General features: G+C 45.8%; 3 protein-coding genes across 19 annotated transcripts; 1 reads left to right on the top strand and 2 right to left on the bottom strand.

The window, feature by feature from the left end:
• The first annotated feature begins 10,988 nt into the window (after positions 1-10,988).
• On the top strand, positions 10,989-40,802 carry LOC110492777 (PDZ domain-containing protein 4). 2 transcript variants are annotated; one of them, XM_036945842.2, is made up of 8 exons: positions 10,989-14,092; positions 31,175-31,228; positions 32,057-32,373; positions 32,509-32,599; positions 32,739-32,837; positions 32,925-32,987; positions 33,067-33,168; positions 37,816-40,802. In XM_036945842.2, exons 1-8 carry the CDS (start codon positions 14,033-14,035, stop codon positions 39,808-39,810), a joined length of 2,781 nt encoding a protein of 926 aa, XP_036801737.1. In that variant the 5' UTR covers positions 10,989-14,032; the 3' UTR covers positions 39,811-40,802. The 2 variants fall into 2 exon arrangements, with proteins under 2 accessions (XP_036801737.1, XP_036801738.1); XM_036945843.2 differs by lacking the exon at positions 31,175-31,228 and having other exon boundaries at positions 11,083-14,092.
• Positions 40,803-44,095: 3,293 nt separating this feature from the next.
• LOC110492776 (lysine-specific demethylase 5C) lies at positions 44,096-63,527 on the bottom strand. 4 transcript variants are annotated; one of them, XM_021567257.3, is made up of 28 exons: positions 62,540-63,527; positions 61,058-61,205; positions 60,726-60,803; positions 60,132-60,254; positions 59,786-59,956; positions 59,454-59,588; positions 57,159-57,218; positions 55,999-56,122; positions 55,579-55,859; positions 55,068-55,226; positions 53,791-53,910; positions 53,472-53,630; positions 53,089-53,270; positions 52,684-52,846; positions 51,085-51,204; positions 50,754-50,948; positions 50,306-50,487; positions 50,086-50,210; positions 48,395-48,542; positions 48,225-48,309; positions 47,715-48,088; positions 47,418-47,556; positions 47,018-47,197; positions 46,642-46,761; positions 45,590-46,424; positions 45,295-45,494; positions 44,965-45,138; positions 44,096-44,396 (listed from the first exon to the last, which is right to left on the bottom strand). In XM_021567257.3, coding segments are annotated over exons 1-28 (4,791 nt in total). In that variant the 5' UTR covers positions 62,542-63,527; the 3' UTR covers positions 44,096-44,387. The 4 variants fall into 4 exon arrangements, with proteins under 4 accessions (XP_021422932.3, XP_036801733.2, XP_036801735.2 ...); XM_036945838.2 differs by having other exon boundaries at positions 59,454-59,585; positions 62,540-63,507; XM_036945840.2 differs by lacking the exon at positions 57,159-57,218 and having other exon boundaries at positions 62,540-63,525.
• Positions 63,528-70,024: 6,497 nt separating this feature from the next.
• Positions 70,025-129,787, bottom strand: LOC110492775 (IQ motif and SEC7 domain-containing protein 2). Of its 13 annotated transcripts, none has more exons than XM_036945833.2 (15): positions 128,913-129,787; positions 127,772-128,688; positions 80,509-80,815; positions 79,997-80,317; positions 78,796-79,814; positions 78,437-78,598; positions 78,188-78,310; positions 77,866-78,032; positions 77,363-77,502; positions 77,050-77,175; positions 76,782-76,881; positions 76,341-76,502; positions 75,942-76,133; positions 74,282-74,331; positions 70,025-73,814 (listed from the first exon to the last, which is right to left on the bottom strand). In XM_036945833.2, exons 2-15 carry the CDS (start codon positions 128,248-128,250, stop codon positions 72,624-72,626), a joined length of 4,539 nt encoding a protein of 1,512 aa, XP_036801728.2. In that variant the 5' UTR covers positions 128,251-128,688; positions 128,913-129,787; the 3' UTR covers positions 70,025-72,623. The 13 variants fall into 13 exon arrangements, with proteins under 13 accessions (XP_036801728.2, XP_090059200.1, XP_036801727.2 ...); XM_090203074.1 differs by adding an exon at positions 93,881-94,048 and having other exon boundaries at positions 127,772-129,781; XM_036945832.2 differs by having other exon boundaries at positions 127,772-128,792; positions 128,913-129,724.
• Between the last annotated feature and the right edge of the window lie 1,047 nt (positions 129,788-130,834).

Here is a 130,834-nt window from a genome sequence, read left to right as displayed (position 1 = left end):
GAAGCATGGTGTAACGGCATGTAGCAGCGTGGTTAGTTTTGTACATCTTTAATAAAGATGAAAATACAACAATCTACAAAACAAGAAACGTGAAAAAACCAAAACAGTCCTATCTGGTGCCACAAACACAAAGGAACAATCACCCACAAGAGACCTAAAGAATATGGCTGCCTAAATATGGTTCCCAATCAGAGACAACGATAAACACCTGCCTCTGATTGAGAACCACTCTAGGCAACCATAGACTTACCTAGAGTACTACTCTAACCACAATCCCATAACTACAAACAACCCCAGACAAAACAAACCACATAAAAAACCCATGTCACACCCTGGTCTGACCAAATAAAGAAAGAAAACACAAAATACTAAGACCAGGTCGTGACAGAACCCCCCCCCCCCCCCCCCCCCCCCCAAGGTGCGGACTCCTGACCGCACAACTAAACCCATAGGGGAGGGTCCGGGTGGGCGTCTGTCCACGGTGGCGGCTCCGGCGCGGGACGTGGACCCCACTCTAACAAAGTCTTAGTCCATTTTCCTCGCGTCCTTAGATAGGCGACCCTCGCCGCCGACCTTGGCCTAGTAGTCCTCACCAAGGGCCCCACTGGACTGAGGGGCAGCTTGGGACTGAGGGGTAGCTTGGGACTGAGGGGTAGCTCGGGACTGAGGGGTAGCTCAGGACTGAGGGGTAGCTCGGGACTGAGGGGTAGCTCGGGACTGAGGGGTAGCTCGGGACTGAGAGGAAGCTCAGCACTGAGAGGAAGCTCAGCACTGAGAGGAAGCTCAGTACTGAGAGGAAGCTCAGCACTGAGAGGAAGCTCAGGCAGGTAGTTGGCTCTGGCAGATCCTGGCTGGCTGGTGGTTCTGGCAGATCCTGGCTGACTGGCGGTTTCGGCAGATCCTGGCTGACTGGCGGATCCTGGCTGAATGGCGGATCCTGGCTGAATGGCAGATCTGGAAGATTCTGGCTGACTGGCGGATCCTGGCTGACTGGCAGATCCTGGCAGACTAGCGGATCCTGGCAGACTGGCGGCTCTGGCTGCTCCATGCTGACTGGCGGCTCTGGCTGCTCCATGCTGACTGGCGGCTCTGGCTGCTCCATGCTGACTGGCGGCTCTGGCTGCTCCATGCTGACTGGCGGCTCTGGCTGCTCCATGCTGACTGGCGGCTCTGGCTGCTCCATGCTGACTGGCGGCTCAGGCTGCTCCATGCTGACTGGCGGCTCTGGCTGCTCCATGCTGACTGGCGGCTCTGGCTGCTCCATGCTGACTGGCGGCTCAGGCTGCTCCATGCTGACTGGCGGCTCAGGCTGCTCCATGCAGACTGGCGGCTCAGGCGGCTCCTTGCAGACTGGCAGCTCTGGCGGCTCCTTGCAGACTGGCAGCTCTGGCGGCTCCTTGCAGACTGGCAGCTCTGGCGGCTCCTTGCAGACTGGCAGCTCTGGCGGCTCCTTGCAGACTGGCAGCTCTGGCGGCTCCTTGCAGACTGGCAGCTCTGGCGGCTCCTTGCAGACTGGCAGCTCTGGCGGCTCCTTGCAGACTGCCAGCTCTGGCAGCTCCTTGCAGACTGGCAGCTCCTTGCAGACTGGCAGCTCCTTGCAGACTGGCAGCTCCTTGCAGACTGGCAGCTCCTTGCAGACTGGCAGCTCTGGCAGCGCTGAACAGGCAGGAGACTCCGGCAGCGCTGGAGAGGAGGAAGGCTCTGGCAGCGCTAAACAGGCAGGAGACTCCGGCAGCGCTGGAGAGGAGAAAGGCTCTGGCAGCGCTGAACAGGCGAGGCGCACTAAAGGCCTGGTGCGTGGTGCTGGCACTGGTGGTACTGGGTCGAGAACACGCACAGGAAGCCTGGTGCGTGGAGCTGCCACCGGAGGACTGGTGTGTGGAGGTGGCACAGGATGGACCGGACCGTGAAGGCGTACTGGAGAGCTTGAGAGCAGGGCTGGCACAGGACGTGCAAGGCTAGGGAGGTGCACAGGAGGCCTGGTGCGTGAGGCTGGCACAATCTTCACCAGCCGACTAACACGCACCTCAGGACGAGTATGGAGCGCTGACCCAGGTGCCATCAATCCCCGACACGCTCCTTCGGGCGAATTCCGTACCTAAAGCACCAACACAGCGACTCCCTCATAACTCTCTCCTCCAATTTCCCCATTAACTCCTTCACAGTCTCTGCTTCGCTCACCTCCAACACCGGCTCTGGTTCTGGTCTCCTCCTTGGCTCCTCACGATAAACAGGGGGAGTTGGCTCAGGTCTGACTCCTGACTCTGCCACACTCTCCCTGAGCCCCTCCCCAATACATTTTTGGGGCTGACTCTCGGGCTTCTGTCCGCGCCGCCGTGCTTGTCTCTCCAACTCCATTCTCCTATAACCCTCTTCGCACTGCTCCAGCGAATCCCAGACGGGCTCCGGCACTCTCCCTGGGTCGACCGCCAACCTGTCTATTTCCTCCCAAGTCGTATAATCCAAACTTTGTTGCTCCTGTTGTCGCTGCCTGTCACCACGCTGCTTGGTCCTGTTGTGGTGGGTGATTCTGTAACGGTTTTCTTGCGGTGAAGGAGAGTCAGACCAAAATGCAGCGTGGTATTCTTGATACATGTTTAATGACGATGAAAAACGAACAATACAAAAACAACAAACGTACCGTGAAAACCTATACAGCCTATCTGGTGCAAACAAACACAGAGACAGGAACAATCACCCACGAAACACTCAAAGAATATGGCTGCTTAAATATGGTTCCCAATCAGAGACAACGATAAACACCTGCCTCTGATTGAGAACCACTCCAGACAGCCATAGACTATACTAGATACCCCTACTAAGCCACAAACCCAATACCTAACAAAACCCCAAGACAAAACACACCACATACAAAACCCATGTCACACCTTGGCCTGACCAAATTAATAAAGAAAACACAAAATACTAAGACCAGGGCGTGACACATGGTGGTGGCAGCATCATGCTGTGTGGATGTTTTTCAGTGGCAGGGACTGGGAGACTAGTCAGGATCGAGGGAAAGATGAACAGAGCAAAGTACAGAGAGATCCTTGATGAAAACCTGCTCCAGAGTATTCAGGACCTCAGACTAGGGTTGAATGTTCACCTTCAAACAGGACAATTACCCTAAACACACAGCAAAGACAACACATGAGTGTTCAAGACTACTACGAACTCGGGGAAAATGAGCTACGACTGGGAAAATACGCTTTGAACTTTCATCCAACTCAGAATATTAAATCCGGAACTCGGGCCTCTTTCTAGAGCTACGACCTGAGGATCACTGACGTCATCATGATTCTACCATCATGTTCGCAGATGTCTTGAAAGAACCATAAATGCCAGACTTTGATGACAGAGTTTGATGACAAATTTGCCCACAAAGGACCGTCAGGCAACCTTCCTGTTCAAGTGAGCACAGCAAAACAAGGTGAGTCCAAAAATGTATTGTATGCAGCTGCATAAATTATGTAATATGGCAGGGAGATATGTATACTGTAGCTAAGAAAGTAATACTAAGTGTATGTTGTGTAGTAAGCTGTTAGTAGCCCATGTGCCTCACCCTAATAGTTTGGTCTATTTTCATCCTTAATTTCACCTACTGTTCTGACTTGATGGTGCACATGTAGCCTATAATTATTGTAAGAGCTTTCATTGTCTGCTTATATGCCTCCTTTACTTATCCTATGGTTCTGATTTGGTGTACAGGGAGAACACTGTAAAAACGGCCCATGTTCTGAATTCTGTCGCTGTACATTTCAAAAGTGCTGAACAAATAGTTATATTGACTAAGTCCATTCTAGCTGTCTCATTAATGTCTTAATCGAAATTACGGATGGCCTCTTATCCGCTTGTCGTTCCCTTATGCCATAGTTTGTACATCTCAATTGTCAGTAGAAACCATATTTGTTTAAGCAAGTCAGCCATGTCAACTATGTTTTTTTAAAGGCAGTACTATCCATGTCAGCCCTCATAAGTCCAGTTGACTCTGCAACACATGAGGTTGAAATGGCATCCCTTATCAATAAAACAAACCAAAAAAATTAATAAATGCACCAGCCATTTATCTCAAATTTATTTTGAGAATATTTGTGATGTAACATTTAGATGTATTCGCTTTTTAATAAAACTGCACAGAAAACACAAAAATTGCAGTCACTTGTTAGCAAGAATAGATCAACTTTATGCCTTGAGACATCTTAAGATGATCGGTGGTGATGGCTGAGCTAGCATCGAGGTTGAGACATCTTAAGATGATCGGTGATGATGGCTGAGCTAGCATCGAGGTTGAGACATCTTAAGATGATCGGTGGTGATGGCTGAGCTAGCATCGAGGTCGAGACATCTTAAGATGATCGGTGGTGATGACTGAGCTAGCATCGAGGTCGAGACATCTTAAGATGATCGGTGGTGATGGCTGAGCTAGCATCGAGGTCGAGACATCTTAAGATGATCGGTGGTGATGGCTGAGCTAGCATCGAGGTCGAGACATCTTAAGATGATCGGTGGTGATGGCTAAGCTATTATCGATGTTGAGACATTTGACATGATCCCGTCCCCTTTTCTGATCCTCCATGAACTACATAGGAAACTGAAAAAAAGTAACAACATGCATTTGAAGATTTAACTACAGTACATTGTTTCTATGTTATAGCTACTTGCTAGCTAGCTAATGACAGTTGTTAGCTAGCTAGCTAACCAGAGTCGGCATAATATCAAATTTGGTAGTGCTAAAACAAGATGTCATTAACATATTTCTTCATATTTGACAAAACATTGTTTCGGCTAACATGCATGACATATTAAAAGGCTTTTCTTGCTTACCTCAAGTTGAACATTTTTTATATAAATCCTCCAGGTTTGACAGACTGTCGTTTTTGTGTCTTGCATCAACTCAACTCAAATCAAATCAAATCAAATTGTATTTGTCACATACAACAAATACAAACAGGTACAAACAGGTATTTTTTTTTCAGCCACCTTACCGTGAAATGCTTACCTACAAAAAAGGGATTTATTGGTGTGGGAAACATATGTTAACATTGCCAAAGCAAGTGAAATAGAGAATAAACAAAAGTGAAATAAACAATAAAAAATGAACAGTAAACATTACACTCACAAGAATAAAGACATTTCAAATGTGATATTCTGTCTATATACAGTGTTGCAATGATGTGCAAATGGTTAAAGTACAAAAGGGAAAATAAATAAACATAAGTATAGGCTGTATTTACAATGGTGTTTGTCCTTCTTGTGGCAACAGGTCACAAATATTGCTGCTGTGATGGCACACTGTGGTATTTCACCCAATAGATATGGGAGTTTATCAAAATTGGATTTGTTTTCAAATTCTTTGGGGTTCTGTGTAATCTGGGGGATATATGTGTCTTTAATATGTTCGTACATTTGACAGGTCGCTGTCTGTCTGGCTGTGTCTCTCTGCCTCGCTCTCTCCGTCTATCTCTCTGCCCCTCATCTCCTTCTTTCCTCTGAAGTCTCTCTCTTTAAGCAGCTCCCTCAGAATGTAACTAAGCCAGCTTCAAGGGAACAGAAGCTCAGGCACCTCTCACTACTCTTACACCCCTTAACCAGGCCCTGTGACTGGGATCTCAGATGACTGGTCACTTCACACACACACAGGCAAACAGGCACACATAGACTCTAATTGCACATAGACACAATCACTTCCTTAGAGACCGAATAACATCTGACCTCTACTTATCTTTTTGTATTCCCTTTAGTCCCTATAATCTGTTTTTATTATTACACACACACACACACACACACACACACACACACACACACACACACACACACACACACACACACACACACACACACACACACACACACACACACACACACACACACACACACACACACACCTCATGGTTCCCAGTAAAGTGTGTTATTTACTGGCAGCACTTCCTTCCAAGCAGTAAATAAGTAATGAGAACATTGTTAAAATTCTGCTGGTATTCCATTGCTCTACCTCCCAACCCTCTCCTTTGCTCTTCTCACAAATGCGAAAGCAAGCTCTACTAGAAAGGTAGGAATCTCTCCTTAACATATTCCTCTCTCCGCCCATACTACATCCCTTCAATCATGCTCCTCAGACCTTTTATCCCTGACCTACACGACAACACAGAAACCTTCTCTGTTTGAATCTCTGTCGAATACTGTTCTCGTTCAGCTTTTCATTTACCACTCATGCATACATAATGATTTCAATTAGCATTTTCCAAGTCAAGCGCTTATGAGTCCTTGCTTCTTCAAATAATGCATTACAGTAATGGGCATGATAACAATTCTCATTCTGGTTTTTAGTCAGTACACACCTCATATTGTCAGTGGAAATTTGAAAAGTGTTGGAAGAACCTTCAGCTATTTCCATTTCCCAATATTAGCATGCGTTATATCTTACCTTGTCACACCCTGACCATAGTTTGCTTTGTATATTTCTATGTTTTGTTTGGTCAGGGTGTGATCTGAGTGGACATTCTATGTTGGATGTCTAGTTTGTCTGTTTCTGTGTTTGGCCTGATATGGTTCTCAATCAGAGGCAGGTGTTAGTCATTGTCTCTGATTGGGAGCCATATTTAGGTAGCCTGTTTTGTCATTGTGGGTTGTGGGTGATTGTCTATGTTAGTTGCTTGTGTCAGCACAGTTCTCATTAGAGCGCCACGGTTGTTATTCGTTTATTGGTTTGTATTCAGTATTCAGTGTTTTCTTTAATTAAAAAATCATCATGAACACATACCACGCTGCATTTTGGTCCGCTCCTTACGACGATCGTGACATACCTATTCAACATTGAGACTTTTGGTCTATATATGAAGACTTTCATTCCAAAACACTATATATCCATTTTCAGGAACGTTGGTAAATGACAGACATGTATTTGTTTAAAATCTATCACTTGATGGTTTCATTTCTGAGAGACAAATAATCATGTTTTGTTGCAAAACGCTATATATTTGCACTGCTAGATTTTACACAGTCAAATTTACATTTGTATGTAAACTATTTACATGTCATTTAGCACATTACCTTATCCAGAGCAACTTACAGTTAGTGCATTCATTTTAAGAGAACTAAGTGAGAGAACCACGTCACAGTCAAAAATACACAGCATAAGAACATTCCATTCCATTCCAGCTAAACAAATCAAATCAAACTTTATTTGCGACATGCGTAAATTGTAGACCTTACCGTGAAATGCTTACGTATAAGCCCTTATCCAACAGTGCAGTTCAAGAAGAAGAGGTCGGCTAAAATAAAAAGTAATAATAAAAAGTAACACAATAAGAATAACAATAATGAGGCTATATACAGGGGGCACCGGTAGTCAGGGTGCAGGGGTACAGGCTAGTTGAGGTAATATGTACATGTAGGTGGGGACGAAGTGACTATGCATAGGTAACAAACAAACAGCAAGTCGCAGCAGTGTACAAATGTCTGATAAGTTGTGTATATTGTCTGGTGGTGATTTTTATGAATTGTTCATTAGTCTTATGTCTTGGGGGTAGAAGCTGTTGAGGAGCCTTTTGGTCTTAGACTTGACGCTCTGGTACCGCTTTCCGTGCGGTAGCAGAGAAAACAGTCTATAACTTGGGTGACTGGAGTCGCTGGCAATTTTATGGGCTTTCCTCTGACACCGCCTATTATATAGGTCCCGGATGGCAGGAAGCTTGGCCCCAGTGATGTACTGGGCCGTTCTCACTAACCTCTGTAGCGCCTTACGGTCAGTTGCCATACCAGGCGGTGATGCAACCATGCTCCCGATGGTGCAGCTGTAGAATCTATTGAGGATCTGGGGGCCCATGCCAAATCTTTTCAGTCTCCTGAGAGGGAAAAGCTTTTGTCATGCCCTCTTCACAACTGTCTTGGTATTTTTTATTTTTTTAAATCTTTATTTAACTAGGCAAGTCAGTTAAGAACAAATTCTTATTTTCAATGACTGCCTAGGAACAGTGGGTTAATTGCCTTGTTCAGGGGCAGAACGACAGATTTGTATCTTGTCAGCTCGGGGGTTTGAACTTGCAACCTTTCGGTTACTAGTTCAACACTCTAACCAATAGGCTACCCTGCTGCCCCATGTATGTTTGGACCATGATAGTTTGTTGGTGATGTGGACACCAAGGAACTTGAAACTCTCGACCCGTTCCACTACAGCCCCATCGATGTTAATGGGGGCCTGTTCCTGTAGTCCAAAATCAGCTCCTTTGTCTTGCTCACATTGATGTTGTGAGCAAGACAAAGGCACCGAACTTCCAGTTCTCTGACCCCCTCCCTATAGGCCATCTCATCGTTGTCGGTAATCAGGCCGTCAGCAAACTAAATGATGGTGTTGGAGTCGTGTTTGGCCACGCAGTCGTGGGTGAATAGGGAATACAGGAGGGGACTAAGTACACACCCCTGAGGGGCCCCTGTGTTAAGTATCAGCGTGGCAGGCGTGTTGTTGCCTACTCTTACCACCTGGGGGCGGCCCGTCAGGAAGTCCAAGATCCAGTTGCAGAGGGAAGTGTTTAGTCCCAGAGTCCTTAGCTTAGTGATGAGCTTCGTGGGCACTATGGTGTTGAACGCTGAGCTGTAGTCAATGAACAGCATTCTCACATAGGTTTTCCTTTTGTCCAGGTGATAAAGGGTGGTGTGGAGTGTGATTGAGATTGCGTCATCTGTGGATCTGTTGGGGCGGTATGTGAATTGGAGTGGGTCTAGAGTGTCCAGGAGGATGGTGTTGATGTGAGCTATGACCAGCCTTTCACAGTACTTCATGGCTACCGACGTGAGTGCTACAGGGCGGTAATCATTTAGGCAGGTTACCTTCGCTTTCTTGGAACAATGGATATATAGTGTGTTGCAACAAAACCCATGTTAACACAAATATGAAAACACATTTCTGCTGAAAAAACACGGATGTGAAAAATTGGTGGATATGGCGTTTTGGAACCAAACTCTTTAAAACCGTACACCCGTACTGCAAATTCATAAATGGTTCCATTGTGGTTGGTTCCATTTCGGTGCCTATTTTCAGAGTGTATGGCACAACACACAGCAATGTCAATACACCACAGTGGAATTGCAGAACTATAGAATGCAGATAGACACAGAGAGGACTTGTAAAGTGCCCCCATATGGAACATAACATACTGGTTGACAGAATAGTGACAGACATACAGAACACAGAGGTAATGTTGACAAAATGCGGTCGTGGAAACTACACCAATAGAGTGTAGACCATCGCCAGAGCAGAAGAGCAAGAACTGTACTTGTGAATACATAGTCAGAATAGAGTCCGAGATTAACCACAGACAAAGCTGCAGAACAGAAGGGAAGGAGGTGGACGGATGGATGGTGAAATGACATTTAGGCTAGACGAGGGACCATCAAAGTCTAAGGATACACTATGCTAAAATAGATGTCCTCTGATTTTGTTCCGTCTTGCAGAATAGACAGTTGATATTTTAGCCAATTTTGACCTTTTCTGACGAGATAAAGATCTTCAGCAGCCTAACATTTTGGAGAGGGTGAAGCATGAGGATAACCGGGTCTGAGGCAAGTGTGTGTGTGTGTGTGTGCACGTGTGTGTGCACGTGTGCGTGCGTGCGTGCGTGTGTGTGTGTGTGCGTGCGTGTGTGTGTGTGTGTGTGTGTGTGTGCGTGTGTGTAATGCGTGCGTGTGTGTGTGCGTGCGTGCGTGCGTGTGTGTGTGTGCGTGTGTGTGTTGAGTAAAATGTCAGGAGCTGAACTGAACCGTCTGTAAGCCTGTTGGGTCAGTCAGACAGCGTGAAATCCTGTTTCAAACTGGCTCAGACAGACAGAGGGCCTATTGCTCCATGTACCAAACACATAGCCAATCAATGAGTGTGTTTACGGCATGTGTGGTCTGTGTGGGACAATGCCTTGTGACAGTCTTGCGGTGTTATGGACAAATCTGTACTTTTATAAGAAGAGTACTGCGGTGTGTGCTTGTGTGTGACCGTGTGTGTGTTTGTAGGCTATCATTCTAATTTAAAAACGTGTTATTTCCTACAGTGTACAGTTTGCTGTGATTCACTACTTTAATCCTCTCTGTCCCCTGGTTAGTCTCATAGCTCAGCTTGGCTCTAAATTCATTGGCAGTGTGACTGTTGCAAATGTGCCAACAGAGCTGTTTTTTAAATTGAAATTAGACAATGAACAGTACTAAAATGTAGCTTGATATTCAGAGAGGGAGAGAGGGTGAAGGGAGGTCAAGGAAGAAATATCAATTGGGGTAATACACAAGTATTGTGCAAACCAAACAGGTGTATATCTAGATCTGTCAGCATTTCAACCTTTGTGTTATCCACAAACTGCTTTTGCATTGTTTGTATTGTTAGCATTTAGGAAAGCTATATTGCCAAAAGCCCCCCACCCCCCCCCCACACACAGTAATTTACATCACATCCCTAGGCTGTGTCCCCTATTTAAATTCATCCCATCACTCACCTGTTATCCAATTGCTCTGTGTTCCTCTCTTTTCTGTGAGTCAGGGCATCAACTCATTTAAATTCACAGGCGGTCAGAGGCTTTTTTTAATGTCCTTTATGCTTGTCTAGTACAGTTTATATCCCATATAATTATTGGTACCTTATCATATAAGCAATTGATACTTGCAATCCTCCCAAGGACCGAAGGAAACGCAAGATACATACAATATGTCACAGATATATGAATATTGTCAAATATGAATTGATAGTGCACCTTGATTGTGCATTTATTTAATGTGGTAGCTTACTCTCTCTCCTTCCTTCCTGTTATAGGCTACCTGCATTGTGCAAACAGATCATCGGGCTGTCTGGAGCCTGCCCTGTGTTTCCCACAGAGAGAGACATAGAAAGAGGAAGAGGGGAAGGAGGGGTAGCAAATGAGGTGTGGGCAAAATATGGGGGACTAGGGGAGGGGGCCAGAGAGAGAGAGAGAGAGAGAGAGAGAGAAGGAGGGAGGGAGAACAGTGTTGCATCTAGTAGAATCTTATTCAGCAGCAGTAGCAGCAGCAGCAGGCATGCTTGATGGTGCAGCAGAACCGCCTTTGTGTTCCCCGCTGCAGTGGGGGAGCGCATTTATCGTCTCGCCTGAGGGAAGGAGCCAAGAGTATCCTCCAATCAGCCGTCAGTGATTTCTATCATCTTGTAGAGTCCGCTGATGGTGATTTATGTTGAACCTGAGAGGCACTTCACACTCTGACTCTACTCACCACCTGGATGGAATCCTCTCAACACTTTTGTTCCTAATTGTGGGTTTTTAAAAGAATGACCAACAGACAAAAGGTGGATTACTACAGAGCTGCTGCCTCACATTCATGAATTTATGCTCTTTCCTCCCTGCAGCACAAGATGGATGAACTTTCATTTCCCGGGGCTCTAGTTTAAGCTTTGTTTTGGTCTGTGAGGACACAGAGGGACAGAAGTGATTATTGCAGTAATCTGGAAGAGGGAATACTCTCATATCCTTCCTCATCCTTACAATTTGCTTATCCTCTCTTTCTATCCTCCCTGAGTCTGTTGCATCCGGTGTGAGTCCATACCTGTTGACTCAGATCATTCTAATGGCAGGTTCTGGGTTTCAAACTGGAGTTTTTACAGTAGTAGCCAGGTAAGATTAGAATTCGCATCCTCATGCGATGGTAGGCTCTATGTGGAGCTGGAGATGGAGAGAGAGCAGGAACCGTCGGGACATTTGACACGCCTGTTTGGCTTTCAGCACCTGCTGTGACTGTCTGCCACAGTTCTACAACTAGACTGGCTAATGGCATCTATCTAGTGCTTACTGCCTAGCCTAGCAGACTGGGAGGGGTTTTTCAAGCGTGTGTGCGTGTCTCTCTCCGCGTGTGTGTGTGGGTCTTTTATATTGGAGTTGGTTATATATTGTCAGTGTTAAGGATTACACTGAGTGTCTGGAGAGATTACAGGTGCAGTCAGCGAGGCTTTGAGGAAGGATTACAGAAGCTAACGCCTTGTTGCTGCCAAAAGGGTGGCTGGACAGAGGTTTACTTTTCAAAGCGTACCGTGTTGAACGGTGTTCAGACTGCAGGGTCTCCTGGAGGAGGTGCAGATAAGACATAAAGGTTTAACCCAGGTGAAGAGACAGACAGAGAGGGGAGAGGACGGGAGAGATACACACTCATGGAGAAATGGTTACGAGGGTACAGTATAATGTGGTACCTTTCTACTTGAGCATGGATTATGTTAGAGATGGAGAGAGAAAGACAGAGGGTAATTAAAGAATGAGTGCAGAGTTGAAGTCAATACACTGATTTCTCCCACTTTAACAGTGGAAGCACGGGTTGAATGAGAGATACATGAGAGGAGAAGAGACAAAGTGAAAGACTATCAATTAACACATTTCAATGAAAAGGAAAAGAGAGATTGCTAAACCTCAATCTTTCAAATAAAAAGCACAGTATTTTACACATGGCTTATCATTGCTGGTCTTGATGGTAATGAGTCCTGAATCTCCCAATAATAGTCCTGCAAACACAACATCCAATTGAATCCCGTAGTGCATGTGATATTGATTTTAAAACATGACCAGGTAGGATGGTTCCTGTTCTCTGCCTAACAGGCCTGTAATTGAATTCTAATCTTCTCTTCAGTGACACCCTGGAGCAGTAGCCTCCAGTATTCCAGTGGATTGGAAACACTTTCGATTAGTTCATAAATGAACCATAACGTCAAAAGTGCTGGCTGGAAACCTGACAAAACACCTAGCTGAACCAACCAGTCTGTCTCAAACACCCTTCAGCCGACAACTGTAACCTATTTCCCTCAAATACTCCACATTTTTTAATGACATATAATTTGTATGCGGACGTGTTCACTGAAACAGCTTCATCCTGAAAGTGGTCCTTAGCAGTTGTTATTCTGACAGATACAGACCATCAGGCAAAGAGGTGTAGTTTGGACAACAGCAACTTCCTGGTGTGTTGTTCCCTCACTGTGATGCTTGTGCAAGTGGGTGTGTTATTGGGTTTCGTGTACCCGATACACACCGCTTATCTTAGCCCGACGACCAGGGCTTGAGCTTCAGGCCGTAGGCTAGATGGTTCAGTGGGTAGGTTCTTTCTCTCTCCTCTTCGTCAGTTTCAATGGAGGCAAACCAGGAAATGTCAACGATCATAAGCACCAATGAAAAGGTTCTGACGAGTCCATTTACCCTGAAGAGGTGAAAGTACCAGAGCAAAAGAGGAGCGGAACCTGGGAAAAGACTGAAGCAATCCTTCTAAACCTGGAAAGCAAAGAAAGGGGGAAGGGAAAAAGAAGGTGAAAAGTTATTTGATATCGGTGCCTGTTTGCATCTGAAACTTTGAAAGTGTTTCTTTGATAGAGTGCTGGGACCAGGGGAAAAACATGGGTGAGTTTACTTCGAGTTCCACTGGGAAAAACCTCAGCTAGTTCAAAGAGACAGCTCACATGGTGAGACTGTTCCACAGAAATGAGAAGTGGTTATTAGGTTATTGAATCATCATTATATAGTCATGATAGACTGTCTTAGATACATTACAACACAATAGCAGAGATCATCTGTCAGTCTTTCTTTCCAACCCATCAGCAGCTCCCTTGTCACCTTAGTCATTCCTCACTCCCCTTTCTACTCCTTCTGACCAATCCAAAGACCACGATGGAGTCATGCAAAACCTAACCTGAACCTAACCACTCCACGCTTATGAGGACAAACAGAGATTGTTGTACTCTGTGATGGGGACAGAAACAGACGGGAAGACATTCAAAACCTTTTTGTAAATGTATGGATCACTACAGGATGGTAGAACTTGAAATCTGACTAAAAAGAAGAGAGGAACAGGACACAGGGACAGGGACACAGACTGTTTTTGGGGACAGAGAACCTCTGGGATTCATAATCCACAGTGTCCTAGTATAAGAGGGGTCGACACCTGTAGGTCGGTGGGAAGCTCTCTCTGACTGCCACACCCAAAGGGAAAGAGGGGTATTTTTAGGTACTGACCTCCTGGACTGGTTTGGCCCCAGCCGGCCTGAGTCCAGGTCACCATGGGGTGCAACATGTGTGTGGTTCAGAAGCCTGAGGAACAGTACAGGGTCATGTTCCAGGTGAGTGATTCTCTCTTGCTCTCGCGCTCTCTCGCTCTCTCTTCCATCTAGCTTACAGTAGTACCAACTCTATTAACACTCCTCTCTCATCCTCACTCCTCCTCTCTCCTCCTCTCTAATCCTCTCTCCTCCTCTCTCCTCCTCTCTCCTCCTCTCTTGCTGTCTTGACACTGACACAGCCTCTCCATATTGACACCTCTCTGGTATAGTGGCTGTCTGCCTGAGGTCTGGTTACAGTTTGCGTTGTCAGTCAAAATGTTCTGGTAGCACCAGAACTGTAGAAACGGAGACAGGCGTCAATATGCTGACGTTATGTAGGTCTAATGTCCATCATCCATCACGACCAACTGACAGATCATGTTCACAACGATGACTTTAACACTCCATCCACATGAACAAGCAGTGCACGCTTTTACAGAGGGGCTCACAGTGAAATGAGTATGAACAATGTAATTACAACAGCCATAATGATGACAGATTTTTGGAGGAACAAAACATATGAGAAAAAGAACAGATCATCAATCTACAGAATATGATTATTATTGTGACAAAATTCATAATGCAGGCATATTCATTCTTATATTATTTACCAAGGATTCATGATTCATTAAACACAGAAACACAGACATGATTAAATAAGGCATAGGCTACGCATAGAATGAGATCAGTAATCAATTTTTACTTGTACTTGTGCAACCACAACCACTCTCTCGCAGTTGCAGCAATCATGTCATTTTAATAATCATAACTATTATCATACTCTGTTATAATTATTGTAATTATTGTGAAAAGCCCTGTAGAGCCCAATTACATCTGAGAGGGAGACACTGAGGGGCCAGATTTTCACTGGGAATAGTGTAAGATGCTTTGGTTTTAGCTCAACGCCAAAATAGTTATTGTCAAGGGGTTGCGCTGAATGGTTGCCACGGTTACAGCCTAAGCAACAGCAGCATTTAGCAACTGAGAGATGGTACATGTGCAAGCACATCTAGGTGTGCAGTCTTATGTAGGTTTTGCCAAGCTGGCCTCTTGGGCATTTTAATTTTTAGGATTTGGGATGTAAATTGGTATCCCTCCATTTAGTATGATATGTTATGTATGTTACAAATGGAATAGCGGTTGTACAATATTTTACGAATTGGAGGTTTCATACATCTTCAAAGACGTATAGTATTATACGTCTTGCTCTGAGACCATGCTGCTTGTTGTGTCACAATGACAAAAGTTAGGAGAATTGACAGTGCAGGTTAGGAGAACCAACGACAAAGGTTAGGATCATTTACGTAGAAGATTAGGAGAATTAGGTTAATAAGGTTAGGAAAAGGGTTATGGGAAGGGTTAGCTAAATTGCTACAGTTGTCACCGACTCGAACACACAACCTTTGGATTGCTAGACTGTCACGGTATCCCCCACCCATCCTCCCTACTTTCGTTTTTGTGTTAGGTAACCACACCATTATTCCATTTGTAACATATCATATTAAATGGAGTGCGTTCCAAAGCCTACTTAGGTTTAACCCTGGTAGGTCTAAGCCCTTCGATCGCAATATCTACTAAACTATCATATTGGATTGTTTTAAGATGGTAATAAAATGTATAGTTTAGCCATTTGATTTTAGGACCCCTGTAGGTATCATTTTTTTAATAAAAAATGTGTTTGATGAAAAAAACTGAGTTTGGCCTTAGAATAGCCCATATAAACGCATTGATTAACACATTTGTACATGGCAAAACAGACAGTCAAAACATAAATCATAAGGAATAAGGTTTTGAATTGTCTGTCCTATATCTGAGAGATAAGAAAACTCAGGATTCAAAAAATACATACTTTACGCATTTTTGGTCACTTTGTTCATGGCATTTTTTTTTTACCCCCTATGCTCATTGTGCCATTTATCTTCAGACAACTGCCGAAAAGCTTATTGAATCCACAGTGTGGATGTCGGTAAGCAAAACAGATGAAAGCTTAGACTGTGCTCTAGAAAGATGCCCGCGTTTCCAACTTGGAATTCCGAGTTGGACAACCATTCAAAAAATAAATCCCAGTCGGAACTTGTTTTTCCCCAAGTTCCCAGTTGTCTTAAACTCACTGAAGTTGGAAGTCAGATACTTTGAAAAGCAGCATGAGCTGCAGCCACTGCAAGAAATGGTCTCTAGCGAGATGTTTAATATTCAAAATGACGTCACCGTGTGATGTGCAGGCTTGTCAATCAACTTTAAGGGCTGGTTTTGATTAGCGGTAATGCCTGTGAGACCATAAAAATATAATACCCAGGAATCAGCTTCCATATCCATATTCTCTTGTATCAGCATAATCACAACATGATCTGTCAAATGCATAGTGATATATACTGTATGTGTTCTATTTTTATGGTTTTTTGACAAAGAGTCCGGACATGTCAGTCTGTACCGGTCATCAGAACTGCACTTGGGGCCCAAGGCAAAGCCAAAGCAGCGAACAGGGGAGGGAGGGGGATGACATGAGCACTGCCAGTGGTAGAGTAATGAGTCAAAGAAAGGAGAGGACAAGATGGAAAAAACAAAGGGGGAGGGAGGAGAGGACTTTGTTTCTGTTGATTGCCCTCAGGTGACAGGAGTAATTGATTTCAACGCTTCACAGAGCTGGGATGAATAGGTAGGCTTGTGTGACTTTGCTGATCCCTCGTGTCTGTGTCTGTGTCTGTGTGTGTGTGTGTGTGTGTGTAGTCTGGAGCATGTAAGGGAGAATGGCAGTAAATTCAGTGACCCCAATACAGAGGTCAGCCATGATGACAGAGACCACATGCGGGGTCAGTGTTTAGATAAAGTGGAAGATTATATCACTTCACTGATCAAGCGTTCACACAATTGTGTAATAAGCTGTGCATAAAGGTATGCCCAGGGAAGCGAGCTCAAGTAATACAAAAATGTGCTCAGCTTTTACAGACAACAAAATCCACAGACTGGCAGACTGAGTCCCCTGTGTGAGATCCAGACAGGGAGTGGTAGGGAGTAAGACACTGGTGGTTTATCACTGATTCCTCTGCCATAGCAGCAGAGAGCTGTTCTCTGTCCCATCTGGGTGATGTAGCAAGGAGCGTGTCTGTTTGCTCTGTGGTCCAATCAGTCTGTACCTTCTAATAAAAGAGGATTCCAAAAGGGTTCTTTGGATGTCCCCATAGACCTTTTTGGTTCCAGGTAGAACCATTTTTGGTTCCTGGTAGAACTCTATCTAGAACCCTACCTGGAACAAAAAAAAAGGTTCTAAATGGAAGCAAAAAGGGTTCTCCAGTGGGGACAGCCGAAGAACCCTTTTAGGTTCTAGATAGCACTTTTTTTCCCTTCTAAGCGTGTACCCAATGCTTACAAAGACCAGAGGTTAGAGATAGACATAGGAGACACAGAACTGAGACACCGACACCCCTTCTATTGGCAGAAATATAGGGTGATCGGTGTTCCCAACTTGGGAAGGCCAGATGGCAAAGGGTGTGCCAAGAGGAGCAAGCAGGCATGTAGACGGACCATCAGCATTCCAGACAGAATACACTGACGGTTTGATTGCAGAAGATGAAGCTTCTGAATGTTACATAAAATATGCTATAAAGGCACTTTCACATTTAATTACATGTATTAAATTGAAAGAACTCTAGGCAATGTTGTAAATACAGAATTTCCAACAGGACAGAAGGTTGATTGGTTTTAAAACTCCACGATGCCAAATAAAATACCAACAATTAAAATGTGTCATCATGGAAGACAAAAAAAAACATCACATTGCACAATTGCATTTGCATAATTACATTGCTTTCTAAAACACTGCATGTTTGAGGTTTTGGTGCTCAGTTCTGGGCTGTTCACAAACGTGTAATCACACATTCAAATTTAGACTCTTCATATAACGCAAACATAACGTACAACTGAAAGGCTAGTTCTGCCTGCCTGAATACAATCTTCTCTTGCCCAGAGGAACGTATTAATGTACACACCCATATTTTATATTCTGCCTCCTGTCACTCCCCAGGTGAAAGTGGTAAAGGTCACCTCATATATCAGTGTCTACAGCCTACATGAGTCTATGTATTTACAATAAGCATTAGTTGAGTTTATGGGTAATGCATAGCAAACTAACCAGAACATTCATGTATCTACACCACACAGTGAGCACAGTATCCATTTTGTGCTGCACCACCCACCCCTCTTCAGTCTCCCCCTCCGCCCCTCAGTCTCTACCGCCTCCGGTCTCTCTCTCCCTCTCTGTAGAATGGGTTGCAATGCGAGGCCGTTGCCACGGCAACTGAAGTCATTAAACATGCCTAATGTGCCTTTTTCATACTGAAAAGTTCTGACATACACACTGTGCAAACGCATGGCCACTCATTGACCAATCAAATCAAATCAAATCAAAGCTCATTTGTCACGTGCGCCGAATACAACAGGTACCTTACAGTGAAATGCTTACTTACAGGCTCTAACCAATGGTGTGAAAAAAAAGGTATGTGTGTGTGTGTGTGTGTGTAGGTAAGTAAATAAATAAAACAACAGTAAAAAGACATTTGAAAAAAGAGTAGCAAGGCTATATACAGACAGACACCTGTTAGTCAGGCTTATTCAGGTAGTATGTACATGTAGGTATCGTTAAAGTGACTATCCATATATGATGAACAGAGGGTAGCAGAAGAGTAAAAAGAGGGGTTGGTGGGTGGTGGGACACAATGCAGATAGCCCGGTTAGCCAATGTGCGGGAGCACTGGTTAGTCAGGCCAATTTAGGTAGTATGTACATGAATGTATAGTTAAAGTGACTATGCATATAAGATAAACAGAGAGTAGCAGCAGCGTAAAAGAGGGGTTGGGAGGGGGGGAGCACACAATGCAAATAGTCCGGGTAACCATTTGGTTACCTGTTCAGGAGTCTTGTGGCTTGGGGGTAAAAACTGTTGAGAAGCCTTTTTGTCCTAGACTTGGCACTCCAGTACCGCTTGCCATGCGGTAGTAGAGAGAACAGTCTATGACTGGGGTGGCTGGGGTCTTTGACAATTTTTAGGGCCTTCCTCTGACACCGCCTGGTGTAGAGGTTCTGGATGGCAGGCAGCTCTGCCCCAGGGATGTACTGGGCCGTACGCACGACCCTCTGAAGTGCCTTGCGGTCGGAGGCTGAGCAATTGCCGTACCAGGCAGTGATGCAACCGGTCAGGATGCTCTCGATGTTGCAGCTGTAGAACCTTTTGAGGATGCCAAATCTTTTTAGTTTCCTGAGGGGGAACAGGCTTTGTCGTGCCCTCTTCACAACTGTCTTGGTATGTTTGGACCAATCTAGTTTGTTGTTGATGTGGACACCAAGGAATTTGAAGCTCTCAACCTGCTCCACTGCAGCCCCGTCGATGAGAATGGGGACGTGCTCTGTGCTCCTTTTCCTGTAGTCCACAATCATCTCCTTAGTCTTGGTTACGTTGAGGGATAGGTTGTTTTTCTGGCACCACCCGGCCAGGTCTCTGACCTCCTCCCTATAGGCTGTCTCGTCATTGTCGGTGATCAGGCCTACCACTGTTGTGTCGTCAGCAAACTTAATGATGGTGTTGGAGTCGTCCCTGGTCATGCAGTTGTGGGTGAACAGGGAGTACAGGAGGGGACTGAGCACGCACCCCTGGGGAGGTCCAGTGTTGAGGATCAGCTTGGCAGATGTGTTGCTACCTACCCTCACCACCTGGGGGCGGCCTGTCAGGAAGTCCAGGATCCAGTTGCAGAGGGAGGTGTTTAGTCCCAGGTTCCTTAGCTTGGTGATGAGCTTTGAGGGGACTATGGTGTTGAACGCTGAGCTGTAGTCAATGAACAGCATTCTCACATAGGTGTTCCTTTTGTCCAGGTGGGAAAGGGCAGTGTGGAGTGCATTAGAGATTGCATCATCTGTGGATCTGTCTGGGAGGTATGCAAATTGGAGTGGGTCTAGGGTTTCTGGGATAATGGTGTTGATGTGAGCCATGACCAGCCTTTCAAAGCACTTCATGACTACGGACGTGAGTGCTACGGGTCTGTAGTCATTTAGTCAGGTTGCCTTTGTGTTCTTGGGCACAGGGACTATGGTGGTCTGCTTGAATCATGTTGGTATTACAGACTCAATCAGGGACATGTTGAAAATGTCAGTGAAGACACTCGCCAGTTGGTGAGCACATGCCCGGAGTACACGTTCTGGTAATCCGTCTGGCCCCACAGCCTTGTGTATGCTGACCTGTTTAAAGGTCTTACTCACGTCTGCTACGGAGAGCGTGATCACACAGTCGTCCGGAACAGCTGATGCTCTCATGCACGCCTCAGTGTTGCTTGCCTCGAAGCGAGCATAGAAGTGATTTAGCTCGTCTGGTAGGCTCGTGTCACTGGGAAGCTTGCGGCTGTGCTTCCCTTTGTAGTCTGTAATAGTTTGCAAGCCCTGCCACACCCGACGAGCGTCGGAGCCGGTGTAGTATGATTCAATATTAGCCCTGTATTGACGCTTTGCCTGTTTGATGGTTCATCGCAGGGCATAGCGGGATTTCTTGTAAGCTTCCGGGTTAGAGTCCCGCACCTTGAAAGCAGCAGCTCTAACCTTTAGCTCAGTGCGAATGTTGCCTGTAATCCATGGCTTCTGGTTGGGGTATGTACGTACGTACGTACAGTCACTGTGGGGACGACGTCTTCGATGTACTTATTGATAAAGCCATGTGGTGTACTCCTCAATGCCATCGGAAGAATCCCGGAACATGTTCCAGTCTGTGATAGCAAAACAGTCCTGTAGTTTAGCATCTGCTCCATCTGACCATTTTTTTTTATAGACCGAGTCACTTGTGCTTCCTGCTTTAATTTTTTCTTGTTAGCAGGAATCCGGAGGATAGAGTTGTGGTCAGATTTACCAAATGGAGGGCGAGGGAGAGCTTTGTAAGCGTCTCTGTGTGTGGAGTACAGGTCATCTAGATAACCTACTAACATGTGTATAGAGTACACAGACAAACATACACAGATGACATGCACGCACACACACACACTCACTCACTCACTCACTCATATCAATGCACATAAAAACACCGATTTTATTATATAGACATATCCCAATGATGAGTGCCGTGATATGACAACCTTACATTGAGATTGACTTTGCCCTCAGACATAATGTTTCTGTATCCAAACCAATATCTGCCTCTCTCATTGTCTCCTTTACCTGTCTTAGATTGAATCCCATCTGCCCCTTTTCTCCTCTTCTTCTCTTCCTCTCAGCATCTGTGTATTGATTGACTTCCTCTCCGGCTACAAATATCTAAACGGCTCCCCACAGTCACACCCACAGAGATTCCGCTTCCACCTTCTGTCTCCTGTCTTCCATCACTCTCTTGCTCTGAAAAACTAAGCGAAAAGACAGTCACATTCAGACAGTCACACACTTTTTCAGTGAGGGTTCACAGTCTACGGGCCTTCCGTAGAGAATGATCTGTCAATGGAAATATCTGTTGACTCTCACTAATTGGCTTGGTACTCACCTCAAAGCAGGCTTTTTTTTTTATTCAACTCATCTGCCTCTTTATCATGGTGCCTGTATCTTTTCCCTTGGGAACACCTCTCTCTGGTAAATTTGTATTTGTATGATTAAGTGTGTGTGTGTGTGTGTATGTGATTAGGTTGGAGGTCATAAAGGGAGGAGAGGGGGTTTATGGGTTGTATTTTTGGTCGTGTGTGTGTGTGGAAATACATGACCACTTTCTTAGACAATAACATATACATACAGCTCCAAAATAAGTTTTAAAAAATACAAGAAAAGCAAATCTGCTTACACTCTAGCCTACGCTATCTATCTACGGTTCTATCTACGGTTCTATCTACGGTTCTATCTACGGTTCTATCTACGGTTCTATCTACGGTTCTATCTTACACTCTAGCCTACGCTATCTATCTACGGTTCTATCTACGGTTCTATCTACGCTATCTATCTACGGTTCTATCTACGGTTCTATCTACGGTTCTATCTTACACTCTAGCCTACGCTATCTATCTACGGTTCTATCTACGGTTCTATCTACGGTTCTATCTTACACTCTAGCCTACGCTATCTATCTACGGTTCTATCTACGGTTCTATCTACGGTTCTATCTTACACTCTAGCCTACGCTATCTATCTACGGTTCTATCTACGGTTCTATCTACGGTTCTATCTTACACTCTAGCCTACGCTATCTATCTACGGTTCTATCTACGGTTCTATCTACGGTTCTATCTTACACTCTAGCCTACGCTATCTATCTACGGTTCTATCTACGGTTCTATCTACGGTTCTATCTTACACTCTAGCCTACGCTATCTATCTACGGTTCTATCTACGGTTCTATCTTACACTCTAGCCTACGCTATCTATCTACGGTTCTATCTACGGTTCTATCTACGGTTCTATCTTACACTCTAGCCTACGCTATCTATCTACGGTTCTATCTACGGTTCTATCTACGGTTCTATCTACGGTTCTATCTACGATTCTATCTTACACTCTAGCCTACTGTTAGTGTTCAAATACTGGAGAGTTGAGACCAAATCACGGACGCTGGACAGAGTGGATTTCAGTTGTAACAAAAGACAGTTTTAATGAGTCAGAGATATCTTGTCCCGCAGTTTTACGTGCACGGACCTAGTTCACATAACTCGGCAAGGAGCCAGGTGAAAAAGAGACCTATACAATGGTTACATACATTTTTATACATAGAATAAAGTAGGTGGAGTCTTGTCGTTTCGGTCTTCTTGACTGGTCGGAGGGTTGGAGGCGGGCCTTGCTCTAGCCAGAGCGGGCCCCATTGGTGCACAGCAAAAGTTCTTTGCTCTTGGGACCGGCCAGTTAGAGGGAGATGAGATGTGTGTTTATATAAGGAAGAGGGGGTCAGTCTTATGGCTGGGTGTATGTGTTCTTACGACGGAATGTCTTTGTTTATATGAGCTATGTGTATGAATATTTATATAACACTACGCTATCTATCTACGGTTCTATCTACGGTTCTATCTACGGTTCTATCTTACACTCTAGCCTACGCTATCTATCTACGGTTCTATCTACGGTTCTATCTACGGTTCTATCTTACACTCTAGCCTACGCTATCTATCTACGGTTCTATCTACGGTTCTATCTACGGTTCTATCTTACACTCTAGCCTACGCTATCTATCTACGGTTCTATCTACGGTTCTATCTACGGTTCTATCTACGGTTCTATCTTACACTCTAGCCTACGCTATCTATCTACGGTTCTATCTACGGTTCTATCTTACACTCTAGCCTACGCTATCTATCTACGGTTCTTCGGCCCTTTTGAGAACCATTTGAAGAACACTTTCTGGTTCCAGGTAGAACCCTTTCGATTCTCTATAGAGCTCTTTCTACAGAGGGTTCTACATGGAACCCAAAATGGTTCTGCCTGGAACCAAAAAGGGTTCTCCTATCGAGACAGAACTTTTTTTTCTCAGACTGTAGTTATTGATAGCTCTATTGACAATGGCGTTAATCTATTAACCCCAAATATGCTTGTTAGTTTATTAGTTTCCCAATTTCCCTGAATGTTTGAGTAGTCCCCAAGTCAATAGCAGCTCATCTTTGTCTATGTCTGAGCTCAACCACTTCCCACTGGCCTGTGTAAATGTCCCCTTGTGATATCAAACAGCTGGGGTTAGAACCAGACGGCACTGAGCATGTCTCCAGATATAATTGATTTTGTGAAGAGGGGACTAGACCCTTCAAAGCATGAGAGATGAGAAAAATCAATTACCCAACAAGTAGAATTGAATATGTGAAGGGCAGCAGGGCACGGTCAGCACACTGCCGTTTCAAAAGAAGGAGGGAAACCATTTGGATTGTTTATTATTCATTTTTATGCAAATTGTTTGAGTGATAAGCTAAATTATTCACAGGGAAGAATACGAGTCAGTATAGAGTTTGAGTCGATACATTTGTCAAATCCTCCTTTACTGCTCATATGTTTGGGTGGGTGTACAGTACACCACCCATTCTCGGTCTTTCCCTCTCCCAGAGTCTGGTGTACTGTAGATATTCCATCAAACTGCAGCTAAAAGTTAGGAGATAAAGCCTCATTAAGCCTCTACATGTCCCTGGAGGTTCCTCTGTGCGTTTCCACTATTTACTTCACCAACGAGCATGGAGCCATGAGACAGTCACACCCAAAATGAGTCAAATTGTATTATAAACGTACAAATCTACGAGTCCTCGAAAGCTCCTTCCCTCTTTCTTTGTGCTGTATTTCACTCCTCTTTCTTCACCCCCCGTCATCATTTTACCTCCCCTTCCCCCGGTGCTGCTCTCCATCAGCGCCTCTCCCTCGCTTTTCCTCTCATCCCTTTGAACTACCTGCTTCTCTTTCATCGCCCTCTCTCTTTCACCCCCACCACTCGTTCCACAGCCTCTCCCAACCACCCCCCTACTGTGCTACTCCGAATAACGTAGACAATAACAGGAATATGTAACGGCACGGAACTCGGTCTCAATTCACGCCTGTTATTTAATATAACTTTAGTGGAAGAATGAGCAATACACACCCTGCTCGCTCGCTCTCATTGGCACTTCGTCTCGACTGTCATTGGATAATATGAGACACTGCAAAGGTCAGAGGTTTTAGGTCATGAAATCAGCTGACATAATGGACCAGTGGATGTATAATGCATTGCGCAACACGTCAAGATGAGTTATCCTTCCAATCTAATGCACAACAACCGTGAACCTGTACGAAGCCATCCTCAAAGCAATCTCACTGCCTCTCATTGATAATGAATGCAGCGGGCGTCCCCCTCCATCCTCTCTCTGTGTTCTCAGACTGTCAGCAATGGCCAAAGGGCTGGTCTTCTATATACCCTATCCCTCATTGGTCCTAATGATGGTGTTACAGGAGAAAAACAACTCACTGTCTCAAATGCTCCATCTCACCTGGTTCCTGTCATGTGTAGACAAAAGAAGAGCGAGGAAAAAAATACAAGTTGCAGGACAAGCTTTTGTAAAGGGACAATTTCATTAGACTTGGCAAATTAAAAAACACAGTCAGGCTTCACACTGTTAACTCCATTTGGCGTGGCGGAAGATGCCATGCAAAGAAAACGAGGTTTCTTATTTTGTCTTCAAGTGAAAGAACTCATTAAGAGGGTGAGACAGACAGAGATGTATGGAGGGTCATTAGTAGAGGAAGGACAAACGGGCAAGGGAAGGAAACAGCACAGATATAAGAGCATGTTTTGTATCCTCTAGGGAGGGGCTGGAGAAAGAAGAGTGCTGAGGCAGCATGAGGAGAGAGCGATATAGGGAGTGAGTGAGTGATATAGAGAGAGATGGGGGGGGGAGTGAGAGAGGCAAAGAGCGACAGAAGGAAGAGGGAGACAATGGCAGGGGAGTGGGGTTTGGAAAAAGGTGTGAGCAAAGAAATCATGGAGAGGGAGAGAGGAGGTGCAGAAAGGCATGGAGAGGGAGAGAGGAGGTGCAGAAAGGCATAGAGAGGGAGAGAGGAGGTGCAGAAAGGCATGGAGAGGGAGAGAAGAGGTGCAGAAAGGCATGGGGAGGGAGAGAGGAGGTGCAGAAAGGCATGGAGCGGGAGAGAGGAGGTGCAGAAAGGCATGGAGAGGGAGAGAAGAGGTGCAGAAAGGCATGGGGAGGGAGAGAGGAGGTGCAGAAAGGCATGGAGCGGGAGAGAGGAGGTGCAGAAAGGCATGGAGAGAGAGGGAGGAGGTGCAGAAAGGCATGGAGAGGGAGAGAGGAGGTGCAGAAAGGCATGGAGAGGGAGGGAGGAGGTGCATCAAGGCATGGAGAGGGAGAGAGGAGGTGCAGAAAGGCATGGAGAGGGAGAGAGGTGCAGAAAGGCATGGAGCGGGAGAGAGGAGGTGCAGAAAGGCATGGAGAGGGAGAGAGGAGGTGCAGAAAGGCATGGGGAGGGAGAGAGGAGGTGCAGAAAGGCATGGAGTGGGAGAGAGGTGCAGAAAGGCATGGGGAGGGAGAGAGGAGGTGCAGAAAGGCATGGAGAGGGAGAGAGGAGGTGCAGAAAGGCATGGGGAGGGAGAGTGGAGGTGCAGAAAGGCATGGAGAGGGAGAGAGGTGCAGAAAGGCATGTAGAGGGAGAGAGGTGCAGAAAGTCATGGAGAGGGAGAGAGGAGGTGCAGAAAGGAATGGGGAGGGAGAGAGGAGGTGCAGAAAGGCATGGAGAGGGAGAGAGGTGCAGAAAGGCATGGAGAGGGAAAGAGGAGGTGCAGAAAGGCATGGAGAGGGAGAGAAGAGGTGCAGAAAGGCATGGGGAGGGAGAGAGGAGGTGCAGAAAGGCATGGAGCGGGAGAGAGGAGGTGCAGAAAGGCATGGAGAGGGAGGGAGGAGGTGCAGAAAGGCATGCAGAGGGAGAGAGGAGGTGCAGAAAGGCATGGAGATGGAGGGAGGAGGTGCATCAAGGCATGGAGAGGGAGAGAGGAGGTGCAGAAAGGCATGGAGAGGGAGAGAGGAGGTGCAGAAAGGCATAGGGAGGCAGAGTGGAGGTGCAGAAAGGCATGGAGAGGGAGAGAGGTGCAGAAAGGCATGGAGAGGGAGAGAGGAGGTGCATAAAGGCATGGGGAGGGAGAGAGGAGGTGCAGAAAGGCATGGAGAGGGAGAGAGGTGCAGAAAGGCATGGAGAGGGAGAGAGGAGGTGCAGAAAGGCATGGAGAGGGAGAGAGGTGCAAAAAGGCATGGAGAGGGAGAGAGGAGGTGCATAAAGGCATGGGGAGGGAGAGAGGAGGTGCAGAAAGGCATGGGGAGGGAGAGAGGAGGTGCAGAAAGGCATGGAGAGGGAGAGAGGTGCAGAAAGGCATGGAGAGGGAGAGAGGAGGTGCAGAAAGGCATGGAGAGGGAGAGAAGTGGTGCAGAAAGGCATGGGGAGGGAGAGAGGTGCAGAAAGGCATGGAGAGGGAGAGAGGAGGTGCAGAAAGGCATGGAGAGGGAGAGAGGTGCAAAAAGGCATGGAGAGGGAGAGAGGAGGTGCAGAAAGGCATGGAGAGGGAGAGAAGAGGTGCAGAAAGGCATGGGGAGGGAGAGAGGTGCAGAAAGGCATGGAGAGGGAGAGAAGAGGTGCAGAAAGGCATGGGGAGGGAGAGAGGAGGTGCAGAAAGGCATGGAGCGGGAGAGAGGAGGTGCAGAAAGGCATGGAGAGGGATGGAGGAGGTGCAGAAAGGCATGGAGCGGGAGAGAGGAGGTGCAGAAAGGCATGGAGCGGGAGAGAGGAGGTGCAGAAAGGCATGGAGCGGGAGAGAGGAGGTGCAGAAAGGCATGGAGCGGGAGAGAGGAGGTGCAGAAAGGCATGGAGAGGGAGAGAGGAGGTGTAGAAAGGCATGGAGAGGGAGAGAGGAGGTGAAGAAAGGCATGGGGAGGGAGAGAGGAGGTGCAGAAAGGCATGGAGAGGGAGAGAGGAGGTGCAGAAAGGCATGGAGAGGGAGAGAGGAGGTGCAGAAAGGCATGGGGAGCCAGAACCAAATGGAAAAGAATAGAGAGCGAATGTGGCAAGAACGTTTATGTGGTTGACTGCACAGGGGAACATCGATTTGAATTGCAATTATTTGAAGGGGACAGGAAAAGAGAGGGGAACGATGGAGGCATGGAAGCAGGGTATAAAGATGTGGAAATCCCCAGACAGCCAAGGTCGGTGTGTGACCATGAATGCACTAACACAATGTCTGTATGCCTAGGTGTCTGTCTTCTGTCACTCAGAGCACCTCGATACTGTCTACAGGTCTCCATTAAAACATATGGAGGCGCACTTGTGACACACACACGCACACCCTCACGCACATTCACCCAGCTGTGTGCAATATGCTCATGACTTCAACCAGCAGGTTCTATACACACCAAAAAGCCCATTACCATTTGGTCAGAGGGGTATAAATGGTGGTTTGATGTTTCACCTCTTAACAAACGTAATGTTGGGGGGGGTCTTGCATCAGTTTACCAGGATCACTGCTTCTCTCATGGAGAAAGTTCAGTCGCCTCCAAATCAACATCCCAGCTATTTAAATCTGATTCCCCCAGCAGATCTACACCCATAATCCCTAATTAAAAATGCCCCTCTATCTGCCTCTCTCTGTAGCAACTGGCAGGGGGCAAACATCATAGATATGGAGATACAGAGAGAGAGATAGAGAGCACTATGAAACTGGCTTCACAGACATGTAGATATAGGAAACTAGAGAGGGTTTATCTATTAGGCTGGGTTGGCACACATTGATTTACTCAGAGGTATTCTATGTGACTGAGTTGTGTTGGTTCACAGAAGCCCAGTTTATACCTGGTTCTGACATGCATCCTTTGTCCTGATCTTGTCCACATTCTGATTGTGCCCACATTTCAAGACAGTTGTAGATGAATAAAAGACGCATTGTGACTACCTACGGAGGTAGTCAGGCACATGTAATACAATACAAACAGTGCAGCTATTCCCTCCGCAAGGCTATCAAACAAGCTAAGCGTCAGTATAGAGACAAAGTAGAATCTCAATTCAACGGCTCAGACACAAGAGGTATGTGGCAGGGTCTACAGTCAATCACGGACTACAAGAAGAAAACCAGCCCAGTCACGGACCAGGATGTCTTGCTCCCAGGCAGACTAAATAACTTTTTTGCCCGCTTTGAGGACAATACAGTGCCACTGACACGGCCTGCAACGAAAACATGCGGACTCTCCTTCACTGCAGCCGAGGTGAGTAAAACATTTAAACGTGTTAACCCTCGCAAGGCTGCAGGCCCAGACGGCATCCCCAGCCGCGCCCTCAGAGCATGCGCAGACCAGCTGGCCGGTGTGTTTACGGACATATTCAATCAATCCCTATACCAGTCTGCTGTTCCCACATGCTTCAAGAGGGCCACCATTGTTCCTGTTCCCAAGAAAGCTAAGGTAACTGAGCGAAACGACTACCGCCCCGTAGCACTCACTTCCGTCATCATGAAGTGCTTTGAGAGACTAGTCAAGGACCATATCACCTCCACCCTACCTGACACCCTAGACCCACTCCAATTTGCTTACCGCCCAAATAGGTCCACAGACGATGCAATCTCAACCACACTGCACACTGCCCTAACCCATCTGGACAAGAGGAATACCTATGTGAGAATGCTGTTCATCGACTACAGCTCGGCATTCAACACCATAGTACCCTCCAAGCTCGTCATCAAGCTCGAGACCCTGGGTCTCGACCCCGCCCTGTGCAACTGGGTACTGGACTTCCTGACGGGCCGCCCCCAGGTGGTGAGGGTAGGCAACAACATCTCCACCCCGCTGATCCTCAACACTGGGGCCCCACAAGGGTGCGTTCTGAGCCCTCTCCTGTACTCCCTGTTCACCCACGACTGCGTGGCCACGCACGCCTCCAACTCAATCATCAAGTTTGCGGACGACACAACAGTGGTAGGCTTGATTACCAACAACAACGAGACGGCCTACAGGGAGGAGGTGAGGGCCCTCGGAGTGTGGTGTCAGGAAAATAACCTCACACTCAACGTCAACAAAACTAAGGAGATGATTGTGGACTTCAGGAAACAGCAGAGGGAACACCCCCCTATCCACATCGATGGAACAGTAGTGGAGAGGGTAGTAAGTTTTAAGTTCCTCGGCATACACATCACAGACAAACTGAACTGGTCCACTCACACAGACAGCATCGTGAAGAAGGCGCAGCAGCTCCTCTTCAACCTCAGGAGGCTGAAGAAATTCGGCTTGTCACCAAAAGCACTCACAAACTTCTACAGATGCACAATCGAGAGCATCCTGGCGGGCTGTATCACCGCCTGGTACGGCAACTGCTCCGCCCACAACCATAAGGCTCTCCAGAGGGTAGTGAGGTCTGCACAACGCATCACCGGGGGCAAACTAAATGCCCTCCAGGACACCTACACCACCCGATGTTACAGGAAGGCCATAAAGATCATCAAGGACAACAACCACCCGAGCCACTGCCTGTTCACCCCGATATCATCCAGAAGGCGAGGTCAGTACAGGTGCATCAAAGCTGGGACCGAGAGACTGAAAAACAGCTTCTATCTCAAGGCCATCAGACTGTTAAACAGCCACCACTAACATTGAGTGGCTGCTGCCAACGCACTGACTCAACTCCAGCCACTTTAATAATGGGAATTGATGGGAAATGATGTAAAATATATCACTAGCCACTTTAAACAATGCTACCTAATATAATGTTTACATACACTACATTATTCATCTCATATGTATATGTATATACTGTACTCTATATCATCTACTGCATCCTTATGTAATACATGTATCACTAGCCACTTTAACTATGCCACTTGTTTACATACTCATCTCATATGTATATACTGTACTCGATACCATCTACTGTATCTTGCCTATGCTGCTCTGTACCATCACTCATCCATATATCTTTATGTACATATTCTTTATCCCCTTACACTGTGTATAAGACAGTAGTTTTGGAATTGTTAGTTAGATTACTTGTTGGTTATTACTGCATTGTCGGAACTAGAAGCACAAGCATTTCGCTACACTCGCATTAACATCTGCTAACCATGTGTATGTGACAAATAAAATTTGATTTGATTTGATTTGACATGTTAGCAAGTCTAGAGGGATCTGGACAGTGAAACCATTTAAATCATCATTATCCCACCTTCTAAAATCATTGGCGGGTGGCATCATTGACTTATGGCATCAAAGTGTGTATTAAAATTGGGAAAATAAATATTATTTTGAAAGAACAGCTGTCAAATAATTTGCATACAGCGAGGGAACAGGAAATGTGGTCACAATTTTAATACCATGTGTAGACATATTTCTGAGAATGACAAACAATCACAATGTGGACAAGATCAGGACAAAGGACAAATGTTAGCGCAAGGTATAAATGAGGCTAGAGAGGATCATGTACAGCATGGTTGGACACATGCAGAGGGATTTAGGACTAATACAGAGATTAGTCTACCAACAGGCAGCATTTCTCTCAACCAGTAATAACCCATTTCCTTACAACAACATTGCACTTTCACCTTTTCCTCAGAGCCTACCCTATTAACGTAAGCCTTCTCTTCTCTAATGATTCCATTGCTCTCCCTCTCTCTCTCCACAGAAGGGTCAAATAAGTAACACGCTGTGTCCTTTTGATGGAGAAGGTCGACTGAAGGTCTCAGTATAACGTTTTTCTTCTCCCCGCTGTGTGATATCAAAACCTTTTAAGTTGAGAGAAATGTACCACGTACTGTGATGTGTCTTTGTAACCTTACATGTGATGTGTGTATTATTAACATACACTAAACCTACACATTTCTCTATGTGTTGAGGTGTACTGTGTTTATTCTCTTATCTTCAATGGCTATCTGTTTGCTGTCTAACCCTAGTTCTGTGTCTTAGGCCTGTCGGTGTGTGTGTTGCGTTCATGTATTCTCCTCCTCAGTCCTTGTGTTGTGGCTCAGTCTTACACGCAGTGAGCTAACCTTGGTCTGTCTGTATGTCTGGCGAGAGATCCGCTAGTGTGGCTCAAAGTCTGCTATCTATACTCCTGTTTGGTGCACCTGTTTTGTCATCACACACTCTCTCCACTCATTGCCCTTTCTCTCTATAAACTGCTTATTTTCTATCTTTGTGTTACTCTCTCTCAATTTCTCCACGTCTCCCTCTGTAGGTGCCCTGGTACTCCTTTGTGTTTAATCATTCTTCACCACACTTAGAAAAAAGGGTTCCAAAAGGGTTCTTTGGCTGTCCCCATAGGATAACCATTTTTGGTTTCAGGTAGAACCCGTTTTGGTTCCAGGTAGCACTCTTTTGGGTTCCATCTAGAACCCTCTTTGTAAAGGGTTTTACATGGAACCCAAAAGGGTTCTTCAAAGGGTTCTCCTATGGGGATAGTCGAAGAACGGTTTTGGGTTCTAGACAGCACTCACCTACTCTTCCTTTCTTCTCCTTTTCCACTACCTTCTCCTATCTGACCTCTGGTCTTGCTCCCCTCCTCTAGGTGAATGGTAAGGAGCTGTCCTGTCTCTCACGGGACCCCACCCTGGATGTGCGAGACCCCCTGCTGTCTCACGTGTTGAAGAGGGGGGCCCGGCGGCGGGCGGGACTGGCAGGGCGACTAGCGGGGCTGGACGGGACAGTAGCAGTTCCAGGGGGGCTGACTGACTGTGTGGACAGCGGCACTCAGACTGACATCAGCTTCCAACACATGTTGACTCTGGGAAGGACCGCCCACCACCCAGGTGGCGCCCCGCCCCCTCACCCGCCCCCCTCCCCTCCACTGCCACCTATCCTGGAACCCAACCTGCTCAACGAGCTGTGAGTGGAGTGTGCGTGTGTGTGAGAGAGAGAATTCAATTTACTTTTCAATTTCCATAAGATGTTTGAAAGCTCTGCCGTTTGTGGCTCTGCTTAAATTTTGATACACTGACATATTCTCTGTCTTCTTCTCAGCCTTTTAGAGCCAGAATATTATGACCCCAATGACTACTTTGACATCACTCAGCATGAGGCGGATCTCAGGCAGGATGAGTTGGAGTACGAGGTGAGGCTACAAATTCCTGTCAAATCCAATTGCCTACCGTGTAATTCAACAGCAATCCCATTCTTCATGCCCTCTCCATCTCCATGACCAGTGTTCATGTGTTTAACTCGTGTGTTTTGTCTGGCACGCATTTCAATAGGAGGTGGAGCTCTATAAGTCTCGTCAGCAGGACAAACTGGGGTTAACGGTGTGCTACCGGACAGACGATGAGGAGGACCTGGGGATCTATGTGGGCGAGGTGAGGAGGATGGGAGTGAGGATGAGGGTTATACTCGCTCTGATCGCCTGTTTGCCAGCTAACCTAATCCTCTGTCTCTCTCTCCAGGTCAACCCCAATAGTATAGCTGCTATGGATGGCCGTATCCGAGAGGGGGATAGAATCTTACAGGTAGGGTTGTTAGATAACGTTTGGTTATCCTTTATGGCAGAAAGCAGGGTCAGACGAGAACATTTCTGATGTGTCTCAGATAAACGGGGTGGACATCCAGAACAGAGAGGAGGCGGTGGCCATTCTGACCCAGGAGGACAGCACCAACATCTCCCTGCTCCTGGCCCGGCCTGAAATAGAGGTGAGAGACCCTCTGAACTGGTTTACTATCTGATATACCATATAAACAAACCAACCAAGACCATGATAACTACACTACAGTAAATACCATATAAACAAACTGACCATGATAACTACACTACAGTAAATACCATATAAACAAACCAACCAAGAACATGATAACTACACTTCAGTAAATACCATATAAACAAACCAACCAAGACCATGATAACTACACTACAGTAAATACCATATAAACAAACCAACCAAGACCATGATAACTACACTACAGTAAATACCATATAAACAAACCAACCAAGACCATGATAACTACACTACAGCAAATACCATATAAACAAACCAACCAAGACCATGATAACTACACTACAGTAAATACCATATAAACAAACCAACCAAGACCATGATAACTACACTACAGTAAATACCATATAAACAAACCAACCAAGACCATGATAACTACACTACAGCAAATACCATATAAACAAACCAACCAAGACCATGATAACTACACTACAGTAAATACCATATAAACAAACCAACCAAGACCATGATAACTACAGTACAGTAAATTCCATATAAACAAACCGACCATGATAACTACACTACAGTAAATACCATATAAACAAACCAACCAAGACCATGATAACTACACTACAGTAAATACCATATAAACAAACCAACCAAGACCATGATAACTACACTTCAGTAAATACCATATAAACAAACCAACCAAGACCATGATAACTACACTATAGTAAATACCATATAAACAAACCGACCATGATAACTACACTACAGTAAATACCATATAAACAAACCAACCAAGACCATGATAACTACACTTCAGTAAATACCATATAAACAAACCAACCAAGACCATGATAACTACACTACAGCAAATACCATATAAACAAACCAACCAAGACCATGATAACTACACTACAGTAAATACCATATAAACAAACCAACCAAGACCATGATAACTACACTACAGCAAATACCATATAAACAAACCAACCAAGACCATGATAACTACACTACAGCAAATACCATATAAACAAACCAACCAAGACCATGATAGCTACACTACAGTAAATACCATATAAACAAACCAACCAAGACCATGATAACTACACTACAGTAAATACCATATAAACAAACCAACCAAGACCATGATAACTACACTTCAGTAAATACCATATAAACAAACCAACCAAGACCATGATAACTACACTACAGTAAATACCATATAAACAAACCAACCAAGACCATGATAACTACACTACAGCAAATACCATATAAACAAACCAACCAAGACCATGATAACTACACTACAGCAAATACCATATAACCACCAAAGTTGCTTCATTCTTCACACCAAAATTAATTCAAATTCAAGTCAACTAGTTTCTTAACAAAAAGGACATAAGAAATGACATATAGAAACCTAGAGACACACCATTTGTGTAAAAAATAAATAAGACTGGAGGTATGAGTCTCCCCCTACCCTGTTAACCCATGTAAGGAGACAGGAGACGTGGGAGAAGTAAGAGGGAGACAGGGAGAAATGGAGCTGGACGGGAGCGATAGCTAGCGAGGAGAGGGAGAGCCTGGTTGTTTTCAGTACGTGCCAATGTGGCATTGCTTTGTTTCCCTCAAGGTCACAGCTCAACAGACATAAGGACACAGTCCCAGGACATCCCATAATGTATATACACACACCCAGCAAATGGGTAGTCACTGACCACACACACCTCCAGATGGAACGGCATAGTTTACCATTTTTATGCTGAGAGTGATGCACGAGGCATAGACACACACCAATATACCTTCTCACACACAGCCATGCAAAACAAATGTGTGTGCGCTCTGAGACACACTCAGAGTGTTGACATCAGAATGCAGTCCACATTCAGCCCAGAATGAGCTAGAGGGCAGATTTAAGAGAGGGCCATTAAATGTAGGCTGCTACCCAGACAAAGGCACTACTGCAAGTACCCTCAAATTCCCCTTATTCATCTGGCACCCTCGAATCTGCAGAGAGACGTGACACGCAGGGTAGACTAAAACTGCAGCTAGAATAACAATACAATTTCATGGTTAGGAACACCATACGAATATGGAAGAAAATGAAACGTATTCTACAAGAACCAGTATCACTCCCTGAAAACACAACCCTATGGAACAATCATTGGACAGCTTTTCAGAATTCACAGATAAATTGGTCCACATGGAAAACTAAAGGCATAGAACCATAAATGGCTTGATAAAAGGAAATCAATGCATTTCCATGAAATCATTAAAAAGCTATTTTGGACTGACAAAATGTAGATATTTTCAAATACAACTTAAATGTTTCCTATCAAGATATTTCTATTTGAAATATTTTGGATGTCAGAGCGATCCTATTTGAGTCAGGAAATGCTGTTCATATGATAGGCCTTCTGCAAGGTTTTGTTTATCTTACCTGTCTACCTGACAATCTCCTAGAAAGAAATATAAACTATTGGAACCAAGAATTAAAAGGAACTGATATTGACACAAGATGGAGGGAATGTTGGAACATATTGTAAGTAACGAAATTACAGGTAACGAACATGTATGCTTAATCCAGAATAAACAAATGTTTCAAATGAATTACACAAGGGACAAAATTCACAAATTAAGCCCATGAGTTGTGGGTGGAGTTATCTGTCAGAGGTATTACAATGTAAATGCACTTTTACTGTCTGTCTACCTATTCCAAGACATGGCATATGAGGCTTCAGTGAGATACCCAGTGGGTTGGAAGATACTTTTCTAGTCGATCATCTTGAAACAACATATACTTCAAAAATGGAAATCAACCAATCCTCTGTCGTTAACACAATGGAAAGGCCTAAATGCTTTATTATCTAAATGTTGAAACTGTGTGGGAGACAGAGAGAAACAAAATAGTGCAGTTTGAGGCCATGTGGCAGGGAGAGATAGGGGTGTGAGCAGGGGTGATGTTATCAATGTTTGTGTGCGTCGGTATGTTGTTGATGGTTTGTCTATGTTTAGTATTGTCAAAAAAAAGGGCAACAAATGTAATCTTACAAAAAATAAAACTCTAATAATAAGATTTGTCGATAAAGTATAGTCTCACATTGAAAACGCAGAGTGAAGAGAGGAGAAGAGATGGGGATCATCCAAGGACTGTATATATGAGCAGATATTAAGGATTTATTCAACTGTCGGGAAAGAGCAAGAGAGAGCGACAGAGAAATAAGGAAATGAAGGGTTTTTTGAATAATAATATCTCTCAACCTGAATACAGTTAAACAATTCAAGTGTAAACCAAATCAATGAACTCTTTAAAGCCCAATGTTACATATATGTAACATTGTCTTTAAACACCTGGTAAAGTGTCTGCACGCGTTCAATATATAAAGAGGAGTAACTTGAAGTGATCGCAATAAACACTTTTGGCACCATCTGGTGGCCAATCTTTGTAATGACACTGTGAGCAAAAATATTCAGTCACTTGAAAGTTTGTTATATATATATGAAACATAGGGTATTAAGTGATGCAAACCACACATTTGCATAGATTCTTTGCATACCAATAGTTTTTATATTTATTTTCCAGAAATACGTTATTTGGAGTCTCCTTTCACTTCTGTTCACACTTCTTTCAATTTTGTTTATGCAAGGAAAACTGGGTCCAGGTTTCTAAGGGTTAAACGTAATCAACTCCACTCTGAGTGGTGATTTGTTTACTGAATTCAAGCATACACATTTGATCAATATCTCAGGGGGATCTGGATAAAGGGAGTAAATTAAAACGAGCAATTTGTAATTCTGCTGTGCTATTCACTGGTGGTAAAAACACAGCACAGAGTGGTGGTGGTGGTGTGTGTTTTTGTGCGCGCTTGTAAGTGCACGTGTGTGCGTGCGTGCATATAGTTGGGTGGGTGGGTGTGCGTGCATATAGTTGGGTGGGTGGGTGTGCATGCGTGCATATAGTTGGGTGGGTGGGTGTGCATGCGTACATATAGTTGGGTGGGTGGGTGTGCGTGCGTGCATATAGTTGGGTGGGTGGGTGTGCATGCGTGCATATAGTTGGGTGGGTGGGTGGGTGTGCGTGCATATAGTTGGGTGGGTGGGTGTGCATGCGTACATATAGTTGGGTGGGTGGGTGTGCGTGCGTGCATATAGTTGGGTGGGTGGGTGTGCATGCGTGCATATAGTTGGGTGGGTGGGTGGGTGTGCGTGCATATAGTTGGGTGGGTGGGTGGGTGTGCGTGCATATAGTTGGGTGGGTGGGTGTGCATGCATGTGCATACATTTAATTTTGGGTCCAATTTTCCTTCTTTTCATCCGGACAGCTCAGTGGAAAATACCCCTCAGTAGAAATGCCTTTAAAATGGTAATGAAATCACATTACCTTGGCTCCTACTGCCATCTAGTGACTGAGATAAACGGATAACAGACATACCTCTGTAACATGTTGTATGAGGTTCCCAAGAGTACAAGAAACTGTTCAATCTAACATATCATTTCAATCTTTCTTTTCCTTTCTCCTTTGCCCTTTTCCCGCCTCAATGACACCTTCAACTCAATAACGAAACCACAACGGCAATCAAACAAAATAAACACAATCCGTGAAACACATTCTCCAACTTAGAATGACAACCAGCTCGACCCAGATGAACTGGACCTGGAGGTTCTGGATAACGCTGTCCACCTGCCCAGCCCCCATCAGCTGAGGAACAGGGCCTCCATGCTGGGCGAAGGACCAGTCGTCGTGGGTGGGGGTGGTGTGGTGGTGGTCCGCGGGCGAGGTCACCGTGACTCTCCAGGCCTGCTCCACACGTTGCTGAGTAACAGCCAGGAGCTGGACAGCGGGGTGGGTCGTACAGACGAGAGTACCCGCAATGAGGAGTCCTCAGAACACGACCTACTAGGGGACGACCAGACCAGCGCCCCCACCACCAACGCCACCAACACCCCCGGCAGCATGCGCAGGTTCCACTCTGGCCAGGGGGACAGGGACACCCCACCTCTTCTACATGGCCACTCCACAGAGTTCCACTTCAGCACGGACTCTCTACTGGGTCTGGACTGTCTGGGTGGGGGAGGAGGTGGTGACCTGGCAGGGGAGAGGGTCTACGCAGCTGACCCAGTGATGATGATGATGCCGGGTCTGACAGAAGAAGAGTGTGAGAGGTACAGGGAACTCTTGGAGATCAAGTGTTATTATGAGAAGAACAGCAATGCTCTTCTGCTGCTGGGGGAGCATGGGGGTCATGGGGGACAGGGGGGCGATGGGGGGATTCCTCTGGATGTGAACAGGAATGAGAGCCTGATGCAGCATGAGATGGCCCTCGTGGAAGAGGAGCTACGCCACCTGGAGTTCAAGTGTCGTAACATCCTGAGGGCCCAGAAGATGCAGCAGCTCCGGGAGCGCTGTCTGAAGGCATGGCCCCTGGAGGAGGAGAGTGGGGCCGGGGCTGGGCGGGTGGCTCCTTTGGTTAGCGAGGAGTCCTGTCACCATGAGCTGTCAGACATTAATGAGCTCCCTGAAAGGGAGCGCTCCGACAAGGACAGCACCAGCGCCTACAACACAGGAGGGGAGAGCTGCAGGAGCACCCCTCTGGTCAGCGAACAGTACCCCTCCCCCTCTGCACATGGCCACAGCAGCTTGGAGGGGGGAGACTCTACCTCTTTGCCGTCGCGGACCCCCAGCCGGCACAGGGAGAGGGGAGGCAGGAGTGAGAGGGGGCAGGCTAACCTGAACCAGCCCTACTCCCCTAGCTCACACAGGAGGGGAGCGGAAGTCAAGACCTCTAGCCCGAGAGGGGCCAAGTTCAGATCCTTGTCCCGCGACGGGGGGGCAAGGAGGGGGTCAGACGGAGGGGTGAGATGCCCCAAAACCAATGGGACAGTGGAGGGGAGGGAAGGGCGTAGCGCTGAGAACAGTCCTTATCTGTCCCGCCGCCACTCTGGCTCCAGAATCCCCCTGCGCTACCAGAGCTGCATGCAGCTGAGGTCCCCCTCCACATCCGAGGGCCTGGAGAGACCCAGGGATGGCAGCGAGAGTCCCATGAGCCTGGGGAGCACATGCAAGGACATCCCCCAGGGCCCTGTGTCCATGCCATCCTTACCCATCCCCCCTCCCCTGCCTCCGCCGGCCTCGCCGCGTATGGAGTGGAAGGTCAAAGTACGCAGCGACGGATCTCGCTATGTTGCCAAGCGGCCCGTTAGGGACCGCCTCCTGAAGGCCCGGGCCATTAAGATCCGGGAGGAGCGCAGCGGCATGACCACGGACGACGACGCCGTCAGCGAGATGAAGATGGGCCGCTATTGGTCCAAGGAGGAAAGGAAGCAGCAGCTTCTCAGGGCCCGGGAACAGCGCAGACGCAGGGAGTTTATGATGCAGAGCAGGCTGGACTGCCTGAGGGAGAGGGATAGGGAGTCCAGTGGCGGTGGACAACAGGGGGCTCCGCAGGGACAGGAGCCCACTACCATCTTGGAGCTGAGCCACAGGAGGAGCCAGAAGAAACGGAGCCGTAGGATCCTGGACAACTGGATCACCATCCAGGAACTACTGGCCCACGGAACCAGGTCCCCTGACGGCAAGAAGGTCTACAACCCTCTGCTGTCAGTCACCACTGTCTAATGGAGAGGGTGGAAGACCGAGAAAGAAAAGAGAGGGTGACCAACAAAGTGAGATCGAGAGGAAGTGTAAGAGTGATTGAAATAAATGGTCCAGAGGAAGTGGGTTGCTTTGGAGAGGGAAAGAAACCAACTGTCGACTGATCTGCCATTGCATATTGGAGAGAGATTGGGTGATAGAGTCTGTACAACCTTCTCCTTAGTTACCAACAGCTGTGATGAAGGAAAAGAGAGGGGAGAGAATGGCGCAGTGTAGAAGAGAATAGAATTACTGGTAACCCATACTGCAAGCTGTCATTTCTGCCTGAAAGAATTATAAACATAAGCAGGTAGGCAAGACAACAGAAGTGAAAAGAAAGTGCTGGTGAATTAAACCAATCTGTAGCTATTGACCAGCGTTTCTTTGCTATACCATTCTTATTAGGACAGTGCCTCGAACGCCCACTAATAAGCTTGTGTATGGCATTTAACAGAGTATACAAAGCACATTGGCCAACAAGAATAAAGTAAAGGACAACATGACTGACTAATGAATGAAATGTCGACATTGTGGTAAGATCTGACGAGCACGTTTTAATATGAATAAATTGAGAAGCACAGTGAGGGGGAAAAAAAAGCACACCAAATCCCACAGCACAGGAAACATGACAACTATATCTCTGGTGGTTGAGAGCTGAGGAAATCTTCTTGAACGTGTCTTCTGATGGCTGGTACGATCGTATTCTGCGGTGGAGTTACTTATACAGTATGACAGCACAATCTGAGGAGTTGAAAGTGGTTCTTTGACATTTGATTACTTGCATGTTGACTATAAATGTTAAGTAACATATACTTCAAAAAACGTGACAAAAAGTTGGTGTGAAATTGTGGATGTGACATGTTCTTAATTTGTTGACTTCTTAGACTAGAAAACAATGTGGCTGTTTGTTCAGTATACCGTGATGTCTGGTCCATAAACGTTTTACAATAAAAGCCTTTTCTACATAATTTGTTGAAGTGATTTCGTCCTTTTTATTGTTTGCATATTTTCTGCCATACACCACCATGCTCAAAACTGTCCCAAGGGAGTTGCTGAAGCTCAGGAACAACTACACCTGTGGTTTAGGTTCACAACACAAGGAGTGTACTGATCGATTCAGCACCACACATTTCACTATTCTGTCAAACCACTTAAAGAAATTCAGATGGAAAAAAGGACAGGAGTCAAAAGATTCCTAAAACAATTCTAAACTTTTATTTTCTAACAAGAGTGAAAAGAAACAAAAAGGCAACATTGAAATGAAAAGTTTATACACAAACGCACGACAACTGTGTGTCTGCAATATCAATACCAATAATAATTATTATTTTAACCAAGAGGAGAAAAAGTAAATTGTGATAAAGTGAAGTGTTACTTTAGTTTGGAAGTGGAGAGAGAAAGGGAGAGAGTGAGAGAGGGGGAAGAAGAGACAAAAACATGACAGAAAATGATAAATCTGAGGGGATCTAAACTAATGAAAGAGAGAGTAGTGAAAGAGCGCAAGAGCAAGTAAGTGAGAGAATGAAAGAGATACCTATTTTGGGAAAGTAGCACCAAAAAACATTCCCAAAATATCCAAATGGGTTTTATTCAAAATGCAAAATCCCCTCTGACAACCCAGCCTCAACAAACAAGATCAAATACAAAAAAATACAAGTGTTACCACGGTGACCATCGACACCTATGATCTGCTGTGATTCACAACCTTCCACCGTACTGAACTTCAGCTGTATGTAAGCTTCATGCCCAAAAACCCCAGAAAAATAAATCAATATCATTCATTTCTACTTCAGTAAGTGGGTAAGTGTGGGTCAACTTAACCGGACCACTGTGTCTGTCTGTTTGAGGCCTGTTCCAAACTAGCATTTAATAGAGCTGAAAACACATAGCATACCGACTGACTGACCTGGATCCCTAATTAAGACCAAGACACTCTCCAATGACGAAGCCAGCTCACACACTCCGAACACGTTCACTGGGAGGATGGAGGGAGGTAGATAGCGAAAGACAGACGGGGGGGGGTGTAAAGTACAGGGTCGGAAGAGAAAGATCAGAGTGGGAGGGCAGGAGAATTAGACAGGAGTGTAGAATCTAGATGTAGGAGCTCAGAAAGAGAGAACCACTGTGTTAGTGTTTAAGAAGACGGGATAGACGGGTGGGGGAGCTGTAGACGGGTGGGGGAGCTATAGACGGGTGGGGGAGCTGTAGACGGGTGGGGGAGCTGTAGACGGGTGGGGGGGCTGTAGACGGGTGGGAGAGCTGTAGACGGGTGGGGGAGCTGTAGACGGGTGGGGGAGCTGTAGACGGGTGGGGGAGCTGTAGACGGGTGGGGGAGCTGTAGACGGGTGGGGGAGCTGTAGACGGGTGGGGGAGCTGTAGACGGGTGGGGGAGCTGTAGACGGGTGGGGGGGCTGTAGACGGGTGGGGGAGCTGTAGACGGGTGGGGGAGCTGTAGACGGGTGGGGGAGCTGTAGACGGGTGGGGGAGCTGTAGACGGGTGGGGGAGCTGTAGACGGGTGGGGGGGCTGTAGACGGGTGGGGGGGCTGTAGACGGGTGGGGGAGCTGTAGACGGGTGGGGGAGCTGTAGACGGGTGGGGGAGCTGTAGACGGGTGGGGGAGCTGTAGACGGGTGGGGGAGCTGTAGACGGGTGGGGGAGCTGTAGACGGGTGGGGGAGCTGTAGACGGGTGGGGGGCTGTAGACGGGTGGGAGGGCTGTAGACGGGTGGGGCGGCTGTAGAAGGGTGGGGCGGCTGTAGACGGGTGGGGGAGCTGTAGACGGGTGGGGGAGCTGTAGACGGGTGGGGGAGCTGTAGACGGGTGGGGGGGGGCTGTAGACGGGTGGGGGGGGGCTGTAGACGGGTGGGGGGGGGCTGTAGACGGGTGGGGGAGCTGTAGACGGGTGGGGGAGCTGTAGACGGGTGGGAGGGCTGTAGACGGGTGGGGGAGCTGTAGACGGGTGGGGGAGCTGTAGACGGGTGGGGGAGCTGTAGACGGGTGGGGGAGCTGTAGACGGGTGGGGGAGCTGTAGACGGGTGGGGGGGGGCTGTAGACGGGTGGGGAGCTGTAGACGGGTGGGGGGGGGCTGTAGACGGGTGGGGGGGCTGTAGACGGGTGGGGGAGCTGTAGACGGGTGGGGGAGCTGTAGACGGGTGGGGGAGCTGTAGACGGGTGGGGGAGCTGTAGACGGGTGGGGGAGCTGTAGACGGGTGGGGGAGCTGTAGACGGGTGGGAGGGCTGTAGACGGTGGGGGGGGGCTGTAGACGGGTGGGAGGGCTGTAGACGGGTGGGAGGGCTGTAGACGGGTGGGAGGGCTGTAGACGGTGGGGGGGGCTGTAGACGGGTGGGGGAGCTGTAGACGGGTGGGAGGGCTGTAGACGGTGGGGGGGGGGCTGTAGACGGGTGGGGGAGCTGTAGACGGGTGGGAGGGCTGTAGACGGTGGGGGGGGGCTGTAGACGGTGGGGGGGGCTGTAGACGGGTGGGAGGGCTGTAGACGGTGGGGGGGGGCTGTAGACGGTGGGGGGGGGCTGTAGACGGGTGGGGCGGCTGTAGACGGGTGGGGGAGCTGTAGACGGGTGGGGGAGCTGTAGACGGGTGGGGGAGCTGTAGACGGGTGGGGGAGCTGTAGACGGTGGGGGGGGGGGGGCTGTAGACGGTGGGGGGGGGGGGCTGTAGACGGTGGGGGGGGGCTGTAGACGGGTGGGGGAGCTGTAGACGGGTGGGAGGGCTGTAGACGGTGGGGGGGGGGGGCTGTAGACTGGTGGGGGTGGCTGTAGACGGGTGGGAGGGCTGTAGACGGTGGGGGGGGGGCTGTAGACGGTGGGGGGGGGCTGTAGACGGGTGGGGGAGCTGTAGACGGGTGGGAGGGCTGTAGACGGTGGGGGAGGGGGCTGTAGACGGGTGGGGGGGGCTGTAGACGGGTGGGGGGGGCTGTAGACGGGTGGGAGGGCTGTAGACGGTGGGGGGGGGGGCTGTAGACGGTGGGGGGGGCTGTAGACGGGGGGGGGGCTGTAGACGGGTGGGGGAGTTGTAGACGGGTGGGGGAGCTGTAGACGGGTGGGGGAGCTGTAGACGGGTGGGGGAGCTGTAGACGGGTGGGGGAGCTGTAGACGGGTGGGGCGGCTGTAGACGGGTGGGGGAGCTGTAGACGGGTGGGGCGGCTGTAGACGGGTGGGGCGGCTGTAGACGGGTGGGGCGGCTGTAGACGGGTGGGGCGGCTGTAGACGGGTGGGGCGGCTGTAGACGGGTGGGGCGGCTGTAGACGGGTGGGGGGGGGCTGTAGACGGGTGGGGCGGCTGTAGACGGGTGGGGCGGCTGTAGACGGGTGGGGCGGCTGTAGACGGGTGGGGGGGCGGGGGGGGCGGCTGTAGACGGGTGGGGGAGCTGTAGACGGGTGGGGGAGCTGTAGACGGGTGGGGGGGAGCGAGCTGTAGACAGGGGGGGATGGCCTGCATCTTTCCTTCCACAGTTTGACGCTGTCTTCCGGCCCAGAGTGATCTGTCCATTCTATTATCTCCAAACGTCTGACCATTCCTTTCTCCAGTGTTGCATCCATAATCATATCATAAGATCTGAGGGAGAGGAAGAAACGGAAACAAAGACCGTTGGAGAGAGAGAAGCATGAGTTTAACTGGTTCAACTTCTTTCAAATAAGTAATGCAACTATCTCGAACAAAAGTTTTAAAAAATACACGAGGGACTAAAAATAGAAAATAAAAAGAGCAAAACAAAAGTGCCGGGGTGTGTCTGGGTGAGCGTCACCCCGGGGTGTGTCTGGGTGAGCGTCACCCCGGGGTGTGTCTGGGTGAGCGTCACCCCGGGGTGTGTCTGGGTGAGCGTCACCCCGGGGTGTGTCTGGGTGAGCGTCACCCCGGGGTGTGTCTGGGTGAGCGTCACCCCGGGGTGTGTCTGGGTGAGCGTCACCCCGGGGTGTGTCTGGGTGAGCGTCACCCCGGGGTGTGTTTGGGTGAGCGTCACCCCGGGGTGTGTCTGGGTGAGCGTCACCCCGGGGTGTGTCTGGGTGAGCGTCACCCCGGGGTGTGTCTGGGTTAGCGTCACCCCGGGGTGTGTCTGGGTGAGCGTCACCCCGGGGTGTGTTTGGGTGAGCGTCACCCCGGGGTGTGTCTGGGTGAGCGTTACCTCGGGGTGTGTCTGGATGGGAATGTGGTTGAGGGGCCGGGTCTTCTTGGACTCTGAGGTGTCCTGGGACCGGGGTCCTCCCTCCGCCCCTGTGTCGCCCCTCTGGCTCTTTCTCTTCCTCTTGTCCTTGGCCCGCCCCCCACGGCCCGCCCCTTTCTGCTCCTGGAGCTCAATCTGAAGAGAGAAGGGGAGGCAGGACAAAACATGATACATCAACCCACACTATTCAGACAGTTTAAAACTAATAGAGCTACTGACTATAACTAAATGGGAATTGGATTTAAGCTATTACAACATACACTAAATGGTAAAGGTTTCCTGGTCACTCACCAGTATGAGTGTTTGGAGTGTGTGTCTCTGTGGCTCTGAAGCAGCCTGGAGGACCCTGTGGATGGTGCTGGTCTGGTCCAGAGACACCTCCAGCAGGTCTCCCTCCAGCTGCAACTCCTCTAGCTGGGTCCTGGTGGTCAGGGACAGCTCTATCACTGGGCCTTTTAGTGAAGGGACCAGTGGCAGCAGAGAGCCCACACCTGGGTGGAGATACAGAGGGGTACAGTCAGACACAGGAGAAAAAGTCTCCTGGGTTACATCATGGACTGGAGGTGTTACAATATTGGCTACTAACCTGTTACATTGTAACGGCTTATGCCGTTTTCACATCCAGCCTGCGTGCCACCGTTCATCTCTTTCTTTGGGGTCTTCTTGGGAGAGTTCTCCTCTGTGAGGTCTATCACTCCCTCCCCTCCCTCAGAATCCGACAGCACTATCACCGACTCAGAGTTCCCTTTCTTCCCATCCTCCTCCTCCTCCTCTCCCTCCCTGTGAGGCTGGTTCTGTTTAAGCTCCTGCAGCCTCTCTAGTGCCCCCTGTATCTCTGGGCTGTCCAGTGCCTCCTTGGCGCGCCCCTGCCAGGTGATGGCCCTCTCTGTGAGACACTGCAGAGCCTCTCCCTCTGGCAGACGGACGGGCAGCCTCTGGAGCGCCACCAGCAGGGCCAGGATGGTCTCCAGACGCGGGCGCCGCGAGCGCTGGCACCGGGGGCACAGGAAGCGTGAGTCCCAGTCCCACCAGCAGAGGGGGTTGGTGGGGGGCTCTGAGGAGGGGAGCAGGAGGGAGGGGAACGGGACACACCCACCGTGGAACCAGTCTTTACACAGGTGGCAGCGCAGCAGAGGGGGGCGAGGCGCCCGGCCACACACACACACTGACTGGGGAGGAGAGGCACTGCCTGTCGTTGTGTGGTTACTGTCCCCGTTCCCCTTTCCACAGTTCTCAGAGTGGAGAGCTGTGTCCAGCTCCATGGGGTCCTCCCCCCACCTCCCACCTCCGTTCTCCTTGTCCTCCTGCTCAGTTTTTACCTCTTTCTCTTTCTTCTCCACACCTGGTTTAGACAGGTTGTCCTGCTGGAGCCTCAGCAGAGCCCCTTTCTCCTGGTGCTCTCCTTCTTTAAACGCCGTCACCTAGAGGGGGACAGACGGATTATGCACTTTTTAATGGTCCCTGCATGCTGTTTGCATGTGACTGAAGCGTCGCTGTAGCCCTAATAGAAACTGCCTTGTGACTAATCAAGTTGTTTGGATATGACATTCTGAAACTGGTAGGTAACACTAACACACTGAACAGACTAGAACCTGACAGCCATACTGTCTGGCTAGGCCAGACTCCATGCAGACTCACAATGGCTCCAGGGTCTCTCAGGTCCTGAGCAGAAAGGCCCAGAGTGTTGGTATCGGTGTCATCTAAACAACCCGTCTCCTCTCCCCTCGTTTTACGCTTCTCCACGCACGGACACAACACCTACAGCAAGACAAAGTTGTGAGGCTCAAGGTGTTTGTAAGAGTCACATGTTCACACACACACACACACATAGAATGTCAGGGCAGACAATGTTCACATACACCCAAGACTTAGTTCAACAAAGTTTGCAGATAGATACTATGACTATCTATGGCCCAAGGCTTCCCTCCCTCTCCACTAAGCGTGATTGATATGTGCGGGGCAAAACAGCTGTAAATGAAGAACTAAGCAGGCCCACACAAGCACCACCTCTGACCTGTAGCAGGCTGTGCTGGCTGCTCTTCTTCAGGAAGGTCTTGGAGGCCTTGTCTCTCCAGGAGTGGGCGCTGGCTACCTGCAGCTCCAGCAGCCTGAGCTCCTCCATCCTGACTGGCAGGTCTCTCCCTATCGCCACCAGGCCCTCCAGGTCATCCAGACACGGGTAGTGCTCCCCATTCTACAGTACACACACACACACGTGAGAGGAAGAGAGGACAAGCCTGGGTTACGTTTAGTAGGGCACAACTAAACAGAACAATGTCATAGACATGTACATTGTAGAACAAGCATACTTATCTGACCTGTATTCAGGCATTTCCTATTTGCAACATTGCACAACGTTTGCCAATTGAACGTGGCCCAGGTTATGACAGACAGTAAGAGTTGGTGCTACTTGCCTGGATCTCCTCCAGGTCAGTGACCCAGGCCCTGGCCCGGCTCAGACAGCCCCGGAGAGACAGGATGTTGGGCAGCTTGACTGGGATGAGCTGGGCCTCGTTCACTATGGCCTCCAAGGTGGACAGAGGGTGCTTCTGCCTGCAATCACACCAGGAGAGAGAGGGGACATTAGGAACAGCAAAACAGCCTGAGAACAGTGAGTGAGTCTAAAAGAAAGAGCGATGAGTCTGTGGGTGAGACAGTGAGGAGAGAAAGAATGGTGGTGAAAGAGTGAGTCAGTATGAGGTGTCCCTCACCGTTGCTCCAAACAGATCTGGGCCTTCTCCTCCCAGCGTTCTGCTATCGTCAGCAGCTCCTGTAGCTCCGCCATGGCCGTTTCCACAGAGACGCTCTGGGGCACGATGCAGCCCGCCTCCATCAGGCTCCTGAGGACCACCAGGGTCACCTCACTCCCCTCGGGACCCATGGTCCGGCGCACCTCGCCTAGCCAGCGGCTCTGCTCCTGCATCCCCTTCAGGAGCTCACACTCAGGGGTATCGACAGGTAAGCCAGCCCCCTGCTCCAACAGGGCCTGAAGCTGCTCTGGGGGAGGGGCGTCTCGCCGCCAGTCCCTGTCGCTCACTAGAGCCTGGGCCTGAGTCTGGAATTCCTCTATCGTACGCAGGACCGCCTGAGAGAAAGGGGGAATTAAAAAGGAATGAGAGGAAGTAGGGAAGGAAGAGAGGGCCGGACATTAACAACGTTACAGCTACAGCAGAGTTACTGGTTTCTCTCTGGTGGATCAGGTCCAGCTGGAGGCTACTCACCTGTACGTCCTCCAGCTGGCTTATCACACAGGGCAGGTTCTCCATCTTCTCCACTAGAGCCTTGAGTTCAGCCAGGGTCATCCTCCTGTAACACATACACAGCAATGTTTGTCATGGTGTATGCGAGTCACCGTGGAGCTAAATGCATTGGGTATGGCAGTGGGTGTTACCTGGTCAGTTTCTTGTTGAGGAGCTCAGTGCTGGTCTGCTGACAGTGCTGTGTGTCAGTGAGGGTAGTGTTGAGTCTCTGGAGCAGCTCGTTGTCAGGAAACTTCTTCTCTGCTGCCTCTGCCTTCAGCACCTCCAGATCCGTGACACCTGGAGAAACATGAACTCAAAGTCAATATGCATTTTCATTCACTCTTAACTTCTTGGTGACAGGGGGGCCGTATTGAGTAGCTTGGATGAATAAGGTGCCCAGAGTAAACTGCATGCTACTCTGTCCCAGATGCTAATATATGCTTATTATTATTAGTATTGGATAGAAAACACTCTGAAGTTTCTAAAACTGTTTGAATGATGTCTGAGAGTATAACATAACTCATGTGGCAGGCGAAAACCTGAGACAAATCCAACCAGGAAGTGGGAAATCTGAGGTTTGTAGTTTCATTTATTGCCTATCCAATATGCTGTGTCTATGGGGCCAGATTGCACTTCCCAAGGCTTCCAGCAGATGTCAACAGTCTTTAGAAAGTTGTTTGAGGCTTCTATTGTGGAAGGGTGTCGAATAAGAGCTGTTTCAACAAGTGGACTAGGCTGTGGCCAATCAGTTGTTTACTGCCTTCTTTTCCCTCTGTAATGAATATGTTATTGTCCGGTTGGAATATAATAGAAGATGTATTATAAAAAGACCCTAAGGATTGATTGTAAACATCGTTTGACATGTTTCTACAAACTGTAATGGAACTCTTGACTTTTCGTCTGGATTTTGCACTCGCACATTGTGCCTTTGGAATAGTGAACTAAATGCAAACGATTTGGACATAAATATGGATGTAATCGAATAAAACGAACACTTCTTGTGGAAGTGGGAGTCCTGGGAGTGCATTCCGACAAAGATCAGCAAAGGTAAGTGAAGATTTATAATGCTATTTATGACTTTTGTTGACTCCACAACTTGGCGGGTAACTGTATGGCTTGCTTTTGTGGCTGAACGCTGTTCTCAGACGATTGAATATTGTGCTTTTGCCGTAAAGCTTTTTTGAAATCTGACACAGCGGTTGCATTAAGAACAAGTTTATCTTTAATTCTATGTAAAACATGTATCTTTCCTCAACGTTTATGATGAGTATTTCTGTTATTTGATGTGGCTCTGCAATTTCTCCGGATGTTTTGGAGGCATTTCTGAACACGGCGCCAATGTAAACTGAGGTTTTTGGATATAAATATGAACTTGATCAAACAAAACATACATGTATTGTGTAACATTGAGTTCTGGGAGTGTCATCTGATGAAGATCGTCAAAGGTTAGTGATTAATTGTATCTATATTTCTGCTTTTTGTGACACCTCTTTGGTTGGAAAATGGCCGAATGCTTTCTGTGACTGGTTGCTGACCTAACATAATGATATGTTCTGCTTTCGCCAAAAAGCATTTTTGAAATTGGACACTGTGGTTGGATTAACGAGAAGCGTATCTTTAAAATGGTGTAAAATACTTATAGCTGTTATTTTGAATTTGCCGCCCTGCACTTTCACTGGCTGTTGGCGAGGTGGGACGCTAGCGTCCCGAACGATCCCAGAGAGGTTAAGACATTTCTTTGGGGACATTCAGTTAGAGAGGTGTGGTTCAGCCACACAAGAGTATAGAGCGGTATACATGTCAAGTGTATAGTTTGTGTCTATGGGTGTGTAGTTCTGACCTGTCTTGTTGCCCTCTTCCTGCTCCAGAGCCTCTTTCACTCTGTTGGCCCAGGAATCAAACGACTCAGCTCGCACTTTGAGCCGGTGTAACATGGCCAGCAGCTCATCCAGTGTGTACCTGTACCTGTAGGGAGAAGGAAATTGGAGGAGTCAGGTGTGAGGCGCTAGCGGTAAAGAAAGGCTACGTAGAGAGAGAGCGCGAGAGAGACTCAGTCGTACCTGAGGTAGAGTTTGTCTGTGGGGCAGTTACAGAGGTCCTGAGTGTGGTAGAGACAGACGAGGCGTTCAGTGCAGTTTGAACAGGCCAGGGCCGACAGGAAGCAGGTGGTCTTGCAATTATCACACTGCCTCTCATCATCAGGTAGCAGCTCAAACGCCTCCCTCTCAGCCTCTGTGATGCCCTGAGAGAACACACACACAGGGATTTAAGAAACCACACAGCCAAGCAACACTGCTTTACACACACACACAGTCAGTATTACACAACATACACCACTAACTCACATAAACCAAACAGTCAATATAGCGCAAGAAGCCACAACAATCAAACAACTCACACACACCACAAAGTAATTCCACTGAGTGCTCAAGTCAGTGACCAAACCACAGACAGGCCTATAGGAGACCCAGAGTAAACATCCATTCCCTTCAAATGTATTAGTCTCACCCGCTCCAGCAAGCCCTTGCGTAGCTCCCTCTCCTCCTGGACGATGCTGAACATCTCTCTGTGCGTGGCAGCGGCCAGGTTGAGGTCTAGCTTCTCTGGGCAGGCGGCCATCTTACAGGTCAGCTCCTCGTGGGAGAAAACACAGTACCGTCGCAGACGACGGTAGTGCTCGATACAGGAGCGCCCTGCGGGCAGCTGACGGACGGGGGTGGGTTTGAATGCAAGAGACATTTTGAAAACAACGTACGACACTCCCATTAGGATAGGTATAGAGACCTAGTTGGGAAGATTAGAGTCAGTTTAGTTCTCAGGACACAGATGAGAGCCTTACCCAGTCTGCAGTGCAAAAGTTTACAGCTTCAGCAAAGTTGTATCCCTGATTGAAGCCGCTGTGGTAGGCTCTGGGGAAAGTGATGACAAACTCGCCAGCACATTGGTTGGTGCGCACAACCTGTCGATCAAATGCCACAAGGGACTCATCAGAATAGCCATCGTCCACAAATATATCTCGCATTTATTTGTCATAATCTCAACTCCATAATATTATGGAGGTGTAGTATGGGTATGAGAGGTTGTGTGTGTTACTTGCAATCCTAAGTGTGTGTGTGTCAGTATGTGAGTAGAGTTGAGAGGTTGTGTGTGTTACTTGCAATCCTAAGTGTGTGTCAGTATGTGAGTGGAGTTGAGAGGTTGTGTGTGTTACTTGCAATCCTAAGTGTGTGTCAGTATGTGAGTGGAGTTGAGAGGTTGGAAAAGCCGCCCATGGAGCGGTACGCCACGTCGCTCCATATACGCTCCATTCATTAAAATCACTTTTTAGACACCCATCTATTTTTGTAACTACCTACCATCTGGTTTTGAAGTACTGAAAACAAACCATATGATTTTAATGAAAAGTATTTTAATAAAGAACATGAAAAGGTGTCTAAGAAGCGCTCATGTCGTATTAAACGGTATTTAAAACAGGAACCAGACGGGAGGGCTAAGATAAAAAAATTGATTTAGGCTATATTATTTAAAGACTTCAAGAAAAATTGTGAAGCATTTGCAAGTACGACACACTAGGCTGGCAGGGACCTTAAGCGCTCAGCATTTGATCAAACTTGTTTTATTAAATCATTAGTGTCTATAAATTGCTTTACTAGGCTCCATCTACAGCGCCTTGGAATTCAATTTTAAAAACACAAGTTTGGCCAGTCTGTGTCTTCAGGCTCATGTGATGGTGCCTGGAGAGCAGGCCAGCAGCCTTGTGGAGCCACTGGGGATGATAAACACCCTTTTGGCCACTCTTGACAGGCTGGGTAGGCAGTTCTTCTGTATGTATGTAGGCCTAAAGGATTTGAAGTAAAATAACCCTATAAAAACAGAAAGCTCCTTGAAAGAGGTAATATGCCAGGCCTATAGGGCCAAAATCAATGACTGCCTGTTGTCTACATAACAGAACAAACATTTTAAGAGATCAGATTTTTGGTTTAGAAATACTTTGCTACAACGACACACTTCGCTAACTACCCATCTCATTCCTTTGTGTTAGCCTGTGCACGTACCAAGGACACGCTCATGCTTTCGGGATACCTGTCTTTTCAGATTCCACAATGATTCTTTAGTTGTGGACATTACATCACTGCACTCCCTCTCTTGGTCCTCATCTTTGTAAGTCACCTTGATTTAGCAGCTGTGTTTTATATCAGTGTCTTTATGAAAATATTTAACTCCATGACAGTAGCGACAGCAAGGGGCTAGAGGAGCAAACAAGTAGACTACAAATGCATGCTGGGCGGGGCATGCCCTGAGCTTGTGAAGTGAAATTGGAGAGGGTGAGAAGGCCGATGCTCCAGCCTTTGGGAAACTCGCTCCATGCTCCAGTCAAATTGGGCACCCTCCACTCTCTGCTCACATACTCTGGTGTGTGTGTGTGTGTGTGACTTACCGGGACCCCGTGAGCCATGAGGATGTTGGGGTTCATAATAGTGACCAGCTGGTGGAGGAGGTCAGGCTGGAACTCAAACAGCTCTGGGGTCAGCTTCTTCATCACCTCCTCTAACTGCTCTGCTGCTACAGAGGGAACCCCGTACCACGTCTTAGGCTCACCCCTGGAGGAGGAGAGGGGGACAGAGAGAGGAGGGAGAGGTAAAGGGAACAGCGAGGGGAGAGAGAGAGGAACAGAGAGAGGGGGAGATGAGAACAGCGTTTCTCACTAACCATATCTATCAGTCAGTACATAGTCCTGTATAAAGCTATCTCAAACATCTACAGATGAACTACCTATTAATGCCCCATGTCACCTGTAGGGGTTGTAATGTTTTGTGTACTGTACAGTTAGTGTCCTCTTTACCAGTGCAGGTAGTTGATGGAGTAGCTCCAGTGGTCTTCGATGTGCCAGCAGAAAGCGGAGAAGACCATGCCCACGTAGAGCCAGGGCACCTTCATGCCAGAGATGTCTGCGTTGATGTGGCACAGCAGGGACTGCTCCAGAACTGGCATCACGTTCAGGTTCCAGCCACTCCGGGCATAGTCCTGCAGAGGGCAGCAAGAGGGTCAGACTAAACTGTGCAGGTTTAGTTCTGGAGGAAATATATATTGTCTTATACATGTTGTACAAGGATCATATTAATGGCATATCGATGAGAGCGGAATAGACAAACACTGTATATTTAAAGAACTAATAAAAGTAGATGACAACATGAGTGAAATATGAAAAGGCTGATAGCTAGTTACCGCTTCCTCTTGTGAGAGGTTCTTCATGCCGTTGTTCATGGGGAATCCACTGCCAAACTCTTTAGAGTGGATGTCGGCTCCATACTCCACTGTCACGTCCTCCTCTATACTACTGACCAACCGCCAGAACTCTCTCTCCACCAGCTCTGTCGGAACCATCTACACACAGACATTTGTAACAAACACAACAACAAAAAAACTCATATGGGAGAAGAATAATGTATCGAAATAATCAACTAGCATGTCTTCATCAGTAAGGACTAGTTTATCTCCACATCAGAGCAAAGCATTCATTTATAGTTTGTACAGGCGCACTTACATGGACAGGCATGTTGAAGTAGTCTGCTTTGAAGGTGTCGGCCATCTCCCCAAAACTCTGCAGGGTGTATTCCCTAGTAGCCTGCTCAAAACCAAAGGCCTCCGCTGGCCTCTTACACTCCTGGAGGGAAGAAGAGAGGCAGACAAGAGGCCATTGGAGAAATGGCTTGGATGGAGGAAAATCAAATAGTTACCAGACATACAGATGACTAGAATGTAAAAGTTTATGCCCAGAGTTTTTCCTGACAGGTTTACATGTCAGATTTACAATAGCCTGTGTTCAATAGACAGAATTCTCCTGACCAGGCATCCAGCCCCGGGTTCCATCAAACACACGTTTCCCCTACAAGCTACATCTACCAGAAAACTGCGTCAATGACTCCAGACTCCTCAATATACACACAGAGGCTCCAGATTAATGAGACGGTGGATGGCTGCAGCCACAAAGCAGGATGTTTGTTTGAAAACAGGATGTTGTGGGTCTCAAAAGCTAGTTTTCCATCCAATCGGTGACAGATGAATGTGACTATTCAAATATCTGCATAAAGAAAATATGCGTGTTTCCACCAAATCAGTGTGTGATGAGGAAGTGCACACAAAATGGACTTTCTCATGTACCGAATAAAAAAAACTGAAAGTTCGATGCGTTTCCATCACATTTTCTACTCTACTGATAGTTTTGTCACAGAAAATGTTGGGTAAAATAGATAATAAGTCTACTCTGGTCTACGCACGTGCACTCTAGCCAACAGCTGGCAGATTCAGTGGGGGGTATGATAGTATGACATTATTATAGATAAGACAAGATAATATTTACATTTGTTAAACAGCAGTCAAGCATCAATCATCATGTCACCAGAATAAGACCCTCCGTATTTATTGAAAGGGGCATCAAGCTCATCACTGTGCACTTTCACCACCCTGTGAAGTTCACCATAACTTATTTCATCTGTAGCCTAATACACTGCATGGTTTCCCGAGTCGTAGTGAGAGGACCACACATGCCATCGCGTGACTCCAAGTTTACTTCGATATGATGGTTAATATATCAATATTTACTCATTTTTTTAAAAATAACATTTTCACTGCCATTTCTCCCATACAGGTAATTACTTTTACAGACACAAACAGATCCCACTATGTCGATTGAACAAATTATCTGGTGGCATTTATGAAATTGTACCGAAACTTCCTGTTTCCATCACAGCTGTCGTAATCATTTATTCATAGACGGTATGACTACTCTGTGGATGGAAACGTGGTTCATGACGCTCTCACCTCAGCCACACATTTTGGACAGCGCCAGTTGCCCTTGGGGGCCTCAGTGAGAGGGGGCAGCAGACAGAAGGTGTGGTAGTTGTCATCACAACCGTCACACAGCAGGAGCTTCTCATCCTCGTCGCCACGGCCACACATCCGGCACACAAACGAATCCACCTTAGCAGAACACAGAACAGATAAGTGAAACAGATTTAAAGTTCTGCATTTAAATTGCCACACTCAAATATGTTAGAAAGGAGCTGACTAACAACATATTACATGTAAATTGTTTACCCATTAAATTACTGGCAGCATAGATGGTTTTCAACTAGCTTTATTTATTTCCCCATTTAAATTGCCACCTTATGATTCGAATAGCTATAACATCTGATTTTGGATCAGACATAATCTACAGGGCTGGATTCCCAGACAGAGAATCTCCAGTGACCATGCTTCTTAGTCCAGGATAAGCCTTAATCTGTGCCTGTATAACTTGCTCATACGCGTGAATGGAGGCTAAGGCCCTTACAAACTGAGGGTTGCCGAGGTTACGTCTCAGCCTCATGGTCATCTTGGTGCAGGGCCCGTCACCGTTTTCACCACTGTCTTGGTCCCCGCTGTCATGAGCTGCTCCACCTTCATGTTTCTCTTCCTCTTTCTTCACCTCACTCTTTATCGTGGCATCAGAGGGAGGAGGAGCTGTTGTGGTTGTGCTGCCATCTCCTCCTTTCTCTTTGACCTCCCCTGGCTGCTCCTTGACCTGGACAGCAGGAGCTGCAGCCCGGACAGTCACAGTCTGAGGCAGCTCTTCTGGAAGGAGGGGAAATCGGAGAAGTGGTCTACATGCATCCAAAATTGCACCGTATTCTATATGATACTACTTTATGACCAGAGCCCACATTTCAGACCCAACTAGGGGAGGTGAAGAGCTGTAGCAGATTTGTGTTACCTTTCTTGGGAATGCTCTTATTCCTGGGCACCAGTCCTAGCCCCATCATCTTAGGCCCTGCACCGTAGATCTGTAGTTTCTTCAGCTCTGGATTCTTCTCTATGTCCTCCTCTGTGGGATCAGGCTAGGGTGACAGATGGCAAAAAGTCAGTAGGGAGATGCGATGGGAGCAACACCAATACACTTTCAGGTATACTGAGAGGGAATGGAGAAGCAGAGGGGTCAGGAGATGGTGTGAGGATAAGGTAGAATAGTAGTACTAGAGGGTCAGCAAGGAGAGTACAACCTCTCCATACAGTACATCTTTGTGTATTGACAGTTATTAAACAAAGGTAACGATCCACCACCGTGTTATAAGAAAAAGCATCCAAACACACGTCTAGACACACGTACCAATAAAGGAAACTAATTTGGGGAACCTACATACAAGTCTTAACTCAGCTGAGTGATTAATACAATTAAAAATGCACTCAAGTCGAGGTTGTGAGGCGTCATCTGCCTCAGATCCGAAATCTGTAAAACTTTTGAAGGGGCAATGATTCAGAGCATAAAATGCACAAAGCTGCGTTTGCATTTTCCAAATATTTTACTTTCTCAAAAGGCCAAGTGGAGTGTCTAACAGGGTTCTTGTCAAACACAACCCACTGGAGTTCAACTGCACTCAGCAGAACACATGCAGTCACACAATAGCGCTGCAGAAGTGAGGGAATGGAAGCATTAAGAAAGGACGCACAGAGACTGACTAACAGAAAAGAGATAAGAGGAGAGAGAGCGATTCACACTGATTTCATAAACAAGTACAGGCAAGACAGATAATTGCTTATGCATTTGCATAAGTTGTTGCCAGGGACAAACAGTGAGTGGGTGGGTGAGTGAGTGGGATAAGGGCTAAAGACAGCGAAAGCTTGATGCTAGGCTGTTGAATGGTGATGTTTGCTAAGAGTTAGAAAAGGACGACAAGGGCCCTGCCGCAAAAAAAAAAAAAAGTGAGAGAGAGAGAGAGGTTTGCTGCTAGAAAAACCGAGCCAGATAGAGACATGGGGCAAGGGTAGAGCCGGGAGAGAGCGAGGGGTTTGCTGCTCGAGAAACCGAGCCAGATAGAGACATGGGGCGAGGGCAGAGCGAGGACTCGCATTGTGCTCAAGAGAGACAGGCAGTACCGATGTAGAGATGTGTTGAGAGCCAGTGGAGAGAGGGTGGGGGGCAGAATCCTCTGGACCCTGCATAGGAAGACAACAGCAACAAAGAACTGAGACAGGAGGAGGAAGAAAAAGAAATGGCTGAGGAGAAGAAAAAAAACAGCCATTGGAAGAGTGAAAATGTATATGAAGAGATGGAAATCTGGTGTGATGAAATAGAATGACTTGTGTTTGACTGTAACAGGCGTGGGTAGACCATGTATTTGCCAAATATAGCTTTGCTTGTACTGATCACATCACAAGGTATTTTTGATCTGTTTAGAACTGAGCCCTCAGAGAACGCATAGCCTAGGTCTCTCCAACCCTGTACCTGGAGAGCTGGTTCATGCCAACCCTCATCTAGCACACCCGATTCTAATCAATTAGCTGGTTGATAAGCTGAACTATGATAGTGACAACTTGGGTTGGGGCGAAAGTCCACTGGTGGGTAGCTCTCCAGGAACAGGGTTGGAGACCCCTGGCCTAGGTAATAAAACATTTCAGCAGAAAATTAAACACACACAGGGATGCAAACGTGGGTTTAAAACAAAACCATATCATCAGATTCTTATGGTGGGCTCTGACCAATCCGATGACATCTCAGTGTAAAGTTTAATGGGACAGTGCAAGATTTTAAGCCCTTTCTCTACTTACCCAGGGTCAGATTAAATCACGGACACCATTTGTATGGCTCTGCAGCCAGTGCTAGCTGTTCTGGTAGATTTCCAGTTACAGCTGGGCAACCTATGTCCCATCATGATTATGTACCCATAAAACACTTATATTGACCAACCAAACTATTCGCATTTATTTGAAACAATTTTTTTTCTCTTTCTTTTTTAAACTTGGTTAAAATAACCGTGTGGAATGGAATGCTACAACTAGTACGAATCACGACATAAGATAAAGTTGTTGAAAGCCTGGGCTTTCTTTTCTAGTAGAGGAGCTTCAGCACGGAACAGGTTTGTGTGTGTCTGTGTGACACACAAATGATGGGAGTTTGATCAGGACCGGGCTTGTCTTAGTGAGTTATGTTAGTCTATACAATCCTGGACAATAGTTGCCTCGTAAAATAAATTGCAAATAATACACTAGGCTATCGACTTTCATTCTTGAAAGCGGCAACTTTAGGACAATACCTTCTTAGGTTGGAATATTTGGAAAATAAGCTACTGTTCATTGCTAATTTGTCTTGAAGCGGTTATGAAAGCGCTCTTTCACACACACGAAACGACCTTAAACGTCCTTCATACTGGAGGCAGACTCTGGTATCCATGAGTTCATCTAACTCTGGGTAAGGAGATGTCCAAAATATCACACCATCCCTTTAAGCATCGCCATTGTTCAAATCAAATCTGGAGTAAGGCATACAAGGAAGCAAATCAAAAAGATCTCACCACACCACCACTTTAAAATGCAAAATGGTACAAACAAAATGTATTCTATGGGTGAAAGACATGGGTACCCTACAGGTAAACTACAATGGGTTAGCAATGTTCAATGGCAGGGGTACCAAAATGAACAATCGGTGGTGTTGAAAGAGGGAAAGAAGGAGAGAAAGGAAGAGGGAGATATAGGGTGACATATAGCATATAACATGGGGCAAAAGGCAGTAGCAGCAGACACCATAGCAGCAGCATAGCGGTACACAGAGCAAGCATGCTGGTTGCATTCTGAGCGCATCGTCGGGTTCATCTAGATGTTCCTTTCCAATTTGGAGAGAAAGAGCTGTAACTCAGATTCAATTCATTTGGATTAATGACTAATTTGGTATTACGCCATTTCAAATCGGATTAATTTAGGAATACAACGATATTGAATGAAAAGTAAGAGATGAGTATTATTACATGATTCTATGGGCGTATGACAACTTTATCTTCCTGCCTAACCAAATCAGTCACTGATGTGTACCTAGAAGATAAAACAATCAGTGTGAAAAACCTATGAGTAACATGTGTTAATGGCAGGTGTTACCCTAGCTGAGATCTGTGAACCGGTGCAGATCAGTAGTTTCACTAGCAGTTCTCAGAAGACAGTACATCACCACCCAATGAATAGATTTGGACCCCATTCCTGAACGAGACTGGTTAAATATGGCTACTAACAGATTATGGTTGTGGAGAGTGAATGCTTACATCTTTGGAACTATCAACACGATCATGGAAATGAGTAAAATTAACCAACTTATATTAGTATCTGTGAACTACACACACGACTGATACTGTTAAGAGGGAAATTATGTACGTCGGTCATTGGAGCTTGTGTGTTGTCACTCACGTCTGGCTGGAGACGATTGGCTCTGCGTCCGTAGCTGCTCGTCTTGGAGGGCTGGACAGACTGGCGTAGGGGGATGGAGTGGGGCTTGTATTCTCTATGCACCTCCTCTCCATCATATAGCTTTGGCTTAGTCTGCTACACACAGAAATCCTGGGGTTAAACCCTCTTCAACATTCATGACTATGGATGGACACCATTTATAAACAGTGCAACTGACTTAACAAATAAAGAATGTAAGTCAATGCATGTCAAATTCTGTTTGATAGATCAGAGTTGATTGATTGCTTGTGTAAGCACAAAAGAGCAGGAGCAAAGTGGGTGAGTAGCGTTACCGGCAGGCTGGCACCAGTGTGGAACACCTCAAAGGGGTAGACAATCCTCTCGTAGTGTGAGCGCAGGAGGGAGCCAATGTTCTTGCCTGGAGGGTAGCCAAGCTTCTGGGCCACGCGAGCCCAGCGCCTCTCCTTACTGACTATATCAAACCCTCCCTCCTCTATCACAACCTACAACACAAAATAATATAAGTGCGGACAACTCAGTTTTACTGGCTAAAGTACTATTGGATAGTGTTAGCAATGGTAAGAGTCTCAACAGGTCTTATTTTTTAGTTTTACAGAAATTAGACATGCAACAGGGGGTTTACTGAGAAATTTTAAATGGGTCAGTCAGCTTTGGCACCTTGGACAGGCTGAAGAGGTCCAGGATGCGCCTCTCGATGTTCGGGATCTTGAGAGAGGATCCCTGGATCTCCCAGAACTTGGCGATCCGGTCCAAGTAGTTTAGCTTGACTCGTGTCTCCGCCTAAGGGGGGGGGGGGGGGTCAGGATTGAATATTATTAGAATGGACTGAAAACTAAAATATAATCTTTGGGTCAACCAGAACATTCTAAAACAGTTCTTCAATATCAACCCATAGCAATAGAACAGGCTTGGAAGCTCTAACCCTGGCAATGTGACTAATAAACTCATGTTAACATGAGCAATGGCTGCCTGATGATGGATTGCCATGGTAACATAGCATGATTTGTAAAAAAATTAAATAAAATCGAACTGATGTAGCTCATGCAATGGAATGTATTTTGTGTAATGTCAGTTGAGTTGACTCACAGCACAGGTACACTTCCTGCTTTTACTTCCTGGCATGGATACACTCAAAATGGATGCCAGTCTACCCATTATCCATCATTGACTTGAATGGGGATGGCCGTTCTATTCATTCCATTTCTGAGACTCAACTATACAATGATACAATATATGAGGAGAGAGACGAACCTCCAGCTCATTAAGTCTCTGTATACGGGGTGTGAAGCGGAAGCTATCCACCTCCACAGCAAAGGGTGGCTGCCAGTCCTGTGGGGAAAGGAAAGCTTTGATCAATGTCTGTCTATGTTTGATGTAAACACTTGTCATCCTGCAATCCCTCAATCCTGTGCTCAGCTTGTAAGAAAGAGAACATGTACTTGTGTTTGCTAGACACACAAAGAAACACAAATAACAGTGAGACTACACCAGATTGGTTAAGGGAAGAGGAAAACAACCATATTCAACTCCCCACAGGTTTCATGGGGTTACATGATAGATGCATGTCACCAGTTAACACTTACAGCAGGAGGACGAATCTTGCAGATTCCAGACTTCTCTGCAATTGGACGGATCTTGGCAATGTAGCCCAGGGGATCCTGAAACTCCTCCCATGACGGCTCGAACACTGGGCACTCTGGAGGAGGCACAAAATCTTCCCCCTCCATCGCCCTGGCAACAGGTAAGGTCAAATCTGCATGTCAAGTCACTGCACAGTGCAGCTACTTACTTAGCTAAGCAGATTGGCAGTCAAAATAACTTCACCATGAGAAGTCCGGGCAAAATATAAGAGTTCTTGCTAATCAATGGTAATTACAATGAATGATACAGGCCCTATATATAGACTACGCATTGATTCTTGTCTTATAAGGCTGGAAAAACCATCTTACCCGATCATAACCCCAAACCTAAGATTGTTTATGTAGTTATGTAGTTATTGGAGTCTTTGTAAACAGTGCATTCTACATAACACATTTACTATAAAAATTGTATATTTCAAATGCATTTCTTGAAAATATCCACTTTGGGCTCAAAATTAGGCTAAGGAGAAAATAATCACACGGGATTTTTCCTTATGGGATTACCAGTTCTTCAAAAATTAATATGTACAGTACCATAAATGTAATGGATACATTAACAACGCTTTAGAGTATGTTTTTCATCAGATCAAAGTGACACAACCTACAATTTTGAATTGCCATTGTTTTACAAACATTACATGATTCTTCTACTTGTGAATAATGTATTTGAATTGAATCATGTTCTAATAGTTGGAACAAGTCTTTGGAACATCATGGAACCTTCAATCTAGTAAAACACCAAATCCCCAAACCTGTTAACCCAATATGGGGGAGGCGGTCTTTGTAACTGTTCTCCCCTCCCCCTACCTTACAGACACAGCAAATAATGCACTTCTTACATGGTGCCATTCTTGTCTCATAAGGTCAAATTGGTGTTTGGTCATCAACAGAAAATAATACCCTAACTAACAAAGTATGTTGATACTTGGTGATATAAAAAGACTGTCTGGGATATGGTTTGTTTCCTACAATTGATTTCACAGAACCCATCTGATGGCCTCCTACATTTCATTTCAATAGAAAATAATGATAAAGACATTTGAGGAAGATTCCTACACAAATGCTGGACATATTCTCTACATATAGCTAAAGCCCCTAATCTCAACATAAAACGTCACAGGATTTAAAGGCCTGATTGCATCCATCCACGCAAGACCAAATATGGGGATTCAAGTTAAGAAACAAATGAATATAGCCATTGTCAAACATCACAAAATATGGGTCATTTGTCACATAGCTAACTACATAACGGGAGGTCCTTGGTGACTGACAGGCTACAACAATCCCAAGCTGTTTGGTTTACTTTAAGTTTCACTGTAGTTAGTTGGTTAGTTGCTAACTATGATTTCTCTAGCTAGCATCTTAGCTAACTTTCCGGATAAGAAATATGGCTAGCTAGAGTATAGCTAACGTTATTAGACTTACATGTTAGATAACGTTAGCTGGCACTTGGACAGCAACTCTGCCTGACACGTTCAACGTGATCAGAGGAAATTATGGACTCAGGTGTCACCAATAATATGATGGGCGGTGTAGGTGTCTTGAAAGCTCACGGGGTCTATTGTTCAGCACTGGGTCACGATTACTGTGGCTGAAGCTAACGTTACGGCCTCCACTTTTCAGCCCATCCCAGGCAGCACCTCCGGTCTCGGGTAGCACTGCGAATTGGCGTGGAAGTTTCACTGGAAATATTGGTTCCTTCTCTGTTTCGTACCTGTCCCAAGACAGATATTAATTGTTTTATTTTTAATCAAAATACTCCGGACAATCCCGTAGACAATTATTTCTCCTGAGACTACCCTCCTCCCTGTTGACAGTGTTGTTGTTGTTTAGCTCGGCTGGCTAACGTTACCTACGTTAGCGAGCTGTCGCTGGTTAGCTAGCTACTGAAGCTAGTAATGTTACGAGCTAACGTTAGCTAGCGAGCAAGGTCCAGATAGCTCACGTAAAGTTGCCCGTTTTCAGCGTCGCTTCCCCCATATACCCACTTCTGTTTGATTATAAGTGTAAAGATGATCCACTTTGAAGACTCGTTTGCTTGTAAACGAGTATCTCTGTGAGAATGATGTCCCCATCAAATCAATTTGTGACCAATTTCGCTATCCCCCGTTCATCCTGTCTGGGTTTAAACGCCATCTTAGTTTCATCATTGCCTAAGCGCAACCTCAAGTCTCTCAACTACTACGACAGCTTAGTTATTTGAGTGGAAGAGAGGGCAGGAATTAGTCCCTCCACGTTCGTTCGATTTAGAGAAAGTAGTTCGGAGACGCATTTTCTCAGATTTTGACTTACTTCACAAATTATGATACCCATTCACGGAATTATTTACTAATACACGCTTAAAATTAGTACATAGTTTAAAACGTGTGTCATTGTTTAAAAAATGCTGATGTGGAGGATGGCAGAAGTGCATGCATGCACGCAGGTGGCGTGGTATTAGTTAATACCTACTGGCATGGTATTAGGCACGTACACAGTTTACAGTAGCTATAAAGGCTCAGTGCTGTCCAGAATCCTTGGGCTGTCTCTACCCTAAACTTAACCCCTACCCATAACCCTAACCGAACCATAACATAACCCTAACCATTTTCAGTGGAGACTCATTCAGGGCAGGTGGGGGCAGAGCCCCACGTGTATAGCAAAAAATAATAATAAAAATACAAAATAACATATAAGTTTGCAAACAATGTAATTTTTTAAAATTGAATTAATAAAGCTGCTGAAAACATGGTCTCTTTTTTGCTTTCTTGAGTAAGGCAGCTCCAAAATGCATGTATTTCAGCCTAGCTCAGTGCTTTCTGTGGTGGAGGGGCAGCCAGGGAAAATACAAAGGGTATGGGTTGGTAATCTTCTCTAGTTGCGCCATCATTGGCTCCGTGTTCTGTCACTCATCTGGACACTTGTCGCCGCAAAATCTACAGGGAGATCAAGAAAGTTCAGGCACCCTTGGGTGCTGCCAAAGATTTACATTAGAAGTGCCCATCAAAGAAGGCTCAAGGTCATAGCCACAGATAAAATAACATCAAATCGCGTTATATCTACCGTAGCTTTGATTGGATTTTTTATATTTCACCTTTATTTAACCAGGTAGGCTAGTTGAGAACAAGTTCTCATTAGCAACTGGCCAAGATAAAGCATAGCAATTCGACACTTACAACAACACAGAGTTACACATGGAATAAACAAAACATACAGTCAATAATACAGTAGAACAAAAGAAAACAAAAAGTCTATATACAGTGAGTGCAAATGAGGTAAGATAAGGGAGTTAAGGCAATAAATAGGCCATGGTGACGAAGTAATTACAATATAGCAATTAAACACTGGAATGGTAGATGTGCAGAAGATGAATGTGCAAGTAGAGATACTGGGGTGCAAAGGAGCAAGATAAATAAATAAATATGGTATGGGGATGAGGTAGATAGATGGGCTATGTACAGGTGCAGTGATCTGTGAGCTGCTCTGACAGCTGGTGCTTAAAGCTAGTGAGGGAGATATGAGTCTCCAGCTTCAGAGATTTTTGCAGTTCGTTCCAGTCATTGGCAGCAGAGAACTGAAAGGAAAGAAGACCAAAGGAGGAATTGGCTTTGGGGGTGACCAGTAAGATATACCTTCTGGAGTGCGTGCTACGAGTGGGTGCTGCTATGGTGACCAGTGAGCTGAGATAAGGCCGGGTTTTACCTAGCAGCGACTTGTAGATAACCTGTAGCCAGTGGGTTTGGCGACGCGTGTGAAGCGAGGGCCAACCAACGAGAGCGTACAGGTCGCAATGGTGGGTAATGTATGGGGCTTTGGTGACAAAACGGGTGGCTCTGTGATAGACAGCATCCAGTTTTTTGAGTAGAGTGTTGGAGGCTATTTTATAGATGACATCACCGAAGTCGAGGATCGGTAGGATGGTCAGTTTTACGAGGGTATGTTTGGCAGCATGAGTGAAGCATGCTTTGTTGCGATATAGGAAGCCGATTCTAGATTTAATTTTGGATTGGAGATGCATAATGTGAGTCTGGAAGGAGAGTTTACAGTCTAACCAGACACCTAGGTATTTGTAGTTGTCCACGTATTCTAAGTCAGAGCCGTCCAGAGTAGTGATGCAGGACGGGCGAGCAGGTGCGGGCAGTGATCGGTTGAATAGCATGCATTTAGTTTTCCCTGCGTTTAAGAGCAGTTGGTGGCCACGGAAGGAGAATGGTATCGCATTGAAGCTTGAATGATCATGTCAACGTCATACTTTCAAAATCTTAGCTAGCAAGCGAGACAAGCAGTCATCATCATGAATCAATCTACTGGCAAATCCTTTTCAAACCTTGTCATATGAAGAGAAATTATAGATAAAATTATAAATACACAGGGGCTAATTGGTTACACCTGGAGGGGGGTGGAGACAAGCACAAGACAGGTGAAACAGGTCAGGGTGTGACACCTATTTAATCTCAGAACCTATACCAAGGCAGGACATAGAAACACAACAATCTATTGATAAACAAACAATTTGTCTTTTGCATGCCTGGCCTAATTCCAATAGTTATACTGCAAATAAATGGCGTTATTTTCATAAGAAAAGGTGCATGGAGGAGCCTAAGTAGCCCCGGAACTTCTAGTAGAGGTACTTTAAAGTAGTAATAGTTCATGTTTAAGACAGGTAGGCCATGGCCAGGTTAGCTATAGGAAGTGGGGTCACTATTGTAGTTTGATTAGTGAGTGTGAGGGTTGTTATAGCGGGCTATTTTTATGGGTTGGGGTGAGCTGTGTGGCACAATCAGTCTTAAATAAAAGTTAAATGGGCTCTCCCAGTGATATCATTTGATTGATCAGATTGGAAAAACAGAGAAGCAGACCAAGATTTCATAAGCTTATAGTTTTTATGTAAGTTGTTGGGAAAGTGGACAAAATTGTATTTGTTTGTAAATGTTGAGAGAAAGTAGTTGATGCAGTTACCAAAACAGCTGTATTGTTGAATTGGTAGAAGATGTTTAACATTCTGATTTCAGATTTAAATAGCAGAGAAGTAAACCCATATTTCACACGTTCTGTGTTTTTACGGCAGATTTTTAATGGAATATCTACATAGGAGTACATAGGCCCATTATCAGCAACCATCACTCCTGTGTTCCAACGGCATGTTGTGTTAGCTAATCCAAGTTTATAATTTTAAAAGGCTAATTGATCATTAGAAAACCCTTTTGCAATTATGTTAGCACAGCTAAAAACTGTTGTGCTGATTAAAGAAGTAATAAAACTGGCCTTCTTTAGACTAGTTGAGTATCTGGAGCATCAGCATTTGCTGGTTCGATTACAGGCTCAAAATGGCCAGAAATAAAGAACGTTCTTCTGACACTTATCCGTCTATTCTTGTTATGAGAAATGAAGGCTATTCCATGTGAGAAATTGCCAAGAAACGGAAAATCTCGAACAACGCTGTGTACTACTCCCTTCACAGAACAGCGCAAACTGGCTCATTAGAGTGTCTAGTTTGAGAAACAGACTCCTCACAAGTCCTCAACTGGCAGAATCATTAAATAGTACCCGCAAAACACCAGTCTCAACGTCAACAGTGAAGAGGCGACTCGGGGATGCTGGCCTTCTAGGCAGAGTTCCTCTGTTCCTCTGTTCCTCTGTCTACTGTGTTCTTTTGCCCATCTTAATTTTTTATTGGCCAGTCTGAGATATGGCTTTTTCTTTGCAACTCTGTCTAGAAGGCCAGCATCCTGGAGTCGCCTCTTCACTGTTGACGTTAAGACTGTTTTTTTGCGGGTACTGTGTAATGAAGCTGCCAGTTTAGGACTTGTGAGGCATCTGTTTCTCAAACTAGACACAGTAATGTACTTGTCCTCTTGCTCAGTTGTGCACCCTCTGTAGAGCCTAACGGTCCCAGGTTCGGGCCCAAGGTTCCTGCCATCCAGGACCTATATCCTCTACAGGATTGGTGGGTCCCCCGCAGGACAGTTGAGCTAACGTAGCATGAGGTTGTAAGCAACAATAGCATTTCCCAGGACATATAAATATCTGATATAGGCAGAAATCTTAAATTCTTGTTAATCTAACTGCATTGTCTAATTTACAGTAGTTATTAAAGTGAAATAATACCATGCTATTGCTTGAGGAGAGTGCACAGTAATGAACTTGAAAAGTTATTAATAAACCAATTATTAAGCACATTTGGGCAGTCTTGATACATCATTTTGATCAGAAATGCAATGGTTCATTGGATCAGTCTTAAACTTTGCACATACACTGCTGCCATCTAGTGGCTAAAATCTCAATTGCTCCAGGGCTGGAATAATACATTATGGCATTTCTCTTGTGTTTCAAAGATGGTACAAAAAAAATACACGAAAACACACCATTTTTTCTTTGTATTATCTTTTACCAGATCAAATCTGTTATTCTCCTACATTCATTTCAGATTTCCACAAACTTCAAAGTATTTCCTTTCAAATGGTATCAAGAATATGCATATCCTTGCTTCAGGTCCTGAGCTACAGGCAGGTGGATTTGGGTATGACATTTTAGGCAAAAATTGAACAAAAGGGGTGGATCTGACTAGGCGGTGTCAGAGAAAGGCCCCAAAAATTGTCAAAGACTCCAGTCACCCAAGTCATAGATTGTTCTCTCTGCTACCGCTATGCAAGCGGTACCGGAGCTCCAAGTCTAAGTCTAAAATGATCTTTAACAGCTTCTACCCCCAAGCCATAAGACTGCTGAACAATTAATTGACACCCCCATTGTTTTTACACTGCTGCTACTCGCTGTTTATTATCTATGCATAGTCACTTTACCCCTACCTACATGTACAAATGACCTCGACTAAGATGTACCCCCACACATTGACTCAGTACCGATACCCCCTGTATATAGCGTCATTACTGTTATTTTATTGTGTTACCTTTTATTAAATGTTTTACTTAAGTATGTTTAGTAAATATTTTCTTAACTATATTTCTTGAACTGCATTAATTTGCATTAATTTGGCCGCTAGCGTCCCACCAGGACAACATCCGGTGAAATTGCAGAGCGCGAAATTCAAAATACAAAAATCATAATATTAAACATTCATGAAAATACAAGTGTCTTACATCGTTTAAAAGCTTAACTTCTTGTTAATCCAACCGCTTCGTCAGATTTCAAAAAGGCTTTATGGCGAAAGAATACCATGCGATTATCTGAGGACAGCGCCCCGCATACACCAGCATTAAGAACATTTTCAAAACCAGCAGAGGCATCGCAAAAATAAAAAATAGCGATAAATAAATCACTAACCTTTGAAGATCTTCCTCGGTTTGCAATCCCAAGGGTCCCAGCTACACAACAAATGGTTGTTTTGTTCAATAAAGTCCTTCTTTATTGAAACAACTCAAACAACATTTGTACTCAAGCCTCAGGTACCCTAATATGTAAATAAACGATACAATTTAAGACGGAATGTAGTATGTTCAATACCTGAGATAAATAACGAAGTGCGTGCCCTCATCCACGCGCGCCACAAGACTACAGTCCAAATGAGAGCCATCTTGAAAAACTACAACTAGTAACTCATTTTTCAAAAAACAAGCCTGAAACCCTTTCTAAAGACTGTTGACATCCAGTGGAAGCCATAGGAACTGCAATCTGGGAGGAATTCCTTTGAATATCCCATAGACAAGCATTTGAATGGACTGTGACTTCAAAATAAAACAATTCTGGATGGATTCTCTTTCAGGTTTTCACCTGCCATATCAGTTCTGTTATACTCACATACATTATTTTAACAGTTTTAGAAACTCCAGAGTGTTTTCTATCCAATGAACAATGTTGGCAGCAAACCCAGCACCAGCAGTGGTCGGTCACAAAAGACAAAGGCTCATATGGGATTATTTTTAGTACATTGCTAGAACTAACAAAAACAAATGTATTGTCGTGTCAGAAGATGGCAGCGTGTGGAACAGAGATAAAAGGGAAAAACCCTGCCAACCTCAAAGTTCATCTGAACAGCACCCACAAAGAAATTCAGGATAAAGACAAGGTGAGAGAGCTATTATTTTATTTTTGGAATTCGGCCAGGATTCAACTCCTGGTATCATATGAACACACATAAGATGTGAAACATTTGTAGAATTGTAGGAAATTAGCTTTAAACCTGCAAATTTGTGAACAGTTCTAACAGTTTGGGGTCACATGGGTTGCGAGGTGGGGGTTTGTTATTACGCTGATAAATGACAATATTGTTCCGGACCTTTGCCACCTAGGAAATTTGTGTGCCCGGACCATCTCAAATAGTACTTGAGTATACCCCTGCTTTAGGCCTACAACACATACATGGCTCCTAGCCTCCCATGCATAAGACTACTTTCTGTCTCTAACACTAAAATTGAAACTAAATAATGTAAAAACAAAATATTAATGTTTTTATCAAACTGAACTCAAACTATTAAACTGAATAAAAACGATCAAATCAAGTCTGAAAACTAACTGAAACTGAACTGAACTTCAAATCAAATCTACAAATGAACAGAAATAAAAAGTAATAGAAAATTACAACTCTATAAAAACCTTGCTCCATATGCACTGCTAATCAATCACCTAATTCATCAGTGTGCACACACTGACATTGCAGCTGTAGCTAATTTTGAGAGAGTCGACTCTGATAGCAGGAGTCAGAGTCAACCCCCCAAAGTCCTGGTGTTATTATGTTATGTTAGTTGATGTGGTTCCTAAAACAGCTGTACCTCTTGATTGGTAGAAGATAATTCTGTTCTGATTTCAGGTTTGAATAGCAGGAAGTAGACCAATATGTCATACCCTCTACATTTTGTTCTAAAGTGCTGGGAAAGTGCTACACAGTGAGTTATAAAGAAAGAAAATGTGTTGCTGTCCATCACATTTGCAGACATTTATTCTGTCATGAAGACATCAATAAAAGACGGAAGATTGTTTCACTGCAAGGACACTTTTTAATATATCAGAAGCAATAAATATTCACATGTCAATTCTCTACTCTTCCAGTTAATACTCACTACATACACAAATTAAATTCTTAAGATCATGTTTAAAATAATATCAATTTGTTCTCTGACATACAAACACTTAATTACTGCAATTTATTCTCTCACCCTCAGTCTAAAATAAAAAATAATTCAATATTCAAACCAAAGTCCCCTAGTCATCTTTCTCTCTCACACACGCACGCACGCACGCACGCACGCACACACCTCAATTTAATATGTACATTCAGATTTATACAGTACAATCCATTCAATAAGTGCAGATATATTCATGCAAGAGGGGTCACAAAGGGACAATACAGAGGGAATTATGCAGGAAAAAGCAAACAAAAAAACTTCAACCTCAACCTCCCCTAAAACCTTACACTTTTCTCTGACTACCCATATTCTTGTTCTGGCTTTTAACATTAATCTGTCTCTTCTTTGTCCCCAAGTATTGTCTAGCATGTATAACTACAATTCACCATCCTAAATCTAAATGATTCCCTTTGTCCTGAAACACTAATCCCTTGTTCAATCTACCATTGTTCAAACACAGTGCAATAGAAGGACAGAGAGAGGAAGTAAGAAAGGTGGTCAACAGAGATGAGAAGATTAACAAACCTGTTTGATCTAATGACAAGCCCATTCAGTAAGGGTGCTGGGGTGTAGGCTATTCGAGTTCTCTGAGGACTGCCAAGGGGGTATGTGAGGAGGGTGTTTAAAATAATGCCATTTTTGACTTTAAGACACCAAGTGTGCAAAACCACAAAACTATATTACAAAGCGTGCTTGTTCAAAGACATAGACCATCCAAACACACGCCATGTGAGAAACTCTCTCAACAAGACCAGATGCTTCTGAGTGAGTCCCATGATAACAGGGAGGATAACAGGGAGGACATAAACGACAGGGTCACCAATGAAATGAGGATCATTGTCCATGAACAGGTAAAAGGTCAAAGCCCTTAAGGGGATCTTTCAGAGGGGTCTGAGGTGGGAAAGCATATTCATTCATATGCATTTTGACTCCAATTAACCATTTTTTGGGGGACATTGTGCAACTACTAGTTCACACAATCACCAGTCTCCTAAAAATAAACAGACAAAATTGAGGGAGATACAGGGTACACAACTCTCTAAGAACAAAAATTGTCCTAAATATGAACTAATATTGTTAACATTCAATTATAATAACTGAAAATAGAAGTTATCAATGGCAACCATCACAGAGAACAAAAATAAATCACACTTTATAACACCCTCATTACATACAAGTATGAGGGAATGAATAAGTGTATATATCCTCTGTATAATCTTTTTTACATTTTTTATCAATCAAACATTTGTAATATCTAATTAATCACTGGATCAAAACAGTTATGTTAGTAGACAATATTCATCATACTCAGCAATTACATATGTAACATTTATACAACAGCAAAAAAGCTTAAAAACATTCAAAAAATATTATTGGTAGCATCATTAATCCACACACCCTATAGGGAATGCATGTAAATCCTATGAAACCAGCTGACTTCTCTTTACATGTAAAAGACCATAGAGCCTAAGACTGCCATTGAACCGTGAGTCATAAAAGCTGAAGACAAAAGCAAATGTCTCTGAGGTCTACTTTAAAAAAAGGATACCTTTCAGTGATGAAGACCTGCCGTGGTAATTGACAAACCTATTATGAAGCTGAATAAATTATTGCAAAATCGAGGGGATTCTTTTTGCAACTATCCTCAATGGCTGTTTACAACGCACAACCCTGCTGGAATGTATTTAGTGGTGAAGTCTTTTTCATATCCAGGTGGGTGGAGATGGTCTTTCTGCTGGTCAGCAATGTCCTTATCTCAACAACACCAGAACCAAATCTTGCGTGTTTTCATCGTCAGATTTGCCCCATTCATAACGTTGCACGATTACATGTTGGTACTTTATGTTTAAAACACTCTCAAGCTCATGTCTTGGCAAAGTCCAGAGTTTCAAATAATACTTCAGACAGTGAAACACTGGGTACAGGCCCTCTACTGTACATTTACAACCAGCATCAGTTCTATGGCTAGAGAAATTGTTGATTTTGTGTGTGTGTGTGTGTTTTAATAGTTTTTCCTGCCTGCCGCCAACTTCAACATCATTGCTCCTACCTGTGACTCTCCCTTATGAGTTTGTGTGCTGAGAGCTGATAGAGTTCACCTGAGAAACTTATTTGCCTATATCCAAACTTATTTGTGTACCTACATTTATGTGGGCATTGCTTTATGTGTGTTTATTCTTCCTGTGTGTCTTGTATGTGTTCAGGTATATGCATGTAATTTATCTCCAACTCTCTTTCCTTTGCTCTCTCGGTCTACATGTGTGGGAAGCGGAGGTGAAAGTAGCAGAGACGAAATAAGTTGCGTTTCTTCTTGTCACTGGCGCTGTTGTTACTGCTGCTGCTGTCCTGCTCACCTCGACAAGCCCTGGCTCTATCCCTGTCCCTAGCTCCGCCCCCTTCCTCCATCCTGCCCTCTGACCTCTGCCTTCTGTGGCCCCACGTTCTGCTGCTCACACCACCGTGCTGATCCGGTTGATAGGTTTGGATTTGGAGCTGCCCCCTGTGCCTGTTGCCCCAGGTCCCGTCACCTGGGGCCCCTGCTGAGGCTGACCGGGGTGCTGGGGGGGGTGAGGGCAAAGAGGCATAAGAGGGATAAGGGGGGTAGAAGGGGGGGGTAAAGGGGAGTGGGGTGGGGGAGGGGGGATAGAAGAGAGAGGAGGGTACAGGGGCTGATACTGGGCGGCGGGCACAGCGTGATGGGTGTTGACGGAAGCGGACGGCTGCTGATGCTGATGTTGGTGGGGCAGCGTGCCAAAGATGAAGCGAGATTGATGTGGGTGGGGGGCGGGGTGCGGCGCGGCACTGAGGGGGTGCCCGGGGTGGGTGTGGGAGTGTGCGTGGGGGTGCGGGTGGGAGTGAGACAAAGTCAGAGGAGGTTTGCCTGGCATGGCGCCCGCCCTGATAGAGTGTGTGGGCTGTGTGTGGTACATGGTGAACTGGGGGTTCTGAGAATGTTGGGAGTGAGGAGAAAGGGGGGGAGGACAGCCCACCGCCATGTTGCTGTAGCGACCCTGCATGCCATGCTGGGAAAGCTGGGAGAGATGGGCCAGCTGCTGGAGCTGGGTGTGAGGGGGGCCAATAGGAGGGCGACAGGGGAACGGCCCTCTCTGAAGGATATGAGGGGGCACGCCCCCGCCTGGCAAGGGAGGAGGGCCAGCTTGGACGTGGTAGCGATGGTGATGGTAGTAGGGAGGAGGGGGCTGCACAGCGGCCGTGTGGCAGTACTGAGCATGCAGGGCCTGGATCTTGGAAGGGCCCCCCTCCGACTGGCACAGAGATGATGGGGAGTGAGGAGGGGGCCCTCCCGTAGTGGGTGGGGGGACAGGGGCGGGGTAGGGTGGCCCCGGTGGTATAAGGGGACTTGGCGGCTTGGCGCGTTTGCTGCCGAATAGAGAGCCCAGGAAGGAGCCCGTATTGCCCCCCCCAGGGCCGCTCCCCACCCCCGCTCTCTCTACACTGCTGGGAACCCCCCCAACTCCCGTCCCAGCAGCGGTGTGTTGTTGCCCCGGCCCACCCCCCACCCCCGTTCCGGGGCTCAGGATGGGGCGATGCGGCCGGTAGTCTTCTGTAGGGTAGCAGCTTGGGACCACGCCCGGAACCGGGTAACGCTGGTGCGGCTGGGGGCTGCTAATGATGGAACCCTGAGGAAGACAAAGAGGAAGAGGAAGGAGAGTTGAGAAGGAGTTCTGGAAAGGAAGTAATTCATGCATATGACATCCTATCAGAATGCCTTGGACAAATCACCGAAACACTGCAATTACAAACACCACAACACCTGCAAACCAACAACAAACCAATGAAATGTTTTTTTTTGACAATGCAAGAATGGAGAAGAACAAGAGTTGAGAACAAGAACATGCAAAGGCTGTTGTGAGAGCACAGAGGTATGAAAAGCTCATTCCAGAACACACGCATGCACATGTCAGTCACACATGTCAGTCACACACATAAAACACACAGAGCATGCTGAGGAAAGGGTCAAGGATGAGGACGAGGGGAGAGACTAGGCGTTTATGGCTCAATTAAAGGAATATACTGGGATGGCTATGTTTGAGGTATACGTATTAAAGGGGCAGGTACACCATTCAGTTTGTCCATTCCGACTTACTTCCATGGTACTGTCGAGGGAGCCAACACTGTTTCTGCGACCACGTTTCCCTGCACCCAGCCAGGAAGAGGCAGGTTACGAAAGAGAGGAAATAGAGTAACATAATGTTGCAGAGTGGGGTTGCAGAGAGGTGAGAGATATGACTTGCAGAAGCTAGTGTTCTTTCATGTGCCAGAGATAATAGAACAAGATGAGACCAGAAGAAGCAAAGGAAGAATCTCAAGCAGCCCCATGGGCAAGGTACCCTCTACTCTCAGTGTCCAGACATTAGTGTCTGAAGAATTCCTATGAATCCTGATAAAGATCACAGTCAGTCAGTAAAAAGAGCATATAGAATATCTCTATTAAACGGCAGGATTACTGAGAGTATTTTATTAGCATAAGACACAATTTCCAGGAAGTGGTTTGTATGTACTTTCTATATATACACTACCATTCAAAAGTTTGGTGTCACTTAGAAATGCCCTTGTTTTTGAAAGAAAATTTAATTTTTTTGTCCATTAAAAATAACATAAAATTGATCAGAAATACAGTGTAGACATCGTTAATGTTGCAAATGACTATTGTAGCTGGAAACGACAGATTTTACATAGGTGTACAGAGGCCCATTATCAGCATCCATCACTCCTGTGTTCCAATGTCATGTTGTGTTAGCTAATCCATGTTTGTCATTTTTAAAGGCTAATTGATCATTAGAAAACCCTTTTGCAATTATGTTAGCACAGCTGAAACTGTTGTTCTGATTAAAGAAGCAATAAAACTGGCCTTCTTTAGACTAGTTCAGTATCTGGAGTATCAGCATTTGGGTGGGTTCGATTACAGGCTCAAAAATACCTTCCTTTCTCAGACTGGCCAATAAGCCATATCTCAGACTGGCCAATAAAAATAAAAGATTAAGATGGGCAAAAGAACACAGACACTGGACAGAGGAACTCTGGAGTTGCCTCTTCACTGTTGATGTTGAGACTGGTGTTTTGCGGGTACTATTTAATGAAGCTGCCAGTTGAGGACTTGTGAGGCGTCTGTTTCTCAAACTAGACACTCTAATGTACTTGTCCTCTTGCTCAGTTGTGCACTGGGGCCTCCCACTCCTCTTTCTATTCTGGTTAGAGCCAGTTTGTGCTGTTCTGTGAAGGGAGTAGTACACAGCGTTGTACGAGATCTTCAGTTTCTTGGCAATTTCTCGCATGGAATAGCCTTCATTTCTCAGAACAAGAATAGACTGACGAGTTTCAGAAGAAAGTTCTTTGTTTTTGGCCATTTTGAGCCTGTAATCGAACCAACAAATGCTGATGCTCCAGTTTTATTGCTTCCTTAATAATCAAAACAACAGTTTTCAGCTGTGCTAACATAATTGCAAAAGGGTTTTCTAATGATCAATTAGCCTTTTAAAATGAGGAACTTGGATTAGCTAATACAACGTGCCATTGGAACACAGGAGGGATGGTTGCTGATAATGGGCCTATGTAGATATTCCATAAAAAACAACATTAACAATGTCTACACTGTATTTCTGATACATTTTATGTTATTTTAATGGATTTTTTTTTGTTGCTTTTCTTTCAAAAACAAGGACGTTTCTAAGTGACCCCCAAAATGTTGAACGGTAGTGTATGTGTGTGTGTTTTCTTGTGCGTCTGTTTGTGTGTGTATGTTTTACCTCCATCTGATAGGTCTCGGAGAGATGAGCTGAGCGCAGAGCGTTTGAGTCCCTCTCCCGCAGAGTAGTTGTCATCTAGACTGGGCCTTCCCAGGGTGCCGTTCGCCACCTCACCCTTCACACCCACTCCACCTCCGACCAAGCCGGTCAGCAGGCCAGTCCGCATCACGCCTTTCTGCTTCTCCAACTCGGCTACGGAGGGAAAGAGAGATTGAGAGGAAGACCGAGAGAAGAAGATTGACAATAGAAATAGTTCATACACATCACTACCTTTCTTCCTGTTTTTCACTTACAGGTGGATAGGGTAAGATGCAGGAAAGCAATAGTTACTCTACTACACCTTCGAGACACACACAGCCGTAGTTCCCCATAATGACCAACAGGGGGAGGTGTACTCACACTCCACTCTGTACTTCTCCATCTCCTGCACCTCAGCGATACTCTCTTTAAGGTCACTGACAAAGCGGGTGCGGTCCTGCTGGCTGGGAGCCATAAACACGATAAGGACCTTCCTCTCTCCACCCAACACTGCTGAGGTCAGACGGATACCGTGGGGGTAGTCTGGGTGACAGAGACAGACAGAGAAAGAGAATCATGTAAAAACATAACATTTACCATCTGGCTGTTAACTTCATGACCTATGTTGACAGACAGAGACACACACAGAGTGAAACGAGAGTGAACTCATTCAAAGATACGAGAGGAGCATATTCATCAACTTAATAGAGGGAGAGAAAGAGTACAGAGCGTACAGAGAAGAAAACTACTGATAAGTAAATGTGCAGATGTCTGGAGGGGTTTAGTGTTGAATATGAGGCAGAGGAGGAAACAGGCTCTCACATGAGTTCTGGAACATGTGGACTTGCATCTCCACCAGAGGGAAGGACTGTCTGAAACTGTACGTCACAGAAGTCTTCTTCTTCTGGAAAATCTTAGTCACCTGAGAAGGCACATGGAGAACATGTGGTTGTAAACGGAGGAGAAAAGAGAACATTATACATATTTCTACATTGTTTAGGATAGCCTGATGGTCTCCAACTCTCCATACGCATTAGCAGGAGGCTCTCATAGGAGTTCCCATTGTTAGGAGGATGTTAGGAAGCCTCACCACCAGCAGGTCGTTGAACAGGAAGACCTCCCGTTGGTGAACTCCTGTCCTCTGGGGTCGGTTGGGGTCAGGCACCTCATAGAGCTGACAGCAGCATACCAGCCTGCGGTGTGGCAGAGACATCACCTACACAAAACACAAAGAAAGAAAATAGTTCAGTATTACATCTCCCTAAGGCTGAGCAGTAACAGCTTCTGTTACAGCTTGTCAATGCAGTAACACATAGCAACAACACATAGTACCACAGATGTTGACAGGCTAAACAGGGAAATGACACGGGGCTACAGTTACATTTCAAGCCCAGACAACTCACAGGCTTTTTGCCTACTATGACTCTCTCTACCGCCTGCACTTGGGACACGTGGTCGTCGTTGGTCCTTAGCTCCCACTTCTGGATGCGCTGGTAGATCCCAACCAACAGATCCCTGGGAATGTCCTGGCCGTTGTCCACTCCTGGTAGACACACAGGGAAAGAGAGAGGCTGTTAATGCGTTAAACGCGCCTACATCAGTGTACTTCCTGCTGTGTTTAAATATTTTGCTCATTTGATTGAAAAAAAAACTCTTTGATGGAAAGTGTCTTGCGTTATGAGTGTCTGGGAGGTAGCAGGCTCATTTTTATGTTTAAAACTCATACAACCCAAAAGGACGAGACAAACGCAGTGGAAATAGCCATCACTGATCACAGTGTACTGCCATGTTATAGTCTGGGGGCCAGCCTGAGAATCTTGTTTCTCACATGAGGACCTTAAGTTCAATGTTACTCGGAGTGTTTTGTTTGTGTGCATGTTTATGGATCTGCTTGTTCCAACTGCACCTCTGAGGTTCTTGATGAAGTCCTCTATCTTCATCTTCCTCTCTGCCTTGACGTTGGGGCTGTACATATCCGTGTTGAGGAGGATGATGGCGAAGGCCAGGATGAAGATGGTGTCTGGATTCTGGAACTGGCGGACCAGCGTCGGGTTACACACACAGTACCGCTGACTGGGGGAGAAAGGTGAACACGTTTCAAGTACTTTCAAGAGAGAGTAGTAGTGTAGATTTAAGAACAACAACACACATTCTCACTGTACATTCAATCTATTTCCACAGAGTGTCTAACAACACAATAGACACATGAGTTGACCTATTGAACACACCTGAAAGCTTCTATGAGCCTCTCTACTTTCTGGGCTTCTCCTTGAACTCTAATCTGGGCCTGGAACTTCCTCAGAGCATCGTCCAGGTCCATACCTGAGAAGTCCATCTCGTCCACCACACAGCTACAACACACACAGGAGACACAGTCACTACTGTAACAGTAGCCTCTCCAATTACTTCTAGTAATCTCCTATTTACTGTATACTCCCATTCGGAATCCTCCCCCTCTCCGTCGCTCATTCCCTTACTCCAGTACGTCCTTGTTGAACTGTTTCTGCCGGTTGCCGAGGAATTCTCCGATCATCTGTCTGCTAAGGCCCTTCCTCTCCAGGATGAAGCGAGCGATCCCGACCGGAGTGTCGGACACAAAGCCTCTCTCGATCAGGTACTGTATCCCTTTTTCTGGCTTCCTGAGAATCACAAAGACCAATCAGACAATGACAAATCACAAGAGAACGACTCCCAATTCCCTCTCGGTGACACTATATCCTGACTTTTCCTGTTTTGAAGGTTTTACATTCAAGGATTGTGATATGTGGTTGATTGTGACATGTGGTTGTTTTACACAGTTTAAATGTCAAATATAAATGGATTGCAAAAGTCTTACTTGTTGAATAGGTTGAGTCCGATGCGGTACTGGCGTCTTTGCACCACGTCGTTGTTGAATGGCGGTGAGTCCCAGCTGTGTCTACTCTCTCTCTGGTAGGTCTGCTTGCCCAGAGGGGGTAGGGGCTCCCTCAGGCTGTCCTGAGACGAGGAGCCAGAGCTGCAGTTCACCGTCTCGTTGGAGTTGGTGGTGGAGTTGAGAGAGTCGTTGTCCCCGTCAGATAGACAGGGCTGCTCCAGGCCACCAGGGGGCAGTGCAGCAGAGGAGGAGGAGGACAGGGGGGTGGTGGGGGGCTGCTGGGGGGAAGAGGAGGACGAGGGGGTGTCTGGGTACTGGTGGTGGTGGTGAGGGTGGTGGTGATGGTGGTGTGCCACGTGGTGGGGGATTTGAGTGGGCAGGGGGGGGCCCCGGCCGGGGGCGCGGGTCTGGCCCTGAGCTGCAGCTGTAGAGACAGAGCGGGGAGTGTTAGGGGAGTGTTTGAGTGTTCCTTGAGGAGAGCACGCTCCTCCCGCTGGCTCCTGCTCGTAGATCTGTCTGCTGAGGGAGCCACGGTCCGAGCGGTCGCTCATGTCCACGGAGCTGTCGCTGGGGGGCTCGATGGTGAGCAGGGGCAGGTGGGCGCCCCTCAGACGGTAGTCTCGACACTCTGTGCAGGGAGTGCTGCGACGGCTGTTACTGCTACCCCCTCCCTCAGTGTCCCTGCTGTCCTCACGGGCCCCTACGCCTCCCCCAGGGCCCCAGTACTCAGTGTCTGTGCTGCTGGGGGCCCGGTCCAGTGAGAGGGGCGAGGAGGGCATGCAGTCGTCCATGTATAGAGTGACATCACTGTAGGAGGTGGCTGTGCTGTCTCCGTGCATGCTAAGGCCCCCTCCCCCTCCCCGGGGTCTCTCACACAGGCCTCTCTGAGAAGAGGGGTTACTGCTGCTGCTCCACACACACTCCCCAAAGTCTTCCTGGGAGTCATCCCGCCCGCTACGGCAGGTCAGGGCGGTGTCCATGGAGTCAGCCAGGGACTTCACCTGAACGGCACATGGAGGGAGAGGATAGAACATCTTGGTACAGTAAGGGACAGATATTCAACCTGCAGTATGACAAAACAGAGACTCAAGCAGGAATAGAATCTCTAACTGAGAATTGATTTAACTAGTCACCTGATTCAACATATCACTGCTGTAGCGAATGCACCAGGTGACTGACCAACCTGTTTGGTGAAGGAGTCCTCCAGGTGTGTATAGTCTCCTGTCCTCTCTGCGTCAGGTGAATGAGGAGGGCCGATGCCCACGCTGTGTGTGAAGTTCGTCTGTGTTCCGGTCCCCTGCTGCTGCGGCTGGCGGTCGTCAAACGAGTACTGCAGCCGCATGTTGGACAGGATGATGCGTCGCGTCATGCGGCTCTCGGACGCCGAGCTGCGGAGGCGCTCAAAGTTCTTGTTCATGCGGTACTGGCGGAAGGCCGTCTGGATGGTCCGGGCTGCTCTGCGGCTCACAAAGGAGCCACCATACTTCCTCTCCAACATCTCCACCTGGCAGAGGAGACAGGACAGGGGACAGAGGAGTTATAGACAGGGCTACCACAACACTCACTGCCAGTAAAGTAATGCATGTTATCACGCTTGTTGTTTCTCTCTCTCTCTACACACAACACAAACAACATGGACTTCAAACCATACAGTACAGACACATTCTGTATACACACGCCCACACCCCGGGGTACCTTCTTGTCCTGCAGGTCTGTGGAGAGCTCATAGCTGTCAGAGAGACTGGCCTTGCACCTCTTGTTTTCCTCCTCCTCCTGCTTGCGGAGGGCCAGGCTGGCAGGCTGATGGCGTGTTCGCAGTGCCCAGGCAAGGCTTGCCGAGCTGGGAGGGGCCACGCACGGAGGCCCCCGAGGGCCTGGAGGACCAGGACCACTGCTGCTGTCACTGTAGCGCTCTGTGCCACGCAGGTACGCTGTGGTCTGGCTGTAGGGGCCGTCTGAGTGGACCCCGGGAGGCTCCGCACACTGGGTCTCTGTTTCCACACTGTGGGGACAGAAGGATGAATGAGAGGGGAAAGGGCTTGATGAAAAGGGGACATACTTAACTTAGTCATCTCCAGCCCCAAACACAGATGTATTGTCCCTCACAGGTAAGTCACTCACATGTAGAAATTAGACCAGCGTGGCAGGAAACTTCTCCTGCTGGATCTCATGAGGGAAGAGGACCAGACTTACACACAGTCACACTGGCACTTTGTACTCTCACCACAACAAAGATCAGAATTTACACAGCTACTGTATATATGTTTTTTATCATGTGCAGCAACCCTTCCAGTCACACCAATGGTAATAGAACATGATCGGAGCAGAACTTCCCATTCCTCCAAAATGTTCCTTGCACTGGAGCTGACAGAATCACGTGTCGTTTCCTGCCTTGTGAACCAAAGTCTCTGCCCTCTCACTCCCTCTCTGACCCGTCCCTCTCTTTCTGTACCCTCTCTATCCCTCTTTGTTTGTCCAGGCCGGAAAACTCCCTGTGCAGTTAATGTACTACTGAGTTTAGTACCATTGTTCAGACTTCTCCCTCTCTCTGTCATACATTAAAATAACAGTTAAAAAAACAAAAACATTAGGGCAGTCATTAGCCACAAACACATTTCACTGCCAGTGCCACATACCACTCATTCCACACCTGTCTGGAAAGACCAGGTGTTTACAATAACAGCCAATCGCATGCACGCATAGGACTGCACTTTTGACAAATAGATTATGAAACAGACACATACACACGAACGCTAACTTTTCCCACTAGGCCTGTACAGTACTACAACACACACTTGTCTGACCTACTGTATGTAGCCTACAGAGCTACATCTCTCCACACAGACATGTACAGACAGGCTAAGCAGCCAGCCTCCTATCCAGCCCAATAGTCCCCTCAGGCCCTGATCTTCCAGGAAATCCAACAGCTATTCCACTGTCCTGCTCTCTATCCCATGTAGCAACAGTCACCCAGAGAGCTAGTCGGCCAGTCCGTCAGTGAGTAACCACCTCACCACAGTCACAAGTCACATGCCCCTGCCTTGACTTCCTCCCTTTCCTTGCCACACCCACTCTGCCCAGGCGCTGCCCTCTGGTTCTTACTCACTTCCTGAAGAAAACATAACGACAGAGCAGAGGCCCAAGGAAACAGAAACTGGGGCAGCATGCAAATGTATGTGGGCAAAGCTTTATTCAGACTATAAAACCTTAGCCCACGTGTTGACAACATGCTCTGTAGGAATAGGGCACAACAATTAGGAAAGTTATGTTCTTTCTCTCTCTATTTGGTCCTCCCTTCTTCCTGTTTCTCTCCTTCTCTTCCCCTGAGAAGCAGTGGTTTCCTGTGGTTGGTGTAAAGCTGACAGAAAATATATGACGGGGAGGAAGGAACACTGGAGGACTATACAATTAGAACAGGGCAAACAACACCAATGATCCTTACACAACCACAGTAGACACATTAGTTAAGGTTGAGGATAATATGTTCTTTGTGTAATAGAGTGTTGCTGTTACAACCATCATGTGCACACATGTCATAGTGGGTTTTCAACAGCATTTCCTGTTCCCCAGAAATACACGGTTTCCTCTGATTAAAAAAAGGGTGAAACAAGGCAATAATACTGTGAAAGGCTGTTTGAACACAGGGAACCATAGCATGTCATGTACTAACAACAGTAGTCACAATGACTGGAGCCAGCTGTATAGAGACACAACTCTGACCATTCCACCACCACCTCTAAAAATGTTAGTGGCCAATATATCTGTTACATTTGTATCAGTGGAGGCTGCTGAGGGGAGGGCGACTCATAATAATGGCTGGAACGGAGTAAATGGAATGGCATTAAACACATGGTACCATTCCACTACCATTACCACGAGCCGTCTTCCCCAATTAAGGTGCACCAAACCTTCTGTGATTTGCACTATACTTCACGTTGCATATGGCCAAGTAATATAAAGATAACTACCTTCTACTCTATTTATGTTTATTCAGACTTCCCTAAAAATGTACCGCAATATCCTCTTGATAAGCTCTGGAGATCAGATCTCTAGCTTCAGTGAAAATCACTTTCAATATTTCCACTCTTTCTAATCATATTTAACCGGTCGAAAGTTTTAGAACATCTACTCATTCAAGGGTTTTTCTTTATTTTTACTATTTCAGAATAATAGTGAAGACATCAAGTGAAGATACCAAAACTATGAAATAACACATATGGAATCATGTAGTAACCAAAAAAGTGTTAAACAAATCAAAATACATTTTACATTTTAGATTCTTCAAAGTAGCCACCCCTTGCCTCAATGACAGCATTGCACACTCTTGGCGTACTCTCAACCAGCTTCACCTGGAATGCTTTTCCAACAGTCTTGAAGGAGTTCCCACATATGCTGAGCACTTGTTGGCTGCTTTTCCTTCACTCTGCGGTCCGACTCATCCCAAACCATCTCAATTTGATTGAGGTTGGGGGATTGTGGAGGCCAGGTCATCTGATGCAGCACTCCTTCACTCTACTCCTTGGTCAAATAGTCCTTACACAGCCTGGAGGTGTGTTGGGTCACTGGTCATATCATATATAATATCATATTTTTGTCACATCATGTGATTTTTGTCACATATGATATCATATTTTTGTCACATCATATATGATATCATACTTTTTGTCACATCATATATGATATCATATTTTTGTCATATCATATATGATATCAGATTTACTTGATGTAACATCATCTCTTACTCCATTTCTTTCTCTGCCCCCGCAGCCTCACAAATGGAGAAACTGAGAAGGAAGAGGGGGTTGCTTAGTGACGGTTGCTGTGAGACCTATGTGGGCGGAGAGGCAGTTGAGGGATGAGAAGCACTGTTGCCATGACGATGGATTATTAACACCGTTTAGGTCGGTGTAGATGCATTGTGGGCCGCGAGTGACGGACGGTCATCATGAGCATAATGCTACAAGTGTGTGTTACAACGAATCTACTCAGTGTGTATACACACAGCACATAAATATATAGCACTGAGCAGGCTACTGTAGTTAGTCACACAAACAGATAGCAAACTCACGCACCCAGTCTCTATTGCAGGTCTGTCTTCCATCTGACACATAAATAGTATACAATTTACCACTGTGCACCACGAGAGTGCTCCTTTTATGGAGTGGAAAACATGGACAGTTGGTGACAAAGCCACACAGTTATACACCAAAAGATAGGGACACCACGCCGGCTGCCACATCACACAGGAGGACTCAGATGGCCTTTTAACGCCTGGCTCCCAGCCATATCCAAACCTAGGTCACATCATATCACACATGAAAACACAACATACTTAACTATGCTTTCTAGGCTACTTATGATAACCCTCTGAACATCCTTGCTCTCATTTAACTCCTCCCCTCCCAAAGGCCTTCTCTGCTCTCCTCATCTCAATTTGATACCCCTGCTGTTGCCACTCCTCCTGTGAGTGTTATATCGTTTGGGCGGCAGGTAGGCTTGCAGTTAGAGCTTTGGGCCAATAACTGAAAGGTCGCTGATTCTAATACCTGAGCCGACAAGGTGAAAAATCTGTCTGTGCCCTTGAGCAAGGCACTTTACCCTAATTTGTTCCAGGGGTGCCGTACTACGATAGCTGACACTGTAAAACAACACATTTCACTGCACCTATCCGATGTACTCATTCAAGGGGTTTTCTTTATTTGACTATTTTCTACATTGTAGAAAAATAGTGAAGACATCAACACTATGAAATAACACATATAGAATAATGTAGTAACCAAAAAAGTGTTAAACAAATCAAAATATATTTTATATTTGAGATTCTTCAAAGTAGCCACCCTTTGCCTTGATGACAGCTTTGCACACTCTTCGCATTCTCTCAACCAGCTTCATGAATGCATTTCAATTAACTGAATTGAATGTGGAATTTCTTTCCTTCTGAATGTGTTTGAGCCAGTCAGTTATGTTGTGACAAGGTAGGGGTGGTATACAGAAGATAGCCCTATTTGGTAAAATAACAAGTCCATATTATGGCAGGAACAGCTCAAATAAGCAAAGAGAAATGACAGTCCATCATTAATTGAAGACATGAAGGTCAGTCAATCCGGAAAAGTTCAAGAACCCTTCAAGCGCTATGATGAAACTGACTCTCATGAGGACCGCCACAGGAAAGGAAGACCCAGAGTTACCTCTGCTGCAGAGGATATGTTCATTATAGTTACCAGCCTCAGAAATTGCAGCCCAAATAAATGCTTCAGAGTTCAAGTAACAGACACATCTCAACATCAACTGTTCAGAGGAGACTGCATGAATCAGGCCTTCATGGTCAAATTGCTGCAAAGAAACCACTACTAAAGGACACCAATAAGAAGAAGAGACTTGCTTGGGCCAAGAAACACGAGCAATGGACATTAGACAGGTGGAAATGTGTATTTTGGTCTGATGATTTCCAGATTGGAGATTTTTGGTTCCAACTGCAGTGTCTTTGTGAGACGCAGAGTAGGTGAACAGATGATCTCGGCATGTGTGGTACCCACCGTGAAGCATGGAGGAGGAGGTGTGATGGTGCTTTGCTGGTGACACTGTCAGTGATTTATTTAGAATTCAAGGCACACTTAACCAACATGGCTACCACTCTAACGAGTGAGCTGGGAGTCGGGAAGCAAGTTCAGGGAGTGCATAATTTAATAAACAAATGAACAAAACAAGAAACACGAACAGCGCACAGACAGGAAACAGAAACAATGACGCCTGGGGAAGGAACCAAAGGGAGTGACATATATAGGGCAGGTAATCAAGGAGGTGATGGAGTCCAGGTGAGTGTCATAATGCGCGTAACAATGTTGACAGGTGTGCACCATAACGAGCAGCCTGGTGACCTAGTGGCCGGAGAGGGAGCACACGTGACAACCACAGCATTCTGCAGCGATACGCCATCCCATCTGGTTTGCGCTTAGTGGGATTATAATTTGTTTTTCAACAGGACAATGATCCAACACACCTCCAGGCTGTGTAAGGGTTATTTGACCAAGAAGGAGAGTGATGGAGTGCTGCATCAGATGACCTGGCCTCCACAATCACCCAACCTCAACCCAATTGAGATGGTTTGGGATGAGTTGGACTGCAGAGTGAAGGAAAAGCAGCCAACAAGTGCTCAGCATATGTGGGAACTCCTTCAAGACCGTTGAAAAAGCATTCCAGGTGAAGCTGGTTGAGAGAATGCCAAGAGTGTGCAAAGCTGTCATCAAGGCAAAGGGTTGCTACTTTGAAGAATCTAAAATATATACATACATATATACATACATATATATATGTAGAAAATTGTCAAAATAAAGAAAAACCCTTGAACGAGTACTGTACGTGACAATAAAACATATATATTTTTTGGTGAAAGGCTCCAAATATGCTCCACCTTCCATTACGCCAACAACAGGGCGCTGTAATATTTGGACTCTTTAGACTGAATTAAACATGTTGATGTTTTTCCTGCGTTTGTGACTGTGTTCATATGTTCACATAATACGCTTACACAAAGTTGATATTGGAGTAAAAAGTTTGTTGTATAAATCATGAGGGTGACCATATCACAGATCACATCAGAGCCTCATGTTTTATGGATCAGTCTCCTGTAGGCCTGTCACAGTGCTGCAACTGACTGAGGCCCTCTGTGGGGCTGCAGGTACACTCAGAAGGCACCAACATGGCCCTCTTCACCTCGGATGAAATTCAGATTAGAAACCAATGGGGAACTTTTGACAATATGTGACGAGAAGAAGAAAGCAGAAGCAGAGAGGAGAGAAGTGAGTGGGGAAGAGATGTATTATCTGCAGTGTGAAACAGTGTCACCTCCTCGCTAGCTGCCCTCTGCCTCCTGTTCCTCCATATTCATTATTGATGGACTGCCTGTCAGCGTGTGTTGAAGAGGCAGGGTGGCAGCATGTCTCCATGGGCCCACAACAGATGAGAGTTGCTAGGACTTTAAAAACACATGTGCTCCCTGCCATTGATGAGAAGTCAATACTCTATTGATCTGCACTGTGACTGACCAAAGACTTACTTTAACAGGCTCCTCTCACACAATTCTACTTGTCCTGTCCTCTTGATCTCCCTGGTCTCTGTCTGTCCTTCACCCCTCACTTCTCCATCACCTCTCTCTTGTTCTGTTTCCACAACAGACCGCTAAACAGCCATCACTAGCACATCAGAGTCGGTCCCTTTTATATTGTGTTTACATATTGCATCACTCATTAAATATGTATATACTGTATTGTATTCAATACTACACCATTGACTGTTAAACAGCCACATCCAGCACACTCAGAGGCTGCTGCCTATAGACAGATTAGGAATCACTGGCCACTTAAAAAAAAAATGAAACACTAAGCACTTTAATAATGTCCCCCGTATCTTGCATTACTCATCTCATATGTATAAACTGTACCAGATACTATTCTACGGTCTCTTAGTCACTTTAATTGTGTGTAAATATTGCATCACCCATCTCATATGTATATACCGTATTCTATACTATGCCACTGTATCTTAGTCCAATGGCGCTCTGACATGTAGGTATTAATCCATTCCGTACTTCGATTTACGTGTATTTTGGGTATATGTTGTGAAACTGTTAAGATATTACTTGTTAGATATCACTGCACTGTCGGAGCTAGAATCACAAAGCATTTCACTACACCCGCGATAACATCTGCCAAAACACGTGTATGTGACCAATACATTTGATTTGATTTGCTTTACAGACAGACACCAGAGGTGAGAGCAACCCAAGCTTTATGCTTAGTGATAGAATAATACAATCCTTTTCATGACCCATCGAAGGGAAACAACACTGACCATCCATCCAGAGAGAACAACAACAGACCTTCGTTTAAGCTTTGAACCCTCACTGCTATTTGACGACATCACATCTTCAAACCACGGTAGTGTTGTAATGATGGAAATGTCGATAATGGCTCTCGCGTCATGTGTGAAACAGGAAAAACACAGTTACGCACGAGTTGAAGGACTTCTATTGTAGAACTCAGAAGAAGTGAATACAGTGAGAACAATCTAATGATTCATCTGTCACATCCAAGCATTCTTCTGCCTCCTACACTCCATCCACTGATTCCACTCCTCCATCAATCTGACTCTCTTATAATCTCCAACATCAACGTTGTTTTTACTCTCTCTCCTCACAGACATTACACACACACTGACACTGTACATGCTGTATACACACACTACTGTAACGCTCACTGACTGAGTGAGTGAGTGAGTGTGTGAGTGAGTGAGTGTGTTTGCGATGGCAACAAGGAGACAGCCTCTGACATAACCCAACTGCTCTGTTCTCTTTCAATGTAATGACATACACTCGGTCACAGGTAACACCCATTCATTATCACACTCAGGCGACTTCTCGTGAATTTCACTCAATCCACTTCCTCCCTCGGTCCTACATGTAGTAGACACTGCATGTCTGCTTTTGATACCGAATGTAACCTCTCACTGTCATAAACATGAACTTACTGTAATGAACTGTAGTGAACTGTAATGAACGCTATCAAAAACCCTGCCGTATCCTCACTAGACACTTTCAACACCATTGTCTACAATAAACTGCACAGCCACATCGATAGTATCTATAAAAGCTGTTTAAATAGAAATGAATAGATAAAGCTGAATTCAACAGCCTTCGCAACACTCATGTACGCTGCACAGTAGGCTCACCATACTGAGATACTGACTCAGTCAGCTCTATAATAAGCACAAACCGTGCATACACAAGTATTACATACATTCCAACTGACAATCACTCAAGACTTACCACTAGTTACAGCATGTCATCTCTGTTGTTCTGTACAGAAAGTTTAGGAGTTAATTCAAAAGGTCCTTACCGTGCTCCTACGGTTAAAGAGAGGTCCCACACAGACTGGTGGAGCGTGATAACAAACACACCCTAAAAAAACACACACTTCACGAACACACACACACACATTCTCTCGCTCACCCTGCAGAGCTGCAAGGCTACATTCTTCAGCCTTCTGACACCTCGGAACTTACTCACCCCGCCCAAACTCTCTCCACCTCCCTCCTCCTGCACCTTGCTATCTCACTTTACCCAGCTGACTGACAGGCAGGCACGCTGTTACATAAAGACAAATAGAACAAACACACACACCTGTCACAACAGAAAAGCTGGGAGAGAAAAGGGACAGAGGAGGGGGTGGTAATGTACTTCTCATTCAAATTCCAACAATGAGGGGATGGAGTCAGGCATACACTAGCGTTCAAAAGTTTGGGGTCAATTAGAAATGTCCTTGTTTTTGAAAGAAAATTTAATTTGTCCCCCCATTAAAATAACATCAAATTGATCAGAAATACTGGCTCTAACCAGAATAGAAAAAGGAGTGGGACACCACGGTGTTATTGCTTCTTTAATTAGCACAACAGTTTTCAGCTGTGCTAACATAATTGCAGAAGGGTTTTCTAATGATCAATGAGCCTTTTAAAATGATAAACTTGGATTAGCTAACACAACGTGCCATTGGAACACAGGAGTGATGGTTGCTGACAATGGGCCTCTGTCCGCCTATGTAGATATTCCATTAAAAAATCAGCCGTTTCCGGCTACAATAGTCATTTGCAACATTAACAATGTTAACACTGTATTTCTGATCAATTTGATGTTATTTTAATGGACAAAAAGTTTGCTTTTCTTTCAAAAACAAGGACACTTCTAAGTGACACCAAACTTTTGAACGGTAGTGTATATACAGCTCTATATATCTCCATACCTGGTGTATTATGATGTCATACTGCATTTCTGCTATACTCTGTAGTTTACCTTGATGAGTGTGTGAGTGTGTACATGTATACTGTACACTCTAATGAAAAAGGGTTCCAAAAGGGTTCTTTGGCTGTCCTCATAGGATAACCCTTTCTGGGTCCAGGTAGTCCCCCTTTGGTTCCAGGTAGAACCATTTTGGGTTCCATGTAGAACCCTCTGTGGAAAGGGTTCTACATGGAATCCAAAACGGTTCAACTTGGAACCAAAAGGGTTCTACCTGGAACCAACAAGGGTTCTTTAAAATGTTCTCCTACGTGGACAGCTGAAGAACCCTTTTAGGTTCTAGATAGCACCTAGTGTATGATTAGAGTAAATAAAACACACATAGATCATAAATGCACAGAGATATAATGTTCTATTGGCCACCAACATTTATTGAAGATGCCTGTGCCCACAGTTACCGGTCAGACAAAGTTGAGAAGTAGGACTACTCTACCGTTGAGATTATAATAACTATGCCCCCTGCTGTCCAGAGGTCTACACTACATCAGAAAAAAAAATATATTATTCTATGCACCAAACATGATATGTTTATTTCAGATATGGAGCAACATCATCTAACATTTCTAAACAAACACAAATAAATACTAGAACATGACATTGAAATAGCTTCTTTTTTTTTTTCCTTAGATTTCATTGAGTTATGATAAGCCCAGCTTCTCACAGACTGGAGTGGCAGTGTGGTAGCTACAGAACATAGAGAGCGACTACTTAAAGCAGAGGTGACAGGTGTGAAGACGGGCAGGGAAAAGCTAATAATGTTAGGCAGTGAGACAGAGATTATATACAAAGTGAGGAGATAATCATGGTTCATGAGTATACTGTGGAGTCATAATACAGTGCCTTCGGAAAGTATTCAGACCTCTTGCCTTTTCCCGTATTTTGTTAGATTACAGCCTCATTCTAAAATGTATTCAATTGTTTGTTTCCCCTCATAAATCTACACACAATACCCCATAATGACAAACCAAAAACAAGTTTTTAGAAATGTTTGCTGATTAAAAAATGAAAATATCATATTTACACAAGCATTCAGACTCTTTACTCAGTACTTGAAGCACCTTTGGCAGTGATTACAGTATCGAGTCTTACTGGTTATGACGCTACAAGCTTGGCACACCTGTATTTGGGAAGTTTCTCCCATTTTTCTCTGCAGATCCTCTCAAGCTCTGTCAGGTTGGATGAGGAGCATTGCTGCACAGCTATTTTCAGGTCACTCCAGGGATGTTTGATCAAGTCCGGGCTCTGGCTCGGCCGCTCAGGGACTCACTCCTGCGTTGTCTTGGCTGTGTGCTTAGGGTCGTTGTCCTGTTGGAAGGTGAACTTTCGCCCCAGTCTGAGGTCCTGAGCGCTCTGGGGCAGGTTTTCATCAAGGATCTCTCTGTACTTTTCACTGTTCATCTTTGCCTCGATCCTGACTAGTCTCCCAGTCCCTGCCGCTGAAAAACATTCACACAGCATGATGCTGCCACTGTAGGGATGGTGCCAGGTTTCCTCCAGACATGACGCTTGGCATTCAGGACAAAGAGTTCAATCTTGATTTCATCAGACCAGAGAATCTTGTTTATCATGGTCTGAGAGTCTTTAGGTGCCTTTTGGCAAACTCCAAGCAGGCTGTCATGTGCCTTTTACTGAGGAGTAGCTTCCGTCTGGTCATTCTACCATCAAGGCCTGATTGGTGGAGTGCTGCAGAGATGGTTGTCCTTCTGGAAGGTTCTCCTATATCCACAGAGGAACACTAGAGCTCTGTCAGAGTGATCATCGGGTTATTGGTCACCTCCCTGACCAAGGCCCTTCTCCCCCGATTACTCAGTTTGGCTGGGCGGCCAGCTCTAGGGAGAGTCTTGGTGGCTCCAAACCTTTTCCATTTAAGAATGATGGAGGCCACTGTGTTCTTGGGAACCTAAAAATGCTGCAGAAATATTGTGGTACCCTTCTCCAGATCTGGGTATCAACACAATCCTGTCTCGGAGCTCTACGCACAATTCTTTCGACCTCACGGCTTGGTTTTTTGCTCTGACATGCACTGTCAACTGTAGGACCTTATATAGACAGGTGTGTGTCTTTCCAAATAATGTCCAATCAATTTAGTTTACCACAGGTGGACTCAAATCAAGTTGTAGAAACATCTCAAGGATGATCAATGGAAACAGGACGCACCAGAGCTCAATTTCGAGTCTCATAGCAAAGGGTCTGAATACTAAATAAGGTGTTTAATTAGATTTTTTTCCAATAAATCTGTAAAAGTGTCTAAAAACCTGTTTTCGCTTTGTCATTATGGGGTATTGTGATGTCATTATGGGGTATTGTGTGTAGATTGCTGAGGATTTTTATTTATTTAATGCATTTTAGAATAAGGCTGTAATGTATCAAAATATGGAAAACTGAAGGGGTCTGAATACTTTCCGAAGGCACTGTGTCTGGTAAATCACTATCACTAACTATCATAATACTAGAATTTGCATGCAACTCTGAAGATGATCAGATTAAATCCAGCCAGATGAGGCTCCCTCCAGAGTCATTCATATGTTAAACTGTATTGAGGAGGCTTCCAGTTTTCTCTCAGTAAATAACAAGAGTCCCCCAGAGGGTCCGACTCAGGTGGATTGGGTGAGCTGTCCAGTTAGGCACAAAGAGACCAATCAGTTGTCCAGACTGATGCCAAGAGACCAATCAAAGCCCAGGGTTACCGAGAGGAGGGGCTACTGCACCCTGAGGAGGGACAACAGAACTGATGGGAGGGCACATCCTTGCACTCCTCTCTGAGGAACCAACGGGAATGGGTAAAGAGACAGACAGAGAGGAAAAGAGACAGGTTGATAGACAGATAGATAGGAAGGGAAGGAAACAGAGAGAAGACAGACAGACAGACAGACAGACAGACAGACAGACAGACAGACAGGCAGGGAGACAAGCAGGCAGGGAGACAGGCACAGAGGCAGACAGACAGACAGACGAACACACAGAGAAACAGAGAAAAACAGCAAGAAAAAGAGAAAAGACATGAGACATAAATACGTGAGAAAAAGCTGATCAACGCATACAGTGGTGGAAATGATACTGAGAGAAGAGAGGAGCAGGATGACGTCTTAAATGTTCATGTCATATCCTGTGTCAAAAATAATAAATAATAATAATTTGTGTTTCTTAGCTATCAGCTGCTGTATTTCCATAGTACTCTGTCCAGGCAACAATGCTAACTAGCGCTCACTGACTGCACAGTAGGCCTGTATATCCCACTAGATGGCAGTCCTGAACCATGATGGCCTGAAGCTGGTGTCTGCTCCAGTACATCACAGGGTCATGTTGAGAGAGAGAGAGAAGGTGAAGATTCAGTGGGTTTAGTGGTGACTCAGACTACCTTCAGACCCTCCACTCAAGAAGATAGCTTTTTCTCTTCTTTAAGTGAGGACATCTCTCTCCCTCCCTCCCTCCCTCTCTCCCTCTCTCCCTCCCTCCCTCTCTCTCTCTTTATAAAATGGCCCTTTTAAGTGAGCTATGGATGAAAGGACTGACCATCCATGATGTCAACATCATAGTTTAATCATGTTTTGAGGCTATATAGTCTTTGTTTACATGTACTTTTGTTTACAAATATTGAAGTAAAATATGCTTAAATTATTGGTTCTGATGGGGTCCGACAGTGAATTAAACTCATGAGGCATTAAGTTATATTCTTCATGAATCCATGGGTAGATATCATCAATTTTTAAGTCCAAAAATGGATGTAGCAACTGCTGATTCACCCTTTAAAGACGGCCATCCCCTCTACCCCCCTCTCAGACACAGCGGTTAAGATGGAGACAGCAGTGAGGACACTCTGATAGTCAGGAAAGATGAGGAGGCAGCATGGCAGTATGGCATAGGCCAGGGTCAGGAGTGAACTGGTGACACATTCCCACAGATGATGAAAGGCAAAGCAGGCGGTGAAAAATGGTGAAACAACGATGAGGTGACATAGCAATGGAGGGTTCTTGCACAGGTCAGGGGCTGGGTAAAGGGTAAGGGTCTTAGTGTGACGGGTAACCAGGGGGTTAACCAGGGGAGTGAAGGGGTTTTGTAGGAAGAGGAAAGGGAGGGCAAGCTTTGAAGTAAGGGTTGGTGACCAGGGGAGGACTGAGGATCTGTTTAAGGTTCTAAGGGTCTTGCAGGAGGTAAGGATTGTTGTGAGGTATTAAATGGTTCTTGGGGTTCTTTTGAAGGCCCTTAGGTGGCCCTTACCTTGCCTGCTGCGAGTGTTTGGCAGACGAGGGGCAGCAGTACTGATGGAGGCTGAAGAAGCTGTTAACAGTCAGACTGGTGGGGAGGAGGGTGGCATAGGGGCTGGCTGCAGTAGGGCTTGTGGGAGCAGAGATTGGATAGCTTGAGTAAGATGGTGACTGCCTGACACTTAAGAAAGACCAAAAAAGAAAGACATATGTCCAGAGAGAGAGGAAAAGAGACGGAGACAGAGAGACGGAGCAAAAATGAAGAAAGAGAGAGACAATTGAATTGAATTGAAGCAAGACACAAGAAGCAGCAATGGTAGTAAACAGAAGAAAGACAAATAAGAGAGATTAAAATAAAATAAAATGTATCATGAATTGAAATGTACATGACTGTCCTACTGAAGTGACTAATAAACTCAGGAGTAAGGGACAACAAAGGTACAGAGCTTCTGCAAACAATGGTGTTCCTCAGTCATCCAGTCAGCCAACCACCCTGACCTCTCATCATCATCATCTATTGACTGTCTGGAACAAGGTCACGGATGGCATCCAACTCCACAAAAGAAAAACCTGGACAGAGGACATGAGTTAGAGAACAAAAATACAGGCATGCACAGTAAATAGGCCTGATATTAGACAGAGAGAGTGTGATAAAGAGAGGAGACAGAGAGAGAGAGAGAGAGACAGAGAGAGAGAGAAAGAAAGAGAGAGAAAAAGAGAGAGAGAGAAAAAAGAGAGAGAGAGAGAGAGAGAGTGGGTGGATGGATGGATGGATGGATGGAGAGAAAAGGAGAGAGAGATAGAAAGAACAAGGGATATATAAATTGGGAGTGAGAAAGAAAAAGAAAGAGAGAGAGAGAGAGTGGGTGGATGGATGGATGGATGGATGGATGGAGAGAAAAGGAGAGAGAGATAGAAAGAACAAGGGATATATAAATTGGGAGTGAGAAAGAAAAAGAAAGAGAGAGAGAGAGAGTGGGTGGATGGATGGATGGATGGATGGATGGAGAGAAAATGAGAGAGAGATAGAAAGAACAAGGGATATATAAATTGGGAGTGAGAAAGAAAAAGAAAGAGAGAGAGAGAGAGTGGGTGGATGGATGGATGGATGGATGGAGAGAAAAGGAGAGAGAGATAGAAAGAACAAGGGATATATAAATTGGGAGTGAGAAAGAAAAAGAAAGAGAGAGAGAGAGAGTGGGTGGATGGATGGATGGATGGATGGATGGAGAGAAAATGAGAGAGAGATAGAAAGAACAAGGGATATATAAATTGGGAGTGAGAAAGAAAAAGAAAGAGAGAGAGAGAGAGTGGGTGGATGGATGGATGGATGGATGGATGGATGGAGAGAAAATGAGAGAGAGATAGAAAGAACAAGGGATATATAAATTGGGAGTGAGAAAGAAAAAGAAAGAGAGAGAGAGAGAGTGGGTGGATGGATGGATGGATGGATGGATGGAGAGAAAAGGAGAGAGAGATAGAAAGAACAAGGGATATATAAATTGGGAGTGAGAAAGAAAAAGAAAGAGAGAGAGAGAGAGTGGGTGGATGGATGGATGGATGGATGGATGGAGAGAAAATGAGAGAGAGATAGAAAGAACAAGGGATATATAAATTGGGAGTGAGAAAGAAAAAGAAAGAGAGAGAGAGAGAGTGGGTGGATGGATGGATGGATGGATGGAGAGAAAAGGAGAGAGAGATAGAAAGAACAAGGGATATATAAATTGGGAGTGAGAAAGAAAAAGAAAGAGAGAGAGAGAGAGTGGGTGGATGGATGGATGGATGGATGGATGGAGAGAAAATGAGAGAGAGATAGAAAGAACAAGGGATATATAAATTGGGAGTGAGAAAGAAAAAGAAAGAGAGAGAGAGAGAGTGGGTGGATGGATGGATGGATGGATGGATGGATGGAGAGAAAATGAGAGAGAGATAGAAAGAACAAGGGATATATAAATTGGGAGTGAGAAAGAAAAAGAAAGAGAGAGAGAGAGAGTGGGTGGATGGATGGATGGATGGATGGATGGATGGATGGATGGATGGAGAGAAAAGGAGAGAGAGATAGAAAGAACAAGGGATATATAAATTGGGAGTGAGAAAGAAAAAGAAAGAGAGAGAGGGAGGGAGGGTTATATCTGAAAACTCCAACACTAACGGATTATATAACCCAACACTGCACTCTGCCACACTGTACCACTCTTCTGCAGTCTTCTAGAAAAACGTTAAACCACTCTCCGTAATACAGTACAAGTGCACATAAAATCCGTAAGCTTTTTGAAGTCAGTCTAGAATCTAAATTCTCCTCTACCAAAAAAATCAGAGTAATTCCATCTGCAGAATCTAAACGCCTGAACGAAGAGGATAGAGAGAGGTGACAGAGATGAGAGAGAGAGCAGAGATAGGAAAGCTCTTGGATGAGATAGATTAGAGTGATAACAGCAGGCCTCCCACTCAGACACACAGTGACAGTCCAAGTCATTTCAAATTGGGGCCCCGCTGCGTGTGGTACAGAGGCCAGGGAGAGAGGCCGCTCACTGAAAGATCCAGCAGGTCACCTGGATTAATTATACCTGACCAGGAAAGTAGTTTCAAACTGGTCCCTCATACAGAAGTAGCTAAATGGGTTAGAGGGAGCGAGTGGAGTTTCAAATATGCTGGGGAAATTGCGGATAACTATGAGGTATTTATGGAAAAGAGTTAGCCAAGCGACTAGAGACACTGAGAGTGCCGGTAACAGTAAGCTGGGAGAGTGACAAGAAGGTTGCGTTTCTATTTCAACTATGTCATGCATCCTCCTATATTGATACATTTTCTATTCATGACTTGAATTTCAATTAATCTGACTTCAACTGGAATTGACCAAAACTTTGGGTGTGACAGGGTCCCAAAAGGAATCAGTGTATCAGCATAAGCAGTTGCAGAGAGATAGTGGCTTTGAGAGAGAATGAAAGAGGTTCAACATGACTAAGGATTCTAATTATGCAGACATTGCAGAGGCAGCGCTCGTTTGTGTAGCGTGGCTGATGATAAGAGTTCCAATTAAAGCAGAAGAACCTGTCAGCAGTGGCTTTGATAATGCTGAATGTGGTAGCTGAGATCAGAGCACATCCCTATTTATACTGATTAAATAGAGGTAACAGTACTTACAGTTATTTCTGTACTGATGAAAAAGCTTTCCACATAAATATTAAGGCATTTTATTCAAATGTTATAGGAATCCTACAGAGCAGAACACGAGGGAAAGGATTCAGACCAAATCTGAGTGTTTTACTCACTTTTTTACTCTGTCACGACATACAGTTGAAGTCGGAGGTTTACATACACCTTAGCCAAATACATTTAAACTCACTTTTTCACAATTCCTGACATTTAATTCTAGTAAAAATTCCCTGTCTTAGGTCAGTTAGGATCACCACTTTATTTTAAGAATGTGAAATGTCAGAATAATAGTAGAGAGAATGATTTATTTCAGCTTTTATTTCTTTCATCACATTCCCAGTAGGTCAGAAGTTTACTAGTATTTAATAGCATTGCCTCTAAATTGTTTAACTTGGGTCAAACGTTTTGGGTAGCCTTCCACAAGCTTCCCACAAAAATTTGGGTGAATTTGGCCCATTCCTCCAGACAGAGCTGGTGTAACAGGGTCAGGTTTGTACGCCTGCTTCCTCACACACGCTTTTTCAGTTCTGCCCACAAATGTTCCATAGGTTTGATGTCAGGGCTTTGTGATGGCCACTCCAATACCTTGACTTTGTTGTCCTTAAGCCATTTTTCCACAACTTTGGAAGTATGCTTGGGGTCATTGTCCATTTGGAAGACCCATTTGCGACCAAGCTTTAACTTCCTGACTGATGTCTTGAGATGTTGCTTCAATATATCCACATAATTTTCCTACCTCATGATGCCATCTATTTTGTGAAGTACACCAGTCCCTCCTGCAGCAAAGCAACCCCACAACATGATGCTGTCACCCCCGTGCTTCACGGTTGGGATGGTGTTCTTTGGCTTGCAAGCCTCCCCCTTTTTCCTCCAAACATGACGATGGTCATTATGGTCATTATGGCCAAACAGTTCTATTCTAGACCAGAGAACATTTCTCCTTGTCCCCATGTGCAGTTGCAAACCGTAGTCTGGCTTTTTTATGGCGGTTTTGGAGCAGTGGCTACTTCCTTGCTGAGCGGCCTTTCAGGTTATGTCGATATTGTCACGTTCTGACCTTTATTTCCTTTGTTTTGTCATTATTTAGTATGGTCAGGGCGTGAGTTAGGGTGGGCAGTCTATGTTTGTTTTTCTATGATTTGGGTATTTCTATGTTTCGGCCTAGTATGGTTCTCAATCAGAGGCAGGTGTCATTAGTTGTCTCTGATTGAGAATCATACTTAGGTAGCCTGAGTTTCACTGTGTGTTTGTGGGTGACTGTTCCTGTCTTTGTGTTTGTGGCACCAGATAGGACTGTTTCGGTTTTTTCACATTTCTTGTTTTGTAGATTGTTGTATTTTCATCTTTATTAAAGATGTACAAAACTAACCACGCTGCATTTTGGTCTGCCTCTACTTCACTTCAAGAAAACCGTTACAGAATCACCCACCACAACAGGACCAAGCGGCGTGGTAACAGGCAACAGCAAAAGCAGCAGCAGGATAAGCAACAGAGGCAGCAGCAGCAGGAGCAGCAGCAGCAGCAGTGGGAGAGGCTGCACTACTTGGAGAAATGGACTTGGGAGGAGATCCTAGACGGGAAAGGACCCTAGGCAGAGCCAGGGGAATATTGCCGCCCCAAAGCCGGGCTGGAGGAAGCAAAAGCAGAGAGGCGGTATTATGAGGAGCTAGCACGGCAGAGCGGATGGAAGCCCGAGAGTCAGCCCCAAAAAATTATTGGGGGGAGGCACACAGGAAGTGTGGCGAAGCCAGGTAGGAGACCTGCGCTAACTTCCTGCGCTTACCGCGCACGGTGTCCCCAGTGAGGGTGCATAGCCCGGTGCGGTACATACAGTGCCTTGCGAAAGTATTCGGCCCCCTTGAACTTTGCGCCCTTTTGCCACATTTCAGGCTTCAAACATAAAGATATAAAACTGTATTTTTTTGTGAAGAATCAACAACAAGTGGGACACAATCATGAAGTGGAACGACATTTATTGGATATTTCAAACTTTTTTAACAAATCAAAAACTGAACAATTGGGCGTGCAAAATGATTCAGCCCCCTTAAGTTAATACTTTGTAGCGCCACCTTTTGCTGCGATTACAGCTGTAAGTCACTTGGGGTATGTCTCTATCAGTTTTGCACATCGAGAGACTGACATTTTTTCCCATTCCTTGCAAAACAGCTCGAGCTCAGTGAGGTTGGATGGAGAGCATTTGTGAACAGCAGTTTTCAGTTCTTTCCACAGATTCTCGATTGGATTCAGGTCTGGACTTTGACTTGGCCATTCTAACACCTGGATATGTTTATTTTTGAACCATTCCATTGTAGATTTTGCTTTATGTTTTGGATCATTGTCTTGTTGGAAGACAAATCTCCGTCCCAATCTCAGGTCTTTTGCAGACTCCATCAGGTTTTCTTCCAGAATGGTCCTGTATTTGGCTCCATCCATCTTCCCATCAATTTTAACCATCTTCCCTGTCCCTGCTGAAGAAAAGCAGGCCCAAACCATGATGCTGCCACCACCATGTTTGACAGTGGGGATGGTGTGTTCAGCTGTGTTGCTTTTACGCCAAACATAACGTTTTGCATTGTTGCCAAAAAGTTCAATTTTGGTTTCATCTGACCAGAGCACCTTCTTCCACATGTTTGGTGTGTCTCCCAGGTGTCTTGTGGCAAACTTTAAACGACACTTTTTATGGATATCTTTAAGAAATGTCTTTCTTCTTGCCACTCTTCCATAAAGGCCAGATTTGTGCAATATACGACTGATTGTTGTCCTATGGACAGAGTCTCCCACCTCAGCTGTAGATCTCTGCAGTTCATCCAGAGTGATCATGGGCCTCTTGGCTGCATCTCTGATCAGTCTTCTCCTTGTATGAGCTGAAAGTTCTTGGTAGAGGTCAGGTCTTGGTAGATTTGCAGTGGTTTGATACTCCTTCCATTTCAATATTATCGCTTGCACAGTGCTCCTTGGGATGTTTAAAGCTTGGGAAATCTTTTTGTATCCAAATCCGGCTTTAAACTTCTTCACAACAGTATCTCGGACCTGCCTGGTGTGTTCCTTGTTCTTCATGATGCTCTCTGCGCTTTTAACGGACCTCTGAGACTATCACAATGCAGGTGCATTTATACGGAGACTTGATTACACACAGGTGGATTGTATTTATCATCATTAGTCATTTAGGTCAACATTGGATCATTCAGAGATCCTCACTGAACTTCTGGAGAGAGTTTGCTGCACTGAAAGTAAAGGGGCTGAATAATTTTGCACGCCCAATTTTTCAGTTTTTGATTTGTTAAAAAAGTTTGAAATATCCAATAAATGTCGTTCCACTTCATGATTGTGTCCCACTTGTTGTTGATTCTTCACAAAAAAAATACAGTTTTATATCTTTATGTTTGAAGCCTGAAATGTGGCAAAATGTCGCAAAGTTCAAGGGGGCCGAATACTTTCGCAAGGCACTGTACCAGCTCCGCGTATCGGCCGGGCTAGAGTGAGCATCGAGCCAAGTGCCATGAAGCCGGCTCTATGCATCTGGTCCCCAGTGCGTCTCCTTGGTCCGGCTTACATGGCACCAGCCTTGCGCATGGTGTCCCCGGTTCGCCTGCATAGCCCAGTGCGGCCTATTCCACCTCGCTGCACTGGCAGGGCGACCGGGAGCATTCAACCAGGTAAGGTTGGGCAGGCTCGGTTCTCCAGAGCTCCAGTGCGCCTGCATGGTCCGGTCTATCCGGTACCACCTCCAAGCACCAGCCCTCCGGTGGCAGCCCCCCGCACCAGGCTGTCTCTCAGTCTCACATCCCTACAGGTGCTCCCGCCTGTCCAGTGCTGCCGGAGCCTTCCTCCTCTCTCCTCCAGAGGCGCTAGAGCTACTCAATCCAGCGCTGCCAGAGCCTTCCTCTCCAGCGTTGCCGGAGCTTCCCGTCTGCCCAGCGCCACCTGAGCCACCTGTCTGCAAGGAGCCGCCAGTGCCGCCAGTCTGCAAGGAGCCGCCAGTGCCGCCAGTCTGCAAGGAGCCGCCAGTGCCGCCAGTCTGCAAGGAGCCGCCAGTGCCGCCAGTCTGCAAGGAGCCGCCAGTGCCGCCAGTCTGCAAGGAGCCGCCAGTGCCGCCAGTCTGCAAGGGGCCGCCAGTGCCGCCAGTCTGCAAGGGGCCGCCAGTGCCGCCAGTCTGCCAGGGGCCGCCAGTGCCACCAGTCAGCCAGGGGCCGCCAGCGCCGCCAGTCAGCCAGGGGCCTCCAGAGCCCCTCAGCCCAGAGGCGCCAGAGCCCCTCAGCCCAGAGGCGCCAGAGTCCCTCAGCCCAGAGGCGCCAGAGCCCATCAGCCCAGAGGCGCCAGAGCTCCTCAGCCCAGAGGCGCCAGAGCCGCCGCCCCTCTGTCCCGAGCCGCCGCCCCTCTGTCCCGAGCTGCCCCTCTGTCCCGAGCTGCCCCTCTGTTCAGTGCCGTCATTTAGAAGGGTTGCCATGGTTAGGAGGCCACGGAGGCGGACAATAAGGCGGACTAAGACAATAGTGAAGTGGGGTCCGCGTCCCACGCCAGAGCCGCCACCACGGACAGACGCCCACCCAGACCCTCCCCTATAGGTTAAGGTTTTGCGGCCGGAGTCCGCACCTTTTGGGGGGGGGGGGGGGGGGGGGGGTGTACTGTCATGTTCTGACCTTTATTTCCTTTGTTTTGTCATTATTTAGTATGGTCAGGGCGTGAGTTAGGGTGGGCAGTCTATGTTTGTTTTTCTATGATTTGGGTATTTCTATGTTTCGGCCTAGTATGGTTCTCAATCAGAGGCATGTGTCATTAGTTGTCTCTGATTGAGAATCATACTTAGGTAGCCTGGGTTTCACTGTGTGTTTGTGGGTGATTGTTCCTGTCTTAGTGGCACCAAATAGGACTGTTTCGTTTTTTTCACATTTCTTGTTTTGTAGATTGTTGTATTTTCATCTTTATTAAAGATGTACAAAACTAACCACGCTGCATTTTGGTCCGCCTCTCCTTCACTTCAAGAAAACCGTTACAGATATAGGACTCGTTTCACTGTGGATATAGATACTTTTATACCTGTTTCCTCCAGCATCTTCACAAGGTCCTTTGCTGTTGTTCTGGGATTGATTTGCACTTTTCGCACCAAAGTAAGTTAATCTTTAGGAGACAGAACGCGTCTCCTTCCTGAGTGGCATGATGGCTGCGTGGCCCCATGGCGTTTATACTTGCTTACTATTGTTTGTACAGAAGAATGTGATACCTTCAGGCTTTTGGAAATTACTCCCAAGGATGAACCATACTTGTGGAGGTCTACATTTTTTTTCTGAGGTCTTGGCTGATTCCTTTTGATTTTCCCATGATGTCGAGCAAAGAGGCACTGAGTACGAAAGTAGGCCTTGAAATACATTCACAGGTACACCTCCAATTGACTCAAATGATGTCAATTAGCCTATCGGAAGCTTCTAAAGCCTTGACATAATTTCCTGGAATTTTCCAAGCTGTTTAAAGGCACAGTCAACTTAGTGTATGTAAACGTCTGACCCATTGGAATTGTGATACAGTGAATTATATGTGAAATAATCTGTCTGTAAACAATTGTTGGAAAAATGACTTGTGTCATGCACAAAGTAGATGTCCTAACCGACTTTCCAAAACTATAGTTTGTTAACAAGACATTTGTGGAGTGGTTGAAAAACAAGTTTTAATGACTCCTAAGTGTATGTAAACTTCAGACTTCAACTGTATTAGTGCTGCTACACCAATTATTCAACCATTATAAAGTATCATTCTAGAATAGTCATGATTATTCAGCTTGGGGTCTGACTCTAAGGGAAGTGAGATAGCCCTTGCATAACAACATCCGCACAGATATCTATCTAGCAGCATCTCCCTAACTAACATGAACAGTAACATGAACAGTAACATGAGAAGTAACATGAGCAGTAACATGAGCAGTAACATGAGCAGTAACATGAACCGTAACATCAACAGTAACATCAACAGTAACTTGAACAGTAACATGAACAGTAACATGAGTAGTAACATGAGCAGTAACATGAACAGTAACATGAACAGTAACATCAACAGTAACATCAACAGTAACATCAACAGTAACATCAACAGTAACTTGAACAGTAACATGAACAGTAACATGAGCAGTAACATGAGCAGTAACATGAACAGTAACATGAACAGTAACATGAACAGTAACATCAACAGTAACATGAGAAGTAACATGAGAAGTAACATGAGAAGTAACATGAGAAGGAACATGAGCAGTAACATGAGCAGTAACATGAGCAGTAACATGAACAGTAACATGAGCAGTAACATGAACAGTAACATGAACATCAACATTAACTTGAACAGTAACATGAGCAGTAACATGAACAGTAACATGAGAAGTAACATGAGAAGTAACATGAACAGTAACATGAGCAGTAACATGAGCAGTAACATGAGCAGTAACATGAGCAGTAACATCAACAGTAACATGAGCAGTAACATGAGCAGTAACATGAACAGTAACATGAACAGTAACATGAGCAGTAACATGATCAGTAACATGAGCAGTAACATGATCAGTAACATGAGCAGTAACATGAGCAGTAACATGAACAGTAACATCAACAGTAACATGAACAGTGACATGAGCAGTAACATGAACAGTAACATGATCAGTAACATCAACAGTAACATCAACAGTAACATGAGCAGCATGCTACACACATGCTGCTGTTGAACATCAACAGTAACATCAACAGTAACTTGAACAGTAACATGAACAGTAACATGAGCAGTAACATGAGCAGTAACATGAACAGTAACATGAACAGTAACATCAACAGTAACATCAACAGTAACATGAGAAGTAACATGAGAAGTAACATGAGAAGTAACATGAGCAGTAACATGAGCAGTAACATGAGCAGTAACATGAACAGTAACATGAACAGTAACATCAACAGTAACATCAACAGTAACTTGAACAGTAACATGAGCAGTAACATGAACAGTAACATGAGCAGTAACATGAGCAGTAACATGAACAGTAACATGAACAGTAACATGAACAGTAACATCAACAGTAACATCAACAGTAACATGAGAAGTAACATGAGCAGTAACATGAGCAGTAACATGAGCAGTAACATGAGCAGTAACATGAGCAGTAACATCAACAGTAACATCAACAGTAACATGAGCAGTAACATGAGCAGTAACATGAGCAGTAACATGAACAGTAACATGAGCAGTAACATGAACAGTAACATGAGCAGTAACGTGATCAGTAACATGAACAGTAACATGAGCAGTAACATGAGCAGTAACATCAACAGTAACTTGAACAGTAACGTGAGCAGTAACATCAACAGTAACATGAGCAGTAACATGAGCAGTAACATCAACAGTAACTTGAACAGTAACATGAGCAGTAACATGAACAGTAACATGAGAAGTAACATGAGAAGTAACATGAACAGTAACATGAGCAGTAACGTGAGCAGTAACATCAACAGTAACATGAGCAGTAACATGAGCAGTAACATCAACAGTAACTTGAACAGTAACATGAGCAGTAACTTGAACAGTAACGTGAGCAGTAACATCAACAGTAACATGAGCAGTAACATGAGCAGTAACATCAACAGTAACATGAACAGTGACATGAGCAGTAACATGAACAGTAACATGATCAGTAACATCAACAGTAACATCAACAGTAACATGAGCAGTAACATGAGCAGTAACATGAGCAGTAACATGAACAGTAACATCAACAGTAACATCAACAGTAACATGAACAGTAACATGAGAAGTAACATGAGAAGTAACATGAACAGTAACATGAGCAGTAACATGAGCAGTAACATGAGCAGTAACATGAGCAGTAACATCAACAGTAACATGAGCAGTAACATGAGCAGTAACATGAGCAGTAACATGAACAGTAACATGAACAGTAACATGAGCAGTAACATGAGCAGTAACATGAACAGTAACATGAGCAGTAACATCAACAGTAACATGAGAAGTAACATGAGCAGTAACATGAGCAGTAACATCAACAGTAACATGAACAGTAACATGAGAAGTAACATGAGAAGTAACATGAACAGCTGACAACGCACCCCTCTATCGGCCCACTCAGCCCTTCCCCCACACACACACTAACCCCACACACACTAACCCCACACACACTAACCCCACACACACTAACCACACACACACTAACCCCACACACACTAACCACACACACACCAACCACACACACACTAACCACACACACACACTAACCACACACACACACACACACACACACACCAACCACACACACACTAATCACCCACACACACACACCAACCACACACACACTAACCACACACACACTAACCACACACACACTAACCACACACACACACACTAACCACACACACACACTAACCACACACACACACTAACCCCACACACACTAACCCCCCACACACTAACCACACACACACTAACCACACACAACACCAACCACACACAACACCAACCACACACACACTAACCACACACACACACCACCCACACACACACTAACCACACACACACTAACCACACACACACACTAACCACACAGACACTAACCACACACACACTAACCCCACACACACTAACCACACACACACTAACCACACACATGCTGCTGATTTCGGATTTCTGGAAGATTTCTTTACTTTCTCCCAGAGCATTTTCTCCCTCCGGGAAAGGAGAGCGAGAGTGGCTTGCTGGACACAGCAGCAGGCCCAATCATGAGGACAATGAGGACTGCACTGATGCAACCAGTAAATTGTATGTTATATTGTTACATGCACTCCCGCACACACACATATGTGCGCACACTCACACATGTACCTACAGTAGAATAATTTGATGGAGGGAGGGCAGAGAGAGTGAAGAAAAGCAAGGATAGCAGCAAGATCCGGCGCCAGGATAAAGTGACTGAGGGGGCAGTTGAAATCGGCGAGGGTGCACCATTTATTTTGGGTTCTTGCATTGGAATTATCCTTAACAAAAACATAAAGGCAACGTGTAAAGTGCTTCATGTTTCATGAGCTGAAATAAAATACAAGATAAAAGATCCCAGAAATGTTCCATATGCACAAAAATCTTATTTCTCTCCAATGTTGTTCACAAATGTTTTTACATCCCTGTTAGTGAGCATTTCCTCATTTGCCAAGACAACCCATCCACCTGACAGGTGTGGCATATCAAGAAGTCGATTAAACAGCATGATCATTACACAGGTGCACATTGTGCTGGGGGACAATAAAAGGACCTTCTAAAATGTGCAGTTTTATCACACAACACAATACCAAAGATGTCTCAAGTTTTGAGGGAGCGTGCAATTGGCATGCTGACTGCAGGAATGTCCACAATAATTTAATGTTAATTTCTCTACCATAACCCACCTCCAACATCTTTTTAGAGAATTTGGCAGTTTGTCCAACCGGCCTCACAACCACAGACCACGTGCATGGCGTTGTGTGGCGAGCGGTTTTCTGACGTCAACGTTGAACGTTGTGAACAGAGTGCCCCATGGTGGCGGTGGGGTTATGGTATGGGCAGGCATAAGCTATGGACAACGAACACAATTGCATTTTATCGATGGTCATTTGAATGCACAGAGATACCATGACGAGATCCTGAGGCCCATTGTCGTGCCACTCATCACCCACCATCACAGGATGATAATGCATGGCTCCATGTCGCAAGGATCTGTACACAATTCCTGGAAGCTGAAAATGTCCCAGTTCTTCCATGGCCTGCATACTCACCAGACATGTCACCCATCGAGCATGTTTGTGATGCTCTGGATCGACGTGTACGACTGCATGTTCCAGCTCCCACCAATATCCAGCAATTTCACACAGCCATCAAACAGGAGTGGGACAACATTCCACAGGCCACAATCAACAGACTGATCAACTCTATGTGAAGGAGATGTGTCGCACTGCATGGTGGTCACACCAGATACTGACTGGTTTTCTGATTCACACCCCTACCTTTTTATTTTTAAGGTATCTGTGACCAACAGATGCATATCTGTATTCCCAGTCATGTGAAATCCATAGATTAGGTCCGAATGAATGTATTTAAATGGCTGATTTCCTATGTGAACTGTAACTCGGTAAAGTCTTTGAAATTGTTGCATGTTGCATGAATATTTTCATATTTTTGTTGAGTATACTGTATATTGAATTCTGCTTATATCACGCGAAACCACAATAAACATACAGTTCAAAATGCAGAGACTCCAAGATCATTGAGTGCTTTTGAAGTGACAGGTAGCCTACAGATTTCACGCCAATCTCCGCTGCGCTGTATCAGCACAATAGACATCGCCCTACACACTAAAGCAAGGCCGTTTTGGTAATGAAATATAGGCTGCAAGCTAGATAGGCTGTTTGTAGTAGGTGAATTACCCTATGTGAATGCAGCCGCACACACAGCTGTCTTACCAAAATAATGCAAACTAAATGCTGAAAGTAGTAGCCTAGTTATTCATGCATGCAAACAAAAATACTGAATAGTAGTTTGGCTTAGAATACCGACACAACTGCGAAGGTGAATGAATGAAACAGCAGTACCAAGTGGTAGGCCTAGTAAATAAAATATTGTATCGATAAAATCGTGACACAATCCATATTTAGGCTGGTTACATGAACAGTAAACAAACGCAGTAAACAAAAGGTGAATGGATGTAACGATCGTTGTTGGAAGGATGGTGGGACCAAGATGCAGCGTGGGGTAGGTTAATCATTTTTATTTATGATAACCGGCACAAAACAAGAAACATACAGCTTTGTAGGGAACGAAACGTACAGCTTTGTAGGGCTAAAAAGCAACAATACAAAATCAAGATCCCACACACAAGAGGTGGAGAAAAGGCTGCCTAAATATGATCCCCAATCAGAGACAACGATAGACAGCTGCCTCTGATTGGGAACCATACCAAGCCAACCTAGAAATAAATAAACTAGAATGCCCACCCTAGTCACACCCTGAACTAACCAAATAAAGAAATAAAAGGATCTCTAAGGTCAGGGCGTGACAGAACCCCCCCCCCCCCCCCCCCCTCCATGGCTTCGGGCCATGGATCATCACTGAAGGCTCTGGGCCATGGATCATCACTGGAGGCTTCGGGCCATGGATCATCACTGGAGGCTCTGGACTGGGAACCGTCGCTGTAGGCTCCCGACTGCAGACCGTCGCAGGAGGCTCCGGACTACGGATCATCACTGGAGGCTCAGGACTGGGAACCGTCGCTTGAGGTTCCAGACTGCAGACCGTCGCTGGAGGCTCCGGACTGCAGACCGTCGCTTGAGGCTCTGGACTGCCGACCGCCGCTGGAGGAAATGGACTGCGAGACTGGAGACATGGTGCATAGAAACGGCACACATTGTACCGGAACGATAACACGCTCCTCAAAGCGAGTGCGGAGAGCTGGCACAGGACGTGCAGGGCTGGGGAGGCGTACTGGAGACCTGGTGTGTGGAGCTGGTACAGTCTTCACCAGACGGCTAGCACGCTCCTCAGGACGAGTACGGAGAGCTGACTCAGGACGTGCAGGGCTGGGGAGGTGTACTGGAGACCTGGTGCGTGGAGCTGGTACAGTCTTCACCAGACGGCTAGCACGCTCCTCAGGACGAGTACGGAGAGCTGACTCAGGACGTGCAGGGCTGGGGAGGCGTACTGGAGACCTGGTGCGTGGAGCTGGTACAGTCTTCACCAGACGGCTAGCACGCTCCTCAGGACGAGTACGGAGAGCTGGCACAGGACGTGCAGGGCTGGGGAGGCGTACTGGAGACCTGGTGCGTGGAGCTGGTACAGTCTTCACCAGACGGCTAGCACGAAATAGGGCTCAAGAATATTTTTGTTTAGAGATTAATATTCCTGTATCATTATGTGTTCTGAAATCATAGGCTAATTTATTTAGGGCTAATTCACCACATGAGTAAGGGGAAACTCAAAACACATTAACTATATCACTAATTCTAAAGATAATAACCACTCATAGTAGCCATGTATTAATCTAACAGTACATTTAATGCAAAATAAACGTTGCAGTTGTAGCCTATTGTCCAATGCGGCTTATGCACTCGCAATGGCCAATGCACGTTTCGCACGTTGCGTATCTCAATATCAAATATCTTTGTAAAATAGTTGCTATTGAGCTCATAATTGAGAGTTGAGAAATAAAAAGTATACCTACAGGGAGATGAGAACATCCTCTCTTCATCTGTGACAACAGGATAGCTGGGTTTTCCCAGCAATTGGATTTTATGTTAAACAATCAGAAAACTATTTTGCTGCTCTACACAGCAACAGGCCCCAGCAAAACAGTTACAGGGACAGGCAGGCAGACACTTTCATTACAGGAATCATGAGGATAATGAGGACTGCACCGATGCAACCAGTACAGGTTTTTTCTCCCACAAGAAGGTGTCAAAGGGTTGTAAAATGCGACCAAATGTTTGCAGTCTGGAGCCCTGCCATGTAGGCTTTTCACTATAGGCATACTCTCTAACTTTTGTTTTACTTCAGTAAAAAAGGCCTCCATCTTCGCAAACAACAGTAGCCTAGGCCATGGCTCTCTCTCCTCAGTATCAGGGCATCCCTGAACAATTTGACTGGCTATATTTTTATTTATTGGCTTTTCATTTATTTATCGGCCAAAAGCCGGCAATTACCGGCTAACGGAAAACCTGTGCCTCGGTGGCTTTCCATAGTCCCCCTACACACACCATGGCACGCTCTGTCCCAAATTTCAACTGAGGGGGCTAAGCCCCTTTTTGCCCCCTCGTGGAGCCGAGTACGATAGCAGCACACAGGGAGTGAATAAGTAGAGTGGCACTAACCACGTTTCCAACCTTTTTATGCAAGTAAAGTACATGTCGGATAAAAAACGTCATGACAGGGCTGATGGAAACAGCTAATTTGTCACAAAAATACACTAGATGAACTGGGATATCTGTCAAATGTATTATGTGAGGAATGGGGGTGGAAACGCTTTTATGTGCAAACATTGATATACAGTGCATTTTGTTACGTTACAGCCTTATTCTAAAATGGATTAAAAAAAAAAACAGAAATACCTTGTTTGTATAAGTATTCAGATCGTTTGCTATGAGACACGAAATTGAGCTCAGGTGCATCCTGTTTTCATGGATCATCCTTGATATGTTTCTACAACTTGATTGGAGTCCAACTGTGGTGAATTCAATTGATTGGACATTATTTGGAAAGGCACACACCTGTCTACATAAGGTTACACTGTTAACAGTTCATGTCAGAGCAAAAACCAAACCATGAGGTCGAAGGAATTGTCCATAGAGCTCCGAGACAGGATTGTGTCGAGGCACAGATCTGGCGTAGGGTACCAACACATTCCTTTCTAGATGTGGCCCCCTGGATAAACTGAGCAATCGGGGGAGAAGGGCCTTGGTCAGGGAGGTAACCAAGAACCCGATGGTCACTCTAAACAGAGCTCCAGAGTTCCTGTGTGGAGATGAGAGAACCTTCCCGAAGGACAACCATCTCTACAGAACTCCACCAATCAGGCCTTGATGGTAGAGTGACCAGACGGAAGCCACTCCGAAGTAAAAGGCACATGACAGCCCGCTTGTAGTTTGCTAAGAGGCACCTAAAGGACTGTCAGACCATGAGAAACTGATGAAACCAAGATTGAACTCTTTGGCCTGAATGCCAAGCGTCATGTCTGGAGGAAACCTGGCACCTTCGCTGCAGTGAAGCAAGAGGGTGGCAGCATCATGCTCTGGGGATGTTTTTCCGTGGCAGGGACTGGGAGACTAGTCAGGATCGAGGGAAAGATGAACGGAGGAAAGTACAGAGAGATCCTTGATGAAAACCTGCTCCAGAGCGCTCAGGACCTCAGACTGGGTGAAGGTTCACCTTCTAAAAGGATGTCTGAATGTCCTTGAGTGGCCCAGACAGAGCCCGGACTTGAACGCGATCAAAAATAGCTGTGCAGCGACGCTCCCCATCCAACCTGACAGAGCTTGAGAGGATCTGCAGAGAAGAATGGGAGAAACTCCCCAAATACAGGTGTGCCAAGTTGTAGCGTCATACCCAAGAGGACTCAACGCTCTAGTCGCTGCCAAAGATGCTTCAACAAAGTACTGAGTAAAGGGTCTGAATACTTTTGTAAAATGTGATAGTTCAGTTTGACATTTTGAATATATTTGCACACATTTCTAAAAACCTGTTTTTGGTTTTTCATTGTGGGGTATTGTGTATAGATTAATGAGGAAAAAAATATATTAAATCCATTTTAGAATAAGGCTGTAACATAACAAAATGTGGAAAAAGTCAAGTGGTCTGTATACTTTCTGAATGCACTGTAAACATAATAACCACCATATCGAGGGAAACTTGTAGTCACGTTTTATGTTGTGTGATCCTTCCACTATGACCCAGGAAACCATGCAGTGTATTAAGCTACAGATTAAATAAATTATGGTGAACTTCAGAGGGTGGTGAAAGTGCACAGTGATGAGCTTGATGCTCCTTTCCAATAAATAGCGAGGGTCTTATTCTGGTGAAATGACGATCGATGCTTGGCTGCCATTTGAAAAAAAAAACAATTATCTCTTTCTTTTGTCCAGAATAATCTCATAATGTAGGCTATATCCGCACCGTATCTGCAAGCTGTTGGCTAGAGCGCACATGCAAATATCAGAGTGGACACATTCTCTATATAATGCTACGTTTGTTTGTGACAAAACAATCAGTACAGTTGAAAATGCGATTAAATTGAACTGCAAATGTAACTACGTATTCTCACACAGCCTTTTATCCGCAACAAGTCCATTTGAAGGAAATACATCTCTGGTGGGAAAATGCGCATATTGTTCATCTGCATATTTTTTCTATATTCGTATGAAAATCTGTTGCCAATTGAATGGAGAGAGGAAGCGAAGAGTGGGAGGAGAGAGAGAAGGACAGAGGTTGTATACGGAGGAGGCCAAAGGGGGGGAAATAATCAAGTCAAGAGGAGCGGAGGAGAGGAGAGGTAAAAGTGGAAGATGCAACATAAATATGGTGTGTGGAGGGGTGTTCACAGTACAAATAAAGGTCTTCCTCCAACACACAGCAGGGTAAATAGAGTGTCAGGACATGTCAGTGTGTAGGTGAGTCTATCTATCTATAGAGGAAGAGTAAGAGAGACTCATAACAACTTACAGTATTGTATAAAGTTTAATTATTCAGACCCTTCCCTCAGTACTTTCTTGAAGAACCTTTGGCAGCAATTACAGCCTCAAGTCTTCTTGGGTATGACCCTACAAGCTTGGCACAACTGTATTTGGGGAGTTTATCCCATTTTTCTCTGCAGATCCTCTCAAGCTCTGTGAGGTTGGATGGGGAGCGTCGCTGCAAAGGTATTTTCAGGTCTCTCCAGAGATGTTCGATTGGGTTCAAGTCCGGGCTCTGGTTGGGCCACATTCAGAGACTTGTCCTAAAGCCAATCCTGTGTTGTCTTGGCTGTGTGCTTAGGGTCGTTGTCATGTTGGAAGGTGAACCTTCACCCCAGTCTGAGTTGCTGAGCGCTCTGGAGGACGTTTTCATCGAGGATCTCTCTGTACTTTGCTCTATTCGTCTTTTCCCCCATCCTGACTAGTCTCCCAGTTAATGCCACTGAAAAACATCCCCACCGCATGATGCTGACACCCCCATGCTTCACCGTAGGGATGGTGCCAGTTTTCCTCCAGATGTGACTCTTGGCATTCAGGCCAAAGACTTCATTCTAGGTTTCATCAGACCAGAGGATCTTTTTTCTCATGGTTTGACAGTCCTTTACGTGCCTTTTGACATATTCCAAGCGGGCTGTCATGTGCCTTTTACTGAGGTCTGGCCACTCTACCATAAAGGCCTGATTGGTAGAGTGCTGCAGAGATGGTTGTCCTCCTGGAAGCTTCTCCCATCTCCACAGAGGAAGTCTGGAGCTCTGTCAGAGTGACAATCGGGTTCCTGGTCACCTCCCTGACCAAGGCCCTTCTCACCCGATTGCTAATTTTGGCTGGGCGGCCAGCTCTAGGGATAGTCTTGGTGGTTCCAAACTTCTTCCATTTAAGAATGATGGAGGCCACTGTGTTCTTGGGAACCTTCAATGCTGCAGAAATGTTGTGGTACCCTTCCCCAGATCTGGGTATCAACACAATCCTGTATAGGATTGTGGACAATTCCTTCGACCTCATGGATTGTTTTTTGCTCTGACATGCACTGTCAACTGTTGGACCTTATATAGACAGATGTGTGCCTTTCCAAATAATGTTCAATCAATTGAATTTACCACAGGTGGACTCAAATCAAGATGTAGAAACATCTCAAGGATGATCAATGGAAAAAGGAGTCACCTGAGCTCAATTTGGAGTCTCATAGCAAAGGGTCTGAATACTTATGTAAATAAGTTATTTCTGGTTTTTTAGTTTTTTTACATTTGCTAAATTTTCTAAAAACCAGTTTTTGCTTTGTCATTATGGGGTATTGTGATGTCATTATGGGGTATTGTGATGTCATTGTGGGGTATTGTGATGTCATTGTGGGGTATTGTGATGTCATTGTGGGGTATTGTGTGTAGATTGACGAGGATTTGTATTTATTTAATCCATTTTAGAATAAGGCTGTAACGTAACGAAATGTGGAAAAAGGGAAGGGGTCTGAATACTTTCCGAATGCACTGTACAGTCATCTCTGTACATCTATTGTATATCTTGAACAATTCAACTCTGATACGCATTACAGTTCATGGCCAGTAAGGGATCACATTCACTAGCCTGAGCCAGTAACCAGGCACAAACCTACTTTAACCAACTGAAGCACAAGCCTCTTGAAAAACCTTTTATTTCAACATTTGCATTTTTCTATTCACTATCTACAGATGGGAGTGTGTGTGTGGGAGCCTACTGCGTCATACACCCCCCCCCCCCCCCCCCCCCCCACCACACCGTCTACAGATGAGAATGTGTATGTGGGGGAGCCGCCCCCCCGCCCCCCCTTCCCAGTGTGCGCTGCCTCTAGCCTAAAGTTAAGTGTTTTTCGAAACCCCCTCCCCCTATTCTGGGCTCCGAGTCTCCCGCTGCTTGGCAACAGCGCGGACTGCCTGTGTGGGCGTTTGGTGCTGAGTGCCAGGCGATAGAGGCGCTCATTTACCGGAGAAGAAGAGGGGCATGATTACAATTACCTCCATCTATGTAGCAGCAGCACCTGCTATCTATTGGAGCTCTCTAGTAGAGTAAACAATACCACTGTGTGTACTACCCTAAAATTAGGGTTTTAATACTATGCTGGGTGGGTGGGTTTACCGATCAGATTTGCTGGTGGTAGTTTGGAGAGACACAATTAGGTTTCATTAAGAGTAGAAGAGGTGGGAAGCCAAATTTACTGAAGAGTCTGACATTATGTCAAGCTGTCACAGGATCAGTCAGTCAGTGTAAAAATGATAATGATCCCTCATAACATTTGACCAAAGAAAAAGTTGCCCAACTTTACCAATTGAGGAGACCTGTAGCTTACCCTCCAATGAAAAATGACTCTCTCTCTCTCTCTCTCTCTCTTTCTCTCTCTCTCTCTTTCTCTCTCTCTTTCTCTCTCTCTCTCTCTCTCTCTCTCTCTCTCTCTCTCTCTCTCTCTCTCCTCCATACTATTGCCTGTCCTTCACTTCTCTCCTGGTCTCACTCCTACCCTCTCCTCTCTTCGCTTCTCTCCCTCTCTCTATTCTCTCTCTCGCCCACAGAGTTCTTTCAAGAGGAGCTCACAGAGTTCCCACGGTAACCAGACTTCTGCTCCACAGCGCTGCGTGCACATGTGTTTCACCGAGTCCTGTCGTCAAACTACCACTTGTCTACATCTGAATGCCAAAGACACTGAATCAGGGAACAGTTAAGCGATCCACCATGGCCAGTGGCCAAAGGACAGCTGACAAGTCAACTACAGTGAACTGGCTCAGTCCAATCACAGCCATAGATAGATATATGGACAGATCAGTATAGTAATAATGCAGATATAATGTCCTCAGTCAGTCAATGCTAAACCTTCCTACAAGCACTCAGAATAACATTTCCAAATGACAAATCCTATAGTTTCTCTGCTGTTACAGTACAATCCCCCTAAATGTTCCTTCTTACAGTTGACCCAGGACTGGAGCTCACATGATAAAGCAGTCTACTATGCAACACTGAAAACAAACTCCTAGCTTACACTCAAATAAAATAGACGCTAAACTGAATGCACATTCTAGGGGTCAAGAGTGCATCTTTTATAATAGTTAACCTACTCATGTGTCAACAAAAGAATGTCATAAGTCATCATTTTAATTTCCTGCCTCTGTGCTGATTACCACAGTGCATCTCTAAATGACTATGTCACCACTCGGGAACTGTTATTCTGTACACAACCACTAATTTACGGGAGCAAATGACTAACCATGATCGTTCTAGCTCCAAGCTGCTGTGACATCAGCGGAGAAGGTGGGGGTGTTTAAACCCAGCGTCAACCCACCCCTGTGTGAATATGTGAAGTGAGGGGGTCTGGGAGAGGCAGGGTAGAGGATGGAAGCACAACATCGTAACTGCCGTAGGGAACGCTTTACAGTTTCCACAGCAACCATGTTGTACACAATATTTTATAAAACCTAAGATAAGGACAGTGCACTCCGCTTTAACATCAATCAATATCAATATCCAACAATCTGTCTTCACACTTTACAAGGTCACATTAAGGTTTTTGAAGCATTGCAGCACCACTTTATGTTCGAGCCTACTAGAGCTAGAACTGAATACCAAACAGAGTGGACCGACAGAACCACTAAATGTTTCTATAGAATGGAATATAAAGAAACAACCTAAAGAAACACACTGGGTTGAGACCTTGGCTTTGATTGCTGTGCAGTGACATGAGTGGTGAGTACAGTGCGAACACGTGCAGAGAGAGCCAAGGTCATTGGTCGAGCCACTCAGGAGACAGGGACGGGGGCTCAGGTCCAATTGGACACGGTCATCATGACCATGACACTACCTGACCTCATAAAGACCGACACATCACAGGAGACAACACTCCCATGGTCGAGGAATAGGCTGCGGTCTCAGATTACGGTCCCCTCCATGTGGAGAAACGCACAATAGGATATCAAACAATATGACACATTGCATCATCACAATTCTTAGATAGAATGTGCCCTTTTCTCTCAAGAAAATATAAAAGGAAAGTGTTTTTGTGACTGTAGGGTGGAATGTGAGAGCAGACTACACAACCAGTAAACGCCTCCATGTAGGGAATGTAGTGGGAGGAGATTCACTACTTGTTGAAGAGGATGCTGCTGACTTCTGGGCATCTTTACTAGAGAGGGTCCAGAGAGATCTTATTATCTTATATTGCATACTGCTGTTTATTGGTATTGGTCAAGCAGGTTGAGCTAGATCCTATTCCCAGATCTGCCCGAGGCAAAGTTTTTTTTCAGCAGTAACTTTTCAGCAGTACTTCAATGTTAAAGAGTCTTGAGGGGCTTCTGTCAGATAATCAAATGAATGATGTAATCGTTGATGATTATCGTCAACATCTATCATGCCTTCAGTCAAAAAAGGAGAAAGGGTAAACCAGATGGTGATGGAGGAGAAAAGAGGGAGTGAGTGATGGGAGGGAGGGTGAGAGGATTCAAAAGTAATTTCTGCAGCTCCTCTGAGTCATATCTGCAGCAGAGAGAAACAGAAACACTGAGGGGGAGAGAGAGAGAGAGAGAGAGAGAGAGAGAGAGAGAGAGAGAAAGAGAGAGAGAGAGAGAGAGAGAGGAAGTGGTGGAGGGAGTGAAAAATATGGAGTGCAGAAAAAGAAAGAGAGAGAGAGAAGGATGGAGTGGAGAGGAAGAGAGAGAGTGAGTGTGTGTGTGAGAGATTCAACAGAATTAGCTTCCTCTGCAACAAAAGCCCAAACCATCCCCTGCATTTCAAAACTGAATTAATGTCAGCCTACAAAGCAGAGGAAATATCTACATGTAGTGCCCTGAAGAGAGGCAGAGAGGGGAGGGAGGACAGGAAGAGGCAGAGGGGGAGGGAGGAGAGAGAGTGAGATAAAGAGCTGCAAGGAAAGTAAAAAACAGCCACCACCTGCACAATGCTCATCTGAGGTTCTAAACCTCATGAGAAAATGAGGAAGAGGGGAAACTCCAACTATTTATTATATAACACAGAAGCAATACTCAGCAACTCAATAGGGAAATGTTATGAGAAAGCAATTGTGACCAAGATCAAAGTTACTGCACGTGCTACAGGGGTAAAGTCTTTCACCGTGGGGAGAAAGGTCACATCCTCCCATTAAAAGACAGCATGATAACCATAAGAAACCAGGAGTGTTTACTGTCTAATAATGGACATCCCAGGAGATCATGCACACCCCCCCCCCCCCCCCCCCCTCCCCTGGGCCAGGAGTAATTATACTAAGGTCACACTAATTAATATTTCACACTCTCTCTGTGTGGGTCTCCTTCTCTATTTCACACATAGTCAGACACTCCCAAACATTTGCACAAGCATGCAAAAACGCACACACACTTACATAACAGAATACAAACAAACTCTCTGCATCCCAGATTATACTCTATTCACAAGTGCACAAAGTTTGACCACAGACCATGGGAAAGTAGTGCACTATGTAGGGCCTAGGTTTTTCATTTCCACACATGGGGATACATTTTTTTTTGTAAGGTCCTTTTATAAACACATTTCATGCAATTCTACTACTTTTACATGATAGAAGACATCAGAAGAATATCTTGTAATACCACACAAATGGCCAAATGCAGGCTACTACTGTGCAACTCGCTATTCAGGTAGGATGCCGTTTTTTAAACTTTATTTATTCCTTTTTTTGTATTTATAATACTTTGTTTCATCATTGTTATTATTGTATATCATTGTTATTATTGTAGGCCTATTTATTAATCGAAGGCAATTCTTTAAATATGCAAAACTGTAACGAGTGCGCTGAGAGTCGGGAAGCAAGTTCAGGGAGGGAGTGTTTTAATAAATAAAATGAACACGAAACACAAACAACGCACCAACATGAACACAGAGTCAATAACTCCTGAGGAAAGAACCAAGTGGAGTGACAGATATAGGGAAGATAATCAAGGAGGTGATGGAGTCTAGTCGAGTGTCATGAGGCGAAGGGGCGCGAGACGATGGTGACAGGTGTGCGGGATAATCAGCAGCCTGATGACCTAGAGGCCGGAGAGGGAGTAGACGTGACAAAAACGTATTTTGTTTAATTCTGTTCAGACTTTTTTGTTGGCTAAATTAAGGTATTTTTAATTGTGTGCTCTGTATTTAGTTTAAGATAGGTTATAAGTAGGCTGTTTGTAAAATAAATATAATTAGCCTATTGCTGTAACTTGTTTATTAGGGTGGCAGGTAGCCTAGCGGTTAGAGTGTGGGAACAGTAACTGAAAGGTCGCTGGTTCGATAACCCGAGCTGACAAGGTAAAACATCTGTTGATGTGCCCTTGAGCAAGGCACTTTACCCCAATTTGCTCCAGGTGTGCCATACTACTTTGGCTGACCCTGTAAAACAACACATTTCACTGCACCAATCTGGTGTGTGACAATAAAACCTTTTTTTTATATTTTGGGGGGAGGGGTACTGTAGGCACTAGCCTTTCTTGGTAATTGCTGTTATATAGCCTGTTAAAAACTTTTGTTAAGGCTTAAACCAGTTCACAAATGTTTTGTTTTATTCTGTTGAGCCATTTTCTATGGCCAAATTAAGTTCAAACTGTAATTGTCATGTATTGTCATGTTGTGTCTTGTTTCTGTCCTTTCTCTTCACCCTGTCTCCCTCTGCTGGTCGTACTAGGTTACCTTTTCTTCCCCTCTTTCCCCCAGCTGTCCCTTGTCTTCTCTGACTACCTCGTTCACCCCTTTTCCCACCTGTTCCCTTTTTCCCTCTGATTAGGTCTCTATATCTCTCTCTCTTTCTGCTTCTGTCTTTGTCGGATTCTCGTTTGTGTTACTCATGCCTGAACCAGACTATCGTCGTGTTTGCTGCAACCTTGTCCTGTCCTGTCGGAATCTGCCTGTCCATCTGAGCCTACGTGTGTTTCATCATTAAAGAAACTCTGTTTTGTTAATTCGCTTTTGGGTCCTCATTCACCGCATAACAGAAGAATCCGACCAAGAATGGACCCAGCGACTTCGGATCCTCTCCACTCTGCCGTCGAGATCCAAGGAGCGATGCTAGGCAGACACGAGCAGGAATTGTCTGCTGCTCGACATGCCGTTGAGACCCTGGCCGCCCAAGTCTCCAACCTCACAGAACAGGTTCACCATCTCCGCCTCGATCCACCGGCCACTTCCAGGGCTTTCGAATCTCCGGAGCCCAGAATCAATAACCCGCCGTGTTACTCTGGGGAGCCCACTGAATGCCGCTCGTTCCTCACCCAGTGTGATATTGTGTTTTCTCTCCAGCCCAACACTTACTCCAGGAGCACAGCTCGTATCGCCTACGTCATATCTCTCCTTACTGGACGGGCTCGTGAGTGGGGCACGGCAATCTGGGAGGCAAGGGCTGAGTGTACTAACCAGTATCAGGACTTTAAGGAGGAGATGATACGGGTTTTTGATCGTTCTGTTTTTGGGGAGGAAGCTTCCAGGGTCCTGTCTTCCCTATGTCAAGGTAATCGATCCATAACAGACTACTCTATTGAGTTTCGCACTCTTGCTGCCTCCAGTGACTGGAACGAGCCGGCTTTGCTCGCTCGTTTTCTGGAGGGTCTCCGCGCGGAGGTAAAGGATGAGATTCTCTCCCGGGAGGTTCCTTCCAGCGTGGATTCCTTGATTGAACTCGCTATTCGCATAGAGCGACGGGTTGATCTTCGTCACCGAGCTCGTGGAAAGGAGCTCACGTTCTCCGTTGCCCCCCTCTCCGCATCACTACCATCTTCCTCTGCCGGCTCGGGTGCTGAGCCTATGCAGCTGGGAGGTATCCGCATCTCGACTAAGGAGAGGGAACGGAGAATCACCAACCGCCTCTGTCTCTATTGCGGTTCCGCTGGTCATTTTGTCACTTCATGTCCAGTAAAAGCCAGAGCTCATCAGTAAGCGGAGGGCTACTGGTGAGCGCTACTACTCCTGTCTCTCCTTCAAGATCCTGCACTACCTTGTCGGTCCATCTACGCTGGACCGGTTCGTCAGCTTCCTGCAGTGCCTTAATAGACTCTGGGGCGGAGGGCTGTTTTATGGACGAGACCTGGGCTCGGGAACATAACATTCCTCTCAGACAGTTAAGGGAGCCCACGGCCTTGTTCGCTTTGGATGGTAGTCCTCTCCCCAGGATTCAGCGTGAGACGCTACCTTTAACCCTCACTGTCTCTGGTAATCATAGCGAAACCATTTCTTTTTTAATTTTTCGTTCACCTTTTACACCTGTTGTTTTGGGCCATCCCTGGCTAGTTTGTCATAATCCTTCTATTAATTGGTCTAGTAATTCTATCCTCTCCTGGAACGTCTCTTGTCATGTGAAATGTTTAATGTCTGCTATCCCTCCTGTTTCCTCTGTCTCTTCTTCACAGGAGGAGCCTGGTGATTTGACAGGGGTGCCGGAGGAATATCACGATCTGCGCACGGTGTTCAGTCGGTCCAGGGCCACCTCTCTTCCTCCACACCGGTCGTATGATTGTAGTATTGATCTCCTTCCGGGAACCACTCCCCCCCGGGGTAGACTATACTCTCTGTCGGCTCCCGAACGTAAGGCTCTCGAAGATTATTTGTCTGTAGCTCTTGACGCCGGTACCATAGTCCCCTCCTCCTCTCCCGCCGGAGCGGGGTTTTTTTTTGTCAAGAAGAAGGACGGGTCTCTGCGCCCCTGCATAGATTATCGAGGGCTGAATGACATAACAGTGAAGAATCGTTATCCGCTTCCTCTTATGTCTTCAGCCTTCGAGATCCTGCAGGGAGCCAGGTTTTTCACTAAGTTGGACCTTCGTAACGCTTACCATCTCGTGCGCATCAGGGAGGGGGACGAGTGGAAGACGGCGTTTAACACTCCGTTAGGGCACTTTGAATACCGGGTTCTTCCTTTCGGCCTCGCTAACGCTCCAGCTGTCTTTCAGGCATTAGTCAATGATGTCCTGAGAGACATGCTGAACATCTTTGTTTTCGTTTACCTTGACGATATCCTGATTTTTTCACCGTCACTCCAGATTCATGTTCAGCACGTTCGACGTGTCCTCCAGCGCCTTTTAGAGAATTGTCTTTTTGTGAAGGCTGAGAAGTGCACTTTTCATGCCTCCTCCGTCACATTTCTCGGTTCTGTTATTTCCGCTGAAGGCATTAAGATGGATCCCGCTAAGGTCCAAGCTGTCATTGATTGGCCCGTCCCTAAGTCACACGTCGAGCTGCAGTGCTTTCTCGGCTTCGCGAACTTCTATCGTCGTTTCATCCGTAATTTCGGTCAGGTGGCAGCTCCTCTCACAGCCCTTACTTCTGTCAAGACGTGCTTTAAGTGGTCCGTTTCCGCCCAGGGAGCTTTTGATCTCCTCAAGAATCGTTTTACATCCGCTCCTATCCTTGTTACACCTGACGTCTCTAGACAGTTCGTTGTCGAGGTTGACGCGTCAGAGGTGGGCGTGGGAGCCATTCTTTCTCAGCGCTCCCTCTCTGACGACAAGGTCCACCCTTGCGCGTATTTTTCTCATCGCCTGTCGCCGTCGGAACGTAACTATGATGTGGGAAACCGCGAACTGCTCGCCATCCGCTTAGCCCTAGGCGAATGGCGACAGTGGTTGGAGGGGGCGACCGTTCCTTTTGTCGTTTGGACTGACCATAGGAACCTTGAGTACATCCGTTCTGCCAAACGACTTAATGCGCGTCAGGCGCGTTGGGCGCTGTTTTTCACTCGTTTCGAGTTCGTGATTTCTTATCGTCCGGGCTCTAAGAACACCAAGCCTGATGCTTTATCTCGTCTCTTCAGTTCTTCAGTAGCCTCCACTGACCCCGAGGGGATTCTCCCTGAGGGGCGTGTTGTCGGGTTGACTGTCTGGGGAATTGAGAGGCAGGTAAAGCAAGCACTCACTCACACTCCGTCGCCGCGCGCTTGTCCTAGGAACCCGTTCTTCAGTGGGCTCACTCTGCCAAGTTAGCCGGCCACCCTGGCGTTCGGGGTACGCTTGCTTCCATTCGCCAGCGTTTTTGGTGGCCCACCCGGGAGCATGACACGCGTCGTTTCGTGGCTGCTTGTTCGGTCTGCGCGCAGACTAAGTCCGGTAACTCCCCTCCTGCCGGCCGTCTCAGGCCGCTTCCCATTCCCTCTCGACCGTGGTCTCACATCGCCTTAGATTTTGTCACCGGACTGCCTTCGTCAGCGGGGAAGACTGTTATTCTTACGGTTGTCGATAGGTTCTCTAAGGCGGCTCATTTCATTCCCCTTGCTAAGCTTCCTTCTGCTAAAGAGACGGCACAAATCATCATCGAGAATGTTTTCAGAATTCATGGCCTTCCGTCAGACGTCGTTTCGGACAGAGGTCCGCAATTCACGTCTCAATTTTGGAGGGAGTTTTGCCGTTTGATTGGGGCTTCCGTCAGTCTCTCTTCCGGCTTTCACCCCCAGTCTAACGGTCAAGCAGAACGGGCCAATCAGACTATTGGTCGCATCTTACGCAGTCTTTCTTTTCGTAACCCTGCGTCTTGGTCAGAACAGCTCCCCTGGGCAGAATACGCCCACAACTCGCTTCCTTCGTCTGCGACCGGGCTATCTCCTTTTCAGAGTAGCCTCGGGTACCAGCCTCCGTTGTTCTCATCTCAGTTCGCCGAGTCCAGCGTCCCCTCCGCTCAGGCTTTTGTCCAACGTTGCGAGCGCACCTGGAAGAGGGTCAGGTCTGCACTTTGCCGTTATAGGGCGCAGACTGTGAGAGCTGCTAATAAGCGTAGAACTAAGAGTCCTAGATATTGTCGCGGTCAGAGAGTTTGGCTCTCCACTCAGAACCTTCCCCTTAAGACGGCTTCTCGCAAGTTGACCCCGCGGTTCATTGGTCCGTTCCGTATTTCTCAGATCATTAATCCTGTCGCAGTGCGACTTCTTCTTCCGCGATATCTTCGTCGCGTCCACCCGGTCTTCCATGTCTCCTGTGTTAAGCCCGTTCTTCGCGCCCCCGCTCGTCTTCCCCCCCCCCCCCATCCTTGTCGAGGGCGCACCTATCTACAGGGTCCGTAAGATTTTGGACATGCGTCCTCGGGGCCGTGGTCATCAGTACCTAGTGGATTGGGAGGGGTACGGTCCTGAGGAGAGGAGTTGGGTTCCCTCTCGGGACGTGCTGGACCGTTCGCTGATCGATGATTTCCTCCGTTGCCGCCAGGTTTCCTCCTCGAGTGCGCCAGGAGGCGCTCGGTGAGTGGGGGGGTACTGTCATGTATTGTCATGTTGTGTCTTGTTTCTGTCCTTTCTCTTCACCCTGTCTCCCTCTGTTGGTCGTACTAGGTTACCTTTTCTTCCCCTCTTTCCCCCAGCTGTTCCTTGTCTTCTCTGACTACCTCGTTCACCCCTTTTCCCACCTGTTCCCTTTTTCCCTCTGATTAGGTCTCTATATCTCTCTCTCTTTCTGCTTCTGTCTTTGTCGGATTCTCGTTTGTGTATCTCATGCCAGAACCAGACTATCGTCGTGTTTGCTTTACCTTGTCCTGTCCTGTCGGAATCTGCCTGTCCATCTGAGCCTACGTGTGTTTCGTTATTAAAGAAACTCTGTTTATGTTAAACCGCTTTTGGGTCCTCACTCACCGCATAACAGTAATGTTATGTTTGCAGCGATATAATATCCTGCTCGTATTTTCCCCTATAAACAATGGCTTGACTTACTTGTGATACTACCCTAAAAAGTTTAGAAACTTTTGAGAAGGTTTGGTGTGGTGTGGCTATTAGCCTATTATGCTGCAGACCTATGATACGAAGGCAGTGCACACCGGCGCTCCACCTGACTCCAGACGGTTGAACTTGAGGTGAGGAAGAATGTTTAAGGCCTACCAGAGATACTCCTAGAATCTAACAATATAATGATTATCTTAATAAAAAATATTCGGATTGAAAAATGTAAAATGAGTCTTCTTCTGAACGCCTATATCTGTATGGCAGACGCAGTAGCCTATCTGACAAAGTTAAAGAAATGCATCTTGGTGTCGTAGCATACCGCCAGCATTTCTCTGTCTCTCTCTCTGGGGCTAGGCATACGCTTCTCTTCCTTCATATTTGTTTTTTTTTAATATTAATATCATACAGTGGACACCTAAGCCTATAGGGCTATGCATGCAATGCCCTTAATCCTTTAGTGCTCAAATCTCTGACAGCTGAACCGTGACGTGGACATTTATTGTTTTAGGAAAGTAAAAAACAATACAAAAAAAAGGCTAAAAAGTTTTGCATATTGTCACGGATACCTCCGGAAATGTCAAATTACACACACCTGGTTCCTATTTCCCACTGATTGATTTGTATAAATGTGCTCTTTGGTTCTCCATTGGGCTGTCGATTATTGTTACAATGTCCGTTGGTCGTGTGAGTACCTGTGCTGTGTTTTCGGGTCTCACCCCGTGTATGTCTTTGAGGTACTCCTTGCTCTTTTGTTTGGGTTTAACCCTGTATTTTGTATGCGTGTTTGTTTGGTCTTCGTCCCTGTGCCTTTACATGGCACGCTTTGATTTCTGTGAATAAAAAACACGAATACGCATTCCTGCGCCTGTCTCCCGACTCTTTATACCAACGTGACACATATGATACACATCCAAACACAATGAACAGTGTTTTTGTCATTTGTTATAGTCTGTTTTTAAGGACATGTAAATGTGGCTCATTTAACCTATATCCCACGTTTATTGACGACCCTGGCTGCGTGGGTGGACACCCCAATGGGTTACGCACCCAGTGCATTATGGATGGCCAGTAAATTTCTCAAATGTCCGATAAACTAAAAAAATCTTCCCGGTCACTTGTCAGGCACCACATTTTCAGTCAAAGTTTAACAATCAAAGTGCTAAGGTTCGAGGTTCCAAAATCCTTCTATGGATTATATCTATGGCCACACTATGTTGGAGTGCGTGTTTCCCTAATTGCTGCCTTCCCGACTGTAAGTGCTTGTGATAAAACTTACTCCACAGATTGTTTTGGAGAAGCGATCCTCTGTGGCTAAATGATGCTCTCTGGTGTAGTATTTTGAATTATTTGGGGGAAATTGTTTTGTATAGCCAAATTTTTGCAAAATGATTTCAACGTATTCCCCAGAACCCTTACTTCCTGTGGCTATGCCCGAAGGCCTGCAACTCACACTGTTCATCTTCCCATTAGTGGATGCAGAGGGAATGGAGTATGGGACAGCTGTTTGGGCTACACCGCTGTGCTGCTGGAAGAAGAGATGGGCTAGTTTGTGCTGTTGTTACTTGTGGTTCAGAAGCAGAAGGGACATAGTTTATCATCCTTTAAGTCAGGCCATTCTACTGAACATCACAGCCCTAGACATCAGAGCACGAGGACCGGACAGTCACAGGGGCAATGTTGAGATAGTACATTTTCTTCCAACAAACAAACTAAGTGGCCACAAAAACCTAGTCTCTAAACCTAGCCCCTTTGTCCTGCCCTCCATCTTCCTATATCTCTCTAGCTCGCTACCTCTATCTTCCTCCGTCTCTCTTTACCTCCCCGATAACAGATGGTGAACCAGTGTGTGTGTTCCACTGTTTCCCTTTTAGAGCGAAACATGCTGAGTCGGGGTCGCTCTCTCTCTCTCTTTCCCATGCTCTCTTCTCTATCTATCTCCCTCCCTTCATCTCTATATCCCGCCTCCCTCTGTCTCTCTCTCTCTCTCTCTCTTTGATCTGAAACATATTTAGATGGCTGAGGGTGACCTAAACATGGATGATGTAAATATTGTGTATATTAATGGGTTGTTGTTGACAGATGACAGGCCTCACCAGTGGCCTGAGAATGAGCTGAATGGTGTGAGTTGGGTAAGGGTTTGAGGACAAGGTCAGGGCAGAGAAGAAACCAACACAGGATAACCTAAAATAAATCACAACTCCATATTACTGCAAATATGGCACTTGAATTGAAGAACAGTAGCTATTCCTTTAACAACCAAGCTAAGTATACTACATGTATTGAATGTGGTACTTAAATTGAAGAACAACAGCTATTAGCTTAAAATCTAAACTAGAGAGCTGATGTGTCACAAGCACTGCCATTAACAGGGGAGTATCTGCAAACTGTCCTACATTTGCAATTCATCAGTGTGCTTAACACCCACATAAATACCTAATATGTGTTTCTATCAATAGGGGATTTGGTCTAGTCAAGAGTCTGAATCAATCTGATGAGGGACTGAGAACCAATTAATGAGAACAAATAAATGAAGATGAAGTCAAAAGGAGGGAATTAAGTCGTAGTCCAGCAAAATGAGAAATAATGTGATATGATTCATATGATTTGGTGATGTTATTATGGCTTCAAAACAATATTGCTAGAAAAGGTCATATGGTAGTATACAATAGTATTTTTACAGGGATCTGTCTATGATATGCCTAGTACCTGAACATATTAGACCAAATATTATTATCTGTGTGTGGAAGTAAAACTGAAAAGAGGCTTAGATTGTTTGCCACAGAAGTGTGTTTCCAGACCTTCACTTTAGCCTGACCTCTAGCTAGAGATTCATGCCCAATAAGGCCTGACCTGAACTCAGAAACTAACCTAAAGGAAAGTACATTACTGAGCAGACGTGGGCGTCAAGCTATATTTTTATGATTTTGAAGGACAAAGGCACTGAGCAGAGCATAATCATTTAATATCGTTTCTCCACACACACACATACGCGCGAGCACACACACACACACACACACACACACACACACACACACACACACACACACACACACACACACAGTCTTCCTCTGCACATTACACATCCCACTCCTACACATAACGCATAAAGAAATCACTCCTTCACACAGATCTCACAACCCCGGTAACAAAATCAGCACACTCATAAAATGGAACTCCCACAGAAAGAAACACAAACACGCAAGTCACTGCATTGACCAGAACACACAATGCACTGACTATACATTGCACTCGCTGAACTAAAACTCAGGTAGAAGGTGTTACAGCAACGGTCAGCCTGTGTAAAATGAAACCCTGACCCCCTGAGTACACACAGGATCCACAAAGCAAAGCTCCAAACAGCTTCATCAATATGTAGTCATCCTCTAGTCCTCGGTATGTCAGACACTCACCCCTTGAACACAGCTACACCTATTTGAGACAGTGTGGTTCCAGTGGGCACATCACTTCCCTTCAAACTGATGTGATCTGGATGCAAATATCCCTTCACTTTTACTCAGTGGTGATGTCACTCACTGAGGAATACAGAGGAGTTATATAACTGTAGCAGAGATGTTTGTTTGTCTGATCACAATTAAATGAACAGTATGCCAACTCCTTTTAAGCCAGATTAAGTAAGATCCGCCACAGGGGGCATATTGGGCATGAATAATTTGGGCATGTTGGTAACATCCAGCTGATGCTCAGAGACTACCATCAAGGAACAGTGACAATTAGTGACAATGTTTTCCTCAGTCAGGGAATAAAATCATAACACCATATCCATCAAGCAACCCATGCTTCAGTGGGTTGTGGAAAAAATACACTGGGGGGAAACATGGGAATTATACAAAAGAGAAACAGAAACAGAACCCACTTTCTGCGGATGGTGGAGCTGTTGGTGTCAGAGCTGTCTGTGTGGTCCAGTCTCTCCTGCTGCTCCCGCTCGGCTGGGTTCGAGCCACAGGACATGCCCCGGGTCAGCCTGGTGTGGGCACGTCTCTCCCGGCTCGGCCCCGCAGGGGGTACCACCACAGGGGGTGGGGCGGTGACGGGGCTGGGGGTGCTGCCACTACCTCCACTACTGCTGCCAGGGTGGATGGGCAGGGAGAGGGGCTGCTCTGCTCTGTGGTTGGTGTTGCTGTGGATCTGTTCGGGGAGCTCCGGGGCTCGTGGAGGAGTGGGTTTCTCCAGTCTCAGGTCCTGGTTCTCCTGGCTGACTCGGTCCAGCTGACCTTCCAGCTCCTCGATGCGCCGCCGCTGGGTCTCCATGAGCTTGGCCTGGCTCTCGATGATGTTGTTGAGCTCCAGGAGGTACTCCACGGCCCGGTTGGGGCTCTCTGGACTGGTCTCCATGATGGGAGGCCTTGCTACAAGGAGGCTCCAGGGTAACACCACCTCCGCCGTTACGACCCTGGAGCTCCAGATCCCACCCCCCCCACCAGCCCTGATGAGTGGGGGGGAGAGGGGAGGACGGACAGGGGGGCTGGAGGAAAATTTACTTGGGGATTGTTTTTGTCCCTTTCCACTTTACGCAAAAAGCCTTTCAGAGATTCAGAGACGGCAAGGGACACAACAGTGTGTCGACAGTTTCTCGAACGATTACATATCACAGTATCTCAAAGCAAGATGGGGTTGGTTTTAAGTGTTCGACGTCCACAAAAGGTGGCTTCACCAAGAGAACAGTGCAAAGGCGAAAACAAAGTAAGGGGTACAACTGAGTGTGGTTAGCTGAAGGCTTGGTGTCTTTAGGTTCAGCATCTTGAAGGATGACGGAAGATGGAAATCCAGGACCTTGGGCATCAGGTGTCATTCCAAATGATCAACCAAAATCAAACAATAAAAAAGAGAGACGGATCAAGGCAGAGAAAAAAGAGACAGAGAGGTATAGTTGAAATCTGAAACAATAAATGCACATTAGCCATCTTGGTAATTCAATATTCCCCTCTCCTGTGGAGAGGCAGACAGAGGGGGTTACTGTGTAATACAAGATCAGTGAAATAAAAAATAATATACACCAGTGACTCTTGTCATTGAGCCCAGTGTTCTCCTTGTCAACTTCAGTCAAGATGTGTTACCATTTCAACAGCCAATTTGTCTGAAAACAGGTCAATTCTCCCCAAATGTATTAATGATCACAAAAAGTTTTCTGTCTCCCCCGATGAAAAGGGGAGGGAAAACGGGGTCAGGGAAATTGGCTTGTTATGTTCTCCAACTAATAAGCAGTTTTGTCAAAGATTATATAATAGAAAACATTCCATGTTCCCTCCCACATAGACTATCCCTGCAGTCTCTACCTCATCCTCCTCACCCCATAACTAGATGTGTCTTTGGAAAAGCCAAAATGAAGACGTTGGAAGACTGATTAATTTCATAGTTAGAGGTCCAAGTATTCACCCCTGCCCTGTACAGACCACATCTAAAAGCCCGAGGATGGTTTAGGTTATAGATTTTGCCCGAGTGTCCCTCGTAGATCACCGCACCGTGTAGCTTCACCTCACGCGTCCATGACGAAGAGTTGCCTACTCGAACTCGAGTCTTTAAAAAAATCTTTATAGACAGTTCAATTTCTCTGTAAAATATTCCACACGTCTTCAATACACATACTTGATATGTATAAGGAGTTTCCACTTGCCTGTGTTCTGTTCCCGACGTTTCAGGGGAAACCAATAAAACAATCCGCTGCGCACTTTCTAAAATCCCATGTGATACAAATAAATAAAGTGCATTTATCAAACTATTTTCAATGTTTTACCCATCTGTAATCCACTATGGTAACAGTCGCAGTAACTTCACACCAGTGGTGGTAGAGATATGTGAAGAGATGGACTCCTGGCAAATCTGTGAACTGTAGGCTATGAGCGCGCGTGGGTCTCAGGGGCGCTCTTGTGCCGACGCGCAATGTTTGATGCACATTATAGGCGATTGACAAACGTAGGGTAGAGCATCGGCACCTTAAAATGTATATGTTTCTAAAACGTTTTGATTGAAATATGGTCTGCAATGATCAATTTAACGAAATCGTTATGTGCATATGATATACATTCATCAATGGCTTTAATTCCAATTGTTGAACTGTTTTTCTTATTGGTTTTGAGGCATTATGGCTATACAGATTACTGGTTTGATGTAAGTTCTATTCTTTGTAAACATTCCCCAAAATCTCCACAGTGAAGGGAAGTTAAAGTCATTTCCTAAAGCCGATTCATTTCGCACATGACTCAGCTGGAGAAAATCCAGAGGGCGCTGGCTTTCTGCGCTATCAATAACTTTAATTGCAAACCGCTATGCTGAGCAGAACCTAGTCATTACCAGCATAGGCCTACAGTAATATGTTACTATTGGTAATAGGCTTTTGCATCTTCTCGTGGCTCCCTATGTGCGTTTTCTTCAGAGTAAGCCTAATGACACTTCACCACTTCAATGATGCGTCAGAATAAAGCCAAAATAGCCCACTAAAGGGCCTCTGTGCCACAATACTTTTAGTAATACAGGATTAAATAACTGCCATTTTCCGGTACAAAGTTTGTAAAGGTCTTTGTGTAATTGCTCATGTCACAATAACTGTGTGTGTATGTGTATGTGGGAGACAGACAGATGGAGAGAGAGAGAGAGAGAGAGAGAGAGATGTAGGGAGAGAGAGAAAGAGTGTATGCATGTGGGCGTGATTGTGTTAAAGGTGAGGCAATTTGTTGTACACTAATAGTAAAAAGCCTGATATTAGATAAGAGAGTACATGGAGAGATGTGAAATCCCTGCTCTTCCACAGAGCCTGGTAAATCATTCATGTGTTACTAAAAGATCAGCCATTTGCCCTCTCCTGATACTCATACATCTGCCACACACACACACACACACACACACACACCCTGTGTGCCCGGTTCCTCCTCTCCCTCTCATACATTCTCTTTCCAGGCGCATCTAAACATTCCCATACATA

Source organism: Oncorhynchus mykiss, chromosome 16 (genome assembly GCF_057628025.1).
Source record: "Oncorhynchus mykiss isolate SJ-2025 chromosome 16, ASM5762802v1, whole genome shotgun sequence".
Lineage (NCBI taxonomy): Eukaryota > Metazoa > Chordata > Actinopteri > Salmoniformes > Salmonidae > Oncorhynchus > Oncorhynchus mykiss.
Note: the sequence above shows the minus strand (reverse complement) of the source record. Positions and strands in the feature narration are given on the sequence as shown.

Coding starts and splice junctions, on each gene's coding strand:
- LOC110492777 (XM_036945842.2), top strand. CDS start 14,033: ATGGGGTGCAACATGTGTGTGGTTCAGAAGCCTGAGGAACAGTACAGG. Junction 32,600..32,738: donor AGGATGAGTTGGAGTACGAG/GTGAGGCTACAA, acceptor GCATTTCAATAG/GAGGTGGAGCTCTATAAGTC. Junction 32,988..33,066: donor AGGGGGATAGAATCTTACAG/GTAGGGTTGTTA, acceptor GATGTGTCTCAG/ATAAACGGGGTGGACATCCA.
- LOC110492776 (XM_021567257.3), bottom strand. Junction 55,227..55,578: donor ACCTCGGCAACCCTCAGTTT/GTAAGGGCCTTA, acceptor TGTTCTGCTAAG/GTGGATTCGTTTGTGTGCCG. Junction 45,139..45,294: donor CACTCCAAACACTCATACTG/GTGAGTGACCAG, acceptor TTCTCTCTTCAG/ATTGAGCTCCAGGAGCAGAA.
- LOC110492775 (XM_090203074.1), bottom strand. CDS start 128,250: ATGGAGACCAGTCCAGAGAGCCCCAACCGGGCCGTGGAGTACCTCCTG. Junction 78,599..78,795: donor GGACTCAACCTATTCAACAA/GTAAGACTTTTG, acceptor TGTGATTCTCAG/GAAGCCAGAAAAAGGGATAC. Junction 76,882..77,049: donor TGTTCAACGACCTGCTGGTG/GTGAGGCTTCCT, acceptor GTGCCTTCTCAG/GTGACTAAGATTTTCCAGAA.